This window comes from Labrus bergylta, chromosome 4 (assembly GCF_963930695.1).
Source record: "Labrus bergylta chromosome 4, fLabBer1.1, whole genome shotgun sequence".
In the NCBI taxonomy this organism is placed as follows: Eukaryota; Metazoa; Chordata; class Actinopteri; order Labriformes; family Labridae; genus Labrus; species Labrus bergylta.
In genome coordinates, this window is record NC_089198.1 from 12,035,112 (window position 1) to 12,179,290 (window position 144,179).

Sequence of the window (144,179 nt, forward strand, 5' to 3'; positions counted from 1 at the left end):
AGAGGATGGCAGTGGTAAAAAAAAAAAAAAAATCCCCAAAGCATGACGAACACTGATATGAAACATTTCAGTCATTTATAACTTGAAGTATTTTAAATAATGCAGCTGCATCAGGACTCAAATAAAAAGTGTGCCCAAGACCCCAAGGTGCAGGGAAAGCATCGTGTCTGCCTTTTATAATTTCACTGACATGTGTAATTTTGTATTAAATGGTGATGCATGAGCAAAATGCAGCCCCTCTGTTTCACATGTGTGCCTGTTTCACAGAGGGGCTGCGTATCAAAATTAAGTTCTACAGGTTTGATTATTTAGATGCTTGTTGTACTCACTTTGTACTCCTAAATGAAATTGTGTTGAAAGGATGAGGCTTGGCAGTATTCTTTTTACCACTGTCAAGAAAATTTGGTTTAAAAAAAATTGAAGTCAAAAGAAAGCAAGGGAAATCAAGAGTAAGAATACTATAATTAAAGGATACAGTATACTAAATAAAAACAATAGATAAACTACACAAAAAGTGCTTTCATGCTTACAGAAAACTTGTGTATATGTCCCCAAATTTTCAGGATGAGCTTCATGCAAGATTGCAAAGTCTGTGTCTCAGCAGACTTGAAAACCCGGACTATGTGTGAACGACTACGTTTATTTCCCATCCACTTTACCCATGTTCCTGCCTGGTATATATATATCCAGGAGCCTTGTCATGTTTAGCTCTATGAGCACAAACATTGAAGATATATTCTGAAATAAACATGAAGCCAAAGTAACCAAAGATGTGACTTCAACTGGAATATGTTAAACCTGTCATCTCGGGCTATGCTTCTTAGGTTATGTTTTCATGTTTCCTTGTATTATTGATTTCCTCTTTCCGTTTATAGAGCGTAGCAGTGATCGTCCACTCTTTCGACGGCTCTGGTAACGAAGGTAAATGTCCCCATTCAAATCCTCCCTGACATTTGAAAAAATCTTTATAGTAATATTTTTCAATCCTGGAACAAAGTAAACCAGCAAACTGAATACGTGTGACTATAAAACATATGATTCAGCGCAAAAAATAAAAAGTACAAGACTGTAATATAATACATTAAAAAAAAAATCCAGGATGGAAAGAACTACGCATCCCACAATCCATTGCGATTCTAAAAAGACTCAACAAATGATAGTTTAGATCTTCTTTCAAACGAACACATGCTTTCTTTATCGCAGTGTTTATATTGTTAATAATAATGTTGTGATATTTATAGTGTTTATATTGTTAATAATAATGTTGTGATATTTATAGTGTTTATATTGTTTATAATAATGTTTAAAATGTAAAGTGTTTGTAAAGTATAGTGTGTCAATCTTCCAGGACCTTCAGTGGTAGCAGCCGACAGCCAAAGTATATGGGGTTGGTAATTTCCATGGTAATAGCCGGCTCCTCCAATCAGAGACATCGTTGTGACACTCTATGACCTTGAAGTTCTTTTCCCAACTCGCTAATAAACCATGTTTTTCTTACAACAAGGTTGATATCATACAAACTTCTTCAGGAGCATAAAATGTCGTTCCACACTCAGGTAGCTCGTCGTGAGTCCACCATGGCTGGTTATGACATTGTGGCTGATAATCAAATCCACAAGGGAGAAAATGAATGGGATTGTTACCTTCATAATAACAATACTGTTGAGCTCTGTTTGTTGGGGGGAAAAAATGGTTGCCATGGAGATAAAAAAAAAAAAGGGAGAAAAAAAAAACAGTACAACGCTCATACAAAAAAATTGGGACTCTCTGAATAGTTCTGAAAAAGTTAAATATAAAAAAAGGACTGTGTAGTTTTGAACATCAACAGAAGAAGTTAATGAATGTTTTTATGTGGGATGAACAAAGAAGAAAGGCGACATAGACTTGACTTCATGTGCACTGCATGAACAGCAGGATTTTGGTCACTGTAAATGATTGGTGAAAGAAGTACCAGCAGACAAGTGAAGGCAACCTGATAGTACATTTGTGTCAGAAAACTGAATAAAATCAGTTAAGACAAGCACCTCTTAAAAAAAATCCTTAAAGAAAACCTCAGTCCACAGCCACACTGTTAACAAAATTACAGAATAATGCTGCTTGTACACAGTGCTGGCTGAAAATTGTCCATTAAGGTGACTACATGACTGCAGCACCTCAGGGTTTCAATTCTGACAAAGTGTGAATAGGTAAAAGCTTTTGATGCTGCACTTAACTTCAATCTGGCACAATACAGCCATTTTCACCGAGCACTGATTGTGTTTCTAAACCATGAAAAGTCAGCTCGGCCTTGAAGCTCTTTATAGAAACATAAAACATCATATTGGCCAACATCCTATAAAAGACACCCACTATCTATTTTTACTGTCTCTAACACAGACACACACACACACACACACACACACACACACACACACAGGAGGTCAGTGTGCTGAAGTGCACAAATGCAGTTTAAAAAAGCCACTTCTCATCACATTTAACGTTACTCCTCGCTGCAGCCTCTCTATATGTGTTTCATCATCTGACGGTTCTACAACGTGGCACGTCATCGGCTGACCTTTGACCCTCATGCATATGACCTCTGAGAATATGCATATACGATACATGTTTAGTTTAAGTGTGAATGAAAGCTACTGTATGATCTGTCGTGCACATTTCTCCATGTTTCCACAGGAATGTTGTGTGTCCTGAAGGGGCCGCAGTGAGTCCTCCTCCATATTTGACTGAACTTCTATAAAGAATAACTTGAGCGTGCACAGCATCTTGAATTTGATGAAAAGCTGTGAGAAACCGTCTTACAAACAGACAAGATAGTTAGATAAAAAGGGACTTTCTTTACATAATCACACAATAATATTTATTTATTACATAAATTATTATTATTACACTGAGGCTATTTTTTGCTCTGGCATTTCATTTATCTAGAGATGGGACGGAGGATAGAGTTGGAAATCAGGGACATAAAGAGAGAGAGAGAGAGAGTGTTGAATGTCATGCAGGAAAGGGGGCCCATCCAGTCGCCATTAGGCTACTGATGACCGATGATTTGCACCGATTTTTTTAACACAAAACAAATACAGTTCAGCATTTTCAGTATCCAGCATCCAGAGTGCAAAAACTCTCACGCTCGCTCTCCGACCAATCAAAATCAAGAAGGGGCGCAACTTCTGGTATCAGATTTGTCAACAGCAGTGGCAGAGGACACTCGTCTTTTCAAGGGAACCATTTCCAGATGTAGAGCTGCTGCTAATGCCAGGACAGGATTTTTTTATTTTTTTTTACATGTATTGATGTTTTCTTGGTGATACTTCCTTTAATAAAGGAAAAATATTAAGACACACAGAGCACCTTAAAAACAGACGGTCACTACTGAGGAAAGCAAATATTAACTTTCTAACACCATAGAGAAGCGTTCTGAAACTGAGGTTGTTAGGGGAAAAAAGCCTTGAATGAAAACAGGCCCTAATGCTAACTTTATTTTGATCTGATACGTGTAAGAAAATAAATGTATGCAGGACTTCTTCTTGTATTGTAATCTGCACTGTGCAGACTGTGGCATTGCTCCTTTCTTTACCTTATGTGTACAATATCCTCCAGAGAAAGAAGCAGTGCGATGAATACCTAAAGTATCCACTCAGTTTTACTTTGAAAGATTTGAATGTACACTTTACCATGTTGCCTTGTGTTTGTGTCATTAGATCATCTTCAGATTTTATAACAAAGGATCCTTTAGATTTTGCACATTAGCGTCACTTAATGCCTTTGAGTTTTCTTTTTTTTCTTTAATTGAATAAAGTTCATAGCTTTGCAGATGTAGTTTATTACAGAGCTTGTTGAAATCTGTTTGAGCGCTCTGGTTTCACTTTGACATATTACATTCTCAGATCTCCAAGTTGTCTCTAGCATGCATGTGAAAATCGATCCACTGAAATGCTGCTAATAAACCTTAAACAAAGATATAAACATTTCTAATGTACATATAAACATGCATATCATACTTATTAAAATGAATGAAAGAAGAATGCTTTGGCTTTTTGCACGTTACCTTTCCTTTCCATTTTTATTTAGAACAAATATCAAATCCTATATAATAAATTAAATGTTGTGGAGTTCTTGTTCGGTGCTGTCGAAAAATTCACGTTTCCAGATCTGCAGCCGTCTTTAGCCAACACTGAAACACTAGAGATTAACCTTAATGATATCATGCACGTAAAACAATCTATACCAAAGGTGCTGGCATTAAGCTTTTCTGAGAGTGAAAGCGATTTGAACTTTGCAGGAGCCGCTGTCCTTACACTGAGATGTTCTATTACGGTGGCTGGGAAGTGAAGAACAAAATTACTGAGTGTGAAACACTTTTGTAAAGCTTGAGACAAATTCACATTTTAGTCCAGATTTTTACATTTTATATAACAGCCATTTATGTGATGCACGTGTTTAGTGTAAGACACAAGACTGGCGCTGTGCTCGGTCCAGGTGGAGACATTCTGTACATCTGTTAGCATTATGTCCACATATCATGTACATATCAGGCGGTAATTCTGAATGTCTTGGACCTCAGTCACTCAGTCAGTTTATTTAATTGTCTCAAGGTCAGAGTGAGTGGAACCATTCACATAGTGAGCAAAGTACAGCTGTAGAGGTTTTATTGTTTCTGTTGTAACCTTGAGACTAACTTTAATAGCGGGCTGTAATTTCAACTTTTGCTGAAACATTCACTTTTTTTTCCCTCCCTTCCTCGTGTGTGGATCAGCCGAGACAATAAGTAACCAGGATTATCGGCCATTACCTAACGTCCAATCTCATCCCTCGTCTCGCTTCTGGTTTCATGATCTGGCATCTTTCAATGTATATTAAAACAGAGAGAAATAAAGACGACTGAGCCGAGTGGTTGATGATGAAAAACAAGAAAAGAAAAGCACACAAATATGAACAAGCAGTTAACGAAGAACAAGCGATGGGAAGAGGGGGAAAGGAAGAAAAGATTCTAATGAAAGATACATATAGATAGATTCCTTTTATCTACAGCTCTAAAGAGGGGATTTGCGATGGAGGAATTAAAGGAGGGGAGGCCTTGATATGCAAATGAAGCTGCCGCTAATCAAAGCAATAAGATTAGCCTTCCAAATTGAGATGAAGAAAGGCTCCATTATCTGGGCCGAGTGTCATGTTTAATAACGCGGAACGGCATGGTAATTCACCAGTGATGCAACTAGAGCCTCTGTGGGTGTGTGTGTGTATTTGAGTGTGAAAGAGAAGGGAGAAAGTGAAAGAAAAATCATACAGAGAGAATAAAACATGCGAAAGACAAAATGTGACCTTCTATGTGTGAGTGTGTGTGTGTGTGGTGTCACCCAGCAGGAGTGCGTGTGTGCGTGTGTGTGTGTGTGTGTGTGTGTGTGTGTGCGCGCGCGTGTGTGTGTGTTTATTTTAGAGAGAGGGATAGTAACAGAGGGAAGGGGAGGGAGCGAAAAAGTTGGTTCCCATGAGAAATAAAAGTGTGTGTGTGTGTGCGTGTTTGTGCAAATTCATTGATAAAGTTCTGTGCTGTGTTGTGTGTATTGAGAGTTTGGTCGTGATGTAGAGGTGTTGAATATGCTCACCATACAACAGTGCCTCTCGTGGTTTTATTGGACATTACGATTACTTATTAAAAGAGCGATGAAGAAGTGGACAGGTGTTACTAAAAGAGAGAATGGAAGAGAATCTCAGAAAACTGCAACACATAATGCGATGAAGGTTCCATATATGAGATTGTGAAGGGGTTTTATTTAGATTTTTATAGCCATAAGAACACATATATGTACTTTCAAGTACCAACAACATCTCTACATTGACTCATGATCCTGACCAACGACAGGATGTTTTGATTTGATTAGTATAGTTTCCGTACAAAAGCTGCAGTTCATTGTGATTGATAGAGAAAGCAGCCAGCTCTTATAGATGAGCTGATCAAATTAGACTAAAAAAAGCCTCTGTTAATCATGGACTTTAACTGTTCTCAAGTACTGTACTATCATAGGAAGGCCATGTAATGATGACATGGACCTCCACACATAATGAGTCTCAGTGGGTGTGCTGAGTTACTGCAGAGTTACAAATGTATTGATGTCTCCATCCCTGTTAAAATGGTTAAGGTTTTTATGAGTATTTTAAGACTTTCACAGTTTAGAAAGGAAACAAAATGATGTATTTTTGAAGGCCAACCAAAATTTTGGCATCGCCATGGGGTCTTTCAAAAAAAGCCTTTGGGATTTTTGCATCGGATTTGGGATCATTGCACGTTTATTATGCTTTAGTGTTTGATTCAAAACGATAATCTTCACATGAACACCGTGTCTATGATGTTTGAAGCGTTAATGCAATCCACAGAAGTAAGAAGCTAACGTTATGCTACTAAACGAACTACATCATGGGTGCATGGCTTCAACGCCACCACCACTGTGCCTCAGGATGTCTCCGACAAGCCAACTAACAGTTTTGACTGGCTAGCGAAACCGTAGCCTAATAAATAGTTTCTTAACCTAATCTTTGCCTTAACCCAAAAATTAAAACTACAGGAGACCTTGTGTCTAATTGTAACTTCAACCTAAGATGATGACATTTAATATCCCCGACAACCGCACTGTAGTTTCATTTAGCCACTCGTTAGCTACCGTCTTTTAAAGGACAAGTGAAAACTTCATAATTCACAAGTGGGGGTATTCACGAACGTGTTGTCGTAAAACAAAACGTGGACATCTCTTCTGCTTGTGTTAAACACAGACCTTATTTCAGGCATCTGACCACCAACCCATTCAAACAACCCATTGAGGTGAGGTAAACAACCCCATGGCGCTAAAATGCTGGTGTGTCCATGCATTAAAATGGTTAACATTTTTAATGGTATGAGTATTTTTAGAGTTTTAGAGTTTTTAATGCAGCACCTTGGCTTTTGTTTCAGTAAAAAGACATGAAATAGTGTACAAAATGATAGATTGTTGGTTGATATATTAATGAATATGGATTAAGGAGGCTGTAGAGCAACATAAAACCTGAGCCATACAATCTTCGCTCTACAAGGACAGACATCAGATTTTACAGAGTCACAGAGGAAGAGAGAGAAGTTTAGATGCCGGATCATTTAGAGGCTCATGATCCTGATCCAAATTCAAAATGTAATCCAAACAGCAGCTGGTCTTGGTTGGAATGCTTCAAAGTGTTTTGCCTCCCAAATCTTCATGCACAGCACCAACGCCTTAAATTCTACACGTTCTAGCCCAATTGGATCACCAACTAGCTCAATTCAGAGCTTACTGACTCCTCTATCACAACACAGCACAGCTTTCAGAACTGAAGAAAACCTTTGAGAGGGGAGACGCAACATCATCAAGGACATTAATAAAGTAGATCAAAAATCTTAAGTCCAATTTTAAACTTTAGATCACCACAATCTGCATGACCGAGAACCTTCACAGAATCAAGCATATCCAAACTTTTTGAATGAAGCAGCGACAGCTATGAAAGAGAGAGAGAGAGAGAGGGCCTTTTGCGTGGCTCAAGAGTAAATTTGTGTTTGATTGTGTTTTTTCGCAATTGTAAATAAATGGTGAATGGATGTCCAATTTCAAATATTTGGAGTGGTGTTAATATAAATGGACTTGGACTTGTATGAAATGGACTTCTGTCTTCACAAAGCGCTTTTACACTTTATTTACGTTCCCCCTTTCACACCAAATTCACACACTGTCAGTAGATGCTATGTAAATTGCCCAACCGCCCAACAGTCCTAATCCATTCACAGGCATTCACACACCTAAGCAATTTGGGGTTTGCTGTCTTGCCCAAGGACGCTTCCACATGTGACCGCGGGAGCTGGGGATGGAGATGCAGTTGGCTAACATGTTCAGTTCAACAATTTTGAAGGTAAATAATGTCAGTGGGTTTACAGTTCACTAACTAGCATCAAAATATCAACATATACTCCTTAAACAACTGGCCACTTTTAAAGTAATACACTGTCGTGATTTTGACTTTGAGAAATTGAAAATGAGAAGAGTATTATAATGGATCTTCAATCAAGCTAAATTACTATTATGCAAATGTTTCTTTGTAAACTTGCCAATGTAAAATCATCATCTTAACACGATAAAAAAAAAAAAATTAATTGAGTAAAGATCAATACTCAAAGTACCAAACAGTGATCCAACAATATAAGCTCTAGAATTATTTGCTCTTCTTATAACAGAAACATCAAACATGTCTTATTTTTAGGGAAATTGATTTAAATAATCCCACCACAAAGGCAGAACAGCTTTCTGAAAAGCGCATAGAGAACTTAGTTAGTCAAACATTGAAACATCCTGTCTTCTCCTCAGGAATGTAAAACAGAAAACAGACGGAGAATAGGGTCGTGAAGGAGGAAGGAGCAGAAACATCTTTTGCAGCAGGGTGGTTTATTATAAATATGAAACCAGTGGTGTGCAAGAGAGCCTTCCAATTGTTTATGCTAATTATACCAGTCTATCACTACTAATTTGAGCATGACTGTTGATGGCTGAAAAATGCTTCACATAGCACCTTAAACTCTGAAAGGCCTGACAAGACGAGCTGCCTCAGTAACTCGGGCAATGAGCCAATCTAACCATTAAACACCGAGACAGAAATAGGCCACGCGAGCCCCCAACAGTAAGCATTCTGTTGTTGTTATCTTTACTGTTTCTCAATCCATCCTGACAGCCTTACCGTCCTTTGGGGAAGGAAACGGCAGTCAATGATGATTACAAAGCCCCCACCGGCAGCCACCTCCGCCCCTCAGCCAGGGAGCCAAATTATGCCGACATAAATATTTCATATTACACAGGACTGGCAGAGAAACCACATGTGTACTCAGGCCTTTGTCTTCATGTCAAATGAAATGTGCTCGGCAATCAGCAGCAGGGGAGGAGGAGGAGGAGGAGGAGGAGGAGAGGAAGGGGGTGGAGATGAGAGGTAAGGATGGAGTAGAGGAGACTAGGGAGGAGAGGAAGGAAAGCTGGGGAAAGAGTGGAGAGTTCAGGGGAGAGAAAGAAGAAGAGGTAGGACGAGATGAGGAGAGAATCCACAGTTGAAAAGACAGATAAGGAGAGGAGTGGTGGAGATATGTAAGCGGAGGTGAGTTAGACAAAGAAATCAGCCGAGTAGATGAAAGGCTAGAAGAACAAAGAAAGAGTCAAAAGCGAGAGGCGATGGGAGAGTGTAGAAATACCTCAGTGCTTTAAATAATGTAAAGAGGTGAAGCTGTTGCTGGGCTTAGAAGAGGACAAAGAGGCCTGAAATACATGTGAGAGACAGACCATGAACAGAAAGTGTAATATTTTTTAGTTAGCTTAATTATCAGCTGACATTCATTTGATACTTTCAGGATATTTTGTTGTATAACTGCAAGATAAATAGGTGCATGATGTCGTCTCTCAGCCGGGAGGATGGGGGATCGATCGCCAGCTCCTGAAGCCACATGGCCGATGTGTCCTTGGACACTTAACCCCAAGTTACTCCCGCTGCTTTGGCGTCGTATGAATGGGATTAGTAACTTCTGAGGGTCACTTTACATAGCAGCGTCTGTCATCAGTGTGTGAATGTGTAGGTGTGACCTGCAGTGTAAAAGCGCTTTGAGTAGTCAGAAGACTAGAGAAGTGTTATACAAGCTCAAGTCCATTTACCATGAAACACTTGCTTGATATAAGCCTTCATCGATGACAGCTTGAGGAATGTGTGTATAAATGTCTAGTGTGCCAGCCAATCTAATTGCAGCAAGTGTAACAACAAAGCAGCTGATGCTGGTGTTGTTCCATAAGGACCAGAGCGAGCGTGCAAGACCTTAAAAAACTCCAAATGACGAAGACAAAAATATACATACTATGTGGAATTGAGCACCACAGCATGCAAAAACAACTTTATATTTACAGAATTTGTGCTCAACTGGTTTACCAGCCACCATAACCTGCTGGACTGGACAATTCCTGGAGATAGCCACATGCTGTATAATGGGATCATGATGGCATTAAGATAGCAAGAAACTTTTACTCCACATTGGTAAAACATTACACTTAAAGATACAACATGTAGCATTTTTACATTAAAATATCTAAATAAGAAAACAAATCAAAAATTATTACCATATTTTTGATTGCTGAAAATTAAAATTTTGCCCTCCCTGTTTGTCCTTCACTGGTCTTCAGTTATTTCAGTCTCTTTATAGAATATGTTGGCATTTTGGACTTTGCCATCTCATTGAATATAGAGAAGTTAACACCTCTGAATGGGGAACAAGAGAAAAGGGTTTTTAAACTGACCTTAGGAGGGATTCACTGGGGATGCTTACAGTGTGAAAGATGATACTGAACTGAAAATAAACTGGCTCTAGATGAAAACATATGCATTGTGTCCCGGGGTGTGTCCAGATGTTTTTGACTGGGGTGGCCATACTCGGTCAATGACTCATGCAGGGGTGGACTAAAGTATGATGTGTGCACAAACAAACACAAATAAATATCTACTCTTTCTAACTTCACCAATCACATCTACTTTATAATACATGGCAATGGCAACATTAGCTTAATGTTTTAATGACACAAAAAGAACATTTATGTCAGAATTTATAGTTGTTAAAAATTTGCATGTGAACTCCTGCACGGTCTAACTTGCAAAAATACATTAATTGGCAACATTTTGGTCTCAGCATATTGCCGGTTAGTATATTGTAAGTAAGACAGTGTACATTACTTTCCTGTGCACCTGTCTTATGAAGTAGACTTTGATATGTAAAGAACAGTACGAGCAGCTGTTCCAGACAAAATAATGAATAGTTGGTTTGAACTATATAATATTGAGAGATATATTGAGAGATTTCTTTTTGGTCAAAACATCTAAAGTGAAAAAATCTTAATTTTTGTGTATCTCAAAGTCGAATCTGTATAGTTTGACACAACAACAAACTTCCAATACTTATGGAAGTTGTTTGAATGGATAGATCTGATCCAAGTGTAGAGGTTTGATTTATATGCTGTGTAGATTATGTGGCATTCACCTCCTGCTGCCTGACATATCTACTTTAAAGGTAGAGAGTGAAATAAAATAAAATCATGTGCTTTTAAGAAGAGAATGTGAATAGAAGTGATAAGAGGAAAATTATCACAGCTGTTGGAAAGTGATTGGTTTGGTGATTGGCTTTAAATTGTCTTAAAATGTTGGGTTTTTGGTGCCAGTTATAGTAATTTTCATTGTGAAGTCTGTTCAATCTGCTGTTCTTTTCTATCATGCACAAAACATCTGAGAGGTTTTATTTTCTGGCTGCTGATGTCCTTTCAAACGTTTCATTACCACACAATGAAGTCCTTTTTTTTTACCAAAAAAAAGTTGCCTGTGGGAGATGTGTGCATGTTCAGGTTACAGAAAACTTCTCACAACTCTGGTCAGTATCTTCTCTTTGTGGTTTTAGGGAGAGACTAATGGGACTGAACACCATAAATCTGTTTTTTCCCTCCATTAAAATATTCATATGGTTAGTTATGATTACCAAGTGACATGAGGCTTTTGTTTTAAATAGGTGCTGTATAAATAAAAATGAATACATTTGTCTTCCTAGTGTCCCTTACTTACTCATGATTAAACAAAGGAAAAAGTATAGCAGTTTTCACATACGCACTCCTAAAAAAGGGTCTTCAGGAGAAACTCTCCGGACCGGGCTGTTCACAGCGGGAGACTATCCTAGCCCAACTGGAGGGGGTAGTGGGGTGGCCCTATGTACTGATGTACTGAGGCAATAGTCCTCAAAGTGGCCGTCCTGAGTTCAAGTCCAACCTGTGGCTCCTTTCCCGCATGTGATTCCCCATTCTCCCTCCCATGTGTCCTACTCTATCCACTGTCCTATGAAATAAAGACAAAAAGCCCCAAAAAACATCTTAAAAGGGGGACAGTCCACTATTTAAAATGCTAACGGCTCAGGAGGTCCTTTGTTCCTGCAGCAGTCCGATATTTTCATGAACATTTTTAGTTGTGTTTCTGACTCATGGCTGTACATGATTATTCAAATGGTTTCAGTAGTGTTTGTTATTTATTTACTTGTTGAGTACTGTGATGTACTGTCGATATTGTTTGTTGTGTGTATGAACTGACCAGGTGACAAATGAGTTTCCCCACTGCGGATCAATAAAGTTTTCTAATCTAATCTAATCTAAAATATGAATATTTGCCTTTAAATAAATGCCATGTGTAGTTTGACAGAATCACAATATGAACATAAGAGTGGAGAAGAACATACTGACAACAGAAAACATAATGCAGCAGTTTAATGACGTGTAGGGAGATCATAGCGGTCACATTAAATGGTTGTGCTCTGGTCAGGGAATAAACGTCACTGTTATGGCTCTGGGCTGTACAGTAAGTCCATTTCGTTACCCTTATGTTACATGTCTTGTGTTTCCAGTTTTATTTTCGAGTATCTCGTTGCAGATCCTCCACTTGCTGCCTCTGGTGTTTCCCGTCAGTGTGATTACCTGCCCGGCCCTGATGTGTTCCACCTGCGTCAAATTCTCTCCACTCACCCACGCTCTATAGTCTCTGCGTTCCCCTCTTTGCATTTGCCAGTTAGTCTTCTTCCCTGGTGACAGTCGTCCAGCATTCCCTCGTGCTTTTTTCAGCTTTTTGATCAGAGCTTTCTATTTTTTTTTTGTGATCTTAGATTTTGTTTAGTTCAGTGTAGTCACTGTCCATCCCTGGAGCCGGGAACACTAGGATATCTAAAAAAAAAATGGCAGCTGCACAGGAAATCAATTTAAGCTAATGGGGAACATTAACACAATCACGATCGCAACATGAATAAAATCAAGAAATACCCAGCGGGACTGAGTCCATCTGAAACAAATCTCCTCTCAAACAATGAAAGTCATAAATCAAACTATCCACATGTCAAGTGAAACGTCACATCCCCCCCAATACTTTTGATAGCACGGATACAGGTGGCATCGGGTTCATCCTATTGTCCATAAATGGGGACAATGTCTCCAACAGATGGGGCTTCTCTGGTTGAAGACAAAGAATCACGTGAACACGCGCATACGCACAAACATAAGAGATGGCTCAATGACTGAAAGATGCTTTTTCTTAAGAAATAAAATATGTACCTAAAATAAGAACTATCGAAAGAGGGAGAAAACACTGTCTCAATCCAAGAGTGTATTTTGGTGGCTATTGCAAGCGCCCTGCTTAATTACACTCTCACACTCACACACACACACAAATATGCACACTTGACAAGGTGCTACTAGCTAGTTGGTTGGCTGATTAACACGAGCCTGCCTGTTGTCGAGTGTCGGCCATCACGCTGAGATTGCTGCAGCCTCTTGTTAACCCTCATTGTACGAAACAACCCAGTGGCTGACCTTCAAGTACACTTAACAGCCTCTTATTGCCAAACCCCTCTTGCTATCAACAATTATGAGTGTGCGTGTGTGTGTGTGTGTGCGTGTGTGTGTGTTTCTCTGTCCCTCTCACTAGCTAGGAAGTTAGAGGCAGCAGCTTCGAGGGCTTTCCAACATCCTCTCCCTCTAACCTGATTATTAATTACAGTCTGCCTCAGCCTGACCGCAGCACAAACATTGTCTGACACCGTTACCAAAGAGACGAACACTGAGTCATTCATAAAGAAGATCCAGGACACACAGATTTAAGCACGTTCACCACAGTCTTTACACTTTTTTTAAAAAGCTTTTTCATGTATGTGCTAACTGTGAAATTCAAAGTGTTTTAATTAACATGCATGTCCATCTGAAGTAATTCAGTGGTGTCCTATGTAAGTGGAAGGCGTTATTGCTTAGGTGATACCTTCCACTAGCTCAGCATCATCTCAGCCCCACCATAACTCTCTCAACGCTCAAGATGAAACCCATCATCAGGATGCAAAATCGTAAGTTGATCAAAGCGACTGTGAGCCAGAAAGTCAGTCATGCCTGAGCTGCACAGCACTCAGCAGTAATCAACCTGGAGCGCTGCCTGCAGCGAGGCCGGGGGACATCACTCTTTAAATGGGCTGCTGGCAATCAGCTTTGTGTGTGTGTGTGTGTGTGTGTTTGAGTGTGTGTGTGTCTATCACTCTTGTGTTGAGATGGAGAGCAGATTAAGTACTTGCCAGCAGTAAAATATGGCTTATAATGCTACACAAGTGTGTTCTGTGTTATAGAGTACAGGCCATATGGTTGCATTCATACACACACACACACACACACACACACACACACACACACACACACACACACACACACACACACACACACACACACACACACACACACACACACACACACACACACACACACACACACACACACACACACTCACAGACACTCACACACTCACATGCACACACACAGAGTCTGCAAAATGCTAACTGTCTGATGTCAGCCAAGTGTCAGACATCACACAGCCTTCAAAAGAGCTTCTCATCTACCAATAGAGAAAGTATGCAAACTGTGTGGTGATAAATTCAGACCCTGTGGAGCTGTTTTATTACAGCGTTAGCTTTTGATTGTGCTTTTTTCCTCGACAAAGTGCTGTGTGTGTTTCCTTTAGGGCTAACAAAATTGTTGAAGTCCCTTCCTTCTTCTCTTGTCAAACACATGAAAAGATTTTTTTCCAAGTGCTTAAAAAACCTGCACAGCTCAAATCAATGTTCTGTAACATTCTTTCTTCTTTTTCCTGCCCTCTCTTAGGGGCGATCGGTCGATCTAAGATTGCAGGAATATTTGCCAAATATGCACTTCTTAAATTTTGCCCTTGAAATCTTCCTTGAAATCTACCTGTTCACACATGCACCTCACAGCAGTAGATTTTCCTTGATAGATAGGATGAGAGGTCTCATGAGAGGCAGGAAATGAGGTAAAAAGGACAACTCAGAAATAGCAGACAAGCAGCAGAGTCCAACGCTATGATGACCTTTGTGTTTTTTATATGACAGCTGTGTATTATAAATCGTTTTCACAGTATCGGCATATGACTGTTTAAGAACATACTTGCAAGCAGCTTCATTACGTGCACAACAATTGCGTCGGTCCCTTGATATCAACGTCAATAACCCCTCCCCAATGCTCGCAGTGAATAGACTTCAGATGGACTATTTGCTTGAAGGCTGTCAGGAAAACTTCCAGGGGAGAAAAAAAAGTTGGCAGTTTGCATTCTCACATGGAGACCACGCAAAATATGTCTGAATGAAAAGCATTCTTGTCTTTGCAAAGACAAAAGTGTAACCCTGGTCCTTTTCCCCATGGCTCCATGAGTAATGAGCAAAACCCTGTAAGTTTTGAGTTGGACCTTAGACTGTGGTGGACGTTGTCTCATGCTTTCAAAGTGAAGCCAATGCTGACGTGCCTGTAAACTGCCTTGTTTCCAATGGCCAGCAGGGGGAGACTTCACCTGTTGCCTAAAAAGAAGCCAGGTTCTAAATCAACCAGCAGACGACCCTCTAAGTTGATTTACTACCTTTGTAAACATGTTTTTAATGAGTTATTGTTATAAAATTGCTAGTTCACCGTGTTCTTTGACAATAAAGTCATGCGTGCTTTAGGGCGTGGCTACCTGTGATTGACAAATCACTAACAAAGCGGTTTTCCAGGCAATCCCCAACTGGGAGGAGACCCCCGGGGCAGACCCAGAATACGCTGGAGGGATTGTGTATCCCATCTAGCCTGGGAACGCCTCAGAATCCCCCAGGAGGAGCTGGAAAGTGTTGCGACCTGACCTCTGATAAGCAGCAGAAAATGGATGGATGGATAACAAAGCAGCCTGTGAACCAGGAGAGACATGCATATCCACCCTCTCCTTCAAATATGGTTACTTTGGTCACTAGGCTTTCAAACTCTAGTCTAAAAACCCATGAGTGACGTCATAATGGGTCATCCACTTTTTATACACCGTCTAGGGCCCTCTTCAGATCAGAGCCAGCATTGCACTGTGGTCATTTCGACAGTATCACAAAATGAGTATCAATGTTTGGGCATGCCATGCAAGTCAGAGTGCCTTCCTCAAACCACTCCCTACCAAGTCTGTTTTCCACTATACTGAGAGAGTTTGACCCGTCTGTGAAGGAGAGTTATCTTGTTGATAAGGAGCTGCAGAATTATCCCAATGGCTTCCAGGTGTATTTCAGGATGTCAGTAGTCCAGTTTGATACACCGGTCTCTACACCAGAACCGAACATTAAAAAGAACACCACCAATTTCCACAGAGCAGTCGATCCTGAACAGCGGCTGTATGAGGTAGAAACACTATAGACACATGCGCAAACACACAGGGATGGATGCGAAAAAACACAGAAAATGTAACATGTGAAGATGTTAATTACAAAAAAAAAACACAATTGCTTGATGTTATTTATGTGGACAACTTATAATTTGAGTGACATAAACTCATGGCTGTATAAAGTTCCTGTTTCTGTGGGAGTGAGGGAAGTTTGTCCCAAAGCTAACTGCTGTATTCATCACCTACATGTTAACGAGGGGAACTTCACTCAGCTTCAAAATCCAAGTTAAACTGTAGAACCAGACGATCCTGATCCTTTTTGTTGCAGACAGTAACCCTCTCTCCATTTGCAGTCTGCACCACAGCGGCCTCACTCAAAGGACTGAAGGGCTGCGGTGTTTTTCACACTGTGCTGGGTCGGTCAGAACACAGCCAATGACTGCACGTTGTCTTGAGTCCTCTGGTCTTGCTGTCTTTAAATGTTTTAGTGTGTTTGGGTGTGTGTGTGTTTCCTCAAGAGGGGATGTTCTTTTGGAGATCAGTGGGTGGAGCCTCTGTTGTATTTTTCAATAAGGCTTTGGCGATGTTTCTATCTGCTGATTGGAGAATAACAGAGTTTTACTTCATGCTGCTGCTCTGATATTGAACTACCTCAACAGGGGGGCGGGCAGCTTTGATACATATCTCATATTCTCCTTTGAAATCAAACACAAAGATCCAAAGACATCAGCTGGTCTAAAGATACGACCAAAATGGCTTCCAAACTGGCTCACATGCTTTTTAAATGCCATGAGTTCTGACAGTTTAGGATTTATAATACGGCTTGTTCTTAGACCTTCAACTCTGTGTCACACTTTCCTTGTGAGTCTCATCCAAAATAAAAAAAAAAGATTCTACCTGTTTAGTGTCAAGGTATCCTTTTTTAATACAATGTTAGGTCTCTTTGACAAAACTATTTGGTTTAGTTCAGGACACAAGCCTCTATGTGAGTTAAGATGATTATGTTGACTTGTTGCTGCTGTCGCCTGGTAAACGGCCTTGGATGTTACACCAGTCTGACCCTAGTTACCCACTCATGCATACTCCCTCAATGTCTTAATTCAGGGGTAGCATCCTCCGAAGGACCCAGCCTTTGTAGCCTGCGTAGACCACCCGGATCACATTGAAATGAAACTGTCTGGTGTAACGTCTTTGCGTCACCAGCTACCCTTTTTGTCTCTGAGCACCAAGCAGCCTCCACAGCTGCACTGGAACTAGTTAACATCACTAACGTCACATAACTCAACCTTTTACTTAAGACGTTTCCAGGTCTTCTTTGTTAAAATCAGTTTTAGTTATTTGATGAAAAAGAAACCGATAACTTGCATTGAAAAGTGAATTGGTATGTTGAGAGTCTGTTAGCTCTTCTGAATTGGTGCACAGTGAATCTTTGGATATGTTGGTCCATCAACTGGACAAGATGGATCCTTTGTTAGCCATGAAGTAGGACGCCATTGGCGATGCTGTGATGCAATAGTTCTTCATCGCTTATATCAGTGCTTTACAAACTCCCCCTCAGGTAAATCCTTAAGATGGCTTAGGTTAATGAACTTAAATGCTAGTATTATGATCTCACAAGAGCAGCGCACTAACAGTGAATGGGAACAGGCTGTGAATCTGTCTCTCTGGCTTTGATTAAGTATGTTCTTTTTGCATTGTACTAGTAGTGGTTTTTAATTGTAGTCCTGTTACAAATGATCTAAAATTAGTTTTGATAATCAGGAAGCTGTAAAATAACCCTAAACTGAGAGTGACATCAGCAAATTTAGATTCATGCTGTTTTAATAAAACTTACTTTACTGCTAAGACTAGTTTGACTTCTGTTTTTTTTTTTTTTTTGGTGGGGGAGTTGTTTCTTGTGAAATGTAAAAGAGATGATTGTATTTTTTGGAGTTGCTACAACAATGAGCATTGAAATAACTCCCTTTATATAGGTTCACTTGTCTTAAAGCAATATCACTCCTCCAAACGTAACCATTAGCAACCTTAAAGGCAAAGTGCATCATATCAAACGTAAATAGAATTAGCCTTAAATCAATAATGTCTATCATCTCACCTGAGAAAAATAAAGATCTTGAATGTAAAACTTAACAAAAATAAATGTCCTCTCCATCTTACATCTCTGAAACTATGATTTACTCACTTCAAAGTGCTTTTTCACAAGGTGTGAACGAAGTGTTATTTTGTCCCCCTCCCCTCCTGTTGAGTGAGGAACAGAGGACGGTCCAAAGCAATGTGCAGCCAGAGATAATAGCTGAGAAACAGATAGTGGACAGAATGGGAATAAGTGCAGGCTGGGGAAATAAAATGCAAACGAAGCAGATACGAGTAATTTATTCACCTCATAATAGTTCTTTCATTTCTGTCCACAAGGGGGCGTGTCTGTCAGGCAATTACACTTAGACATCATGACAGATGGAGCTGGGGGGTTTGTGCGGTGGGCCGGGGTTTCCCAGTTGGTCAGATGGATTAAATGTTAGAAAATGGAGAAGGGGTACCCTCATCTGAAGAAAGGGAGGAATAGATGGAGCATGCAGGGATACAGAGCTAATGGCAGCCGACAGATGATTGGCTGCAGGCTGTAACCACCAGCCAATCGGTGAGAGGGAGGAATAAAGCGATTAGAAGGTCTTGTCTATTAGCAGCTGGGGGGAGGGGCTGATGAAACAAGGGTTAATGTGTGTTGAGTGTTTTTTTGGGGGGGGCTTTGTGCTGGATGAATGGCCAGACGGGATGAATGAATATAATATAGATCTGTACTAAAGCGGATAAAATATCATTCAGACGACATACAAGAGGTGAAAAATGTTGAATTTTATTACAAACATAAATACTGTTCAGGTGTCACTGTATAGATTTTCACATGTTAATGTATTTTGTACATAAAGCTGTAATTACCATAACATAATGAACATGAAGGAATTAACATAACAAACAAACAGACGTTTCTTTTTATATCCCCTCTGTTGTTCTCCTTTGTCCTCTCAGTGCTACCTTCCTGTCTTTTAAAAATCCTTTCATGTCAGCTCTTTTCTCTCTCTGCGTTCACCGTGCACCTGATTTGTCTCGCTGCGTGTCTCTCACTGCGTCTTCTTGGCCTTCTTTTTAGCGAGGTAGCTGTGGTAGTAGAAGTTACTGAAGAGAGCGATGAGGCTGAGCGAGTAGGCCAACACCACCATGTTCATGGAGTCAGGGAAGTTACAGTCGGCAAACAGGTTGTAGGTGGTGTGGATAGTTATGATGAAGAACTGGAGCTGAGAGAAAAACAGACGGAGAGACGCTCAGGAAAGATGTTACAGGCAGAGTGAGACGAACCGATCTGCAGATTATCTGAGCAATTTAGTGAGTGAAGAAATAAGAAAATCATCATCAAGCATTTTTTAAGTTTTTACAACAGAGGCAACAACTTCCTTACATCCTTAAAAATAAACATGAATAAAAAGATATTCACCTAAAAAATCTCGAAAGAATTTGACACTCATACTAGTGACATAAAAACGGCTAAATTCTAGAGATGCACCGAAAATCAGGGACGAAACAATACCAGTGTTTGAAATGTGGCCAATATCCGACTCTGTTACCGGTGTTCGCTTCTGCAGAGAGCTTCTTGTGATGAAGACTCCCACAATGCCGACATTTTCTCTCATGTTTGACAACGAAAACAAGTCAGAGTTTGTTCAACAGGAGACCAAATTAAAAAAACATCTTCTCTTGATCTGTTAGGTTTTCTAGATGTCGGTGATTAGTGACCCTGATTTGAAACAACAAATAAACATCAGTTCCTGCCATATTATTTGCCAATGTGCCGAAGTCTTTCCACTGGGCTGATGTTGGCAGATACTGATGATGATCGGTGAATCAATTCTCACCATAATGATCTATTAAGAAACTACGGTGTATATCATCTTATCATGTTTAAATTGTAATATATTTTTTAATATTCTATTTATTTGTCACACCATTGTGTGTATGCATTAAGTACATAATGCAGAACATGCCAACCCTTTTATAGAAATAATAAAATACTTAATTTAGAGAGCACCCTTAAAGTCTTCATTTAAAGACTGTTTTTCAAACTCCATGTGACAACGTGCTTAAAAAGGCAGTGAAGTAAAACAGGGAGGTGATAACACCGTAGTTTTTAAAACAGAGATTAAGAAATAACAAATACTGGGTCTGGGTTTGTAGAGCAGGTCGTCCACAGACGTTGTTCTCCACACACTGGTCAAAGTGTTCGACTCCCGGTCCTGTCCCTGTTATGTGCACTCTGTCTCTCTCCACACATTTCCTCTCTCTCTAAAGCTGTCCTATCACATCAAGGCAAATAGAGCTCAAACTAATCTAAAAAAATAATAATAATAATAGATATTATGAAATATTTAAAACATCTCTAAAGGCCACACAAAATATTGAATACAATTTATGTTAAAATCTAAATTCAAGTGAAATCAGGATCAAAGTTTGTTTTCAGAGGAGATTTTTTTTTGTGTGGATAAAAATGCTCAAATGATAACTCCACTAAAGTCATTTTTTCGTCGGAGACAGGGAGAAAGATGAAATATATGATTATAGGCTCCAACCTGTCCGTCAAAGACAACATGAGAAACTCAGAGCTGTTCAAATAGCGTGCATCAGTAAGCAGGTAAGTTAAGAAAACACCATTAAGGAGCCTTTTGGTAGCCAGCCCAACTGTCTTATCATTCCTTGTACTATGTCCTATTGTTGCATTGTTTTGTGTCACAGATGTTTTGACTAAATCTTTCATTTGTGGGGGGCCCCTGACCAATCTGTATTTAGACATCTTAGTGTCAAATCCATGAGCAATGAACGTGAAAAAGACTGAGCACTAAAGGTTCTGTTGCTTGAATGGGGGGAGATCGTCCACTCTGAACTTACTTCTACATCAGGGCTTAATTAAGTTCATTATAAAAAGTGTTACTACTTATAATACAACAGTTTCTACACTTTAATATGTTATTGTAAAAGCAAATGTGCTACTGTAGCCAGAGAACAGGCAAGGATTATGTGTGTGAATGATAATGCTACACATCCATTTATTATTATTTACATCCCCAGGCGCGTCTCACCCGTGGGTGTTGTGACACCCACACTTTCACTGAAACGTAATTTCATCCCCCACACTTTTTTTTGGTCAAGTGAGATTTATTAAGTGACAATTAAGCCAATCGTAGCTGTTTGGTTACAGTATTTTCTCCTCTTGGTTGTTCTTTTAGCTGTATTTATTTACTCCCGTAACATTACGATGTAGCGGAAGTCCCCTTTGCAGTTTTTCAAAATAAAAGCACATTTTATATGAAGACCGGAAATAAAGAGACTGAGCTATGTGGCAATAATAAAAGCAAAATAAAAGTATCACAAAGAGAAGTTTTAAATCTGTTTTTTAGAGCTAACTGGGTTACTTACAATGGATGTTCATAAAGTTAGTGTCTAATTATCATCTTTTGTAACTTTGTCGTGTTGTATGTTGTGTCAGCTAACATTAGTTATTGGACAATAAATGAAACAGAATGTATTGATTTGCTACAGGGTGATAAAAAACACAACAAATTGCTGCTGAACCCCTGTATACCCCTCCCTCCCAATGTGATTTAATAATCACCTCTCCAAAACACAAAAGAGAACCCAGTTAACACACAAAGAAATGCAATCTCCAAACTCTTCAATTAACTCCACTGTTTCAGCCTCAGTTCACCAAACCGTGACGCCAACTGTTAAAGGCTTGGGGGTCTCCTCTGAGGTCAGCACAATTATTGTTACATAATGGCAGCCGGTCACCTTGCTGACCTATATATGTTGCAGACTTAGAGAAAGAATAAGAAACACAACAGGATGTATTGTCTTTTCATCAGCGATTTATGTAGAAAACAGATGGTCTAGTGGTTAGTTGAGGAGCATCAGCACCTCTAAGCCGACTAGTTATTACAACCAGGACAATGACAAACAAAGCAAGTGGCGTTGTGTCGGCGCGGAAAAGATACAAACTGAAGCTTGTGTAAAAATTTAGATATTTTTCGACTTATCCCACAACTGTTTAAGTTGGAATAGTTTCAAATAAAGAAAGTTGGACAGCCCCATACAAGATGAAAACAGTTCTGGGTTTAGAAGATAACCAGAGAGCGTCTTTGTGTTACTTAGTAGAACACCAGATCTCACCAAGCAGCAACCTCAGGAGCTGCAGTTGAAATACTGCAGTTGATAATTTGTCCACTAAAGGATGGCTCCAAGAGTGCGTTCAGCTAACCTGACCTCAGCTAATGTGATAACTAAAGTATACTTTTTGGCTGAGTCTGGGTTGATGGTGGTTTATTCATGCACTAACAGGCTGTCAGAAAACTTTGTGCTACATTTTTGCTGAGTGAAGTTTTAGTTTTATGACTTTGCAGTGTATGGCGTCTGTGCCAACTGTCTTTGGCATTTCCCCACAGACAACACAGTAGGCAGTAGTGATGACCGGTTGTGTTATGTTGCCAGGTTCCTGCTGTTCACCGGCTCGTCCCTTCTACAGGGATGTCATGTTTCCACATTAATGTAGTGAAATAATGTTGAACTCTTATTTATAATTTATTGTTGTATTTGTTGCTGTGGTTATTTATGTCTTCATGTACAAGCTGCTCCAATCCAATTGCCCTTAAAGGAATTTATTAAATTGTTTGAATTCAATTAAATAGAATTGAAAATGAAAATTACTACATGAATTATGACTGCAGAAATGAATGTTACAAACTCACATGCACACACATGCAGACACACATACAGAATTACTGACCAGCTGCAAAGAGGTGAGGTGGCGTTTCCACCACAGGTATTTCAACATTCCCGGTCCGAAAGCTGCCAGGCCATAGTACAGATACATCACCACATGGACCAGGGAGTTGATCTGACCGATGAGGAACGCTGTGGACACATACGCATGCAGGAGGAAGTTATCTCTCTTTTAGATGGACATAAAGTGAAGAGTTTATTTTTGAGGCAGTTTTGTGACACTGGACAGTTGTGTTGGCGTGCACTCACACTGGCCACCAGCCACATATTTCACCCCGGCCCACCAGTTGAAGATCATGGTGGCGTGATGGTAGACATGGAGAAAGGTCAACTGACTGTTCTTCTTCCTCAGGATGAAAAATATCTAAATCGTTCAAATAAAAAAATACAAGCACACAGTAAGATGTCACAGCATGTTTAGTATAATGAAACACTGCAGGTACAAAAACATGCAGGGTGCAGCATGTTAGAAGATCACTAAGGGTCACTAAGGCTGAAGGCTGAATAACAAATAGATTGATCAAAAACAAAAGAACTCATCTTTTCCCGCCTTTCATACTCACAGTGTCACTGAGCTCTATAACTTTGGAGAAGTAGAACCACCAGCACACTCTGGCCATCTGCCCAACAAAGTGACAAATGTGTGATTAGTCTGCTAGCTAAATTCTTAAACTAATGTAGTTTTTCTACTGGTTGTGGGAAATTTCTAATTCAGATAATTTCTTAAACACAGTTTCAAGAAGAACTGGCTTCATTGAATTGTAAGATACACATTGACATCTGTTCTTCAAGAGTATGTTTGTCATGAGTTGATGTGTTTCGTTTTGTTTTTCAGGTTAGATGTATTTATCTTTTAGGTCTCATTCTTCTCTGTGTGTTTCCTAGTTTAGTCTTCAGTGTTTCCTGTGTTATTTTGTCATTTCATATTGTGTGTCCCTCTATGTTCTAGTGTGTCTTGATGTTTAACAGTGTCTTCAGTGTTTCATGTATTTATGTCATAGTTGTCCTCAGTGTTTCTTGTATTCCTGCCTCTGTGTGTTTCCCTCCAGTGTGATTGCCCTCATTGTCTTCATCTGTGTCGTTAGTCTCACCTGTGTCTGATTACCCCTGTGTCTATTTAGTCTCTGTGTTTCTTGTCCTCTGTGTCAGTTCATTGTTGTTTGCTGGGGTTGTATGGCGTTTCCTATGTCCTATGCCAGACTGCTGCTTACCTGTGTTTCAAGCATTTTTCCTGTGCTTTTTGACTTCTAGTTTTTAGCTTTCGAAGCAAGTTTTTGTTGGCCTTTGGCCTTTCTGTTTATTAAATATATTTAGTTAATTCTGCACGTGGGTCCAGTTCCTTGTTTTTCCCCTGAACGTGACAATGTTGTCATCAAGGTTCAATCCTGTATAACATTGGTTTAGTATAAAACGTATATGCAGTGAAGCTGCATCTAGAAAATGTACAACACAGTGAAAAGATTTACCCTCATGGCCAGTGGGCTGTCACTGTAGTCCACAGGCTGACACAGCAGACTGTATCTAGCCAACCAAGAAGAGGCTGTGAACTGAAAGACAAAAACTCACTCAATGAAGGACCTGTTATCCCATTTTTTGTGGAGAAGGATTTCTGGTCCTATTACAACTTAAATAAGGTTTTTTGTTTGGCAGTAGAAACAAGCTGCTAACACAAGAGTGACACGGTATCACCTTCAAGTTGAAATTGTAATCTAAAGTAATTACCATAGTCTGTATGAAACATGGACGTATTCTCAGTGACTTTACCAATTGGTTTCTGAAGACGCATTATGAAGCACATTGCTAGCATACACCATTTTGGAAATGCTAACTCAGGTTTAATTTCGATCAATCTACAAACAGGCAAAGAGGGGGATCTGAGGTGGTGACCTTTAGCCTCCTGTCAATCAGCTTTACAGTATGTCCACCTGTCATCAACTCAGCCACGCCTCTAATTATATAAATTATGGATGACTCTCAGGCTGAATAAATTCAAAATGTATGAATGAAAGAATAGAATCACTGCCCAAAAAGTTAACACATTCCTTTTTTGAAGCAGGCTGTAAACATGTTGGTTTATGCTGTAAAAATTGAGATTCCTTGGCTTCTACAGCCAGCTTCAAATGGACACTTGAGGAACTACAGCTTGTTGCACATCAACACCAGATGTCTGCTTGGTATTTACACGTCAAGCACTAATGGAGCAACTCTAATATAAATATGTAGTAGAAGGTACTATAGGGTTAATATTCACTCTCTTGCTCTCTCTTTACCTTCAGAAGATTTGACTGTGTTCTGCAGCTAAACGCTAATACATTCAACCCTTTGTGAGTGCTACAGTTTTGCAAGTTTTCCACTGGGGCCTTCACATTACACACATTTGATCCATTGATGTAACAAAAACAATTAGAGAAACTTTAAAGACAGGTTTTAAGATTTGAATGTTCCATATTTCTCACATATCAATGTTTTGACAATTTAGCTTTTCAAGACTTTAAGACACACCCCTCACAAACGTTTTACATTCACACTTTAGTAATACCTCATAGAACATGTATGCAGACAGGCAGACCATGGCAAAGTTGTAAACTATCAGCACAGGTTTAAGGTTGACCGGCTGCCTGTTGGCCATCAGCTTTGGTCCCAGCCAGATAATAAACAGGTAACACAGAAAGATACAACCGACTGGCACAGGAGAGTAAACCAGTGGCCAACTGTCCGTCCTCCTGTCTGCACAGAAAAGGAACAAAGAAAAGGCAAAGTAGAGTGTGACATAAAAATCCATCAGTATAATGGAAATGTGTGAGTAAATTAAAAGACTTACCTCCATTTCTCAGAATCCCCAGGTAGTATATTTGTAATTTCTGCCACATGGTCGGAGCCTTGAAGCCCTGAGAAACACATGATCAGTGAAATCTCATGTTAGTTAACAAGATTAAAACTTAAAAACCAAATACCATGTTGAAAATAATATTTGGGGGGGATGACTTATTCCGTAGATGACAGGCTAAACATGGAATTTACTGAGTGAATTAACTGAGAAATGTTGTTTTTTGATAGCTCTTATAAAGTCCCTCCATTTAAGGAGAACAATAATAAAGTAGATGTTGCCCTAATCATTATTTGGGTTGTTCCAATGAAGAAATACAATTTTAGTTTCATGGCAAGTTTACAGAGCTATTGGAATATTGTTCTTACTTTTTGTAACAAAAAAACATTATCATTATGTTGTGTGCTGCAAAAATGTAGTCGTATACAAATTTTAAAGGTCACATATTATTCAAAATTCACTTTATCATGTTTTTCTAACACTAATATGTGTCCCTAGTCTGTCTACAAACCCCAAATTATGATAAAAGTCCATCCTCTCTGTATTTTGCCTGCTCCACTTTTCAGAAAACGTGTGCTCAAAGAGATTGTTTAGAGATATTCCCTTCATGACATCACAAAGGGCAGTAACCCCTCCCCCATGTGGGTGACTCTCCCACAGCTAGGTGTTTGTTCTGCCCTCTGAGTCTGCCTTCTCACCGTTAACAATAGGGCATGAAGCGAAAAAAGGCAAAGCAACCCAAACCCAGTAGGACGTATCGAACACAGCTCATTTACATTTAAAGGTACAGACACAGAAACAGCCTGTTCTGAGCAGGGCTGAAATAGAGGAGTTTATAGACATGATCAAATACAGGATCAGAGTGGATTTAGAACAAGGAACTTCACAGACATGTTTTGGGGAGCTCTTAGACTTATTTAAACTGGTTGAAAAGGAGGAGAATATGCGACCTTTAACCTAACCTGCTAAAAAGTTGTTATAAATGGTATTGTATTAAAACATGGAGTTTATCTTCTTTACTTCATAAGGAAATTGTCCTAAAAAGCATAAAACAACACTTTTAAACAGTGGTTTATAGTTTTTTTTGTAATGTTCAAATCATCAGACTTAATGCGGCTCTCTATAATTCATGTGTTCATTAATGACACACTCTTTTAAGGAGGTCTGACATAAAGAAGAACACAGCAAATTTCATTAAACCACCCAGAGATAATCTGGATTATAATCCAGGGATTATGTTCTCTAATCCAAACGTATCTCTTGATAATGGATAATAACTAATCACCCTCTTGATGAATGGTGGCATAATGTGCCTGACAGAGGAATGAGTTTGTATTTATCAGGAACATGTGACAGTGCCGCCATCTAGTGTTCACTTACTAAAACTCCATCTTCCTTTAAATTGAGTTTCAGATAAGGTCAGTTTGAAAGTATATAAGTGGATTCTTCTCAGTATTCTCTAAATTAGCATCCACTATAAACACTATGATATACTGTTTTCAGTTTGTCTATGTATATCGTATCTGTCACTATGAAACATAAATGATAAAAAATAACTCCACCGAATTGAAATCTGAGCCATGTGAAAGAGGCTCAGAAACGCATATTATATGGAAGATATAAACCAACGATATAATAAATTCATTTTAAACATTAGATTTAACAAGCCTTTTATTGTTAATGGCGGCACAGGGGAGAAATAACTGCAGCCAGTGGATCATTTTTAGCCTTAGTAGGTCTCTCTTCATCTTCCTAAACATCTGAGCAATGTACTGCGGTTTTCAGGAATGGACACGTTTATTGGAGGGTTTCTTAGAACATAATGTCCCAATTACAATTATTTCTTCTTCTTCTCTTCTTCTCCTTCATGACAGATCTTTTCTTATCATTTCATCTGCTCTATTTTTTTTCATCCACCAATTTGTGGCATAAATCTTGAACCTTTTAATTGTAAGCATTGATATGTATTAATCTTACACAGTATTCAGCTATCCAAGCAGACCACAGGACGTAAGTGAAAGCATTGTCTATTTACTGTGTCAGTCGGAGAAGCAGGCCTAAGCAGTTTATAGCCTCTCCTGTAGCGTCCTCACTGGGATTTACAGGACAATCCCTGAGAGTAAGACTATGACAACTTGCTGAGGTTTATCGAGAAGCTTTAAGAAGCACAGAGTTGTACATAGAAATCAAAGAAAGACATTTTCAGTACAAATTACTGGGAAAATGTGACATAAGCATCACGGCTACAGCAACCCTCAAGAATAAGGACATAAACCAACTCCACAATCGACACAGTAAATAAAGATGATGCTCTATTGTTCATTCAATCTGGTATACACAGAGGGCCTATACATGCAAGGAATCATGGGAAACCATAACAATAAGTGAACTTTCAGTAGTCATACATGTCATGCATGCTTAAATATTTGAGGACAGAACGTGGCCTTACCTTCATTCTGACAGCGGATGTTTGTATTTTTCCTCGTCAGCTCTCGTCAGTCAAAGCGAGTGGCATCTCAGCCATGTGTTAAGCGGCGCTGAGGTAATCCACCTACTCTCTCGCTCTGTGTGTGTACTGTATGTGTGTGAGTGACTCAGGGGTGACATATGGCAGCGTGTTCCTTTATTCCAGTGTAACGGGTCAAGTAGCGGCTGGCTAAATCCCTGCTGTCAGAGATACACTGTCATTAAGGATACAAATGATCAATAACAACAACTAACGGAGGTGTTTCTGTCGGGAAAAAAAGAGCATAATTTGGAAAAAAAAAAAAAAAATTGTATTATTTGTTATAATCTGAATTCCTTATCCAAAACAAAGGTTCTAATCTTTAATCCCAGATCCAGGTGGGTCGGTTATTTTGGTTTGTTATTATCAACTAAGTCATCAAGATTTACAACACTAGTTTGACATTTTAAAAAAAATTGATGTGACGTCTACTCCACATGGGTTTATATCTCTACCTAGTTTATTGTCTATAAATTATTAAATTTCCATTGTGGATATCTGACTTATCATCACATACATTACTTTAATAACTCTGGGGGGACTGTTTGAAAAGGGGGATAATATGTCATCTTTAAGTGCACAGTGATTGGTCCATAAGAATATTTTTTATATAATTTAATCATTTATTTTATATATTTTCTATTATTATTATACTTAGTAAGGGGCTGCATGTTGGGGTGCAGTGGTAAGCTCTGTGAGAACGTTCTCCACATGCATGTATGGCTCTTCTCCCGGTACTCTGACTTCCTCCCAGAATCCAAACACTTGCCTGTTAGGTTAATTGGTGACTGTAAAATTTCCTGTTGGTGTGGATGTGAGTGTGGCTGGTTGTCTGTCTCTATAGGTCAGCCCTGTGATTGACGAGCGACCAGTCCAGGGTGTACCACGCCTCTCACCCAATGACAGCTGAGCTCCACAAACGGGAAAAGCAGTTTACATAATGGATGGATGATTATTATGATTATTATTATCAATATATTATTATAATTATTATTATTGTATTGTGAAAACTGTAATAAAGAAAAATAAATACTTTAATAAATAATAATATAAAGAATTATATACAATTTACTTATTATTATTATTATTATTATTATTATTATTATTATTATTAATATTATTATACTATATTTCTGAAGGTTCATGTATCAGCCATCACCATGATGGTGCAAATGCAGACAATAACAGTCCCCATGGGGTGAAGTTCTCAGGAAACTCTCTAGTGGATAGTTCCTTCTCAAAAAGTTCCCAGAACTGTTGGAAAACACCTTACAATGGCTTTTATTTTGCCCAGAGGGGGCATAAAGAGAAAAGAGGATAGGACCTAGAATAACTCCTTGAGGACCACCATATCCAGGATGATATTCAATGTTGAATGTTGCTAAAACAGAATTATCGGGACTAACACAGAAATACAAGGCCCCAAAAGTCAAGTAACTTAGTACTAAATCAGCAAACATTGTCTTTGTAAATATGTATTAAATGGAGCAATGTACAGTATGATAGTCCAGTAATGCGGCATACGACAAAAGTGAGAGATTCAGGTTTTGCTGATGTAAATTTATTTTCTAAATTGATTAATTTGGATTTCTATATTAATTTTATTGAGTACATCACTCTTAAAACACCTGCACATATTCAAATGAATAATGGAAGCATGTTAACGCTCAAAGCCCTTGTTATATGTACAGATAGCAGCACGGTTTATCACTTCTAGATCATAGGCAGAACTGAGAGAAGCAGAAATTGAGCAGTCAAGAAAGTGTTGTGACAGTTTTCTGACTGGGGTTTTCTAATCAGCTGTGATCAACACCCTCTGACTCTGTGTGACAATAACTATCAGTCCATTCAGTCTCTCCACACACATCCGTCTGCAGCCTCCTGCTGGCAGGTTTAATGCCGTAGACTTCATTAGTGGGCAAGGACAGGGTAGGACAGGTGACATTATCGACACAGAGGAGTATGGTGTTGACATGCTGACAGAAAACCACAATCTGACAACTGCTTAAACAGGGTATCAACTGCTCAATGAATTGCCTTTAAGGTACAAATATTTCACCAGTGGTAAAATACATTGGCCTAAGTAAAACAAACCTTCCTACCAAAGAACAAAAACGAGTAAAACACAAACACTACGTATTACGCGTATACACGCTGCTTCCAAAGCTTACACTCACGGTGGCATAAAGGCTAACTGTGTCCAGGGTTGACTAAATGAAGGAAATCTAACAAGTTCATAAAAATGTTACTGTTTCCTGAACAACTGAAGAAACAACAAGCACTGAAAATCTGGAGGGACATTAGGCCATTTTAAAATGTAAAACGACATATTTGATCACCCATCAGTTATTATCAGACAACAGCTAATGTTAGCATTCGACCAGTTTCTTGCTTAAGTGAAGTAAGCTGGTGCTGTTGTATTTAACGTAAGCTAGGAATTGAATCCTTACCTATCGATCTTTTTAGCACTATCAAACTGTGATCCTTGTATTCAGCCAATTCCTAGCTAACACTAGAAATAAGATAGGAAGTTTATGCTAACATTAGCAGTTCTTTGATGTAAACAAATGGGTTTGTTTTGCTTTGTCTTCTCTTCCCATAGTCTACCCTTTGTGAGTGTGCCAGGCTATGGGATGTCCTCTTTCTCACATCCATCTACAGACTCCTTACTCAGTTTTTCCTCTTTTCTCTTTTTCTTTTCTTGCATTTTGTTTGGATTTTTAAAATAGTTTTTAAGTTGATTTATAAATAAAGTCATTGTTATTATGGTGCTTTCCATTTCCCTCGAAAGCCGAATGTCGGAGCTGCGAATGACGTCACACCCCATTTAACCACGTTCCAGTTACGAGTGGTAACAAGGTGGAAAAGCCATGTTGGATTTAACTCGGGCTACTGAAGTTCGAGGTTTCTGAGTCGGGTTACTGACTTCAGGGGGCGTTCCTGATGACATATCAGACTGGCTACTTAAAAATGTTCGACTTTCGAGATCAAATGAAATGCACAATAAGAGTGTGATAACACAAAAAAAGTTCTGTGAGTGGGTTTGATAGCGGTAAGAACTAGCATGGAGGGGGTCGAATCTGTGAGGCCACAGCTTATTGTTGAGCCTTACAGAGTTGACGTGGGCCTTATTCAACAAATGGTTTAACTCTAAACCATTAAATTAAGCAGTTTTCGCTTCATTTGTGCACAAGTACCTTCTATTTAATTTAAATGATCTACAACATGAGCCCATGTCCCTCTGTTTTTTCACTAACCACTGTCCTTTGCAGTTGCTGATCAATCAGAAAGCTCTCAAGATTTTGATTTATATCAGTTTTGCTACATTTGTGACTAACAACATGGATAAGGGAGTTGCTTGTTACATTATAACAGCATTTTAGCTTCCCACCATTAGTTTGATGTCGGACAAAAATGGCTCCCATGTGAAAGGGGGGGAATAACTGGCATCGTAATTATCTGTCCATCTCATCTTGATAACTGTGGTTGCCAGGCGGGTGGTGATGCTGATGATGATGGTGATGATGATGGGGTTGATGATGGTGATGATGAGTTTTATTGTGACTTGTATGGTGCTCATGGTGAGGCTGATTCTGGGGACTATGATGGAGGGGCTGGTGGTGATGATGGTCATGATGATAATGATGGTGTTTAGGAGACATCATAGGAGTGGTGTCCACATCTTGATCATCAGTTTCCAATTGAGGTGTGGGTGTTGTGCTTGAAGAGTTGATATTTAACTGTGTTGTCATGTTTTTTATGGTGCTGTTGTGGCCACTTGATGATGCATTATTAGCCTGCAAAGACAATGACGTTAGAATTAAATTCTACTTTGCTAGTTTAAATATTGGTATGCATTAATTTACAAAATTGACATCAGTCTTTATAGACAAAAACTTGAAACAAGCCATTGAGAACATGAACTCATTAAGTGAAAATTGACTAAGTTATGAATCAAGTAAGACATAGGTGCATTCTCTCATTTTGTTGCATTCAATCAGATTTCGCAACCTGTGCAGTCGCCCCTTACTGGCCATAAGCTTATCTTTGGCTTTGTATACCGTTCAGAGCTTGATGAGTCATCAGCTGTGTTTATGTTTTACAGGAAAACACAAATTGCGATCATTAGAAAAAATCTAAGAAATTACTTTTGTCCAATTGTTCGACCACAAACTACTGAAAATTACTTCAGAATGAATGGTTGTGTCTTTTTACAACCAAACATGTCCTCATGTATGTGTTTTGTGATTACTTACAGAGCAGTTGCAAATGTTTGTTTGATAAGTGGCCCTGATGGCAGCCTCTATGTAGGGGTAATGCAAGAAACTGTAAGGCAGCACGATATGGAAGGTGAGCAGTCCACACCTGGAGAAAAAAGGGTGACAGAGAATAAAAATGCAGATGAGAATTACTGCTATTTTATTAGCTGTTTTCACAATGTGATATACTAAATGATGAGTCATGTTTATACCTGCAAGATGCATTTTAATACCCCTTCATTGTTGTGATTTTAACACCTTTCAAAAGTGTAACTTCCAGTTAAAAACACACACGTTGGTGGTTTCTTCCTTTTTTTAAATGAGCATGGAGTAAAGCCAAAATGATGACACAAGACAATACTTGCAAGACGAGAGAGCGAGGACAAATTCAATTAATCTGTGCATGTTTTGTTGGCACTAATCTCGTGAAAACGTACTTTGGTTGTGACATTACAATCTCTAAGTGTTGAGGAGTTGGCTCCTTACCGATCGTAAACCAGGAAGTCGTCTTTGTCTCCATCCAGAGCCTCCCACACATCGTTCTGAAGTGGAGCCTGCTGGTACACAGGAACACCAGGGGACGCTCTTCTCTTCAGCTCCCAGTACATGGCCCTGGACTGAGCCTCCCGCTCATTTACTATCATAAACGACACCTCAGTCATGTTGTTGCGTTTAAGCTTGTCACGCAGGCCTCCAATCCTACAGACAGACATATAGAAAATGAGGTGAAAGCTGTGAAGAGCATCACCTGCTTTTCCAGACAACATTTGAACTCTTTCATTTGAACTCAATATCGGAATCAGTCCTTTTCTTGAAAGGCATTTCCACACTCAATCGTACGGAGTCCCAAAAAGTATGAAGTCCCATAAGTTAATTATTGAGTCTATCTACCTTTAAAGAATAATCTTATGAAAAAGAAAATGTGTATTTCCATGCATTTCCTTACTTGGAGGCCTGAGTGAGACAGAACTGTCAGCTTGCCTTCAGCAGCGCCACCACAACCACACTTCCCAGCAGCTCTTGCATGGGCGCCTTTCCTTTTATCTCCCAGTAGGGGGCAGGTTTGCAGATCCTGGAGGCATCATTGTCCCCCTCCACAATCAGACTGACATGTGAGGCCCACAGCAGACCTGGCAGGGCTGTGCACAGCCACAGCGGCGAGAGAGAGCGCATTGTGCCTCCCTGGCTGGACTGATACTACCTGACGAGAAAGATGAGCGAGAAAACAATGTTACTTTAACATTTTAAAAAGCAGTTGATACAATGACAAGGTGGTGCGGCATGTGGCCTTTTTGCAATGTGTAATCATATTATGAGACAAATATCCCCAAAAAAAAAAACAATCAAAGAAAAAAATGTGAAGTTCATTCATTTTAATCATGCAATACCTGTGCCAAATCTCTACTCTGTATATAAAGCATTCAGTAATGAATGCATTCCGTGAACAACAAGAAAGCACATTCAGTCTTTGGCAGATTTCCCCCACGGTGAACAAAATCTCCAGTCAGTCTGATGCCCAAATAATTAAAAGAGTAAACCCTCATTGTCTTTGTCATCACATGTGGAGATAATCTGCAAAAAGAGTTTATTATGCAGAAAACAGAGGGAGGAATGTCGGGGGGCAAAGGGACAGCAGGCTGGCAGACAGCCACACAAAGACAGGCCGGGGCAGAGATGTTTACAGCATAAAGAACTGTACTGTCTAAACAAATCAATAAAGATAAAAATGTGGATACATGAGACGTAAAATTCATTTTACTCAAATAACAGACATTAAAATCTACATTTGATCTCAGTAAGTATGTCAGTGCATGGGGAACCAACTTCAAAAATACAGTTTTAAAACATGCATGAATTGAATATGTCCCATTTACAGTGTCAAATTAAATTGTATTTTGTTTAAATGGACATAAATAAACCTGAAATGCAATGATCTACCTTCAGAATGAGAATAGAAATAATTTTGATGAATAAAAGTAACATTCTGGAAAGACAACAAAATCCCATTCTAGATGAAAGTCTTATCGTTACTTATATAAACCAAACACAAGCCTAAAAAGAAGCTCTTACCTCTTCCTTCCCTCTGTCCTGTGACCCACAAAAACAAACAGCAAAGCTCTGTTGTTTTTAAAGACTGTGGGGGTTGATGAAAGCACGTCCCCCAAATCAAACAGAGAGAGAGAAAGAGAGAGAGAGAGAGAGAGAGAGAGAGAGAGAGAGAGAGAGAGAGAGAGAGAGAGAGAGAGAGAGATTATATCTGTACTTTAACATACTCAGTGTGTAGTAATACCCCCCTCCCCTTTAACGTTTTCATGTTGACATATCAACAGAAAGGGCAAAAGAGATACTGGCAACATTAACGATAGTGTTTTTTTTGGGTTATGCTGATTCCCGGTGGCGGTTTTGTGCATGCTGATTCACTCGATGTTATGGCTTACTGGGAATGTAACAGAGCCATTGTTGATGTCATTTGTTACTGCGTGATGTCATGACACTTATTTACTTATTGCACACAATAAATATCAAGCGGTCAACTCCAGGGTTAAAAAATTACGCCAAGTGCAAAAAACTGCAGTCCCTTGAGTGTCCACTTGCGGCTTGCTCCAGAAGGGAGTAGTAAAATAGTCACATTAAAAAAGAAAAAAAAAAAAGAATTATGATAAGGTTTAGTTTTTACTTACCGCTGAATGAGACATGAGACGACACGTTTATACGGGAGCGTGCCTATGTTCCCACATTTCTATGTTCCCACAGCCCTATATTCCCACATTTAAGATTTTTTTTTTTAAATTAGGCCCTATGTTGCCACATTTCCTTTTTCATAACTTTGTATGCTGCTGCATAAAATTACTCATTCATTTACTATAAAGTGCTTCTAAAAAAATCTTGTGGGAGGATAGGGCTTAAATTGAAGGGAAATGTAGGAACACAAGACCTAATTTTGAAAATGTCCTAGAAATGTGGGAACATAGGGCCTCATTTTCAGTGAGTTTTGTGTAAGATCAAATAAACTTCTCGTTTTTCACATACATAAAATTATTGAGTAATATTTACTTTTTAATGTGTGTGCCAGGCTTCAAACGGCTTTAGGCTACACTAGAGGTGAATGCCACCATGAGACAAACAAGACCGTGGTTCCAATTTTGTAAAAGAGGCCAAAATCAATGACAGCCTGCATGAGAAGGTCACAGCGTCCAAAGTACTGCAGAGTGTTTCGTCATCAGAAATGTGATCTGTTCTGTATACATGTGAAGTATTGATCAGTCTTTACAAATCTGTGCAACATTTGTAACTTGTCGTGTAAATATTTTCACTTTAATTGCTTCTTCATGTAGTAGTTCAGCTCGGGTAACAAGCAAAACAACATCTCTTATCTCTGGTGTGAGTGATTTGTTCAAAGTGCACTGTGAGCCCAAGTATTTTGTGTCACTCAGTGTCACTCTTATGTAGGGTTAAGATAACTTAGACAGAAGCTGATCACAACACCTGATGGGTCAGTGAGCCGTTTTCTTTTAACTACAGAAGTATTAGACAACACAAGAGTGTTTTTTTTTTTTTTTACTGATGTGGGTGCTGATACTGTTACTGCCTTCACCTGTCAGTGCAGACCTTTGTACAATATACCTTTAAATGTAATGTAATGTAATATATGCCTCTCTCATTATTAAACACACAACAAAATATTCTTTGTTATAACTGTTTAATGTATTTTACTGAACTGGCAGGGCCCTTTTAGAAGTTCATTGTATGGTTACTCCGTTCATACTGTTTCAGAAGTTAGTTCTGTTCTCATAATTTAAAGTTATATATATTGTATACTTTATTTACTAAATTAAACCTTCTTCGATTAAAAAAATAGTTTGGGGTGCAGACAGTTCACTGTTTTGGCGCCCCCTGTGGACAAAGTGGAGTGTGTTTTATCTTTTCATGACTGTCTCCAACGAGTGAGAAGCACGTGTCCTGCCCGCTGTGTTGTTGTGGCAGCCGTGTTTACATCAACATTTTACACATAAATATAGCAGAAATCATGTATTTCTGAAATCATGTATATCCTGTGAAAATATCTCTCTGAGCTATGACTGTATTATCTAAAATGAGTGAGAATAACATGTCCCTGGATGTGTTGTCACAAGGGGAGGGGGGGTCGGAGGTGTGCCGCTGGAGGAGAGCGGAGGTGTCGCCCAAACAGGAGCTGGTTTTGGTTGCATGCTGGTGCTCAAGGGCGACCTCTAGTGGATCAAGAAGTCACACATTCTTCTTTTAAAGAAATGAATCCAAATTGTGTTGACAACTTTTTTTTTTTGACACAAAGCCAGACTGTTGAACTGAATGTTAAAATACTTAAATCTTTCTAGACATTCACTTTTATTCAAGTTGTGTGCTGCTGCATCATCAATGATACATATATGGGGGATTCTTCCCCCACAACATAAAGCTTGTATATTGTATATAAAGCAGTTTATAGTGTAACATATTTAAATGCCTCCATACTTCTTCTGAAATCTTTACACTCTGGCTACCTTACCCACAACATGAGCTAATCTGCTCTCAGAAGGAGTCCTCTACCGACAGATCTGTTGGCCAACGTTAACAGGACGACATGGACCCATCACAGATACGTGTTTGGTGAATATTTTTTCCATGAGAACTTTTTTTCTTGATATGAGCAAAACTGATGACAACTTTTCTTTCAGAAAATGTCAGGTGGAAAACAAAGCTTGAGGTGATTTTGAAATGGTGCCGTCATACAGTTTGTTCAGCAAAGTGTGCTCTGTTGGGATAGTTTACAATACTTTCAGCACTACCTGCAGCAGATGTAGCAGAGCATCACAGCTGAGCAATCACTCCACACTGTCGACAATGTCCAGTACTTTTTTTGATTTGCTTAAGAAAGCAGCCTCATGAGTGAATGAACACAGTCATAGCGGTGCAAAATCATCACGTGATGTAAAAAAGTGCATTTTCATTCCCCTCTTACACCTGTATCATATGAAGTCCCAAGAAAGTCATCTGTGTTGACTCTGCTCAGTACACTTGAGTATCTTGACTTCACTGCCTGTGAAACATTGGACATTAAGCACGACCAGAAGATTGAACAGACCTTTTGCAAATCATGGGTCCACTGTCAAACACATCAACAATCCATTAATGGTAGTCTACTTCGACTACATCGCTCATCTCCACGCACAAGGCAGCACATATTGGAGCTCCACATCGTCATGGTGAGAAACACCACAGACCACAAGCCCCAGCAGCTGGAGATCTCCAGCACAAATGTGTGACAGTTCAAACAAGTGAACTCACAATGTCTGTCAATAAAAGGACACATGTTCAGTCTTTAAAGGATGTGGTAAAGAGGAACCATTTGGCCATCGTCTGTCACACCCTAACAGAGCATATTCTGAGGTGTTCCCTTTGTTAAAATTAACAAAAATCAGGACAAAACGCCGATCAGTTCCTCCTCATCATTGTCTCCGACCCCTTCTGTGGGGCTGTCACAGGACGCCATGAGCCCCAGGCCCAGCTCGGCCAGCTCCTCGCAGCTCATGTCGGTCGTCACCATGATCTTGGTCTCCAGGCGGTTACACAGAGTCCTGTAGGAGGGCAAAGGGTAGCCCAGCTCTCTCAAGTACTCGTAGCCTTTGGTGCCGACTGCGCAGCGGATCTTTCGGGCCTTCAGGATGGTCTCCGGAGACCAGACGGCACGGCGGGAGCGTTTGCTGAGGGACAGGGCACGAATCTGGTCCTCGTACAGAAAGTTCTGGAGGCCTTTCTCGATGCGGTCGAGTCGGTAAAGACGCTTTTTCATCTCCTCTGCCTGAAAGAGACATTTCAGAGGACAATTTTAAGGGGGTATTAAATGAACATGAACCATACTGATGTCCTCTCCTAATTAATGCTATAAGGCAGCTGCTCATGTCTAGCCAACAGTTAAATATCTCTGGGATTTAAGCTCAAATCTGATTTTATTTACATGGTTTGAACTATAACATGGTCAGGAAGATGTATTGGTTATAAATAAATGAGAGAAAAAAAAACAAGAAAGACGTTTTTTTATTCAAAGAGACACAAACGGCTATCCTACCTCCCTCTGTAGCCTCGCAGTGTGCTGCATCTCCTGCTCCAGCTGTTTCTTGAGGAGTTGACAGCGCGTGCAGGGCTGATGGTCTTCGGCGTCCTCATCCTCCATGCCGGGCAGAGGTGTGCGTCGGGCATAGCCGTGGTCCCCAAAATTCAGCTCCTTCTCTACTACAGACACAGAGCAAGGTCTCACTTATGTTGTTTTTTTTTTTCTGGCATACATTCGGTACATTTTACACATATAGTACCTGGACTAACAAATATGCCACCTGAGCTGAAATGTGAGAAATCACAGTCTGCTACACCTGTTAAACTAAGGAAGGACACAGGTACAACTATCGTAGGTAACAGCTCTTTTTATGCTCCATAGACGAAGGAAAGAAGTCCTTGTAAATATATATATTATACCCTTATGTTGCATTTCTACCTCTAAATTCCCCATGATCTTACACCCTATTGTTTTCAGTTTACATTTTGTGCATTTCAGTCATATATTGTAAATATTAATAGATGAAGCCTGAGTGGCATCACCCATCTGTTACTGCAGTGGGGCTGCAGTGTCTCATCATCATGCTGGAAATACAGTCTCCGGTTGTTTCAGTCAACCTAACGACAGGCTTGAGAGCTGGAGCAGGTTTGAAGCCTACCTGATGAACCATTACATCGCGCCCACCTGTCAGTCATGTCAGATAAGCGCCTAACTATGAATACCGCTTATTTTTTTCAAAATAAAAACTGAGCTGTTTAAAAAAAAAAAAAAGCAAGTGATGACAATAAATAGTCAGACCTATTTTTTTGGTTATTTTGTACCAGGCTGTAAACATGTTTATTTCTGCAGTAAAAACGAACATTTATGATCGGGGTGTGTATGTGACTTTGGGGCTCTTGGAGCAGACCCTTGACGAACTGCAGGATTTTGCACTTGGCTTCATTTTTCAACACCGGAGGTTTGCCGCTTGATTTCAGTCCAACACCCAACTCATAATCTTTTGATCACATTTAGCCGAACAGGGAGGTCAGCTGCAGAAGTGTTTTTTTTTTGTTTCATCTTTGATTAAAAAAAAAAAAAGGAAACCCTGTTCAGAGAGAGTTGCTTTGCTCTGTCTGAATGCCGTACACAAGTTGTTGCACATCTAAGGCTTGAGTTTTGACGATATCCCGCCACAGAAACACACAGTTCAAAGCTGGGTAGAAAGAGCTACCTTTTAGTTCAGGAACTTTTCAGGTACCAGGAACCTGTGGCCAAGGAACCCATCAGACCTCTCACTAAGATCTAACATCGCACAGCACATGTAAAGATGATTTGATTGCACGCTCAGATACCTGGTTCTGGTTTCATGGGCATTAGGATGTATTGAGTATTGGCTGCAGGGTAAGGAGGGTCTGCACTGCTGAACAGAGTGGGGATGGCATTGGGCTTCAGCTTCCTCCCTCCGGCTGGAGACCTCGCAACCTCTTCAAACTGGTTCTGCTCAAAATGATCCTGTTACAAAAAAAAAAAAAAACACACACACAAGAGAGGATATTTACATAATTTATCCAACTTATAAAGACACCAAAACACAAGAAACATTACAAGCACATGCACAAATCCAGGTATGACAGGTGGATAAATATACACCTGTGTGGGTCAGATTACCTGACAGAGTCTGGAGTGAGGAGTTGGTTCAAAGTCTCGTTTACAGTTCACCAACCATTTCTTCTTCCTGACGGGGTCTTTGGGGAACCTGAACAGCTGTTTACCTATGCTGGTTGAGTTGGAGCAGTTTGGAGCTGAGCAGCCACCCATTGCTGCAGCAGAGATAAATATAACCCCCGTCAAGAGGAGCCTGGCTCAGCTGTAGATTTGTAATAATCACTTTTTATCAAACTATGTACGAGGTGTTTAAAACAGGAAAAGTAACCTCTGCGATATACAACAACTAGTGGAAACACAGGTGATCTCCTGACGACTTTTCACTTCCTGTTTATGGATAAAATGTCAAATATGTCCCAGGGATAAAATGTTTCTGACTTTGTTTGAGCCAAAATGGCGGACTTCGTGTCGACGGTTAAGAATGATGACGCATTGTTTGTGCGTGTCCATGAAACAGCCTGCTTGATTGATTTAGCTTTAAAAGCGCCAAAAGGCAAACGGGGGTAACACAGCAAATCAAAAAGTGGCCAATTCTGTATAAATGTTTGGATTTTAGTACGATTATTAATTTTATACAAACATTTAGCGGCTTGGGATGTTTCCTTTACACTCAGGCACAGGTCAGACTACTCGTAGCTTTCTCCGCAGGACCCCCTGAAGCACGTTGAAGTGTTTACGGTGGAGGAGCGGCAGGCTGCGGATTCAAATAAGTGCGAATAAACTCTTATTAAAATAATCACTGCATGTATGACGATGCCAAAGAAACAACGTAGGCACATAATGACCGATAGTTAAAGTATTAGCAGCCTTTTTTTAAAAAAATTTTTTACGTTTGCTAAGTTTCATTAGCATTACAGGAAGCTGTCGGTGGCTGCAAACACGTTTATAGGTTTTGCTGTTTTTATAGGTTAAAGTTGAGACAAACATGGCATCTTCATTGGTAGTTCCAGTGATTGATGTCCAGAATGATAACCTCAAAGAGCTTTGGCCTGCTATGGTTATAGCTATCAAATCATCTTGTTTTGTTGCAGTGGACACGGTAAGTGCAGCTCTGTGTGTCTTCATGTCTGTGTCAGTATCTTTACCTGCGTGGCTCATTTACACCTGTCATCACTGTTTACACCATTAACACCTCTTACCTCCAGCAAAGTTTGTTTACATTCAGTTAGTTAGTTTCTACGCTATTTTTAATTTATTTTTAATTTATTTTTAATTTTAATTTAATTTAATTTAATTTAATTTAATTAATTTTATTTTATTTTATTTAATTTAATTTAATTTAATTTTATTTAATTTTATTTTATTTTATTTTATTTTATTTTATTTTATTTTATTTTATTTTATTTTTGCATTGTTATGGAGAGCTTGGAACACAAAAATGTCATTGCCAGCTATGACTGCTTTGCCTGGTCTGTTGTGCGTTTGACTAATAAAGATAACTTGAACTTGTTAGACATGCTTGACAAATTTATGTATTTCATTTTTCACATTTTAGACTTTAGAAGTGCATATATTTCTTGTTATTTTTACTTAAAAAAACAATATTTTTAGTGCTTATTTACTTATTATTATATAGTTTTATTTGCTATAACCTGCTGCTGTAACACCACAATTTACCAGTTTGGGATCAATAAAGTAAATCAATCAATCAATCCGTCCGTCCAGATAGATAGTTCACCGATTCTTCTATGTCGCTCTTTGTTCTGTCAATTGATTCTGCAGGTATATGAATACATTTTAAAAAAGAAGTATTTGTTCCCTGTGTTGTTTTAGGAGCTGAGCGGTCTTGGAAACAGAAAATCCCTGCTGGCTCAGTGAGTAAATAGATCGCCTGAAACACTGATGGACAGGTTGTCAAGCTGAAGGTCATGCATGCAAGCGATCTAATCTTGTGTCCTGTCATGTTTCAGATGTATAGAAGAGAGGTATAAAGCCATCTGTCACGCTGCTCGCTCTCGCTCCATCCTCTCTCTGGGAATCAGCTGCTACAAGAAAGTGGAAAACAAGGTAAAACAGGACAACGTTTTCTTCAACTGTGTACAACTTCCACTCAGAGCTTTGGTCATATGTATGAATATTCTGAGCATGTGATACTGGTGTTAATGACAGTTACATGGTTCTCAGAATTTTCACAAGTATCTCTTTTGTGATGTCGATGTCGTCTTAACCACTCCCCCCTTGACCAGGCTGCAGACACGTACCTGGTCCAGGTGTATAACATCACCCTGCTGTGCTCAGAGGAGTACATCATAGAGCCTCAGTCAGTGCAGTTCCTGGTCCAGCACGGATTCGACTTCAACAAGCAGTACGCACATGGAATCCCTTACTGGAAAGGCAACAATAAGGTGCTGATGATACTTCCATTCTGCTCTGTGTTTTGTGTTATTCTTGTGAATCTGTGCCGCACTGTTAGGCCCCTTAGTTCATCACTACAGCTTTATTTAACCCATCATATCCTGGTTCACCTGTGACAGCTGAATGCTAGTGTGATCATGGCTTACACTGTGATTTGTAGCTTGTTGAAGGTGATCTGATAGGTCTAAATTAGAAAAGTTAGATGAGAATCTTACCCACGCTGCAGCCCACCCGTCTCACCAGGACACCTTCACCAGTTTGATTCGACACAAAGTTACTGGAAGGTGATCGGGGAGTTTTTCAGAAGACTAAGAGATGAAATTCCGAACAGCAAAGTGGGATTTTTCTGTGTAACTGTACAGAATCAACTAAAACAACTTTCCACAAAGTTCTGACACAAAACACTTCAAACAATTTGAAGTAGGGCCCGACCGATAAATGGGACGGCTGATAATATCAGCCAATATTAGCATGTCATGTCACTATTATTTTCTCTCCTATATGAGCCGATATAACTAGGTTTATTGAATTTAAGTAATTTTTTTAATATTATTTATACCTTTTTTTTATAATTGTTAATTTCCTAGTAAAAATAGTGTTTCAGTGCACTGATGCTATTCTGGCCAATAAAGGTTTTTGTTCAACTGTTGAAAAAATCTTCATTCTAAATCTTTTTCACAAGTGTTTGATATCAACATTTGATGGACCAACTCAATAAATGTGTGTGTATATCTATATCTGCTTCTAAAAATCTGAGATATTTCTGAGAAAAATATCGGCCGATATATCAGTATCTGAACTTTTTTCACCCTAATGTGGGTCTCGGTATCAGCCCCAAACATCCTGTATCAACCAGGCCCTAGTTTCAGTACTCCTAGAATAGATATTTATAAATACACTTTAATGTAAAGAAAAATATTCCAGTTCCCCTTTGAAATGATTACCAGTATGCTACAAACGTTGCAGACTACACAGCATACCATCATTGTATTTATTTATTTAAGTTTGTGCGTCCCATTGTTTGTTTTTGTTTATTAAAATGGGGAGTCCTGTGAATGGTCATTTGTCTGCTTCTTGTGTGTCTGGATTTGTGCATCACAAAGGATTGTATCCATGGATGTGCAGAGGTTTTATCTTTCTGATGTGACGTATAAAGAAGTAAATATTAAAGCATCGTTATTGTACAGGCAGATATAACAAAGACTGAGAAACAACAAAATCAACTGCCCCTCTCTGGTAAAAGTATTCGAGCTATTAGTCGTCTTCTCACGCTCTACCTTCTCGTTCAGGGAGGATCAGACGACCGGGGCGTGCACATCAGGGCCTTATTCACTGAACTGCTGCGGGCCAGGAAACCTCTGGTGCTTCACAACGGCCTCATCGACATGGCCTTTCTTTACCAGGTACGATCAAGTTACAAAGTGTGCACTGCAGATTCACATGTTCTTGCACATCACACCATCTTACCAACTTGTTGTTGGTGTACGAGCAGAAACTTTTTGGACCTTTTTAAGTAATGTTCATTTATATTTGAAATAAGGTGACTGTAAGTTTTGGCGATTCAGCTTATCAGAATTTCAGATTAGCTCCTTAATTTCACTTTTAATTGACTCACTGTATCGTGGCCTCTTTTTTGTGTTTTCCTCTGATTTCCACCCCGAGCAATATTGTAAAAAAAAAAAAAAAAAAACATTCAATTTTGTGTCTTTCTTCCAGAGTTTTTACGCTCATCTACCGGATCGCTTGGCCACCTTCACGGCCGACCTATCAGACATGTTTCCTGCTGGAATCTACGACACAAAATATGTCACAGAGTTTGAGCTCCGCCTCACCGCCTCCTATCTGGAGTATGCCTATAAGAAATGGTGAGCCTGTAGTTTGAAGTGTGTGTGTTTATTACTCTTTATGTTAGGACATATTACTGTGTGCTTTAAAAACATTATCTCCCGTCTCTTGCAGTAAGCTTGACAACAGTCGCAGTGTGACCTCCGGAGGCGTCGAGCCTCACGTCAACATAGAGTTCTGTCAGTACGGGGGTCAGATGTCCAGATATGTGGACTACAGGCCGTGTCCAGCTGTGGCTCCTCTTGAGGGGCAGACTAACATCTGTCAACGCTTCTCTGTGAGTTTTTCTATTTACCGTTTTAACCCAGAGGAATCTTTCAGTTTTATGACTTTTTGTTTCATGAGTTGATGTAATGTTTGTATTAAGCAGGGCTGTGTAACGTCAGGGTTAATGTACAGTATAGTGGGCAGGTTGTGATCTCAGAATGAAACTCTACAGAGTGAGCAGGACCCCCATGTGAAAGGGAGAGCGAGGTCTTGGCTCCCCCTGTAGGTATTTCTCTGCTACGACAACCCGCTCACTCTCATTATTCCACTTCTTAATACAGCTTCTTACAAAATAAATCATGTGACATACATTTTGATTTGGAAATTAGTTTATGACATGATTTACTTTAACCCCTAACAAATAGTCACTTGGACTATGCAGTTAGAGCTGTGTCCATAGCAACGGTTAATTCTGTAGCCGTCTTAACTTTAGGTAACTTAGCGGTTATTACTCATATGAACTGAACATTTCCTCTCATGGTGAAGTGAGATTAAGTGAACAAGCCCGTGTAAATCAACGCATGCAGCATCCGTTTGATTATTTTCATCTTGTCAACGTTGGAGTCTTATTCAAAACAGTTTTACCTCTCACCATCTTAGAATCACACCCATATCTAACACATTCTGTCACCTGTTTACTGCATGTGGCTTCTTCAGTTTAGTAGATTTCTCTGAAGTTTTTGCATCTTTCTCAAATAAACCGGAGTGATGTGACTACAGTTGAGGGCCTCTCGGATAAGATGCTGAGGGTGCCGTGTGCCATAAAAAAACAGCACAATGACATAAATACATACATTAAAAACATAACTACCATGGATATCACCATGATGGATGTGAGTGAGATAAGGGACAAAAGACCAACAGTCCATAGTAAAAGTCTACAAGTGTAGTGTTTTTTTATTTTATTTTTATTGTGTGAGTGTGTGTATGCACATTTTGGTGAATAAAAGTTGAAAAATAAATAAAATTTTTAAAAAAGAGTTGCGTATCTGCGCGAGCTGAGCAAGGTCCCGCTTCCTGTCCGTGCGGGATGGAGGAAATGATCAACTTGGGACGCATTATACCGTGATGTCACCTCTGCACGTCTAATAGGAAGGAAGATCAGATCGCAGAAAACAGTGTCCCACTTTCCTGAGCTTCACTTTAACCACCAGTTTAAACACCTACAGAGACATCGGCAAGAAAGCATTTCCAACAGTTCCCTCTCAACAGGACCAGATGTGTTTAAAAAAGAGGCAGAAATCTGTGTCGTGCTTGTGAAGTTATCGTTATAGAGCTGCAGCTACTGGACGAGCCTAAACTCTCCCCAAATCCTGTCGTACTCATTAACACACGATTTCATGAACACACACACACCCTCCTTTTCTCTGCTGCTCGTCTCCTCCTCCTCCGCAGAGGAAAGTCCAGATTTAAACAGAAAAGTGGACCGATACATTATGCATCCGTAAAGTGACTACTTTCCCGATTTCTTTAATGCGCAGATGATTGACGCGTGTGCTCGCTCCTCCCCTGCCGTGCCCAGCGCACGCCTCGTTCTATCTGAACGCCTCTTGAGTCCTCCAGATTCGTTGATTAGAACCGCATCCTTAGCAACAGCCAGCTCTTCATAGCAATCTATCGAGGGATAGCAGCAGCCGTTGCTATGCGTGTTTAGCAAATCAGAATCAAGTATTAAGCAAAGCCGTGTAAAAGCATCTTTTGAATGTAACATTGTGAGGACAGTCTAAGTTGAACTAATATCGTGTCGTTGTCCAGAGAATCCATGAATCATATTGTGATGAAACTTGTGGTTTACACCCAAAAACAGAGAAGAGAAGAGACGGGCAGAATATAACCAGTTAGTAACTCTGTGTGAAACCTTTTATTAACTCCAGTTTGTTGTCACACAGGCGTTCGGATGGTGTCCAAATGGCACAGAGTGTCCGTCGTCCCATGACACCGACCTGATCATCCTCCAGGACGAGAAGAGCTCCGGGGACAAGAGGAAAAAGAGGAAGAGACAGAGAGAGAAGAAGAAAGGTGGAGGCAAGGCCCCGGACGCCTCATCCATCTTTGACGCTGCCCCCGAAAACAAAATTCCCCGCATGGAGGTGGATCTTGCAGAGACACCAGGTGAACAGCAGGGGGCCGAGCCTTTAAACGACAGAGACGGAAACTCTGAACAGAATGCGGAAGAAACCACGAGACAAGATGGAGATGGGAACGGAGCGTGTGACTCTGCAACAACCGCCACAACTTCTGACGTCATGGACACGACTGCAAACACAAAGGAAGGCGAGGAAAGCGAAACAAAAGAGGAAGAGAGAGAGAAGCCGAGTGGTCTTCCATCTCAGTCTAACAACCACAACAAGAACACAGACACAGGAACTCACCGGGCGGGCTTCGATGCCTTCATGACCGGCTACATCTTTGCCTTCTCTTGTTCACAGTTCAAGAAGGGCAGAGTGGGAGCTGTGGAGGGGAAGGTGCAGCAGAAGGAGGAGGAGGAGGAGGAGGCGGCGTTGCTTCCCTCTTGTCTTAATAAGGTTTACCTGAGCGGCAAGGCAGCACCTCTCAACGTGGTCAAAAGCACCTTCTCCAAGTCTTCAAAGGCTCATGTGCAGAAGATGGAGACTGTGTGGGGGGACAGGGTGTAGGGTTCTCTCTTGGGACACAGAACATCGTGACTGTCAACATGTGAAGTCGATTTTTTTATAACAGGAGCTCCGTGGGTAGCGATGTTGTTTTCAAGCAAATGGATTTTTTAAATATTGTACACCGACATTCAAGTTTCTCAAGATGGAGTACAAAAAATGTCCAGATGTTTTTTTTTACTTTATCTCATTATGACGTTGACATTTTTGGTAAAACATCCAGGTAGATTGACCCCCCCCCCCCCCCCCTTCTTCCCCCCCATGACTTTCTTTTCGTCATTTTTTGTTAATGACACATCACCTGCAGAATTTATACTGCTAGCTCAGCCTTAAAAGTCATTTATGTTAACTGCTGATTATTCACGATTAGCATGTTAGCATTGAGTCACTTTGAGCCTGTTAGCATGCTCAAATGAGCTGTTCACACAAAGCACTGCAGAGCATTTTTACAGTCTCACAGAGCTGCTAGCTTTCATTTAGACTCTTGGTTGTTCATGTCTGTGTTTAAGAGCAATCGGCGAGTGATGGGATTTATTGTTTGACATTTTAAGAATAAGGAACAACATGGTGGAAATGGCTTTTTTTATTTTCTAGGGGGGGGGGTGCTCAGACTGATTTAAGAAAACTCACATTCACTTCATTGATTTGGATCAGTTTTAATCTCCCTTAATGTTTTTATGTTGTTTATAACAGTTTTCTGTAGGTTCTGGACGTACAAATAAATCAGCCATGAAAGATACCGTGGTGAATTCTGTGAAACCAACAATTCATTTTAATGTAGAGGCACTTAAACTTAGTCAGCAATTTGTTTTACCACATATCTTAATGTGCCTGATTTAGTGTAACATCCTGTTACTTAAGTTACCTCTTCAAAATAAACTCATGCTCTTTAACAATCACTCTCACCTCTCTATGTCCTGTTCCAGCTCCTTCTGCTCTCTGAAATAACTGTGTTATCCTATAAAGTCACTTCAAGTCAATAGACAAACCTGGTTAGTATATAAGTCAAGAATAGACAAGTTAAAGTTGGATCAGAAGAAAGAATGATTATTTTTTAATCATTGAAATATTGTAGTTTTTGTTACTTTGTTAGTTCGCTCCATGGCTGTTTAGAAACCACTGCAAATGAAATGATTGCTCTTATTGTTTATTATTTAAAAGAGAAATGGTAGAAATTAACAAATATTATTTGAAGAAAATAAACAGACCCACACTTTTCCCCAAGTTTTGGGGGGGGGGGGGGCTTTTTTATGCTTTTATTCAGAGACAGGACAGTGGATAGAGTCTGACATCGGGGCGGAGAGAGGGGGGGGGAATGACATGCAGGAAAGCCACATGTTGGATTAGAACCTGGGCCGCTTGGAGGACAACAGCCTCTGTACACACGTGCACTAACCACAAGGCTACCCGCGCCCCAAAGAGGTCTAACTTAAAGTCACAGCCAGTGTGTTAACGTTTGGTAAGTCTTTAAGCTCAGCACAGACACACTCAGTATAAAAACACCTCAGGTATCTGCAGTCTTTATAAATACATTACATTTTCCCTGTAGATACCTTTTTTTTTGGGGGAAACACACATATTGGTTACCTGTCCCATTTAACATCAGAATTGAAAATATAGATTCAATTTAATTCATAAAGCTTCATTAGCATGAATGTGACAATATTGCCAAAGCATATAATAACAAAGAATACAAAAATGATAGTATTTAATAGTAATAATCGACAATTCAACAGTAACAATAACAAGAGTAAAAATCCAATAAATATCTGTATTTTTTTTATATGATAAGACAAAACAAATTAGCAAAGAAAAAAAATAATTCACTGCACAGTATTTTCTGTTTATGTGCTACTGCTGCAGGACAGAGGGGGCAGTGTTGTAGCATTAGCTGGAATGTATCTACTGGTTAAAAAAACGTAGAAGAAGATGTCCAGAAGAAGCAGCTAAGTGACAGTCCGCCGACCTGTCTGCTTGTGTGCTTCAGGTGGTAATTCATCGCTTTGAGGCTCTTCTTTCATCATTTTCACTACAGCCAAATGAAAAAAACTAACAACGTTACGTAACAAACAGCTGATACCCGAGCAAACAGAAATGGCAGACGAAGAAATAGACTACAACATCGTGTTTCCAGACGCAGGGACGTCGGGTGAGCATCATTTCATTGTACTGTATGCCTCAGCTAGCCTAGCATAGATGCTAACATTAAGACCATGGTTAAAACATGCCTCTGTTGGCCCTTAGCTTAGCTTAGCTTATCCCTGTCTGGTAACACGCTGCTCTGTCGTCTGGTTTGTTTTCAGAGAGACACTGGCAGGGGACAAAGGAGCCTGTTGTGGTCCTGCTGGGTTGGGCTGGATGCAAAGACAAACACCTTTCCAAATACAGCTCCATCTACAACGAACAGGTGGAATAAAAGCGCAAAATGCACAACTTTACATTGAGCTTCTTCCTGTGATAGTTCTGTGGCACTAATATGGGTTTTAATCATTTCCACAACTTCTCTTCTTTGTAATTTACTTTACAATTCACTGAGCAGATGCTTTTATCCAAAGCGACGCACATCAGAGAGTAAGCACAACACAAAAAGGGAACAATGTCAGTGAGAGCAAACGATCAGCTTTGAGTCTGATTGGACACACAGGTGCTGACAGGAAGTGACCAGAGGCCAAGCACAACATTGAGGGCAGTTCTTGAGAGCTCTAATCAGTATAGAAACCATCTTATAAGTCGCCGTTATCAAACAAAAACCATCGTCACAACCATCATCATCATCAATAATATCGAGACCATCATCATTAAGTTAGTAGGTATTCATGAAAGAGCTGGGTCTTTAGCTTTTTCATAAAGGTGCAGAGGGACTCTGCACAGATCCGATGGAGTTTGGAAGTTCATTCCACCACCGGGGGGCGACAGAGGAGAAGAGTCTAGTCAGCGTCTTAGGACCCCGGGCCCTTTTTCCGAATTGTCACAGTTCAGTAAGCAGTACATACTTTTCAGTATGGAGTTTCAGTAGGCTGAACTTTTGTGGTCATTCAGTATGCTTCTTTTGGGTCCACCTCAGTATACTGAACATTTCAGTATGGATACTAACTTCCAGGTTTCATGCAGTATGGATCGGATGCGTGCTTTCAGGAAATGAGTTGTGTTTTACCACCCACAATGCTGTGCGAAATTAAACGTAAATCGTCACGTCATGTCCGCCTCCAAATCAAAACAAACAAGCGTGGATTTATTGAATCAATTTTTAATCTAGAGTTAAAGTCCCGACTGAAATCACTATTCAAATCACTACTTTAAATGCGTCTTTATTGGTTTATTTTACTTTATATTCTGTATATTACTGTCTTTCATTTGTACTTAACTTTATTTAGGCTACTGTATGTTATTTAGTTATTTAATCTGTCTTTTACTTGATTTACATTGTGATATTGTTTTTTTTTTTACCTGACTGTAATTGAGCATTACTCTTCTTGAAGAAAGCTAAAAAAAATTAAACGGGTGAATGCGGCCGGTTCGGGAAACGTAAATGACGTCACTTCCTTACTGAATGAATCAGACGAAGTAGGAACAAATATCTGCCTACTGTGCGCACCTACTGAACAGCAGGTACTTGGCAGTTCGGATACAGCCCTGTTTTGAAGGTTGGATCAGACGCCTTTACTTACGTCCTTTTCTTTTCTTGCAGGGATGTGTGACCATTCGTTACACAGCTCCCCTAAAGACGGTCTTCATTTCAGAGTCGTTTGGCTACAAGGAGCTGAGCAGCACGGCGCTGAAGCTGCTGGAGATCCTCTATGACTATGAGGTGGAGAACAGTCCTATTTTCTTTCACATATTCAGTAACGGGGGCTTCATGCTGTACCGTTACATTATAGAGTTGTTGCACAATGATAAACAGTTCAGCTCCTTGTGTGTGGTCGGGGCCGTGGTGGACAGCGCCCCTGGTAGTGGGAATGTCCGTGGGGCCCTGCGTGCACTCAGAGCCACTCTAGGGCCCAAAATAAGTCCTGTTTTAAGGTACGTCCTCCTAGCTCTTTTCGCGGTGACTGTTTTCCTCTTGCGAATCATTCTGTACCCTTTGACCAAGTACATTCACAAGAACCACTACGACGCCGTGCAGGAGAGGCCGCCAGCCTGGCCTCATATCGTCCTGTACTCCAGAGCCGACCAGGTGATTAGACACGTGGACATTGAGGTATTTGTGCAGACCCTGAAGCAAAAAGGGGTTCCCATGGACAGTTTTGATTTTCTTTCAAGTCCCCATGTCGGTCATTTCCGGGAGTTCCCTGAGCAGTATTCTCTAAAGTGTCGTGATTTCCTGGTTGCCTGCATGAAGGACTCGGAAGGGACCGAGATAAAGAAGAGACAGAGGGTTCAGAATCAATGAAACATGTAGAGAAATGTATTCGATTTTGTTTTCCCCCTGAAGCCGTCGTTACCACAGGATTCTTAATGGAGGGGAAGGAAAACCAACCAACTAATTTTTCATCGTAGTCTTAAAAATCGGTTAAATAACCAGGCAGAAAGTCTCTGGAAGACAGATGGAGCTTGTGCTAGACTAGTTCAAGATCTTAGCAATGTTTTTCCCGTCTTGGATGCACAAAATTCATAGTATTTACACGGCAGCCATTTTCCTTGAAGTCAAGCTGAAGGTGGGATGTGCTGTTATGAAGATGTTCTGCTGTGTTCAAAGTTGAAATCTCACACATTTTTTTTATTTCAGGAATATCAGGCCGTATTTCAAAGTACAGTTACATATTTAGTAACCTATAAGATTAGACAACAGTCAACATAACCTTTTTGCTGAATGCTAAAGTTAGCTTTTGTGTAGTTACAGCCAGTCGATTATTACCTTTGAATATGGCCTGCTGATGTTTCTTCAAAGTGTTGATCAATCAGATGGTTTTGGTTTGATAGAGATTTGTCAGAGTCTCTGTATTTTATATGATTTGAGAGCTTTGAACACTCAGCTTGACGATATCCTTTTTGATAACAGCCTGTTGTTCCTTCCAGCACTAGGTGTGTTGTTAGAGGAATATGGCCGCCACACATGTATTTGGTAAATGGGAAGGCTTCACAGAAGTGGTGGATGTGAGTGGCGTTAAACCCAGGTCCAGCTTTATGAAACACCGTAACACACACACTTCTAAAGTGTGTGGCTCAAAGGCCTAACCCTGCCTATGTACAAATAACAATACAAACTGTTGCTATACACTGGAATGTAAATCCTTTAGGATGACTTAAATGGTATTTAATATTGCTGTGAAATGTGATGAATTGTAGATTAGTAGTAGTGATTCTAAATCTGGGGAAGGGTATTGGAATATAATTTTACTTGTATCTTCTATTTATTGAATTTGACAATGTATTAATGGTTTTAATCTTGCATTACGTCATTAAAATGAGATCATAAAGGGATTACAACAAAGGCAACAGTCTCAAATTAAATTGACATCACTTTATATAGTGAGTGTTTTCTAAACACTAGTTTTCTAAAAATAGTTGCCTTAAAAACAGAACATGCCTTTAATTGAAGTCCCGGTCCTGAAATTGTAGGAAGTTCAGCTGTAATATGTTCAACTCAACTGATTAAGTTCAAGGAAAAATGTTATTGACAATGAATGTAAATGTCCAACACAGAGATTGTGTTCTCTCAAACTGATGTGCCTTCAATAAACCAGAATGCTCATTGAACGATATGTCGCTCTATTTATTTCCTTTTTTCTTCTAAATGAAAACTAGAGACAACAGAAAAGTTAAACGTTTGAATCTCATGTGAAAAGAAGGCACGGTTGCCCCTGAGTTTCTGCTGAGCTCGAGGACGGACTGAAAGAGAGACTGCTCAGAGAACCTGAGTGATCGTCCTCAGTTCAGATAAACAAAAAGTGGCTTAACCATGCAATGACTTAAAAACAAGTTATCACATTTAAAAATGAATTGAAATATTAACAGAGCGCAGGGTAAAGGAGGTTTTAAAACGTTTGTTGCCATCCAGTGTTTGTAAGGAGTGTGTGTTATTGTTTATGAGCGGGAAATATACTCACGAGTCATCTGCAAAGCAGTGGTAAGATAAGCTGTGATTTCTTCGAGGGCACCCAGTGGCATGTACAAGGAAAACAGAAGAGGTGTTTAAACTGAGCCCTGAGGAACCCCACATGTGATATAGTTTCAATAAAGCAACTGATGTGCTGCACAGAGTTTATAGCTAGTGCTACTTTCCAACTCTTGTCCCAGTTGGGCTTTTGGATAAACAAACAGAGTCGATTAAATCAGAAAGTACATTTACACATACAAAGAATTTGATTTGGTGTATTGGTGCTAAACAATTAACAAGGAAACAACGCAGAACTAGCTACAACTTAAATAAAAACCACCTAACACTATCAAATGTTTTAAAAAAATGATGTCCAACATTGTGGATGGCTTTGCATCAATCAGTTTAAAAATGATTATTTTAGAGTTCTCTTGAAAAGCCTTTTCACAATTTCATATTCAGCCATATTGCTTAACTACTTAACTAAGTTTTCATGCCTTTTTATCACAGCAGGTGTTTAAACCCTTCTTTTCCACATAAAGTGTAGTGCTACTGATCCACAGTGTTGGTTGATAGTGCAGCTTGAAATGAAAATGAGAAGTTAAGGAATTCTTCTTTTATGTGCATTAACCACAGACTGTAAATATTAATAGTCAGAGCTTGAGTGACGTCAGACATCTGTTACTCCGGAGGCTCAACTGTGTCAGTCGTCACGCTCCAAACCCTGTCTCAACTTAACGACAGGCTGAGAGCTGGTTTTAAGCCTCTTGAGGTACCGTTACATCGCACCCACCTGTCAATCATGTCAGCTACGTGCCTAATTATGGATAACACTTAAAATAAAATCAAAACGGATGCGTTATAAACAAATTCTCCCCCGTACAGTGTGTGCCCATGAGGACAATTACTAATTAGACCAGTTTTTTTTGTACCAGGCTGTAAACATTTTTATTTCTGCTGTAAAAACATATTTTTTGCCTGTGGTGTGTATGTGACTTCAGGGCTTCAGGAGCGAGCGTCAAGCAGACATTCGACGAAATGCAGGATCTTGCACTTCCGCATTGGCTTCATTTTTAACCCCGGAGGTTTCTGATTGGCATTAACACTGTGGACAGTGCTGACAAAAAGAAGACCTGTTTTTATTTGTATAATTGGGGAAAGTTTATGGCATATGTCTCTTGTATTGTACTGGAGCTGGTCTTATTGTGTCCTCAGCTGATCTTTTGTCTTTGTCCCTTTGCTTGTGACTAGGAAAACTACCTAAATAACAAAAAAGGTTTCCTGAAAGTAAGCCATCAAGACAAGGTGTCTGTGATACCCAGAGGCAGATAAAGTCCGCTCTCGTCATGAGGCATCAGGGACTGTTTGAAGAGCGTGGCTCTGAATGGCTCCAGCAGGACACTTATTGAATGTCTGCGACATGTCAGATTTGACATTTGGGAGAGCGAGTGTTTGGCATTTGTCTCTGCCCATGCAGGCCGGGCCCGGGCACTTCATGTATCATGTTGAGCTGCTCGGAGGAAAGAGAGAAAGAGAAAAGTTTACATATCTGCACAGACAGATGAACATCGCTCACTGGAGTGCACATGAGACCGGCTGCTTTGATCTGCTATTGTTCCAAAGAAGAAGTCTTCACCAGGTCACCCTGTTTACTCTGAATCAGACTACACAAAGTGTGACATATAAGTATGAAAACAAATCTTTTATTGTGATTTGAAAAGCAGGAATGCATCTCCAGTAGTACGATGAGTATTTACATCCTTAACCTGAGTGAAACTAAAGGAAACTAAATGAAAGGTGAATATTGCATTACAAATTCTTCTGATACAACAGTACAGACGTGTAAAGCCAAACTGAAAATGTTTCCTTTCTTAATATATTTTAAAGTTGTAATTGGGTGTAAATGTAAGCTACAGTTTAGCTCTGTAGTTGGCTTGAGTGCAGCGTCTTTGAACTTTAATCATCCGTTTTAGGCATGACTATAAGTAAGAAGAATATTTAATACTGTCAAATACTGAGAAAGGGTCACAACGTTGGCATAATATCACGATACAGACAAATACATCATGTATGCATGATGCAACCAGAAAAAAAACCCACTGGAAGTGCTTCATGAATTGTTGTACTCTTATATGTATTAATAGATTATTAGAAATATGCTGAGGATGTTTAGGTCGAGTAGAATCAGTTCTATCTGAACCGGTTATTTTGTCCGCTTCCATCGCTGCAACACTTGTTGGGTGACTGTTTGCCTGTCAAACTGATGGGCATCCAAAACGGCGTTCTGAAAATATAATTACCCCTCAATCCTAAATCAACCCCATTTGACTAAACTGTATTATTTTATCACTCTAGTATGAACAGCACAGGTCAAACGAATAACATAAAAGGCCCAAATGAACTAAATGCAACTTTTGTTGGCAGAGGGATGATGATTTGAACACATCACCAACACATTATTAACATTTTTAAATATGTCAACAGCAGTATCTTATTTACATACTGAGCATATAGACCAACATTATACTTTAGGAGCTCCTGATGAATGCAAGTTAAAAATTGACTCTGTTTTAGCTTTTATTTTTTGTCTGAGATGTGGCTCCTGAGCCATTAAATATGTCACTACATCGAGCAGATGCACCTTCTCTACTAGCGAACTCTTTCATATTGATTTAATGATCTTTACGTTGTCATTTGATGCTTCGTTAAAGTTGCTTTAACCCTCAGGCATCAGTTTAATTTACTACCCTCTGAAGTCACTAAGGACAAAAATGTCCGCTTCCAAAAAACTGCTAAAAAAAGTAGAACAGATTCATATTTTTTTTCTCCTTTTCTTTGCATAAATTTCTTGAATAATTATCAGGAATTTAACCCTTTAAATGCCAGTTTGATTACATGATTCTGGCATTTAAAGGGTTAAATTCCGGATAATTATTCAATATTTGATAGTTTTGAGCAGGGCTGGAGTTTTTTAAGAGATTTATGCAAAAAAAGTGGAAAAAAAATATCAATCTGTTCTATTTTTATAGCAGTTTTTGTAAATTGGACATTTTCGCCCCCTACCAATGTCCAAACGGGGAACTACATTTTAAATCTGATGCTACACAAAAACTAACAATGCATCAAAGTCAATATTTTGGATAATCTTTGACATATCCAAGACTGATTTAAAAAAAAAAAAACCCCGCCACCAAATATTTGTTATATGGAAAATAACAATAATGTGTTTTGTTTTTCATAAATAACAACAGTGACATCATGTAATCAAACTGGCATTTAAAGGGTTAAATTCCTAAAAATGATTGAATGTTTGGTAGTTTTGAGCAGGGCTGAAAAAAATATCAATCTGTTATATTTTTATAGCAGTTTTTTGGAAGTGGACATTTTTGTCCTTAGTGACTTCAGAGGGTAGTAAACATGTTTCACAGTGTTCTATTGATCTATTAGAAAAAATAAAATGTGCATTCCAAAATGTGTCAAGAGAGAGACTTTCTTACAAAAATGTGTGCCCTATGCACTAACACAGACAACATGATGGCCAGATAAGAAGAGGAAACATTTGCCCAAACGGACAAAAATGTCCATAATGATGCATGAGGGTGAAGATGCAAAGATAAGTGAGGGGAAGTCGGGTGGCGGGAGATTTGTCTGATCACTCGAGGAATGTAGGCAAAAAAATCTTAAAATGTTTCGCACTACATGATTAACATTTATTGACTGAATAAGCTAAGAAATGAACATGTTTGTGGATTAGAATGAGAAGGGGTTTGAGAATGACCCGACAAAGATCCCACAGGTAGAAAATATTACAAAAACCCTGCTTCATATTCATATGTGAATGACAATGAACCCAGAACATCAGTGACCAAAAAAAACAAACTGAAAGAAATAAGCTGAGGAAAATGTTGAAATGAGTCACTACAGTAATTGTCCTGTAGAGGGCAGCATTGGCTCACAGTTCCCATCATGCAACATTTCACTGAGGCCTCCACTGAGCATCAAGCTGACAACGATCGGGTTCAGGAGTGGGTGTTTCATTCAGAGCTCCTGAGGGATAAAGGCTGGGAAACAGAACCTTCAGAAGGTATTTCTGTGCATGTTTGCACAACTTTGAGTACGGACGAGTGAAATGTTGTGGCTGTTAATTGATGTAACAATGAATAAGTTATTTAGATTAAAAATGTTGTGGTTATTCTGGAGAAGAGCTTGATTAAATTACCAAAAACCCTTTGGTATATTTGCTGTTATGTTTCTGACACCGGGGAGAATAAAAGCTTTATTCCAAAGAAGAGAACGATCGAGGCTCTGAATGAGAACAGACGATGAAGGAGAGAATGGATGGGTGGGAATAAAACGTCATAACACCCCCCTCCTCTCTGAAATGCACTGAATGAAGAAATTACCCGATGGAAGTTAATGAAGTCTCACAAGTTGATGAGGGGAAAATTGCGGCGAAGAGGGGTCAGCGCTTTCTCTTTAGCCTTTCCCTCTTCTGCGGAAAATGGCTGCGGTCAAGATCCATACTTTTAGAGGACGCTCGCTGAGCACTCCCAACGCCGAGATGGAGAGAGAGAGAGATGGAGGTGGTGGGTGCACCAAGATTAATGGTATTAAGTGGTAGCACTTGGCAATGCGGTAACATATCGTCTATGTTCTCTATTCCACGCTGATAGTTTCATAGACCTTGGCTTTACACATTGACTTTTAGCTGTGATTTACTGGATTCAAATAATCCCCGTGGCTTTTCATCATCTCAAGACCCGCGAACATCTTCAGCGCGGAGTCACATCAGTGCCAGTTTTATCGGGGAAAAAAATACGATCCAAACCTCAAAACGTGCCGATGCCTCCCTCTGCACTCTGGTTATCATGCAAAGCCAAAAAAAAGAAGAACTTTCTTCTCTTCGCTCTGCAACAATTTCCCCCCTCACTTTGATGTCAGCAAAACCAAAAGATAAGCTAATGTTTATGTACATGTTGACATTTTGGATGCTAATCTGTGAACCTGCTTTCTAGATCACTGGATGGAGAAGTGCAGTATGTTATCTGACAGGCACACACACACACACACACACACACACACACACACACACGTACAGTCAGAGAATGGCAGATCTCTGTGCCTCGTCCTCTGGTGATTTGTGGTTATTTTGTATAATGTCTGACATTTTGATTTTTAGGCTGACATCCTTTGATTTTCTGGCCAATGATCCAAATGATTTCTTTATTTAGACGGAGCCCTTCACATGCACCCTTGTGACAATACCAGCTGCTAACAATCACAAGTTGTGTTTTTTTTTTAATGCTAGGATGTGTGTTTGATTGTTACATTCTTAAAGATATTTCACTTTCAATTACTACAATTGTCTTCTTAATCCCAACACTCGTCCTATTCTTATCCCTTTTTTTTTTTTTTTTTTTACACACACACACCCAGGTGTGTCACGCTGTTTTTTCCAGACGACACACACGGCGTCAAACCCTCGTCTCTCCCTCTCGCTCGGCGGGACGGGCCTTGTGATCAAGTTGAGCGGGGAGCCGTCGAGGAGTCACTCAAGTCACCCTCTCTTCCCTCTAATGAGCAAAGTGTCTCGTGGAAGCCGAGTCTGAGGCAGCATGGGAGCTCCTCTGCACAAAGACACACACACACACACACACACACACACACACAAAGGAATAAATGTGTCCTCACAAACACACATCTTCAAAGGGATGAAATCCAGAGGATCAGGACCAAAGTCCCGTCTGCCTTTGAGTAACTTTAAAAGGTCTCCTGGTGTTTTGGGCTGAAGAATGGAGAGAAAAATGGCTGTGTGTGTGTGTGTGTGTCTGTATGTGTGTGTGTGTGTGTGTGTGTGTTTTAGAAGGGAATCGCTGGACCAGACAGGGAGCCGTCATCAAAATCTCCCCTGGTCTATCTCAGCCGCTCAGCCCTCTACTTAAGACCAAAAGAGGGGAAAAAGCGATGGAATGTGAGATAAAGGGGCGAAAAGGACAGAGAGCCGTAGAGGGAGAGGAAGATGGAGAGTGAGAGGAACAGCGGTGTAGAAACCCCTCAGCGTGTGTGCAGCCTCACTCCCATCGTGTGCTGCAGCAGGCTGCCTTTCTCAGCCTATACAAAGCCTGCGCATGTGTGTGTGTGTGTGTGTGTGTGTGTTAGTGGAGGAGTGTGTTTTTCTTCACAGATGTCCTTGAACAGAACCCCCTCGGCTCTGCGGATCCCTGCTGCCACTGGAGAACATTTGACAAGCAGCAGGCTCTTGTTAGAGCGCTGTCAAATTAAAGGTGCGTGTGTGTAGGTCGCAGAAAGTGTGTGTGTGTGTGTGTGAGAATGTGAACGTGTGTTTCAGAGGCTCTATCCAGAGCCCTGTCAAATTAAAACTACCAAACAAACTGTGCGTGTCACACAGACAGGCCAAGTGGCGTGTGTGATGGCAGTGGTAGGCCCTGGGCGGCTTTGTCTGTGTTTGTTTGTGGGCGAATATCTGTGTGTGTGTTCGTGTGTGTTTGTTTGTGTGTGTGTGTGTGTGTGTGTGTGTGTGTGTGTGTGTGAGTGAAAGAGAGACTTGGATTTTGTGGCATGGATCCATTTTTTATACATGCATCTTTCTCTTGTTTGCAATAAACAAATACGCAAAGGTGTAAACATAATGAGGTGTGTCTTAAAGTAAACATATGGTGACACACACACGCATGCACACACACACACACACTGAGATTTATATCTCTATTCCTATGATTTGTAATGGTTATACAGGAAGTTGAAGGTCTAAAATCCTGCATTCTGGGCAAACAAGAACACCTATACATTATTATTTTTGCTTAATTGAACAGAGGGTCTTTCCAATCAGAGATTATATTCTATTTACTGAAGATTTAAATGACACATAATGCCACCATACTCAAGACATTATCACCTTATTTGTCAAATGCATCAGAGAAACTTAATGAGAAGTAAGTCAAAGAGTTGGATAAAATCTGAGAAAACACAGAGGTGTGTAAAACAATGTGATGAACATCAGATGATAAACGATCATTAAAACAAAAAGGATGGATGTAGGTCTCCTGCAGGTGTTGTTGACGGACACTTATGTGAATAAAGGCGCCCTGTTGTCAGGACTGGAGATCAGTGATAGGATAGCCCACTGTCTACGACAAGCAAGTGGAGGACTCAAATACATTTCTACGGCATAAACTTTGACAATAGGATCTGAAAAATTGGCACATCGGGTAGCTTAGTGGTTACTGCGCACATCCCATGTATGGAGGCCATAATCCCTAGGTTCGAATCCGACCTGTGGCTTCATTCGCTGCTCTCTTTTACCCTGATTTGCAAATTTGTCCACTGTCCCATCTCTACAATAACACAAAAAGCCAAAAATAGATGTAAATAAATGACATGTATCAATTACAGGTTAATTCTAAAGGTTTGGTTTTAGTGTTTAAACTGGAGCTGAAGTTTAGGCAGGCGGAGGAGAGCAGCTAAATATCTGAGGGACTTGAAGGTTCCAGTCTTGGATCTTATGTATCTGGTGTGTGATTAATTGGACTTCTTCTCAGGCTTCTTTAAGTCATTTGAATACAGTAGAATAACTAACTCTGTGTCTGGACTGATAGAAGACGGATAGATGAAGCGGTACAAAGTGTATGAGTGTTGTAACAAATGGACACCACCGCTCAGATCTTTACAAACTCGATTAGCTTATGGCTTAGAAAAGGAGGTGAAAAACGTTAACTCAACAAGGCGAGGAAGCTATCATAAAAAAAGTTGCTAAACCAGAAATGTACACTTTGACACCTTGTATAGGTTAAAAACTGAAGCACATCTTTAGAGCCTTTAACATACCTTCTTCTAGCCTGAGATAAAGCGAGGATGTTTTCCATTGTGGCTGTGAGTTCAGCACTTTTCCAAAAATGTAAAAAAAATGGGCCACGTTTGAGGGTTCACACAAAAAGGTGGGGAGCTGCATTAGAGTGAAGTGAATGTGCTGAGTCAGGGTTTTCAATTATCCATGTAAGTGAGTAAAATTGACAGAGAGGACATTTATTTTGAAAACTACGACTTCTTTGTGTTTGCTTAGATATGTCCGTATTGCACGCTCGCTTCACCACAGAGGCTGTGTTGGTGATTTAGCTTTGCCTCCATTAGCAGAATGTTATGATTTATGCAGTTGCTGGTAGACTAATATCTTTAGAAGTTTTTTTTTTTCCTTTATCTTGTAGCCGAGAAGCCGATTCATCTTAAAGAGTGATGAGGGGAGGTTGCTCTCTATGCAAAACGCATTAAAGCTAAATGAGGAGTCTATTACTCAAATCCGGCTGATAATCCGTTAGCTAAAGACCCCTGGCCGCTAACTAAGCAGATTAAGATGTGTCAGAGCCACCGCGACCACGATGACAATAATACACCACTTATGATCTCACACACACACACACACACACACACACACACACACACACACACACACACACACACACACACACACACACACACACACACACACACACACACAGACTTACACTTTGCCCTGTATATTGTATATGCATCTACACCTCTGTTTAACATGCTAGACACACACACACACACACACACACACACACACACACACACACACACACACACACACACACACACACACACAACCAATGGTCATGCATCTGCACATAGTGGTGGTCAGTTAACCCCATACATTTTAATACACTTAAACATGCAGACGCACACTCACACCACACACACCCCTGCCACTTATTTACATACAGTGTCTCTTTGCCTGCTCACTTCATAGAATTAATTCTCTCCTCTCCGCCCACTCTGGTGTGTGTTAGTGTGTGTGTGTGTGTGTGTGTGTGTGTGTGTGTGTGTGTGTGTGTGTGTGTGTGTGTGTGTGTGTGAAATGCACAGGGGACCCATGAAGAGGCCGTGTTTGTATGAACATAGACAATTCATCATGGCTTGATTAACATACAAGATTTTATCTCCCTCTCTCCACCCTCCTCTCTCTCTCTCTCTCTCTCTCTCGCCCTGTGCTTTGGTCCTGTGGTGATAATTACAAGAAATGTATTCCTACTGCTTAATTAACTGATACCCTGAAAACACAGGACACATTCTGCTGCAATAAAGTGAGTTTATCGTTCACTCAAACAAAAGTTAATCCTGGCATGGGTAAAGTTGATATTGACGTCTTTCGCACACTGAAATTATAAAGCTCACCTTCATTTGAGCGGTCAAAAAGTCAACCAAACAACCTTAGGCGTCTTTAAAAGTTGTAGCCTCTTGTAGAAGGTTTCAGTCCACGTTTCTCACCCTTTGGTTACTGACGGGACATAATGTGTTTTAATTCTACTGCAAACTATCTTCAACTTGTACATTTTTCAAGAATATAAAAGCGACGAGTAGTAACAGGCAGGCAAGAAAACTGTCATTATTAAAGCTGATTTCAAATAAAGGTGTAATATGTACACTAAAATATTTAAATTAATGAAAAATGCGTATCTATTTTTTTTTTGTTGAGTACTTACATTACCTCAAAGCCACAGAAATCCTTATGGATGACAGAGCCGCCATGTTTATCATTGCCATGGAAACACCAGATGTTACGTCAAAGACCGCTACATAAGGAAGCAGGAACTACTACTGAATTTTCGCCACAAGGGGGCTCTCAGTCAAAACAATAACTAAAGATGACGTCGAGGCTGGCGGGGAATCATGGGAATGAGAATGAACTCCGAGTTGACCGTAGTCAAGACGACCGTGAAACTGACCTGAGGATGAGAATATGTTTACCGACGATGTTTCCAAGTATAATTGACATGATGTTTTTATCACCGCGGCACATACAGCAACAGTACGGCAGCTTTCAGTAGCAGTTCCCCGCTTCCTTACGCAGCGGTCTTTGACGTAACATCCAGTTTTTCCACGGCAACGATAAACATGTCTCGTGTGTCACTGCGGCTGCCAAGAAAAGACAAGTCCCGTTATAACTATGACATTAAGGATCACTCTGGGTTGGATAACTGTTTGGAAACATAACAAGGTTAGTCAATTTGAATTAATTTAGATATTTAAGTGTAAATTTTCTACATATTACACCTTTAAGAAAACACGGAAATCGAAACATCAGCAGCAGTGAAAGATGCCACATTAAAGCAGAAAACCCTGATATATGCTTATGCTGGTCTCTGACACGATGGGCTAATATAAGGGGGTCTGGTTGAAGTCCAGCAAGGGACCCTTTTCAGACTAGCCTTCTTCCTACCTAGCTTCCATATTTTCATATTCACTACATTTGCCATGTTGTTTTTTGACGCATACATTCACAATCATCTACATGTTTTGTCGTCATCAGGGTAGAATTTACCCGTAGTGACGTATAAACCGTTCTTTAGTTAGGGGGTGTTGTGAGGCCCGGCTACAGACTGGGGACGGCCTGGGGGCAGACATCAGCGTCCACATCACTCCAGACCCTGGAGCTGGTTGACCTGTGCTGGGACTGTCTTGTTCCCAATGACCGTTTGTTACTAATTAATGGACTGGAGCCCATTCTGCAGCGCCGGGTGCAACACAAACCACATGCATTAAACATGACCGTGCCTCCCTCTGCAGGCCGAGCTGGGAAGACAGAAAGATGGAGAGAGAGAGGGAGAAGACAGAGAGGGGTGAAGACAGAGAGCTACATCCACGATAACACTTCAGGTGACTCTGAGACACACAAAGAACAAAGTCTGAAATATCCCTGATCTTTTAAGATGGATCATGTTAGGTGATCGGTTCCAAAACAGGGAGGGATATAAAACTGCACAGGTTTCATGAACAGTAAGAAGGCATCCAACAGCTTTAGAAGATATCTGTATCCATTTGCAACAACATTGCTTCAAACTGACTACAGATTGAGGCGCTTGTAATTGCAGAAGTCTGTATTTTAAACTTTTCATAATTTAAAGACTAATTAGACTTCAAGAATGTTTAAGAGCAGAGGTTTTGAGTAGTTTTAACTTTAAGCCTGGGACCATGTTTGAGAACGTGTTACAGCAGTCTGTGTCTCACACAGACGCACGAGGTATCTTAAAGTCCTACATTGGTTTGTTCAAACATTCATCCAAGAAACCTGTTCAGTTCCCATGTGTTCTCCACATAATTTCAGATTTACTAGGTGCGAGATCTGTTTTTCATATTGTATCTGCTTTATAGTGTTTGCAGTCTGAGCAGTAATTGTCCAAAAGCACATCAGCGGCTTCTGGCTGCACTCAGCCCATATGGAGAGCAAAGGCCACAATTTAGCTTTCAATTAATATCTGTAGCAAGTGTAGCAAACACTCCACTTATAGATGTTATCTCTCAACCCCAATTCCAACCCCAATGCTTGCAAACAAGAAAACTCATGAAAAAGAAAATATTGTCTAGGAAGACCTTCATCACTAACTGCTGGCTGTACTGGAAGCCCCAAAAAGTTGTCCATTTCTCCCAGAGGCTGAAATCACCGTCAGACGATCGGCCACAGGCCCTGAGATTGAGTCTCATGTTAAACTAAGTCAATGTAGGGATATTTTCATTAACATTATGTTGAATGTTTTTATGTTGGCCACATGTAAAGAAGCATGAAAATAGACACTGACTTGTTCCCATGAGAAAGCCTTGTTATTTCAAAACCTGGCTTGACACCCTGGATTAATTTATATTACAATTTAAACAGCACCTGAAGAACAATGGAAGGAATCATCATTTATTGAGGACTTTATAGGTGAGATTAAATAATCCATGATCGCAGTGCACTCATTTCTGATCCCAGAAATATTACATCACATTGCGGGATTACTTCCAGAAGCAGCAACGCTTCCCACTTCACAACTTTTTGCGAGGACATTTTTCATTTAGGTTTAAGGAAGATGTACGTTGTTCTGTGAAAGTAAAGTTGCTGTTTTATTAAGGGAAAAAAACAGGATGATTCATTTTAATAAAGGAATTTGAGGAGCGTTGTAATTTATGGACATTTCTGGAAGATGTCCTCTCAGTTTAACAGCTCTGGTATTTAGATTAGCTGGAAAACATTTGGGGGTGAGTGAGAAAAAGGCCTCTCTAAAGATTGGACTTGCCCTTTTAGAGTGAAAGCGTCCTTGGTGGCCATCATCTCACACGCGCACACACACACACACACACACACACACCCACTCTAAAACACACACACCGTAACACACGTTAATGCATAAATTGCCATTATCCGAGCTGCCGCCGGTGGCAGAAGCGCCCCCACCAAGATCACCTCAGCTGACAAAAGTTAATTTGCACTAATGATGTTTTACTCCTCTCATTACCTTAAATCATCTCCTTCTCCTCCCCTCCCTGCCTTCACTGCGGAGGGAGAGAAGGAGGAGAGGAGGTGCAGAAAAAAAGAGCCAGAGAAGAAGCGAGGTACACGGTGGCTGAGGGAGCAGTCAGCACTTTGTAATGGTTATTGTTCTGGATGAAGCTCTAAACAGCTCTCTCTGCACTCGCTGTTAAATATTTTACGCCATCGTATAATTATCAAAGCTACTCAAGTTAATTTTTGATGGAAGGCATGTACGCTCCCGAGTGTTTTTACTGTACAGCCAGCCGCAGCGTTGTATTTATGTTGTAGGCTTAAGTGGTGGACTTAGTAATGATAACAGAGTCTGTGCTTAACAAGTGTAGAGTGTTTAATGTGTAAATGAGGTTTTTATAATGCGAGTTGGACTACTAGAGTTTCATGGGTGGAATAAACTAATGAGTGTTTTGTTGTGTTTTGCCAAACTTCTCTTCCATTTTCTGCTCTGGCTCATTGTTGAAATGTCTTTTATGCTGTAATTCTCTGATATTTGTCCAGTTAAAAGCCGTATGATTGTCCTTCTCACATCAGTGTTTTCACTGTTATTGCCTGTTTAGACCTCTTATCAGGATTGTTTTGTTCAAGATTCGGTGAATTAGACATTTTTCCACTTCTGTTACCCAAAAAAAAAAAAACACATTAACATGACTGATTTAACGTCAAAGATCCCTCAGGCTTGTACGCAGTCGAACAGATTCTTGATTGGTTAGAAGCAGAAACTCTTGGATCTGGAAAGTTTAATGAGTCTTTTTTTTTACCTCTCACTGTTCCTCCTCTGTGCTTATACAGTACAAACTCTAGGTGTTAAAATGATTTCTATAGAATCAAATAACTGATGAAAATGACTAAAAATCATCTGTTAACATGGTGGAGGCTGAGTCTATGACCTGTTCTTGCTGCCATTCAGCAGGGGGAGCTCTAAACAGCCCGGGTCACACTGCCGTTAGCTAGGCTGTCAACAGGAAAAAACTCTTTAACTTTATTCACAGGTGACAGGTGAAACTTTCCCCTGCTCTTTTCTTTTCTTTGGACCTCGTTGATGTTTTTCCAAGGAGTGAAAGAACCACAAAATCAACTTCACCGCTTTTTTTAGATTACGGATCTAAAAAAGGCCTTTACTCTGGTCAACTTGATCAAATTCTTCTTTCTTACAAACTAGCAATGCTCTACTCACCTGAATCATCTTTAGTCATGGTGTTTGGTGACTTCCCATTATTCCCAGCATTCCTCTGTCCAACTGATGCTGAAAAAGAGGTGGAATCATTATGGATTATGGAAAACAAGTTTGTGCAAGGTCTATTACCTTAACCCCTTTTCAACAACATTTAAAAACACATGTATTACGCTTAGTTTTGACTTTTTAACATTTAACATTTCTTGATTATGTCCTTTCATAATGACAGTAAGACTCTCATATATAACTACTCTGGGCTAGCATCAAGCGCCATGAACTCGTCTGTCCTCTAAAGTTAAACAAAGAGTTGCAAAACCAGTCTCAAAGTTCACAAAGTCCACTCTGATAATCAGTAAAGCTTAACATCGTAATAAAAACTTGGCTCTCTGTCCACAGCTCAGATAGAAATCCCATCAATGACTTAAGAGCCCTGGCTCACAGGAAGCACATGTGTAAAGTGTGTGGATTTCACCTTTACTGTAAAGCATCACTCCCCTGAGTTTGCAGACAATGTTCTCCAGACAAAGTGATGAGCCGCCGACCCTTCCCTCACATCAACTCGCAAAAAACCTGGCGGTCATTAGCCGCCGATTGATGGGGGAGATGGTATTAGTCTGAAAACATTTGCAGCTCATCCAGGGAAGGGGCCATTTTTACAATTAGTTTAGGGCGTTATGAATGTGCGCATGTTCTGTTTGGAATAGGCACTGTTCATTTTTTATCTGTAATTGTTTCTGGAGGAGGCTTTTAGTGAGAGACATTCTATTAAAATCCATTTCTTTCTTTCATATTTCTTCTTTCTGTCTGTCTTTCTTTCTTTCTTTCTTTCCTAGCCTTTGTTTTTTTTTTTAATCTGCTGAGGTCACAAAGGTTAAACCTGATTTAGTTTGGAGGGGACTTTTAAATATTTTTATTATAAAAGTGTACATTTTCGCCATCTTGTACACAAAAAGAGCAAATCCGTGTGCGCATTGTAGAAAATGTTGCAAAATGTTGAGTACTGATTCTTCAGGATAAACGTCGCCTTTTGTTACATTCATGGCCATGTGTTGTCTTTAATGATTTTCACAGAGAGCGTAAAAAAAACAAGTTTTTGTCTTGGCTGTCTGCACGTATCAGTTTCACCTCGATCATCATTCTTGTAGTAGCCAGGAGCACGACTGATGTCAGCCTGAATACAGCCGCTGTCCGTGACTGACATGAACACACGCACACACACACATATATGCCCGGTGTGTGCAGGGAGTGTGTCATGTGAGTGATGATCAGTAGGTATGAAGGGGTGAGGGATCAGGAAGTGGCTCGCATGATGGATCAAAGGGCTCCATGACAACCAGGCGAGGACTTCCTGGTTGACAGACACATTCCTCACATGGACAGGATGACGTTTCAGAGATGATGTGTGTGTGTGTGTGTGTGTGTGTGTGTGTGTGTGTTTTGAGGTGTGTGTATGTCAGTGAGGGTGTTTGTTATAGAAAGAGATCAGTCCCTCAGATAGACAGTGTCCAGTATTCAGGATGAAGTGTTTTCTTCATCTCAGGTCATTCTGTCTGTCTGTGTCTTTATCTTCATCACTCCTCTCTGCCTGTGTTTCTCCATAGAGTTATACGCGCATGTATCAGCGTAAACTTGGGATCGTCTCCTATGCCGAATTTTATATTTGGAATGAATGAATTAAACCTTTATGGCCTTCCACCAAGAGCATACAAACATCCACAAACAAAAACAAAAAAGTCATCAACAAAGATACAAGACAGCACATAGCAACATGAAGCAAAATCATTAAAATATGTAATAAAAGCATCACATGAGGACCTGTAGGGAATGTCAATTGGCAAGTGCCACATCCAGACTGTTTCATCAGAGCTTGTTAAGCAGCTGAATGCTGTCATGTCACTCATAGTCCTCATCCTGGGCTTTATGTACCTGCACTGTGAGGCCAAAACATTCAGGGGGTGAGGTTAGTGTTGTTGTACTCGAAATCAGTTGGAAAGAGCGGTCTCGAGACCACTTTTTGAAGGTCTCAGTCTGGTCTCACACTGGGCGGACTCCGGATTTTAAATCAAGACCATCACTGATAGACTATTTTTAAGTCATTACTGTCAATAGAAGGAAAATGCCCCTTTCTAAAAGAACAAATAACTTCAATTAATTCATAATTTGATTTTTATGCCCTGGTCATGGCTGCAACTAGGTGCAGTGTGTCTGCTATCGTCTCGTGAGCTAAATACGATGTGTACTCCTCTGCCAAGAGTGAAGTACTGCACATTTGTGTCCAAGTTGAATTACAACCTATAGCTTCTGAGGCCCCGTTTTCCCGGTCCGTATTCATACTGAAAATCAAGATCAAGCAAGATTTGGTGCTTCTGCTCCACAGGACGTTGGTGTCCTCCCTGAGGTCGCCTTAGCACCCAGTTTGTTCTTGTTTTGTACAGATTAAACATCTAAGTTTCCTGGGGGGAAAAAAAGAGAGAGAGAGACTGTTGAGCCTTTTCAAATCTTATCTCGGTGTTATCATCCCATGTCTGTTTATTATCAATAACCATGGCCAGAAGCGTTGACTCCTGGACAATCTTGATGGTTGTGTCATTCATAATAACGGTGAAGAGAAACGATTAATAATGTAGCTCAAAGCACTTTTACACTTCATGTCACACTCACTGATTCAAACACTGATGGAAGAGGCTGCTACATGTATGTAAAGTACCCAGCATGCAGCAGGAGCAACTCTGCAGGAGCTGGGGATCAGCTTCACGTTGAGAGACGATCAACTCTACCACTGAGCCACATTTCATTTAGTTTCTTTGTGTTTAAAGTCACCGAGTTATCTAAACCCATGAATGTGTTTTAACTCAGCTCTGTCTCATCGTCGTTTAAAAGACCCATCACAGCAGACTCGTATAGAATCAGCTAGAGTATTACACCATAGGTCCAATACATTGTGTTGCTCGCCCTGCGTTCAAAAACAATCTGCAGGAGATAGAGTCTAAAAAACCTCCTCTGAGTAAAAAGTAACATCACAGAAACAGTGCTTTGGACTAAATGAAGAAACTCTACACTGCTTTACAGAAACTTAGAACAACTTGTTTGGCTGTAACATTTTGTATGACTCAACTCTCACATCGTGAATTCTCTCCCTGCATACTGTAGTTTAGCTTCAACCAAATTGTCCAGGAACGTTAGAAAAATACTTTTTTTTATCTTTTGTATTTTAAAACAAGGGAAATGAGATGTTGACCAGACATGCACAAACTAAGAGGTGAGAGAAGGTTCACCTGGCCGCCATGTGCACTAACATTGTGTATCAGCTTTCACCATCACGGCTCTTATTCACATTCTTCTTGAAGACTTTCTGTGCTTTTGAGGAAAAACTGCGGTCTTGCAGCCCATCTCCATGTATCACCATGTCCGGAGCCCCGCGGCCTTTTGGAGCGTATAGAATCACACGGCCCAAACATAATAAAGGTAATTTACTGCCAAGGCAAATTCCATAGCTCTGGGCCTCCGCCCCATGTTAAACAGCCCGCTGACCTTTAGCGTCTGATTTCATAAAGACGGACACAATCCGATTAGGCCCGGACAGGAAAGGTCAAACGCACTGGCAGTTGTGGCGGGAATGTCGCCGCTAGCTGGATGGAGATGTACAGAATGGCCGCAGCTGTGTGGACCCCAGCGCTGTGTGTGTGTGTGTGTGTGTGTGTGTGTAAGTGTGCATGTGAGAAAGGGATGGAGGCTGTGTGGGTGTGGGTGGCAAAGGAGGGGGGCAGCAACGGCAGTTAGCCTCTTTGGCCTCTGGAGCCGTGAGCAGAAAGGGCAGCAAATCTGACATGGGTGGCGTGCTCCCTTTTTATGTCCCAGTGAACACAGACAGACACACACACACACACACACACACACACACACACTTGGTGGCACTGCACCAGCTTTACCTGATAACATCTTCAACTCCACTGAGCTTTGAAGTGCGTCACTGTTCGGAGGGTTTGTGCGTGTCCATTTTCTGTCCTTCTCGTCCTGTTCTCTTGTGGATGTGAATGTCAGAGCACGATGTGAAGGTGCAGTCTTAGTTTGAATCTCTGTTATTGTTGCTCCTCTTTGAAGCTAATCAGGCCTTTGATGCCTCCGTCTTTTTCTCAAGTTTCTTTTGTCTTAATTTTGGTGTCTGTTATTTTCTTTGGCATTTTGGATCTTAGCTTCTGTGATGTCTGACCTGCGTCTCATTTCACAGTCTTTGGTACTTAACACTTGGTATTTGTAATTGCATTCAAACTTAAACTTTTTGGCAAAATGAAGAGCCCTATGAGCATCACCCTGTGTGTTAGGAAGACTTAAATTGCCCTTTGCAAAACACTTGAGACTTTTCACCTTCTGCAAGGGCAACTTCCTGTGAAACACACTGGAGTCTAAAACAGTAGACGGATTTTGTACATTTAAACATAATAAAATTGCATTTAGTAAGATAACGAGTCATCAGATATTTTCACAAGTGTCGGCTGTGGTCAGATGTTTGCGAAACTGCATAATATGAAGAATAAAGGAGAATTGGTCAAATGTATTAGTAGTTATTCATAAGAGCCGTTGTTGATCAGACTGACGAGCGAGCGCGTTGCAGCTGTTTGTCAGGAGTCTTAAGACCCTCAGTCTACCTCTGTCTGTAATAGGTTGAGACAGCTTTTCCAATAAGGAAATCACCACTGATAGGCTTCAAAAGTCCACTTCAGAAAGGAACGGGTGACATCACTGAGACTACATGTCCATGTTCATATACAGTCTATGTGCAGCACTTATGGCTAATGTAAAGCTAGCTTTAACATTACATAACATTTTTTATTTATTCATCTATTAGTTACAGGAAACTTGAGTGCAACATCATTTTCTTTTGAACTTCAACTGTGTTGGTCCAACTCAATCACAAGATAGCTTATTTAATCCCCCCAAAACGCCTCAGATGTTTCTTTATTTCAACTCAGGTATGAAGAATACAGCAAGCAGACTAAATTGTGTGCAAGCACTGCTTTAATAGATGAGACCATGCATACGTTCCTGTATATCTCCAGTGTGTGTGTGTGTGTGTGTGTGTGTGTGTGTGTGTGAGAGAGCACAGGTACTTTGTCTCCCCTGTGGATGTTCTCGGTTACAGAGCTGTCTTCTGTTTTACGAGGTGCCCATTAAGGAGCTCACATGGATAATGCTGATTGCATGGTGCGCTGCCAGGACATGCTGTAGTGTGTGTGTATGTGCTGCGTACATGTGTATGTGTGTGTGCTGCAGACAGAGGTTAAATGTGTGTGTCTGTGCGCGCCCAAAAGTATCTATATGTGTGTATGAATCTGGGTGTGTGTTTGAATATTTTTTTTCTGTGAATTTTTCGCTGGATATGTGAACAGATTTGTGTGTGTGTTCAGTATGTGTAAAGTTTTGGAGAAATGTGAATACTCTGTGTGTGTGTGTGTGTGTGTGTGTGTGTGTGTGTGTGTGTGTCATGGTTAATGTTGATTGTGCCGGGGCACAGCGAGGAGCTGACAGTGCCGCGTCTGCTGAATGACGGAGATGATGTTAACAAGCACAGGGAGGCGGTCACCACCCCCCTGTTTACAATATGGGGGTGCTAAAGCTGTCGAGACCATAACTACCGCACGCTGCTGTGTGCTGTGTGTGTGTGTGTGTGTGTGTGTGTGTGTGTGTGTGAGAGAGAGTGTGTGTGTGCACTAATACCTCCTTGTCCTCCACCTCTTTGTTGTCACACTCCTCATCTCCAGATCGCTGCAGAGCGGCTCCTGGCACTCCAGCTGAGAGAGATGGAGAAAGAGAGACAAAGAGAGAGAGAGAGAGAGAGAGAGAGAGAGAGAGAGAGGCAGAGAGAGAGAGAGAGACCTTTTCAGTTAAGAAGCTGTGAGCCTACATGCAGGAGGAAGAGACATATAACAAGACACATTGGAAACCACAGACTGTCTCATCTATGGCTGCACATAATGATTATTCTTTGGGGGTGAATGATCTCCAGAGTGCTTTTTGTAATTAATAATATTTTTAGTGGATAGAGAAGTAAAGAGAACCAATGCACATTTTCAAGAAGTCTTCAAATTACCTGTTTTTTAAGAGATTGATTTATTGTTTTTGTTACAATGCAATCCAAATCAAAGAAATGTTCTCTAACTAAACACACAATGTGTTTGAACGTGTTATAAAACAAAGAAATGCTGCACATCTGGCATAAGAAACCAAATATTCAGCATTTAAGCTTCATGAATTATTTCAAGGGTTAATTAAATTATCAGAAAATGTGGTTAATTGACTCCATTCATTTAGAAACCTTTTCAGCACTACCTGGATGCAAATGAAAAAGCAACCCTGTAGAGTTCAGATATTGCCTTCAGACACATTTAAAGACTGAAGTTGTCTTCTCTCAAAACAGGGGTTCCCAAACATTTCAGCTCAGGAACCCCAAAATAACTATGCTAAAGACTGGGGACCCCCTCTGTCCCAGTATATCTATATTATACTTAGTAAACTATTGTAAGAAAGGCTAGAAGCACAAATAATCTCCATGACTATAAGTGATGTCTCATAAGATTTTGTCCCATTAAAACATTGAATTCTCCTGTGAAATAAACAACTCTTAATGAATTACCTCACAGGTGCAGACTCTACTAGTGTGCATCTTTTCTCATTCTTCTGCTCGACACACTATTGATGTATTCACAATACTATAGTGAGTTCACAAACAGACAAACATTTTTGCCCAAACTTTACCCTGAATTTTCCTCACAATCCCCACAGTGACATTTCTACATGAAGTCGTGGGGGGTCGATGTGCGAACGCAGCAGGTAAAATTTAGGAAATTAACAGGGATTGGACAGAGGGGGCGATGATGTTTATATCACGTGATCAGTGAGTGAGCGGAGTAACCGTCATGCAGATAGCAAAGCAGCTTCGTTGTCCTTTTTTGCCCGTCGGTTTGTTTAATTCCTCTCGTTGGTTGATACTGTGGATACATCACACGGATATCAAATAAAAAACGGTCATCATAGCGCTTGATTTGGCTTCACCCTGCAACCTTGAATACCTTGTAGATGTTTTGATACAGCTTCTCTTTTTATATAATGTCTTAACTCTTGAGACCCCCCACCCTCCAGTCTAACAGGGAAAACTCACTGTGAGGGAAACGTGTGTACAACAACTTTGGGCAACTTCAGTGGAAGGCTGTCGTGAAATTTCAGAAATTCTCATGAGTACATGTGTGAAAACGGCTCATGCGTCCTCATGAGGCTGTGCAGGAGTTGTTTAAAGTTGCATTTTGACCTATGATTAGCTCCAAACTTTTGAAAATTGAATGGAAATCACTTATTAAATCCAGAGTGAAGGTGAGGAGTGAAGGCACAAAAGGACTTTATCAAATGGTGTGAGCGACTCATTCATGCTGAAAAGCTCTGATCAACGTATCAAGGGCACTCATTAACAAAGTATTTATTCATATAGATGTACATCATGGCCATCAACAGAATCAAACATGCTGTCAGTTTTACTTAGCATTACTGGAAAAAAGCGAAAAAGTTTGAGAACGAGGCACATCTTCTCTCTGTTTATTCTCTGTGCAGACTGAAACAGGAGCCATAAATCTGCAGCGACGTGCAGTGAAAACATCAGACAGCTCTGAATTATTGCATCCTAAATGTATTCAGCTGTATATTTCATAATCCTTCCAAAAAAAAAAAACATATTTCTCATCGCCTATTACGGCCTAAAATATATGTCATGTTTACTTCGGTGTTCAGAAAATTATGCCTGGACACAAATCTTAGACAGCGTGTGTAGAAAACTTATACCATCTGTCACTGTGCTGCTTGATTGTTAGCCGCTCTTAACATACAATAATGCAAGCTGTTCTGCAGGCAGTAAAATAGTCTCAAAGCTTTAATATATGAAATGTACATGAGCATGAATTTCCCTTTTTTTGTGTTTGTCAGCAAAAGCTTTAAACTATTGTATTCGGATTTGAAGTTTATTTCATGCCTGCAACATGAAAGCCTTCAGAAAGGAAGCTGAAGGATAGGGCGAGAAAGTCGCCTGTGTTGGTGGACGTGGAGGTTTGGTGGGGCAAGCGCACACAGAACAAACAGCTGAGCAGAGACTGAGTCAAGTGTAAATTACTTTTACTGGCTGGTTCCGTTTTGTTAAATAGTCAAAATCCCATCTTGCTCAAGGGCACCTCTGCAGCACTCAGGAAGTGAATTGGCACCGCTCCAGCTTCCTGACCAATTTTAAGATTTGAGCTACTGCCGCCCCATCTATAAACTATCTGATGATGTGCTGAATCTTTGGATCTATCTGTTGCAGCTGTTACAGAACAACACTTTTTCATCATCAGTCCAGCTTCTCTAAAACTCCCACACCTCCGTTTATCAAAATATTAGCATATTTGGCCAGCATGTGGAGTCTCTTGCTATTCTGGCTTTTCTTTTGACTTTTTGGAATTCAATAGTTGTTACTTGGAGTGAAACAGCAAGATACAAGGCCCTTAATGGGTCCAAGTTAAAAGCTTGGCTCTTGTAGAGCCGCAGAAGTTGAAAAGCTTACACAGAGTTATCATAATAGGCCAACCTCGGCGTTCGCCAAGTCGCCGTTCTGAAGCGGGCCTAATTTCCCATGATGATGATGATGATGATCAGCCGGACAACATGCTCAGAAACAATTAGCGCTGGTCGCTGAAGTGGACACTTTCCCCCAGTCAGGCATCGAGGGCCAGGGCATAAATAAGTCCCCTTGTCAGCCATTGCCAAGAGACAGCTAATGACTCTCATTAATATGCAAAATAGCAGCCATTTTTCTCCCCCTCTGTGTGTGTGTGTGTGTGTGTGGGTCCTCATTTGGTCCATCCAGTGCAAAGTGACCAGCTCAAGAAAATTTCTAATTGCAAGTCAATTATGTCATAGAGCCCGTTTAGATGTTCATTTGTATGCAAATGTGGAGGCTGCAGGGAGAGGAGAGGGGAGCTGGCATCAGACAACATGGAGGGCAGAAACACTCGCTGAACGGTGACCCAAACACAGAGCCTGTGTTACATGAGTCATCAGTATTTAGGGTGTGTCAGTACTCAACACTCGAAGGCCTTTGTCATTACTTATAGGAGTCTAAGCTGCTGAGAAGTCCCCAGTGTTATGTTGACTGACCACATGCAGTTTCTTGTTGACAGGTCAGGTGCAGAGGCAAGAGAAGGATCACCTGCACACTGTTCTTCTGCTTGTAACAAACTTTATGGGAACACGTTGCTTTAGCAATTCTTTTATATAAACTGTGCCTGAGAATTGCAATACAAGTGTACATTAATTGTCTTGTGTTGAAGTGAACAAAATGGTTACGCACACACCACAATGAGTAGACTGAAATGTGCAACAATGGTTAGCCAAGCTAAGCTGACATGCTCTTGTTTTCTTTATTGTTTAAGAGTTTACTATTAAGCCTTAAGTCTTTATATTTCAAAGGTATATTGACCTTTAGCCTGAAAGAAGAGACAGTCACTTCTTTTATGAAGGGTTGCTGTTGGCTATTTGGTTTTTCTTAAGTCTCCTGTGCATTTGACAACACTAATATGTTGTGCCTATTAATATCTTCCATGTCATTTGTGTACAGGGTATCAAATGAATTGGAGTGTTGATAATGTTGTGTATCATATTAATCAGTCCAACCCTCGGCTACTTATTTGATCCAAACAATGGTTGTAATCTAAACTGTGTATCTGAGCTTTTAAGATGAGAAATGGGAATAGCAGCTGACTTAATCAAGAGCCATTTTCATTCAAATCAAAATCACATGACATTAGATAATATTATAAATGTATGATTTTTTGACCAATTTTAAACAAATAGTAAACATGTGTCTGCTATTGGGGTTTAAGGAGTCTAACAAGTTTCCTCAGCTTTCATTAAGTACAAGCAGAGGACTCACCCAGGGGTGGATCAAGGGGCTGGCCATGGCCATCTTAGAAATCTGATATGCCACCCCCAATTGCCAAAATCCTCTTGAGAGAGACATATGTTAAAATCAACTTTTTGGGTTGTGTTGCAACAGACAGATAGTTTTGTTGTTGTCAGTTTTGTTCGCTTTTAAATCATGAATTTGGACAAACATTTTTCTTTCTGAGTCTTCAATGAATCAAATGTGATACATATTCAGGTCTGCCAAACAATTACATTTTGAATTGCGATAAATCGTTAATATATCAATAGTTCATTGTGATTAGTCACATTTTAAATAGCATGTTTGAAATTCAATTATTTTGAATTTCAAAACAATTATTGTTATGATTTTATTTTGTAGTTTACACTGTCTTCATCTAAGGGTACTTAACTTCCTGTTTGGATAAAAAGTTGGCTTTATTTTGAAAGATGATCTGGTAAATGAAAAGTTATATATTAAAGGTAAATGAAAGTGCAGCACTTCACTAAAGCATCGCTAGTTAAAAGTTAATATGATTGATTGAGATAGGGTAAATCAATTATTTTCATTCTTGTGTGTGTTTGTTTACGCACAAACTTCAGGCCACCCCAGCATAAGTCGTTTCCCCAATTGGGCCAGCCCACGAAGTCAAAAAAATGTAGATGTGCCACTGGTACTCACTGAGTGTAACGGAGAGAGCTCATCATTTCATCAAGCTCTCATCCTGCTGATACGTACCTGTGGTTTAGCAGAGCGGGCCAGTCCCAGTAAATGATTCCCAGATCCATCATCCTGCTGTGATCTGATCTGATCCCCTCTGCTGTTGATTAGACGCTTATTGGAGCGAGGAGCTCAGACATCAATATACAGAGGGGGAGGGGGTAGAGGGTGAGAGGAAGAAGGAGAGATGAAGGGAAGGAAATGTTGGGATATTAAGGATGAGGAGGAGGCGAGGAAAGGATAACACCCTCTTGTGGTTGCAGAAGATATGTATCCATTTCTACCTGTTTCACCTGTAATCGTATCTCGTTTTATTAAGATATGCATCCTTGTGCGTGTAGTTGTGTTTATGTGCCTGTGTGTGTGTGTCCATCGTCTCCGCTTCATCAACAGTGGTAGAATATAGCGGTGACATTGAGCAGTCATTACAGCAGCCATCAGCAGTTAATGAACGGATGGAGTCCACAGCATAACCACTAAATTCATTATCTCTGTATTGGACTTGACGGTGCAGATTAATAATTGGTTTGTCACACAGATATTTTGGATGATTAATATGGGTATTGATTAAGAAGAGGAGGTGGTGGTGGGTATGTGTGTGTGTGTTGATGGAGTTGTATGAGGAAAAGTGCGCACACCAGCAGTGGACTGCAGGAAGTCAATGGGTGGTTTCAGATGAGACTGATCAGAGCAGTGGTGAGAAAACCACTGCAGCTCAACTTAATCAAAGCTGTGGTTTATGTCCTGGCATGAGTCCCTTCCACCTCAGCCATCTTCTTTTTCTGTTTCTATTTATTTTGGTTTGTGGAGCTTGGCTTAGATATCAGCTGTATATCCTTTTGAAGCAAAGGGCCAGAGTTGGACTCATTGAGGACTATAGTCTCTGTACTGGAATCATCTCCCAAGCAGTGTTTCTAATACTGAAAGGTGAACTTTTAATTTTCAGATCATCTTACTTCCCCACTTCAAGTTATCAAAGTATTGTCGTAATGACCTGCATTTGAGTGCTCCCTCAGTGACATCATTCATTGGTTTCTGAAGAGGTGTTTTGAATGACCACGCTCACTGTATTTGAAACTCTCTATCTGAACCAACCTTTTGATCAACCTCGTAACAGACAAAGAGCCAGAGCACAGGTGGGCTAAAGGCCTCCCGGCAACATAGCTACATTGCGCCAAACCGTCAGTCAAGTCAGGCACACCCCAAAATTCTAAATTAAAATGGATGAGTTAAAAAAAAATGATCCCCCGTACAGGGTGAACCACTTTCATGTTGGCTTAATTTTTCATCACCAGAGGTTGGCGCCTGGTCCTGACTTAGAGAAAAAGCAGAGTCATCTGCAAAGAAGTTGATACTAGTTCAGTCTTGAGGGCAGAAAAGTTTAATTTAAAGGTATACGTACACATTGAGGAGGCCGTCCGGGGTCGAGGCTTCTTGTCAGGGATGTTAGTGGGAGCCGTGGCTTTGGTTGGTGGTGCATGAACAGCAGCGGCGGAACTGCTTGGGACTTTTTTCTTTATAACACTCTTAAATAATAAATATTGTGCATGTTTCTCATTTTGAGAAAAATATTTACCACAGTTACACAACTTCAAAGACATCCAACAGATGGACTAAGATCTTGATTCATAGATTCATTTTTAACCCCAAGGTAAAAAAAAAAAAAAAAAAAGAAAAAGATTTTCGAGGGGAAGAAACAGCCTTGTACATGATGTCATGAAGATCCTCAGCAATATTTTCATCTAGTGCTGACTGTTTTTTGACTTCTGAGCCCTCGTTGCCAGAAGAGCAGGGGCTTGATGTAAGGGGCCAGATCAGACATAATGGTAGATATCGGTATTTCTGTATGTTTTAGTTTATATTTCTTAACATGTTGTTGATCTGAATGCTTCAGGTTTGTCTTCATCAGGAAAAAAAAAACATAATTCTAGTAAAAAGTTCAAAATTAAATGTATTGTAAAACAATAAAATCCCAGTTAAGTACACATTAGATCAACCTGTATTTCTGTTCCTGTCTACACTACTGTGTGTGTGTGTGTGTGTGTGTGTGTGTGTGTGTGTGTGTGTGTGTGTGTGTGTGTGTGTGTGTGTGTGTGTCCATTATGTTTTGGGTCCATACAGCTGACTCTCAGAGGAGACATCTTGTTGTCGATCTACTGAGTTCAGATTCATTGTTATCGATGAGCATGTACTGGATATATAGATCCAGTAAGTGTATAGATAAGCCATTTATTATGTGAGATCTTGGTCCGCGTGTATAGATTCACCATGTGAGCGTATAGATCCACCACAGACAGGTTTACGGCACATTATCTGCACCTGCACTAACCGAATTCAACCTTTTACGACAAATACACTGCAAAAAAATACATTTAAATCCCGTTTCTGTCACTGGACAAAGAAAGGAAAGCTCGGAAAAACCTTAAGGAAGGCTTGACTATTTATTTATTTTTAAGCACAAAACATGGGTAAAGTTGTGGATTGCAGCTTTAAAGTTTGATCTGAGAGAAGCTTTTAAAGACTAGGCTTTTCCTTCTTATTTCCTCTAAATCTGTTTCCTCAAATGGATCACGTATGCCACAAATAAAAGGTATAATGCATACAGACAATCCCAGACGTTTGAATAGATGGATTTACAAGTGTAAAACCAAAATACCTTTATCAGAGAGGATCTCTATCTCGGAATTGCGACTTCAGGAGTAAAAATATTCAGCATTGAAGGATTCTTAGTCACAAATGGTTTGGAGTTATCTCTCTTTTCAGAGAGAGAGGAGGATTAAAATAACATCCAGTATAGAGTTATTATTACGCCCCCCACCACACACACACACACACACGCGTGCACAAAAAAAGCATTATCAACAATGCTCCCACCTCTTCTGCTTTTTAATTTACAAGCACAAAACATGTAACTGTGATACATCCATCCAGACGTCAGCGGCCCACCCGTCGTCATCATCAGCATCAGGGGAGATGATAAAGTGACGCTGGGCTTGGTTTCAACACAGGGAGGGAGAGGAGGCCTCCCTCTCAGATTAAAGAAAGCCTCCGTTTCCGCAGGGACAATGGGGAGGAATTACCATATGAATATGACCACGGCACCCCGGCCTCTTAAAACCATCAATCTCCCCACGCCGAGCACCACAACGCCAGATAACCCCCTGGATATCCCCTCTTAACCTCAATTTCTCAGGATGTATTAAGAGACGGTCGCCGCAGAGAGGAGGGGAGAGGAGAGAGGGAGTCAGAGAGGAGGAAGGGGATTGGGATTGGACCGCCAGGCGTTGCCGTTTTTTTTTCTCCTCGCACCCTCCACCCTAACCTGAAACAAGTTATAACGCAATTAATCTTGTTCCAGAGGGAAAAAATATGGCAGCTAAGTGAATTTTACATGAAGATCCTCCCTCCACTTACCCTCTTTTCTCTGTATCACAGCATCTATCAGTCCTGAGAGCGGCGTGATGAAAGAGGTGGGAGTGAAAAATGTATACGTGTACTCTTGTGGAGGAGAGTATGGCAATGTGTCGTCTTTATCCATAAGAGCTCCTGTGCTACTGTGAAAGAAAACATTATGTCGCCCATACAGTTTAGACCATGAAAACTGCTTTTTTAAATAAATGTATGAAAGCAACAAAATAAGTTTCAAACAAAACACTGACACATCGTCAACTTATGATGTTTTTATGGTTAATGCTGGGGCAAATAGCTGCCTGTTTCCACACATCACACACTAAATACACACACAAACACACACACACACACACACACAAAAACAATATAAGGTAATATGGGTCATGTGTTTTGAATATTTGACAGTATAAGTCCAATAATGTTGCTCTGAAGTGTTTGCTTGACCTTATTTCTGTCCATCTAACCACTGACTAAGTGTGAGTGTGTATGTGATAACGTCTAACAACTCTTTAAATGTTTAATTGATATACTGTATGTGTTAGTCAATCAATCAATCAATCTTTATTTGTATAACACCAATTCAAAACAAATGTTGTCTCAAGGGACTTAACAAAAAGCCGGTAAAAGACTTTACTCTTTGTCATATTATCGACAAAGACCCAACATTAATCCACCATGAGCTCAGCACCAAGCAACATCTGGCAAAGTTACAGTGGCATGAAGAAACCTCGAGCAGAACCAGACTCATGTTGCACAGTCACCTGCTGAGACGGTGTTGGGCTTGGAAAGTTGGATAGTGGGAGATGAAGAAAGAAGGAGAAGGATAGGAACAAACAGAGCAGCAACAACGACGACGACTACAACAATGAAATTAGATTTATTATTAGATATATAGCTTCAATGTCAGTCATGATGGTAAAATGTATGTGTAGTATTAGCAGTAACAACCAAGTATGTTTATTATAGAGGAAGAAGGGTTTCTTCAATTGGAGATGATTTTGAACCATATTAATGCCCTGAAATGAAAATGACAAAGCAGCTAAAAGGCACATGTCAACAGACTGCACAGTGGCATAGTGGCTAAGACTGCTGTCTCCCATCTCAGAGGTTTAGCGCTTAAGTCTTGGTTTGAGGTCTTCCAGTGTTGAGGTGGGTTTCTCCCATTGGAGACGATTTTAAATTACCCTCATGTTCCAAAATGAAAAGGACAAACCCTCTAAAAGAGCATTCAATTACAGGCTTCAAGAGGTGAGTGATCGAAGATGTTTGAGCCCAACCACTTGTAAACTGGAGTGATCTCGGATTCTTCCATCAGAGATGATTTTGAACTATCTTATTGTCCCGAAATTAGCGGTAATAGATGTAATGCGGGTTTTAATAGCTGTAGCTTTTAGAGTTTCCTTTGTACACAATATATTAGCCACCAGCTTGCAAATCACAAAGCTTTAACCTGTGTAAATTAGCAAGCGGTGAATGAGAGCTGTGAATGAGTTTTCCAGGATGTGCAGTCACTCCACACATCCTGCTGTCCTGCTGACCTCTCTTTGACTTGTATTTGTTTGTACCACACTGACAAGTGATCATCCATTAACAGGTCAGACTGTAACAACATCTCTCTGACACTGGATGTGTCATATCAGCACTTTTTTAACCCTTTTAACTCTGTTTAACCTCTCTTACTTCCTTATTTAGTCAGGTGTGTGTTCAAAGGGTCCAGTTGGTTAGAAATAAAACAGTATATCCCTTCTGCAGTTCTGATGAGGTGATTTCTATCTGTCCATCTGCACTAACTGGGACGTCCATATTGTATCTTGTAACAGTATTTGTTGGGTGTACAGTTCAGGAGGGTTATGGGTCTGGAAAGATTGAACTCTGATACACAACTTTACTACTTGATGAAACATCTCAAGAGTCCTTCATAAACTAATATATATTCAAAACTCTACTGATAGTCTAATCACACGCTTCACCATATGACTCCTGTTGTTAATCTGGTCCAGCTTTTGTTTCTCCAACGCAAACTATTCATTGACCAGGCGTCAGGCGTCCTTCATTGTGGGACCCTCTGGAGCGCTTTACGCAGACACATAAAGTGACTGATCCGACCCTGCTTTGTTCAGGATAAACTGTGGCTCAGTTGGTAGAGTCCGTCGCCTCTCAAGAATCCCCAGCTCCTGCAGCCACATGTCCGCTGTGTCCTTGAGCAAGACATTTAACCCCCAAGTTGCTCCTGCTGCTTTGTCAGGGGTGTATTAATGTGTATGAATGGGATTAGTTACTCACTTTACATAGCAACCTCTAACATCAGTGTGAATGTGTAGGTGTGACCTGCGGTGTAAAAGCACTTTGAGTAGTAAGAAAACTAGAAAAGTGCTTTACAAGCTCAAGTCCATTTACTCAAAATCTACTTTTCAGTTTTTAGATTGATACGTCTAGTGAAGTTAGTTGTACGTCATTTAAAACTGCCTCATGTCCTGGTGTGGTGTTTTTCTGTCTTTATTTCACAGTATCAGAGTAAAAGATGCAGACAGGAAACAGAGAGAGGATAGTAAAGCTTGATATGAGACACAACACTGGTCCTGACAGGATTACACTGTTCACAATACAGTGGTTTGTTGGTGTTCATTTTAACAGGCAGATCATGACGATTTAACCATAGTTTCAACAAGCAGGGAAGTACGTTTCTGAACATTTTTGACATTGGTAAAAAAATATATTACAACCTGAATTGAGAATAAAATGTTCAATAACGTTATATTTTTAAACCCATTTATCATTAATGAGTAGGATAAAGATCTGATGAAAAAAACAACCACAAAATAAATGTGATGTACCGGTACATCACATTTATGTTATGTTTGTCAACTACTGTTACTCAATATTATCTCACACATAGGTAGACTGGTTTTGTAAAATATAAAAGCATGAGGATAAAGTCATAAGGCTGCAGTCCTTGAAGCAGGCGGCCAAGGTTTGAATCCGACCGGCTCCTTTCCAACACGTCATTCCCCGCTCTGCCTTATCTCTCTTACAAAGAAAGAGGCAGATTTATGAACCAGTTAACAGAAACTAAAAACATCCAAACCCACATAGTAAGAAATATGTCTTGGTCTTTTATTCATGTTTGTTTTAGATATAAGCTATATGAATTCATTTTCATAGAAAAGGCAAACTGCTAGTTTATCAATCATCATAAATAAGAATGATAAAAAAGTAAAGCGTAATAATGCATTTTTTGAATTGCTCCCAATTTCCCCAAACCAGTGCATCTTATAGATTTCTCTTTACTGATCATATCAAAGCCATGAGGCTACAATTTCAAAGATTGCAAAGATACACTTTTATCTTCAAGCAGAAAATGATCCCTTACTGTAACCAGTCTCACAAATTACACCAACTCTAAGATCTTCAATGATAAACCTGTTAAAAATTTCAGCGCACTGAAGGAAGCAACAGAAATACAGCACTAGGGAAAGGTCAGATAATTATTGAATATGATCGACTTCTCCATTTGTCATGCGGATGTAGCGGTGGATAACATAATGTACATGTCAGAGAGAGACAGAGGGAGATCCATAGCCTCAGCGGGGGGAGACACAGGCGGACAGAGACACACAGAGGAGAGACACACGGTGATGTAGGTGTATCAACCTCTGCGAGAGCGAGCGACACTGATCTGCAGACGAGAGCGGGGAGAGAGAGAAAGACCGAACACAGGTGTAATAGATTTCTGGTGTCTATATTTCATGTTGAAAATTGGCCGGTACATCCAAGCGGTTTGATCTATGAGGGCCGTCGTCTTAAGAAAAAACCTTAGTAAATGTGTAATTTCTCCCTTGATGGAACACAGGCGAAAGGCTATTCTTCTTATTCTCCCTCTCTACCTCCCTCTCTTTCTTTTCTCCCTCTCTTTCTGGTTGTTTCCTCTATCCCTCCCTCCCTCCCTCCTCTTCATGCTCCTTGATGTCTCCATTTCATTACCAGCCCTCCATCTATCAACCTTTCTGCTTTTTTTCTAAGGAGTGACTTTCCTCATACACAGTTTTGGACAGGGTCGCTGTGATTGGTGAATCACCAACCGCTGTGATTGCTGTGTGTGTGTGCGTGTCTACGTGTGTGTGTGTCTGTGTGTCTTTACCTGCACACATACCTGACATTTTCTGGTGAGTGGATGTGTGTATCAGAGAACTTGTAAGTTTGTGTTACTCGTTCCTTTTAGCAGTTTCTGCAGCTTTTTTTTTTGTACAGGAATCCCCACATATTGTTGCATAAAGTGCACACATATGTATTGTGTGTATATTTGTGTGTTTGCCTGCATGTGTTCATTGTGTGTGATGCTCTCTGACCTCCGCTCTCCCCCCGCTCTGGTCTCAGTCAGATGAACAGATTCATCCCGCGCAGACTTGATGTGAACAGTGAATAAAGACAGAGCAGTAGCATTATCACAGGGCTAGATGTTAAAAAAAAAAAAAAAAGTGTGGAGAATAAATGGAGCATTGGGCTGAACAGAGCTGCATCACTGATGTGTAAAAGATAAAGAAGCTCTCGGCATTGATCTACGAGGGTGGGGGAAGAGGAAGAAAATAGAGTAAAATAAGCAGATGTAAAGGAGAGTGCATCTTATTCAGCAGGAGGGAGGGTAATAAAAAAGTTCAGACTCATCTGCGTATATGTAACATCCAAAGGTTATGACAATAAGCATGAAAAAATCCACAGACTGCACAAAACATGGACGTGTACGTAGTCTCAATAACGCCACCAACTGGTTTCTGAAGCGGACTTTTGAAATGCGATGGCGGGCACCATATTGGAAACGCTGTCTCAAACTAACCTTGGTAAATAGATAACCTTAGCCACGCCCCTTATTACACATTGGCAACATTTCTTTTTTAAATCGGAGGTTGTCGCTCCAATTATGATTTTAGAACTGCTTTTTACAAACATTAACCAAATTAAAATGACTATTATCGGATAAAAATAAAAGTGTCTGCCAACTGTATATAGATAAATACAGAATACCCTTAAAATCCATCAAAACCATAGACTGTATATAACATGGACGTAGGCTCCCGTAACTTCAGCCATTGGTTTTTGAAGAGGTGTTGTGTAGCCCAATGTTAGCTTATGATAGTTTAAGTATCTAATCTAAATGCCACTCAAGTTCTGATAGCCTACATAATAAATTATAAGCATGAAACAAGGTTTGAAATAAATAAAAAACATACAATGGTTTTCTTTCCCTCACAAATTGTATCCTTTCCTGTCAGGAAGTGACTTTTTAAAAATTACGAGTTATAATAGTTTAAGGAATCCCTTTGAAAGACAGAGTAGACTGCTTTGAGCCACATGTGCAGAAAATGTAAATGAAAGAGTTAATAATGGATCAAAGTAATAGAAAACACACAAATCTGCCAATTAAGAGCTAAATAATTTCCGTAGTTAAAGATAAATGTATAAAAGGTAGTCACAGCTCACATTAGGATGAAGCTGCTGCTGCTGCTCGTTGGTTGGTGGTGATGGTACGACTAATAATGTGAGATCAGTTGTCTCTATCAGCGGTGGGCTGGGCAGGCCTTTTAATCATGGTCTAAGGGCTGCCCAGCCTCTCTATCATCATTGAACTGTGTCCAGGGCTAATTGTGGCTATATTTCACTGTCCCTGTGGCCCGCACACCGCAACGATCTGCTGGTGTGCTGCAGACACACACACACACACACACACACACACACACACACACACACACACACACACACACACACACACACACACAGAGTACTGATAGGGTTGGGAACAAGAACACAGATATACACATGTTCAGTTCACCGTACACACAAAGGTATACCGTCATGGCTATAAGAGGGAAGAGCAGAACAGAAATATGTAACATGTGACAAATACTGTAGTGAAAACATGTATGGCCCCGTGTCCACCTAGCATTTTTTTCCGGGCAGAAAAGCGCTTGCTGTACGTTCGAGGGTGTCCGCATGAAGCGTTTGTGCGCTGAGGAGAAAAGCGCTGCGTGTCCGTCCTGTCTCTATGACAGCAGTCTGTTGACGACAGCCGCTGTATGAGTGACACTGCTCCGTTACTTTTTACTGCATGTTTTATATTTGAGGTGTTTTTTTTTTTTTACCCCAGCAGACACGAAGCAAAGAGGATGTCAGTACAACATGCGATCTGTAGGAGTTTAAAATACAGGGAATATCATACATTTTGAAAAAAAATCACCCATGACGTCAACAACGCCTTTCTGAAAATTTGACCGATTTTCAATTTGAGTGCTTGGACTGGCCGCACAGAAACGGCAGAGCACTCGTAAAGAAGAGGCTGGGGACTTTTCATCCAGGCGCTGCTTTCTGCTGCAAACGCTCTCTACCCATTGAAAACAACTTTAAAAAAAAAGGCGCTGAAAAAAACCCACTAGGTAGACCTATAAAATAATAATAATGTCTAAGTGTGGCTTCAGTTTTATATAACAACTTTGATTATGTTAAGTTTCTCTGATAGCCAAAAGCATTTTACTTTGACCATAAAGTCTCAGTTAAAGAGCTTCCTTTGAAAGGCAGAGATTCAAATGAAGCTGTAAATTACATTGTGACAGACGTGTGACTCACTCTATTCTCATGGTAATGCACATTTTCACAGCACTTACTTCATCAGAAGTTACATTACACTCACTGGTTTGTGTGTCTGATTTTCCTTTTTGAACAGTTTTATTGCTGAACTTCTAGATGTATACACACTGTAAATGTTTTTTTACTCAAAGTTGGTCAAAGAAACTTTAATGCAGTTTCTCCTCCAAAGAACAATGGAGGGTCGATGTCCTTTGTAACGACACAAAGTCTTATAATGAGAAAAACACTGTGCAGCAAGTACAAACAAGCACACAGCACACTTTACAAACAAAACAAAAAAAACACCAAATGATAAAGTAGAATCAATGTTCAGATGAATGTGATGCTGTGTCAATGTCAAACGTATCCAGACACAAGTAAGTAAAAGAGCAATTTGTTCATTTTGAAAACTCCTCAGCAGCACCTTTAACGTCAAACAGAGGAGACAGCAGGGAGATGAGATCTTAACAAAATAAGATAGAATTTAGTAATTGAATTATAAAACAAAGAACAAAAAAACACATCTTAATATAAATGTAGCTTAATCACAAGTATTTTCTCTCAGGATTTAAAAATAATAATGTAGTTTTCAGTGTTCAATCTGCTGTCAATAAATTCATCCTGCAGATGTTTCACAATAAAAGCCCTCCAGGGAAGTAAAAGGGTTATATCCAATAAAAAAACCTGCAGGTGAAACATACTGAGGAACAGCAGGATCAGTAAACACACAGACTATTATCTATAATATGATCTAATAAAGAGGTGATACCTTCCTCTCATAACTGTCTTAGATGATTTAAGAAGTCATGGCACCTGGAAAAGCCTTTTTCACATATGAACTTCTGAAAAATTCTAGAAAATGTCAGGTCCTGTCTGCCTCTGAAAGCTTCCTGGGGCTTGTTCAACCGTTTCCCTTTCAACTGAGGGGGGGGTGGGAGGGTCTCAGAAGGCATGACATCATGTAGAAGAATGACAGGAAATGACATTAAGATGACAGGTTTTACTTTTATATCAGTGGTACGTGTAATCAAACATATTCGCAGTATTGACAAAAGAGTGGGAAAGTAGATAGCAAAGTCGGAAGGGGTTAAAAATTACCTAATGTGTTCACACACAGGCACACCCTGAGGTGGGCTGGAAAACTTCAGGTGAGAGTCAGGTTGAAGAAATTGGCCATTTGCGTTGACTCACATAGCTTCCGCCTGAGTTTTCAGGAGTTGTGTGAGTCCTGAGTGAAAACACTGTGATTTAGAGATGATTTTTAACATCTGGATGACCACACATATTCTCACACACACACTCACACAAAAAGAGACGGTATTTTAGCATGCCCTGTCTTCTCCCTTTTCCTTAATCACTCTCTGTCTCTCCTCCCTGCCTCACTCTCACCTCGACACCGATGGGTCACCTCTGCTGCAGAAACTTTTAATTAAAGTTAGAGCCTCGACAACTGCACAACTGAGATGAGGAGTGTGTGTGTGTGTGTGTGTGTGTGTGTGTGTGTGTGTGGGGGGGGGGGGTGGGGGTGGATGAGTGGATGGATGCTTCTACCTTTGAGCCAATCTTTCCCTTTCTCTTTATCATCTCTCAACTTATTTCATTCTCTGTGTCTCCCCCTCCTCCCCCCCCCTCCTGGTATCTGTGGTGGGAGGAAGAAAAGCAATTTCCATGAATTTGACTTAATGGACAGGGTTGTGTCCCTAATATGCAACAATGGATTGACACCCAGAGTGAAAGTGCTCTCCTTTGCCCCACATCTGCTCTCTGGGTAAATGTGTCCCATATTCATTTACACTGACTCAACATGGCATGTGATACGTGGAGTGTTTTAACTTGTTTGTGGAAAATGAACCATATTTGTGGGGAGTTAATGTACAAACCTCTCTGGATGAGTTTTACTCTCAGTCAGGAGTGATTTCCGGGAGTCATTAAAGAACAATTTACCTCAGCTGAAAGCTTTTACAAAAAGCATTCAGGGGCTGGATTTGATGTTTTTTCTCTGGTGCTCCAAAACCAAATTAAAGTGTTTGGTTTTCTACTTGTTTAATCAATATTACGCATGAGACTTGCTAAAATCCTCAGAGAAACAGTTTAATGTATCACTGGGGGGAAAATTTGTTTGCCTATGTCAAAACCAAACGGCAACCTTCGGTCTTGAAGAAACAAGTCAATGCAGAAGTCCACAATCCTGCAGTTTGTCGAGTGTCTGCTTGAGGCTGGTTCCAGAAACACCGGAAGTCATAAACACACCACAGGCAATAACGACGCTTTTACAGCAGAAATATTTGTTTTATTTTTACAGCCTGGTACAAAAGACAAAATAGGTTATTGTCATCATGGGCACACATTCACAAGGACGTGAATTAAAAAACATTATTTGATTTTATGAACAATACATGTAATGTACATCCATAGTTAGGCGCGTAGCTGACATGATTGACAGGTGGGCACAATGTAAAGGTTCGTCAAAAGGCTTAAAACCCACCTCAGCTCCAGCTCTCAGCCTGTTGTTAGGTTGACAGTTAAGCTGAGACAGGATTTCCAACATGGCGGCTGCTGCCGATGAGCCTACAGAGCCCCCTGCAGGAACAGATGGGTGACGTCACACAGGCTTCGTCCACTAATATTTACAGTCTATGGTCAAAATAAACTCATTTTTAATTCCATCTCCTCAAATTTGTCAGCAATTGCCCGACACTTCAACTACTGACAATCCAGGTACAAATGTAACATAGGTTTGTGCTCCAATGTCAAGTCAGCAATAATAACAAATGTAAAATGTTTGATCAGACTTTTACAATAAAGTGGGAAAGACTGTAGTCAACAATGCACAACTTGTTGAAAGACTTCTTAAATAAAGCATGTTGGGAAACATTTCCAGTTTTAGGGTTTTAGGGTTTTTGGAATATTTAACACGTGGTAAACCTTTAAAAATAGTTAATCCATGTCTGAACTGTTTAAACTGTTAAACAGATTCCCCTGGTGTCAGTACTTGATGGCTCCTCATGGTGGCCCTTATGAAATATACAGTATGAGTGTGAACAGCAGGATAATGTAGGACAGCGGTAAAGAGAACTTAAGAGAAGAATTCATGATAAGAAGTGAAACTGACACCAAGTGGCAGAAAATAAAGAATCCTGCACTTGACCTATTAAGGGGCGTTTTATATTCTTCTATTCATCTACTGAACCTTTTCTTATCAATCATATCACATCGTACCTCACTGTATTGTACAGTAACTTACAGCATCTCATCATATTGTATCATATCATACCTCACCTTATCCTATCAAATCATACTGTACCTAACAGTATTGTATCATATTGTATCGTACCTTACCTTTATCTTATCTTATCGTAGCTCATCTCATCATATCTCACCTTATCGTATGGTACTGTATCTATTGTATCATATCGTATTGTGTCGTGTCATGTTGGGATTTTACCCTGTGATTCCCACTAGTGATGTGTCGGTTGTGAATGAGGCGGTTCAAAGAACTGGAAGAAAAAAGGCAGGCTAGCGGGCCTGCTTCTGCCTGTCATTGGGTGGTATCAGAGTGGATCTGTAAATGCAATGAAAACAATTGGCTACAGCAATTTATTGACATTAGAAATTGTAATTTTTACTTTTGAAAACTTCAGTACAAAGGATGTATTTCAATAACTTAAGTGAAATATGTGTACACATACAAGTCACAAGTCAAAACGGCGCTAAATTTGGCTGAATTATACAAGTTGTAAGTGCTAAAATGAAGAGCTGTTTGGGAGCCGAAAGAGCCGGCTCTTCTTGGTGAGCTGAGCCAAATGATCTGGCTCACTAAAAAGAACCGAAATTCCCACCACTAATACGTACATACAGTATTTATCTGCCAACGTTATGTATTGTACATGTCAAGCAAAAGTTAAATTGAAGAGAACACTGATTAAACGTTTCACTCAGAATCAAGTCCAATTCTCTGAGATGCTGTGTTTGTTTGAGCTATCCATTGACTCTCTACACCATCATAAAAGCACATTTATAACATCATCTGACTTCAGTATCAAAACAAAAAGCCAGAAGCTGAACTAAAGTGATGGGCTACCTAAAGCGTGATATTCTGAAGCATGCGACCGCTGTTAAACTGCTGAATGGAGTTGTGAGGGAGTTCTTTGAGGCCATTGAAAACAGAGCCAGGTCATAAATGTATCCACATCAGTGTGTGTATGTTTGTGTGTGTGTATCTGATAGCACTTACAGGCCTCTCTATCATCACTGATGGCGGTCTGTGGTTTCCAAACAAGTTGTGGTTACATCGCCAATGTGCATTTGTGTCGGCTGTTGCGCGTTCGTGCATTGAACATACTTCATGTGTGCATTTGTGAGTGCAGTGAAACCCCTGAGCTTCCCCGCTGTGGGTCTAATTTCAGAAAACAGCCTCTAACACGTTTACACAACAGAGAAGCACACACTTAATGGAGGCACCTGATGCCAAAAACACGGAGCCAACATTAGCAGTAAAATATAGGATCTAAAAAGCCACATAACAGCGTTAGTAAAGGAACTGTACTCAACAGCTCTGAGCGTAGAGTGACATTAGGTTGATAGGAGGAGAGAGAACGGGAAGGGGGAGGGGAATTAAAGGATCAGTTCAGACTAATACAACACTTTCATGTTTGCCTCAAAAGTCGCACTGGAACAGTAACGCATCTACCGACCCTGTTTCAATAAGAAATCAGTTTCACCTCCAAACTGTCTCTTTGGAGCAAAATCAGTATTTTATTAAGTCAGACTTCATCAATTAACCCTTTAGATATACTGTATGTATACTATGCTACTTGTTCGAGCTAAAGGCTAATATCAGCATGCTTACATATACAAAATGACGAGGCTTACATGTTGAACTTCATCACAAACATTGTTTACCATGTTTAGCATTTTCTATTTGACTTTTTAGCATGCTAATTTTTAAAAGTAAAGTCGTAAGTATTTCAGGACATTAAGAAGTGCTACTTCTGGACACTTAAGATGACATTTGATGGAAGTAATGTGTTGATTGCTGTTAAACCTTTGAGCAAACCTCTGTACTCTGTACACTTTTTCTTTAATATTAACACACTGCTCAGCTATTCTTTGAGCTAAATGCTAACATCAGTTTGCCAACAGACTTATAGGATAGGATAGGACATATGACAAGACATATTTATTATGTATCTTTATCTGGTCACAGTGACCTTTGAAATTCATTCATTGAAATGCACTCAATGCTTCTCGAGAATAGTGGAGCCTCAGGGAAAGTTAGGGCATAACAGAAATGAATCTATAGTCCTCAAAATGTGATGTTAACCTCAAATCCCCAATTAGTAGACCAACTGATCACATTTCAATGCCAACCTGTGGGCCACGCAGCTAGCATGGCTTACAGTTTGAATGTGTATCCAAGTTTTATGGCCTCTTCTTAGTGATAACTTCATTCAATTCCCTTTTTTTAATCCCTGAGAAGAGTTGATTTATTTTGTCCTGGACTTTAGTGAAAAAAATCATCTATAATGGACCATTTCTGAATTTTTTTTTAGGTTTTAAGTCATTTAAACTGTTTCTTTTGAGTTCTTAGACCCTTTTTTTTTTAAATCAAAGACTGATGCCACTGAGCTGTGTCATCATTATCAAAATCGGCCTAAATGTTCAAAGTAAAATGTATAGATTAAAGCTGAGATCTGTGTGGCGGGTTACAGTCGGCAGTCGGCATGCGTCGGCCCCTCAGGCCCACTCGCAGGAAGTATTCAGTGGAGAGATGGATGGAGGCAATCCTTCCTTCCCATCAACCACCTCATTAGTCCCCCTCAGCCATAAAGCCGTCCCATCAGGCCGCGCTGTCATAACTCACTTTACAGCATTGATTTTAATCACGGCAAATGTAAACATACGTATTATCAATATCAATGCACAAAATAACGCTGTAATATGCAATTACCAAGTGGCATTGATTTTTCTTCCATCTCCCCCTTTCGCCTCTTTTTGTCCCCGTACCCCCCCTGCCCCCCCACCCCACCCCTCCGTCTCCCCCACTTCAATGTAATCATGGGATCGTCCCACTTTGAACTGATTTAATAAGGTTGTTATATATATAACAGGCAGGCAGGCATGGCTGAATATTACAGAGGTGATTTTCATAAATTTCAATGCAGGGATGAGAATGTTGAGTGTTTAGCCTGGAGGGAGGTGAAACCAGGACAAAGCAGGAGGATTTTTATAGTGGTGAACAGGAGGGCACTGCAATCACTGCATATCATTGTCCTTCTTTTTTTTTTTTCAATCTAGCTCCACATTTAAGGATTGTGTATTCGGGGTTAGCACACTGAAAATGTAAAATAAGGTAGATCCCCCATTTGAAGACACTATAAAACGTGACTGCCCATTGACCTCATTGCTTCCTGTCATCCTCCCACTGTTGCTTTAATTGAGAAATCAAAAATCTGCATTGAATAATTTCTTGTCACTTTTACATAAATGTTTTGAGATCTTATAAACTACAATACAATAGGTGGGGAAACAACATTTGCACACATCAAAAAAGTTCTCACATACTGATGGAAAGCAAGTTCTTTACTTGCAATTTGACATGACAGTTTATTTACTGCACGGGACAAATCAACCCGTCTCATATCCCATATCACAGAAGACCACAAAAAATCTTGGAACATGTTTCAGAATTAGAATCATGATCGCGTTTGACAAAAACTTAATTTGACTTTCTTAAATTAAGAGATGACACTTTCTTACCATTTCTACAGTCTGTAGCGCCTGATTTATAATTCTGCGTCAAATCTGCACGTAGCTACACCGTTGTGGCCTTAGTCGTCCTGAGCTCTTCTTGTGCGTAGGTGTTTCTCTACTCTACTCTGCCTTGAAACGCTAAATGGCAGTATGATTTCTATGCTAGTTATCTTTTTTCCCTGTTCCTCCATATTCTCTGCCTTTTGTGTACGGGAAACCATGGCAACTGAAACCAAGAGCATAATGTTTCATTTTTTGGCTGAAAAAGCCTTCTAGCTTTTGCCTTCTGTAGAATCTTGAATATGCCGGAAAATATGATGCCACCAAGCAGATCCATCACAGGGCTTGTGATCTGCATCGTTTTGACTTGTAGTTCAGTTTTGAGGAGGAGCACGTCAGGCTTCTGCGTAGAGACCGGGCTACGTGAACCTACGGCTCATGCTATGGAGTAAGACGAAAAAGTTTACATCAGGCTTAACGATACAGTAAAGACATTGGTCACTCATTTCGCCAAAGCGCTGGACCGATGGTTGCACAATTGTAACGGAGATGTATTAATAAATATCACCATCAAGTGAAAGTGAAACATCAGAGGAAAAAACATGAAAAAAAATAATCCAGATTCGCTGCAAATTAAAGTAGTCTCTGTGCTCTGTGGTAAATTTGAGACTAATCAAAATTAGACAGTGCTCTCTCTCTCTCTCTTTGCAGTTAAAAATATGACTGAATGTCTGTAGCTTTTGCAAAGCTTCTGTACTTTTTCAATACTGTCTCTCTGCTCTTTTATCTGAAGGTTTTCTGGGCATGTCCAAAATGTAGAAGACCCTTTTATAGACCCAAATAGTCATGATTGATCATAAATCATCTGACCTGGAGATCTCAAAGAAGGAGCTGTAAAACAAAGCTTTGGAAATGAATGTCGACTTCTTTACTTGCCACCCTGATGTTGGAGAAGCAAAGAAAAAAGGATGGATGTCGATACGTCTTCGAAGGTAACATGTAGAAAAACATTTTATCTCACAAAATCATTCATACTATTTTTCTTTTTTTGCCAGCAGGCTTTTGTTTTCATTTGGCGGCTTCACAGGGCAAAAACAAAGGAACTCACAAACTACTGAGCACGCACACTGATTCAAGTTACACATGTCTTCAGGAGACACAGACTGGACTCTCACTGGATCAATCTGTCACCATTTGTCACTGACCACTCGACTGTGCTCAGAGTGTACACCTGTGTTTCTCTCCCCAACACTGTAAAACAACCTGTGACAGGTGTATTGAGGATGCCGTCCCCCATTCTACACGAGTGCTCGCAATAAAAGCCCGATTGTTACCTGTCTGTACATGAAGCAGCGCGGAAAAGACGGCGAGACAAAGGAGTGTGGCGGCAAAGGAGAGGAGAAATCTCTGCAGTGAAGACGAGGCGGAGTAAAATCAAACCGAATAACAAGGAGATGCTGCACACAGGAGAAGAAAAGAGAAAGTGGCTTTGCGAGGAAAAATATGGTCCTGCATAGGTGCTCAGTGTTAAAGGATGAAGAAGAAGCGAGCCGAATAAATGATTAACTACATCACAGATTCAGTTTTTATATGGCCGATACATCTCTGCCTCGCTCACAGCACAAGCCCCGCACTTATGAAATGTGCCTAATCCATAACCATAACGCCGGCGTGGCAGCATGCACGTATATCTCAAGACATTTGCTCCGTATGATAATGCTCATTGAGGCTCACATATCACCAGCTCTACTGATCCAACACTTAGAACAGATGCTCGTGTAGCATCTTTAGTGCTTTACAAAGAAGGAGCCCGGGAGAAACCAGTCAAATGATTTCTTTATTGGCATCCTTATCCTCTCATCATAAATCACAACCTTGTTAATTTTTAATTTGTGCATATGGCATGTGTATTAAAAAACGCAAACACTAATTATCAGTGATTAATGACGAGATAAATGTCCTCTTTTCTCGTCTCCTTTTTGTCTACTTCACTTTTTCTCCTGTTGTCTTTTCTCTTCTCTTTGTGTCTTGTGTTTTCTGATCCTTGTTCCGTCTCTCCTCTTATCTTATATTCTTTTTTTCACTTGTCTTCACTTTGCTTCTGTTCTTTGATTATTTTCTCTTCTTTTGTTTTTGCTCCTCTTTTCTTCTTTTTCAACGTCGATTCCTTCCTCATTTGTCCTTATTGTCTTCTTTTCTTTTTGCTTCTCTTCTGCTTCTCTCTGTTTTTAACACAACTTCTCTTCTCATCTTTTTATGTCTTTTCTTTTCTTATTCTTTTACCTCTTGTCTTATCTAATTGTTTTTTTTATCTTATCTTATCTTTTGTCTTTACTTCTCTTTTTTCTCAAGGTTGTAGGCTACATAACTTCTTATACCTTTATTTTTTCCTCTTTGTGTTCTTTACTTTTTCTATTCTTTTCCTCCTCTCCTCTCCTCTCCTCTCCTCTCCTCTCCTCTCCTCTCCTCTCCTCTCCTCACCTCAGCTGGTATATCTTGAAATTTATACCCAGCATGCTTTGTTCTCGGGTTTCATTCAGAACAGTTCTAATGAGGACAAACTGCTCCCTGGTTGAGCCACAATGGCTCCGCCGCCTCTGAAAAGAACTAAAATGGCTGAATGGAAATGAGAGGGGCAGAGGAGGTCAGCCCTCAGCATCAATTCTCATATTACCACACACACACACACACACACACACACACACACACACACACACACACACACACACACACACACACACAAATGACTATTGCATATTGAGGTGTCATAGAGGCATAACAGTGACAGCAGCCATCTCTCTAACCATCTCTCCTCTAATATCATCATTTGAATCTCTCTCTCTCTCTCTCGCTCTCTCTCTCTCTCTCCCTCTCTCTCTCTCTCTATAATATCACCTGAATAGCCAGCAGGTGATTGGATGCTGGACTGAGGATCAAGCTGACAGAATGTATTAGGAAAAGTGGAATAACTGACCGCTAACCTTATTAGCATATCCATGCTAAAGACGGGCAAAATGTAATTTATCTATTCATTATTTTATTTTCCTTTAAATTGACAAGACAGATTTCACATCATGATTTGCATAAAACAATGATGTGATTTAAAATAATGCCATTTACAAGATGCTAATTACCTAAAGGGACCAACTGAGACAAAAGCATTGAGCCGATTGTGAAACATTTTCAGTAGCCTCCGTTTTAAAGTGCAATGACTTAATATAATAATGCTTAAAAAAACAGAAACTGTTAAGACATTGGCTGTGTCAACATCAGTCATCAGTAACATGTAACAGGTTATAGAGTAAAGAAATAGGTTTTCTATAATTTCATGTTATGGGACACGACAGAAGGCGGTTGTACAGAGTTAGGTGTTTGTGTGCTTTTGAAATACAGAGTCATATCTATTAATGTGTGATTTTATAACTTTAAATGAGGGACTTTGCCCGACCTTTGTGTTTCTTCGGTATGCAGGTTTTTGAAGACACACAGAAGGTTATGAAGTTAGCCGTTGTTTCTGAGTTTATACTCATTCAGTTGATCTTAACGACAGTATACTGACATTAATACACATATTTTGGATTTACCATCAATATCCACAAACTATCATTTATGCCCCTGTCTTATTTGTTTGTGTTGTTGCTTTATCTGCTTATTTCCTACAACTGAGATTATACCATTTGATGTTCTTTTCAGGCAATTTTAATATTTAAAGTGCTATAAAGGAATTTTAAGGCAACACATCACAAGTAGGCCTATATTTTGATACATGGATTAGACTTTTTTGTTGTGACCTTGTTAAAACATTTCTGGTTGTCAGTATTTAAGTGGTAGATAAAATGAAACAGTTAGATTGGACTATTGAAGCTGTCCTTTAGCTTATATAGAAAAAATATACCCAGTACCCATTCTTTTAAACAATATAAAATTAATGTTAATCACAACTCATGCAAAACATTAACTGAACAAATACATCCTTATTTTTATTTTATTTCTTTTTTGTTCATGCTACTGATTTCATTTTAATAAAAAAATATTTATTTAAAAAAAAAAAAAAAAAAACTTTTTATTTCTCATGTTAAAAAAAAAGTCGTTTTGATTAATTATGTGTAGTCTTCTGATTTTTTGTTTTTGCCTGTATCTGTTGGGCAGAGAAAAGTGGGTGTTTGGATTAGGAAGTGACGTACTACTGAAGGACCGCCAGGTGTTGTGGTTGGTCTCTACATTAATTGGTAGTTTTTGCGTGGCAGCTCAAGTGTCAGTGTTATTTTTACAGTCTATGGTGTCAACACGCATGTGAGAGAAAGTCTGGAGGGAACCGCAGCGTCACACAAATAAAACAAAAACAAGCACTTCTTTTTTCTAAGGAACAGCTCAGAGTTAGCCTACTCATGTATGACAGCTAGAGTCTTTTTGAAAGACCATAAGCCGAATCTAACCCAGGTATGAAACATGACGCAGTTAGGACAACAGTGGGGGGGAAAAAAAAGAAATGGACACTCAGACTACAAGGACTTATGTGGGGAACCTCGAGTCCACTTCTGGTGGAAATAATGGACGAGGTCTCTGAAAACACCTACACAATGAAGATGAGAGGAGTCCAAACACAGAGCAGGTGAGTGACACACACGCACACACACACACACACACACACACACGCACGCACAGCTCATCCCTACTCAGTTTGTAAAGCTGTAGAGTGAAGCCTATGCTAAAGTTTGTGTTGGCTACTATCTATCTCTACTATCTATCTATGCAGACACAAATCCCAAATGTCATAGGTTAGCTACTCTTACAATATGCCTACATGTCGATGTGGTAGTATTTGTTTTGTGTAGGTGTTTTGTGTGTCTTGTTTAGGCCTACTATATTCCTATAGCCCTGCTGTGTTGTAATATAAAATTAGAATAAGTAGGCCTTATAGATCAGAGATGCTTGTGAGACAGACCCGACACATAAGTATCTGGATATGTGCACTCTATTTTTCATTTGAAAATGGACTTTTTTGTTTGAATGCTCACCTGTGGTTATAGCCTTTGTCTCAGTGTGAGTATAGCCTACTGTCTAACGTTAACAAGACATGGACTCTGACTCCTAAACAATGAAAGGAACAACTATCTTCCCTGCTCTTCACATCTTGTGTACCGCAGACCATTTGTAACTTTAAGGCCTTCACTTTTGAAACCATCTTGAATCGTTCCTCCTGCGTCAGTTTTGTGAATGTATTGAACATAAACTTAATTTGTTGTGGGGTCTATCATCTTTTCTTAGATACGTGTAGGGGGGGGGGGGGGGCGTCTCTGAGTAAACAAGGTTCGGACCCACTGATAATATCGTTTGGCAGTTTTTTGCAATCAGACCGACGTTTTAAGAAAATGATTTTCCGTTGAAAAACGAAAGTAAGATTTGCTCAGAGTTCTCATCCTCTCTTTGTGATGTAAATCTGTTTTCAGTATCACCACACTGATTATGTTTGTACACTTCTCCACCGGTCCAGTAGAGACAGATTGTCTTCTGTCCCGTTGTTTATAGCTCCTATAGGTTACGTCTTAGAAACATATCAGAGAGTGCAGATAGCACTTAATACCTCCGGATGCTCTCACAGATCTACCTTACAGGTGGTTTAAAACGGGCTTCCTTGAGCCCACCGTGTCCGTGTTTCTCTCTGTTTGTGCGGTCACTCTCTCATCTCTCTTTTCCTCTGAGCAGTTCTGGTGAGCGGCAGAAGAATCATAGAGCCATCAAAGGTTGCCAGCTGTCAGAAATGTCTTCATTTGCAGCGTGTTGGCCTGACACCTGAGCTCCAAGCTTCTGTGTGTCACCTTGTTGCAAGTGTGTACAGCGTGTGTGTGCGTGTGTGCGTGTGCGTGCGTGTGTGTGCGTGTGTGTGTGTGTGTGTGTGACTGATAGGCAGCCTTCCCAGCGCCCCAGCAGGTCCATCTTTATATTGTCTGTGTGTTTTATAGCTTTGTGTGTGCGTCAGTGTGGGTGTGTGTCTGTGGGCCGGTGCTCCATCCATCAGCGTTAAGATGGCACATTACTGTTAATGAATGATATTTGTGTTCAGCGTGTATGTCAGGAGGGAGGACCAGGGAGGCTAAACAAGCTCTCCCCAATCACCTCTCCTCCTGCCGCCTCATTTTCTTTGTCAGCCTCTCGCCTGTTTTGCATTTTAAGAATTTATTCAGCTGAGTCTCGGGCTAACTTAGTTGAGCTCTCGCTCATAACCTGCAATTTCCATCCAGAGTCACATTTTGGTGTGCTGAGTGGGTGTCCATGACCAGTGGAGCCTCGATACTTCTCGAGGACCACACAGCTGCTTTAGAAATAGTGGAAATCAAGTTAAGTTGATACAGAAAACTACCAAATTCAGAATATAGGTTACAAAGTGTTGTCAACCATCTTGCAGAAAGTCTGTCCATTTTTAGCATTTAATTTCTTAACTCTGCCCATATTGTCGTAAAGAATGACACCATGTGTCTCCTGAAAGTACGTAATGGTGGGATAAACTGGTGAAACTTTGGACTATTACACAGTAAATTATCCAAATTGGTGTCTTCCATCAAGGGGAGTGAAAGGAGAGGAAAGTGAAGTTATCAGGTGTCAGGACAGCAGAGAGTGTTACTGTGTGGAAGAAGCTCATAATCCACTGCTCACAAAGTGTTATGAGGTCGAGTGCTGATGCAAGCAGAAGCACGGCGACTTTATGAGCGAGGCGGCTTACAGAGACGTCTCAAAGCAGGGGAAGGAATATGCAAAACAAGCTAAATGAAACTCTCCGGGTTAAACTGATAATGAAAATAATGAGATGTGGTATTAGCGGTTATTATAGTTCCTGTGTTTATTTTCAGTCCTCAGTATTTCCATATTTTTGATAACTTACCAACTTTTAACACTTTGGAACATGCTGCTGCGGCAGCTGTAGACGGATGGATGAAGAGACGTGTTGTCAGTGTCAGACAGGGTGACGGTGCTCTGTCACTCGGCCCCCCAGCAGATGTCACTCACTCATTAGTGAATGATGTGTGAGACCCAGCAGCAACGGGCTGCAGACAGAAGAGTGAGAACATGTAGTGAACACATTTAACTCCACCTCACTTATGGCAGTTAAAGAACCTGACCTTACATACATTAGAAAATACATTTTCATCATATAATGTGAAGTATCACCTTATGGAACTGAGCTCCGATGCAAATACAGGAATTTAGTCAAGCATGAAGAAGACAGACTTAGAAACTGTGAGTTAAAGCAGATGTGTACTGTTTAATATTTATTTCTTGCACTTATTGTTCATTTTGAACAATGTTAATCAACATTGCATATTTTTCTCGTTATGTGGAGGCCGAGTGATGATCAAAATCTTACAAATGAGGCCACTGCAACTCCTTCACTCTTTTGTTTCCTTCTGTCAGACCTGCTATTATCATATTTCTACGACGTGGCTGATGCAAAAAGACAGGAAAACAAATCCACAGAGTGAGGAAATGACAGGCGTCCGATGCCGTCAATTGAATTTCTAACGCGCGTCACTGTCTGGATGTTCTTTTGAGCCTCTGTGATGCACAACACAACCCCTAGTTAACCCCCGATGATCAGGCTCTGCCCCGTCGGCCAGTGTTTACGGGTTTCACCTTGACCAGAGCCAAAACATTGTATGAATGTGTCAAACAGGAACCTGACATTAGCTCACCGTCATGCCATTTCCTATGACTGGAGTGAGCTGTTAACAAGCTGAATGAGCGGGACAAAACAGGGCTGGGAAAAAGAGCGAGCGGTTGAGAGAGCAGAACAGAAGAAAAGATAAAGTAATGAAAAACCCAAAGTAAACTGCAGTTAACTTCTGTAGGAAATAGAATTAAACTAGGTTTCAAAATGTATAGAAATGTGCATGAGCGTTAGGCCACTTGTAGCTTATTAAGTTTTAATGACATTCATTTATATTTAGTCTCATTAATAATATACAACCAGAAAATACAAGGAATATGTACACAAATATAAAAACAATTCAGAACAAAAGTCAATATTTAGTGTGACTTCTAAGACATCTTTAGTTAATTATACCAGGTTTCTTTCAGCACTTTCCACAGTTCTTCTTAAGGCTCTTTTAGATCTCTCTCTGTCCATGTAATCCCATTCTGCCTCTTTGATATCCAGATCTGAAATCTGTGGAGGCAAGTCCAAGACAGTAAATCTCCAAATATGATTTCACTGCCTCTGCTGTCTGCTGGTGGTTAATGTCATGCAAATACATGATAAGAATATGTTTCCAATCAGGGGCTTCTCAGAAGGAATGACAGGATGAATTACAATAAGATCGCCTAAACAACAAATCTTTTGACTTTTGCACATAACTGTACATAATCTATATTTACCTACACTTCATTTGAGGCATGTCATCTTCACATTTACTGAGACGCCAGCCTGGTGGTTTAAATGAGAGAGTAGCTGTTGCAGGAGTAATATTGTTTAAAATATGCTTCTGATATACTTAGTCCTCTTAAGTTGTGTTTTTTTTGGCCTGGATCCAGTTTGCTTAGTGGGCAGGAAGAAGCGGAGTCAGAAAGGAAACAGGAAGTTATTAGCCAGGATGATCTGAGCTCACTGGGCTGTGGAGTACATCAAGAGAACAACAACAGACGCACACATCGCACCTGGATCTTTATGTGTGTGCGTGTGTCTGTGTGTGTAGGCATGCTGAACTCTTTCTGTTCCGACACCTGCAGTATCACAATCACTCATCCCAACACAACACTTCCTGAAAACATCGCGACACTCAGGTGAACTTCCAAAATAAAAGGAAATGCAGGAAGCACCTGGGTCAATGACAGAATCGGAGTGTGTAGACAGTGTGTTGTTTATTTTCCTGCCATCACTGCGGTAGACTAAACTGCCTCGTGAGAACAACGTCAAACCAATAAATATGAAACACAAAAATGTTCTGTATTCAGTACAGCAGGACACAGGATTTCGTAAGATGATCTAAAAACCTTCACTCAGATGATGAAGTTTTATTATTCATTCTTCAGATAAAAACAACAATTATCATACAAGAAGCATTTTACAGTTTAATTTCAAAGCAAAGTCTGTTCTTTAAAATTGGAACTATTAAAAGTGATGCAGGGGCTTTTTTTCACCCAAAAATACCTTTTCCCCAAAGGGCATTGGACATGGACTTCACCAAACTCACTTCTAGGATATTCCAAAATATTGATCCAATTAGGCCCACAATGTTGCATAAACAGCAGAGGACATTGTTTAAGTGTCTTTAATATCTTTGAAATGCAGTAGAGACTTACTACTTGTGAGTGCAGCTCAGGGCGCGGTCACACTGGCAACCCGTACCGTGCTGTGCTGAAGTGTCCTGAGAGTGATCAAGATTATGTCATTGCCCTGATGTGTTATTCCCTCATAAACAATGTCTGTTTTCCTAATATCCTTTTTTTACAGCACGAGTGGCTCCATCAGAAAGACACAGGTTCAGAAATAAAGGAGTGACCTCATAGGCAGGGAGTTGGTGTCTGGCTGATCAGGATGTAAAGTAACCTGAAATAACATCATATTCAAGGAAGTGTTTAAAAACAATCAGAGGTTGTGTTTCGTTTGTTGATCCACCGATCAGCAGGTAGACTCTCTGAATGCCTAACGTTGTTTATTCGTCTCAGTGTCAGATTGAACTGTGGACAACTATTCCGTTGTTCCATGTGTGTAATGATCTAATACAGACACTGATAAACACAGACTCACACTTCACACAAACTCATACTTGTTCAAAGGGCTCCTGGATGCTCCTACTTTCCTCATTCAGCTCTATCGGACAGGTGTTTCCCTTGATGGAGAGACAGGAAATCAGGGTCAGAATGAACTGTGTGTGTTTTGGCGGGGCTAGCTGGCAGTAGGCACCTGTGTCCTCTGGCTTGGTGTGTTGTTTATCTGCTTGTTATCTGTCTCTGACTTTCTGTAGACACGTGTCTGTTGGACTGGACAGTCTTACAGGAAGAAACTGGGCATTCACTGGTTTCACAGCTTGAAAAAAATTGGTGAAAGCTGCATAATGTTGGAAAATCAACAGAAGTTTCCACAAACTCTCGATGTCATGTTTTGTCAGTTATCCCTTTCTCCTCATTTTCTTCTTATTTTTGTCTTAAGAGCTTCCTTATTCTCTTACTCCATAATGACAGGGCATTAGGGGGGCATGCAAACCCTAAATGACCTCTGTTTTAGTTTTGTTACAATTTTATATCTGAAGGACAGAGATGACCGTTGTTGGCCATGGTTTGGTGCAAATTCCCTCCAAATACTCCTGCTGTCGGGTCTGACTCACTGTTGTTCGCAGGAATAGCTGGAATCCTGGTCAGTCGGGTGTTTTCCCCCGAAAAATGTAAGATTTCTTTGACCAGCTTTACCACTGCGCCCCAGCAGAGTTCGCTCCTGAATTTAACGGCCACCTGATGAGAGGACACCAAAACGATCGAAACCCAAACCTTGAGAGTAGGTGTCATAGATAGCCTTTCTCTCTCCTGTATCTCCTCTCTCTCTCTCTCTTTATCTCTCACCCCTTTTCTTTTGCTCTGCCCTCCCTCCATCCATCCCCTCTAATCCTGATGGCGTTAATTGAAAGTCAGGAGAGGGCACTCTTGCGGTTTCATTATTAATTTAACACTCAGGGTAACTTAAAGTGCAATTTTCACCCACATGTGGAACAGAAAAATCAATGGCCACAACAGCAGCGAGCATCAAGGTTGATTACTGATGCACGAGGAGAGACGGGCAAGACGGCAGCTACTTGAAGAGAGAGTGACGTGTGTGTGTGTGGTGTCTGGGTGGTTTTTGCTAAGTGTTTCAGATGTGTCGACCCTGTTTTGACACCTCTCTCTGTAACACAAAGCAGTGGGTAAACACAAAGACGTTATCAGCTGATTAAAAATGACACCTGATGTCGATGTGTGTGTTTTCCCATGTGTATGCAACTATGTGCAATCCTTCATTCTCTAACCCTCATGTGGGCATGCATTTAAATCACGTCTGCATGCCTCTCTGTGTGGTTTTTTTTTCTCTATATTTAATTGTGCCCATACATGACTCAGTGTCTTATTACCACTATCCGTGCAGTGGTCTGCACAGTGCTGAGGATTAAATGGGGGAATAGAGGTATATTGCTCAGTAATGCAATCTGTCCTACGAGTTGAGAGATGAGCCGCCTGCCCTTTGCGCTGAGCGGACTCGCTGATGATTTAGAACAAGCAGATGGAAAATTCTAATATGTTAGCCTAACCTCGGATGGCGAAGAGCTAATTCATTTCAAACCCTGCACAAGAATTACAGTTCCTTGCTCTTTTTCCCCCCCCTCTCTTATTCACCTCCTCCTCTTCCCTCTTAAACACAAGGGAGGAAAGTGAAACGAGGAGCCAAGATATGCTCAGAGACAGAAGTTAAGTGTTAAACTCAAGTGTATTTAACCCACAATAAAGCACCGGTTTGTAGAATTTATTCCTTCTTTAAAGTCCAAATTGAACTCCATTTAGGGGTGCAGCAGTTAATTGATAATATGCCACTCTGAGGCGAAGTAAAAACACAGTAGAAAAGGGATAAAAAACCACAATTTATAGTGAGCAGATTCTCTGCCAGGAACATTACTCTCCTCATCCTCTCATGATGTATGCCTGTACTTTATTTTAGGCAATTTCGAGTGCTTTGCACGTTAATTCGGTTATTCTAATTTATGACCGAGACATTATGCAGTTGATACTGAATTACTTCTTGATTGAGGAGCACTAATAGCCTCCTCTCTCTCTTCCTCTGTCTCTTACCTTCAAGTCCTGCTGAATGCTAACTTCATATAAACACTCGTCGTCTCACCTACGATGGTACAATACCAATATGCTGCATGCTTGGGGCCAAAATTACACGGGCACATGCAGGAACATGTACAAACACTAAATGATCCGGTTAATTAAGACAACACGCGGACTCCTGCAGAGATGCACAATTACCCAACTTTGTCCCCTCCCCCTCGTTTGCTCCTAACTGGATGAGGTATTTCAGCGTGATCAGCCCTAAGTGGACATGTCTGTCTTGATAAACACTTTATGCAGATCAGCTTCCTCTTGTTTTTTCCTTTCTTAAGAGAGGCAGCGAGGGAGAGAGAAAGAGAGAAATAATACCTCTCTAATTGACCCATTTGGCTGCTTCTCTGCCTACAGGAGGGGGGGGGGGCCTCGGCTTTTAATGTTTGATCGGCCTAATTTCCCCAACACATCATTAGTGGCCATCTTCAGCCTCGACTCTTAATAACCTCTTTATGAGGCGAGTGGATGCGGTTAAAAGTCTTTGTCTCATCCCTCTCCCTGGGTCCTGGACCTTCCGCGTCCTCCTGATTAAGTCAGATGTTTCAAAATATGGTAATGGGGCCAGAACCTGTTTGAATTGAATAAGCGAGCGTCTCCTGGACTCTTGCACCATTTACATAATTCCATTATCAGGTAAAACACACTAATTGTTGAGTGTGGGTGTTTGTGTGAGGCAGAGTGTGGACAGGGTGAGCCAGCGGTTCTTTGGCACAAATGCAGCACTAATTACGAAGCGAGTGGCAGCGCTCCAGAGCCGCGGCGTGTAAAAAGCAACAAGCCATTTACACAAAGGCTAATAGATTCCTGAGCGCCACTTCGGCCATTCCAACAGTTGTAGGGCAACATTTTCAGAGCAAAGCCGATGTTTTATTACACATTGAATCCTAATAATAGGTCAGTGCTAACGGTCTAATGCGCAAAGCAACAAGCCACTTATTCCCATTCATTTAGCATTAGCAGCTTCATATGATGTTTGTGAAGCAGTTACACTAGAAAACAACCGTTTAGCTGCACGCTTAGCTACTTCACTCTTCATCAGATCCAAAGAAATACAGAGAACAGTCACATCAAATCTAAATACTGTGCAGGAAATGTACAAAGATGCTAAGGTGTGTTCACACTAAAAGCAAAGCAAACTTCTTCTTTTTAACCACAAAACAATTACTCATAGAGTCATAGCAAAGACCAAATAGAGCTTTTATTTATTTTTATTTTTCCTTTGGTCTGTTTACGTAGTTCAATGTAGATGCAGCCTTTCTTTTCACTTAGGCCGGCACAAAGAACGACACGGTGAAGGAAGAAGAAAACTGTATAAACATGCCCTTTATAAAAGGAAATAAAAGTACATTAAAATAAGTATAAAATATATGCCAGGTTAAACAGATGACACCAAACAAATCATGTACGTTTGCATAACTTAAGTATTTCAGGGTTAAGATTACCGGATTTCTAGGATTACATCAGAGACGGTTTATCCAAACCTTCTTTTCGTGTCAGGTGTAAAAAGCATGAACAAGAGAAGCTGTAACAGGGTTTCTGCTCACGTTTTAAGATATGTTCTCAGACCTTTTTAAGAGCCTCACAAAGTAAAAATAGATTACATTTGTTGCACTGCGTGATGTAGGAGCTTGTCTGATTTCATGTGGGACTCAGTGGCTTTGATTCCCATTGTCCCAAGTTTAAAGACTTTTTTGCACATCGTGCATCTTGCCTTTTCATCATTCACTGTATATTTCAGCTTGAAGTCCAATTCATTGAACCTTTATTTCCCCATCTTCACTCACTCTCTTCTCTGTTCAAGGTTTGTGAATACATATAGACTCTGCTGTAAATGCTGCTGTGAATGGTCACGTGAACAAGGAAATCCACAAACTAAAATCATCAAGTGCCACTCTTAAAAATAAGACTTTTTAAGACATTTTATGACTTTAAATTTAAAAAAATGAATTCCTGACTTTTTGGGATGTTTTAAGGATCTCTGTAAGTAACAGAGGAATCAGGACATAGTCCATGGAGAAGGTCGTACAAATAACTGAGCTGTGGTGGTGATACCATTAATCCATTATTTCAGAAACAATCTGTAATTTATTTTTAAATTGTTTCTATGCAATGCGTGTAAACAGAACTTATTCTCCTCTTCATCATAGTTTACATAAACCATTCCTAAAGAGTATGCTTGCTCAAATGAACTGAATAACTTTTTAACCTTTTCCTTCGTCTGCACAGGAAACTGAAACAGCACATGTACTAGACGTCAGAGTTTCTAAAGCTGTCATTAAACCAGAACTGGATGTGTTGCTTCTTGAAGAGAGTCAGTATGTTTGTCTTAGTCATTTAGAGGCTTTATTGCTTACATTTTACCAAAGCAAGAACTTCCTACACCACACATTTAATTTAGTTTTGCATGCTGTCTGGTGAGTTGCCAACGAACGACAACATGTTGACATCCTGCTTGTTGTGTGTGCATATGTGTGTGTGTGTGTGTGTGTGTGTGTGTGTGTGAGTGAACAGTGTGTTTCCTTTGTCGTGCGTCCTGCAGTGTTTTTGTCCAGATCACAAACAGCTGGCACTGTCTCTTCTTGTATCACGCTATCAAACTTCCTTACACTTGAAAACAACATAATCCTCCTCGTTTTAGACTCTCAGCTGATGATTACTGACACAGACCTCAGCAGGACACAGCTGTGCAGAGGAAGGACGACTACACGAGAAGCTTTCTAGTCAGAACAATGACACTGACCGCTGCTGAGAACGGCCCCAAAAACATTCAGTAGCAGAATACTTCTGAATCACCAAAGCTTTGACGTCGGGCACATTGTGAAGAGTTTTATTATTTTTCCTTAAAAAGTAAATATAAAAAGGACTAAAAACAAGTTTTGCTTTTAGTTTGTCAATAAAATGAAACAAAAGAAAACTGAATTTGCCTCTGAGGACTAATTAAGTAACCTGAATCTCTCTTTTTGGGATAGAATTCAAGCTGTAAACATTTCCTACACATTAGAAGTGCACTATGTAGTTTCAGGGTAAATCTGAAGTACAGATGAAGTACATGTGGCTGGGTCAACCATCCACTGTGTAGGAAGTAAGTGTGTGTGTGAACTACGGGAGCCCAAAGGGACTGCCGGAGTGAGTTAAAAAGAAAATCTGTCTATCACATAAGTGCAGATCCTCTCCAGAGTACGTAGTGAACTGACCACTGTGTATGTGAAGGGCAGCTTTTGACTGATGTTATTGGCGGTATTAGTATCTTGTCCCAGTGCTGATCCACGTTGAGGGGGCGTATGCTTGCTGTGAAGGGGACAGATGGGCTTCTGATTGTCTAGTTGAGGTGGTTACATTTTTTTTACAGCTAAGTTTCAACTAATTCATGAAACTTTATTTTGATGACGCTGATGACGATGGTTTTGTTTGATAATGCCAGTGACGTTATTTAGTATGGTTTTGATGCGTCCAATCGGAAAGCTGTTTGTTTGCGCTTCCTGACGTTGTTTCCTCCGCTCTAGATCTTCGCTTGTGTTGTTCTTCCTCTCTGATGTGTTTTGGATAAGCGTCTGCTAAATGAATTGAAGATTTGCAGAATTGATCTCACTTTTAGTCAGAATATTTCAGCCTCAAAACAATACTCCTGTGAATCGTGTTTTGTGTCGATAGGCCCCCTTGTTGGACCGAGTGGTACCTCGTCTTAGTAAGTCCTGTTCATTTCAAAGTCAAGAGAGATGTCCTCCTGCTGTCTTTTTAACAGCGTCATAGTTGGTGTAACTCTAGCCATTACTGGTAACTTTTTCTTTTAATAGTTCTTGACCAACTACAGTTTACCAAGCCGTAGGGACAATGAGCTGCCCGTTGTTCTCTCCAGGAGTTTGAGTAATTCACTGTAAGTATATCGTGGTGATAAATGAAAAGAATATTGCTTTTTTTCGTTTTTATTGTGGAGGAGTAGCTCTGCCATGTGTTACGACTTAGCTTAAATACAACGAGCCTAATGCAGTCCCAGCTGCCATCAAGTAATGTTATTTAAAATGAACCAGAAATAAGACTGGCTTTATCCATCAGGATTTTATCTCTTGATTTGAAAGAGAAGTAGATTTGCATTTGAACAGAGTAAAATTACCGCAGCACCTTGGCAGCTTCCCTCCCTTAGTTACATGAAGTGAGATGGATACTTTTTCAAGAGTAAAGCCTGAACACACACAACTCTGCCTCTCCTCTGCTCCTGGTCCTGCTCCTCTCCTCTCACACAATAACCTGACACCACATAGCTCTTCATCAGGTGCCGGCCGTCAAGGCCTCTTGCATGTGCAGACGATTACCTTGTCCCCTGATTGCCACTATACAGGAAGGGGGAGGGATTTTTTCTTACAAATTAGTGGATAAATAGATACCCCACTACCGTCGCCGCTACCCCCCCCCCCCCCCCCCCACTACCCCCCTCTGCTCCTCCAACTCCACCCATCCACCCTGTGCCTAATGACGGGGGCTGGGGAGCGGTAATGAAAAACTATACATCACAATCAGCCGGACAGTCCTATTCATGGCTATGCATTATGCTCACTAGTCATAATCATCGCTGCAGTGACAGAGGCAGAGGGGTAGAGATGTGGAGGGAGTAGAGGAGAGAAAGAAACAAGGAGGGGAGAGTATGATGGAAACAGAGATGGTGTGAAATGGTCTGGGGAGGAGAAGAAATAATGAAATTGCGGGCAGGAGAAGGAGGAAATGGAAGGAGAGAGTGCAGAGGAGCAGTGAAGGAGAGGAAGAGGGAATGGAAGTTGATCAGGGGCAGAAAAGGTGCTGCTCCTTCTTTATCTGCTCTGTTTTTAGATATTAACTCTGGAATGGATGAACTGCACACCAGCACACTCTTGCTGCACAGTAGCAGTGTTACCTGGCTCACCGTATTTTTCCTCTGATTAGCGGTCTTATAGTGAAGAGATTTTCTGAACCACAGCAGGCAGTGTCAGAATCACAGGATAATGCTTTTATACTTCAGCTGTTGTATGATTGGTTAAGGGTGCCATTACCAGCTCTGATGTGTTTCATGGAGGATAATGGATACAGAGCTTAGTAAAACAATGTCTCTTTCTGGCATCCCTTCCACCCCACCCCCCGTTGCTTTTGGGAGCATTTAAATTTGCAAGGGCGAATTGTATGAGAACAAGAAGGCAATTTAAGGGGGGGGATTGAGAGTTGATGAGTATTGGTGATGACAAAAAGGCCCTTGTTCCCTTTGTGTACCTGACTGTGGTTTTGACTAAACAGTTTTTTTTCTTCTGATATCGCCTGTCAAACACTCTGATGCATTTTTGATTCTCATGGATAAATTGATGCAATCAAATGTAGCATTATGTTGTTTATATATTAGCATTATTCAGTAGGCATAGTGACCATACCTGGCAGGCAAGATGTGCTGCGGCAGTAGACATCCAAACATGCAAGGGCTGCTAGTGAAGCTACAAGACTTGTTTCTACAGCAGAGGAGAGTTTAAAAAGTACAGACAGAAGAATACATCAACACAGAGAAGTTAGATGAACCATTAAAAACAACCTTCATGACTTTCTCCATCTCTCCTTTCTTCTTTCTGTCAAACGTACACACAAAATAGAGACACTAGGTGAGAACAGTATTTCTGCAGCTCATTAACCACAACATCGGCTTATTTGGCAGCTGCTGCATGCTGAGCCTCCTCTTCAATCCACCATCCTCAGGACGTTAAATTGTAGCTAGTGTGTGTGTGTGTGTGTGTGCGTTGCAGTGTGTAGGTGTGCTTGCATCGGTTTGCATGTGTTTGTTGGTGGTAGAGCGGAAAGCAAGGAAGGGAAGAGAGAAAGAGAGATTTGTGGAGAAAAAAGAACTGCAGACACAAAGTATGGAGATGACAGAGAGGTAATGTAGGCGCACACGTTCTCCCAGAATCCTTTGGGGGAAGCTTTGTATTAGGACAAAGCTGCGTAATAAAAGTTGGCTCAGATAATCACTTTGACTAGAGCGCAAAAACTAGACTAGCTAAAATACCCAGGGGACAAATAATAAGGTTCTCCTATCAAACATGTTGGGCCCATCTGCTGCCAGGTGTGTGTGTGTGTGTGTGTGTGTGTGTGTGTGTGTGTGTGTGTGTGTGTGCGTGTGTGTGTGTGTGTGTGTGTGTGTGTGTGTGTGTGTGTGTGTGTGTGTGTGTGTGTGTGTGTGCAACACAGTGTGAGAGGAGAAAAGCTGTGAAAGCATTTATATGCCACAGACACACACATACAGCATATGCACACTTGTAAGCAGGGGAACACACACACACACACACACACACACACACACACACACACACACACACACACACACACACACACACACACACACATACACACACACACACACACCTTTTGACGTTCATCTGTTTTTATAGACTGGTCCTTACAAGCCCCCAAATGTCAGTGCTGTTGTTAATCCCATACAGTCTGCCTAATGAGACCGTAGCCCATACACTCTCCTTTGAGAGGCTGTGTGTGTGTGTGTGTGTGTGGTTTCACCTAGTATGTATATGTTAAATTGTCTGAGTGGCTCTGTATGCACGTTTCAATCTGTGTGTGTGTGTGTGTGTGTGTGTGTGTGTGTGTGTGTGTGTGTGTGTGTGTGTGTGTGTGTGTGTGTGTGTGTGTGTGTGTGTGTGTGTGTGTGTGTGTGTGTGTGTGTGTGTGTGTGTGTGTGTGTGTGTGTGTGTGTGTCACCCCTAACCTTGTCCTCAACCACATCTCATTCCATCTCATTAAATATGTATATCTTATCACACAACGTCCTCGCAACTGCTCTCTCTCACTCCCCCTCCAACACACACACACACACACACACACACACACACACAGACACACACACACACACACACACACACACACACACACACACACACACACACACTCGCTGCAGCCTACTTGCATGCAATAAATTTAAGCGAGTGATGAGACAGGATTTGAAAGAGAGAAATAAGACCAGCTATCTGGTGTGTGAGGTGTATCAGAAAGACAAAAATGAAAGCGGACACACAGAGTGGAGCAGACTATTTCAGGTGGATGATGAAGTCAGGTTGTCTTTTATTTTTTTACCTTCTCTCGCTCCTGTCCTCGATGTATCTCTCTCTGTGTCTGTGTGTACAGTGCGTCTCGATCGAATCAGGCCTAATGAGAATGATGTGCTGGCGTGATAAAACACGGCTGTGGCCTCCTGTAAAACACGGAGCATCCCTGGCATTAATTATTGAACGGGCCGAGGCGCCGCTGGAGGGGTTTACAAGGGGAGAAAACATTGCACTGACCACCAGCGTAGTTTATCACCTTTGGACACTGGATTGTGCTCAGACAAAGTGGAGCACATCAAACAAAAATACTTGGAGGTTTTTGGTCCACTAATCCATTAATGATGAGAACATTAATGTTAAGATAGTTCAGTCTGTATTGTCAGAAGTTAAGCTGTGCATCAAGAAAGTCTCAGTAAAGAGAGCCTCAGCCACAACATGTAAAAAGGGCGTAAAACTGGCAATACTAATACAGATGTAACCAAATACCCAATTCAGACTTCGACATGAGGCTTTGTTCAGTGTTAGTTTTTCAAGACATTTTTACCAAGGAAATGTTGAATATGTTTTCTTTTTAAAATGAAGTCAGTCTTTTTTAATTTGAGGTGAAACTGATAAAGTATTACAAATTACCTTTTTAAAATATCATAAAAACAATATTTGTTGCTGAATAAACAAAGCTGCAGCTTTCCTAGAATTTTTTTGTTTTTCCTTTTAAAAGGAAAACCAGCAGCATTAACTGATTCATTTCTTAGTTATGGTGGGTCCTATCCATTTCTCTAGTGAGCTGCATTTGGAGGCTGTCATTGATGTGGCATACTGAAACAGTCCAAAACTAATAGTTCCAGTACGGTTTACACACATCACACACACTACATTATAAATCCCCTGCAGTGAGTTCAACTTTTCTTACAAAATCTTGAACATGACTCAAGTTCAAGCTCATGGCTGTTGCACGGCTGCTCAGGTTTTGGGCCGATTAAAATTGTGCAAACGTCTTGTAGGTAAGCCTGAACTGATCTTAAACGTTTCAGTCTCTGAGAAATGCAGTCCTGTTTGACTCATGTGGAAAGTAAGTTTTGTATCTGGTTAATCAAGCTTGGAAAACACACACACACCTGCGCAAATACACATCCAAACACATACCAAGGTGACAAGAAGCAGGAGCAAAGTTAGGATCAATGAACAAACACAGAATGGTGTGTGTGTGTGTGTGTGTGTGTGTGTGTGTGTGTGTGTGTGTGTGTGTGTGTGTGTGTGTGTGTGTGTGTGTGTGTGTGTGTGTGTGTGTGTGTGTGTGTGTGTGTGTGTGTAAAGCCAAAACAATGGCCCATCAGATTGAAAGTGACTTCACCTTGTATCTTTTGGCCCTGGCTTGCGACAATAGATTGGACAGGAAATCCAATGGCAAGCTGAGAGAGGAGAAAGGGGGGTGGAGGACAGGCAAGAAAACAGATTGACAATATGCTGTTTTTGGAAGGTGTGTGTATTTAAAATATAACTTTTTGTGGTCTTTTATAATACATGTTTGTTTGAGGATGTGCTTGGCCTAAATGTGTGTTAAATAAATGTGTATATTTAGGTTACATTTTAGGGCTAAGGCAGGTGTGGGCCTGTGTTGTTATTGAGTATGAGAAGTGTGTGTGTGTGTGTGTGTGTTGTGTGTGTGCTTGCTGCTAGTGGGTGACCTGGCCCATTTTAATCTGTGGCAGAGGGAAGATGTGGTGAAAACCATTATCACCGTCTCCCTGTCGCTGATAACAGCCCGCTAATCTGTTTGCTGGAGGTATTGAACAAATGCATTTGTGCCACGGACGGACAGCGAGAGAGAAGAGGGAGGGGATGAACGTGGAGATGGGAGAAGGTGTATGTGTTTGTGTGTGTGAGGATGGGGGGTGAGGGGGAGGGGGGGGGGGGGTGTGTGTGGGAGAGCAGGTGATGAAAAATGAGAGGATGAGGAGGTTGGGAAAACTTCCCCGACAGCGGCGCTCTCCCTGTGACAACAAGGAGAGGAGGGAGAGATGAGGGGAGAGAATGAGCGAGAGGTAAAGACAATGCAGGCGGCTCGAGGAAACAAATTGAGGTAATGACAGAGACAGATGAAAAGAAATGAGTACGAGAGAGACTAGATGAAAAAATAAAGGAAAGGGGATAGAGAGGCAAGGGAGAAAAGGAGACAGTTGAGGTGGTATGAAAGTATAAGAGCATGGATGTGGATGGAGATGTTGACTGATCTCGTCATGTGGGTCATAGGGTTGTTTGACTCGACCTTTAAATAAAGTTTGATATTACTGTATTACTATAAATCTGCCATTGGCAAATATATTAAACTTTTTCCAGAATATAATCCATAAAATATGTATGCTTATAGAATCTCTAACCCTGTGGAGCTCCTTATTCATAACATTTGTATTGTTATGTTTCATCAGCTCTGGTCGGAAAGCTTTAAGGTACATTGGTCTCAGTATAATGAATTCCATGTATGATGAAGCCAAGGAAACCTTAATCCTGTCCCTTAATAAGCCTCCAGTAGTCCTCCTTTTCAAGGGTTCAGTTTGGTTTCTACCCCAATCCATACAGGATACCCTCTGTGACTACGAGTTCACCAAGTGAGACCTTGGGTGTGCTCGTACTTCTGTGCTCTTTTCTTATGAAGGTTCTAATTACACTGAAACGGGAGGTTGCAGTTTTGATAAATCTACAAAAAAAAAAAAAGAAGCCTTTTGAAAAGGATTTAAAATCAGATGTAACCGCTGATAAAATGAGTCATCGGCATAAAACATGGCTTTGATGGTCTGTGGGCTCAAAAAGTTACTCTGAGGAAGGCCAACTGTATCCAACTTTTATCCATTCACTGAATATCCAATGTTTATGTTCTTGAGCAGTTCCAGCAGTAAAAGAGTATGAGCTTAGGGATGCATTGGTTTGACATTGGGCGATATCAGCCCTGTTGACCGACCTTTCCCTATCAGCGAACAATGTGGCATAACCGATGACAGTAGTTGATGTGTAGCTGTTGTGTTGTATGCTGTTAAACGGCTGACTCAGAGAAGATTTCTTTTTACTTTACATCAGCTGTCATCTGGCAATGTTACGGACTCCTGAAGCAACAGCCAACCTTTAGGGGCTTCCGTTATAGTCGGGGGATAAGAGATAAAAGACTTCTGGCTAAAACTTGGGTTGGGTTCTGAGATTGCATTGCTGAGCTCCGACTCCTTTGGCTCACTAGGGAAACACAATTGGGGACAATTCTTCTGATACTACAGGAACCAGAAGATGTCAGTCAGCCAATGAACTCTGGACCGGAGAGCTCTGTCTGAATGCTCAACATGTGTTTGGATTCTGGGATATATCAGTCTTAATTTTCAAGTGAAGGCCGTAGATGTGTGACATACACATTTGAAAGGGTATTTATGCTTCTTATTTATGCTAAATATCATCATCTGACTAATTTCACTTCTTAATTAACTTGGCTGTGTGTCGGCAGGCTTTGTGCTGGTGCTTGTGATGGTCGGGTGAAAGGCAGTGGCTGTTTCTAAAAGCCCCGGGGCTGTCAGTTAACCTGAGCTCAATGAGCCTCTCCAATGAAACGCTGAAAGATTGCAGAGATTTTAAAGAAGAGAGGGTGGGGTGGAGTGGGGTTATAACACCCTCAGCATTATGTCAAACACAAGGAAGGACATATTTATACTCCTGTTTGTCTTTCTACTGTCTACCAGCTCTCTTCTGTCTGTCCTTAACATCTCATCCTCTTTTTCTGTTTTACATCATATCCCCACTTTCCATTATTCTACAGTTTGTATCCTGTCCTTCTGTCTGTCTCTGTATCCCTCACTCTCTAGTGTCATCTCCACTATCTCCCCCCACCCTCCACCCACTGCTCTGCTGAGGCCCTGGGGCACCATCCGACTGCAGCGGCTAACCCTTGTATAAGTTTTCCAATTCCAATTCCTGCAGGATTATGGCATGGTGGTGACGAGCGGACATTTCCTCTCTGATAATATATTTGATTCAATGGCATGATTATTGGCGCCGCGTGTGTGTGTGTGTGTGTGTGTGTGTGTGTGTGTGTGTGTGTGTGTGTGTGTGTGTGTGTGTGTGTGTGTGTGTGTGTGTGTGTGTGTGTGTGTGTGTGTGTGTGTGTGTGTGTGTGTGTGTGTGTGTGTGTGTGTGTGTGTGTGTGGAGGGTGATGATGTTGAGTGGGGACAGAGACCTTGACCTCACCCAGGGGACAATGGACATTCTTGTGCTCACTCTTAACACACCCACAAATGTGCATGCGCGCTCCATCCCCCAAAATCTATGCTTGCACATTGCTGTGCTTACACACACGCAGGCGCGCTCACACACACACACTAAGCGCAAACACAGCGCTCTGCACCCTCTCGCCCTGAGGTTAGGGGCTGTAGATGGCAGACATGGAGATTGGTTTTTAGTTAAATGTCAGTGGAGGTGAAAGTACTGCCCAAAGGCCCCCCCTATCCCCCCCCCTCTCGTTATCGTCCTCTCTCTCTCTCTCTCTCTCTCTCTCTCTCTCTCTCTCTCTCTCTGTTTCTTATGACAGCCTCTGTTTTTGTTTCACCTTGTCTCCTCTCTTCTCTTACATAGCCTCTAACAACATAATGCCCATGATCTGTTCAGTTCTGCTCTGTCATCTTTCAGGATGCTTTTGCGTCGTTTGGCTTTAAGAAATATCATTTAGATTTTTGTCAGAAGTGAGTTAAGACTCATTCATCAGTTTCCATTGACAGTAAAAAAGTTTTAAGATTTTTTTCTATTTATCCCTTTAGTCGATAAAATCAACTGAAGTCTGCTTAATTATTTATTTTTTTTGCACAAGTATGTAGGTTAAAAAAATCTTACTAGCTTTACAGCTCTTCCTGCACCAGGTACTATAGCTACTAACAAGTTACATTAACAGTTAAAAAAAATCCATGCAGTAGGTTTCAAGAGCATTTTTGAATACATGGCTCTGCAGACCCAGTCACTGCTCAGTATTTATATAACAAATTAAGTAATAAATGATACGATTAAACCTGGAAACGTGTTTAAGCGAGCCTGTATTAAAAGCGACGGGTCATCTGAATTTTATAGAATGAGGTTCACTTTCAAGACTGTAAAAGTTTTAAGTCCTCAACAAGAATATAGAATTGTGCTTAATTTGCTTTATCAGGTAAAGCAAATTCATGCTTGTTGTCTGAATATCAGTTTGACCTTGATGCTAATCAGGGGATATCAGCATGTTGAACAGGCTGTCAGCTGTGTGAGGTTAAAATCAAATTTTTCATATCTTGAGGCTTGAATTTCTGGAAAGTAACAGGTGAGCAGCACGATTGTGGGAGGGGTGCAAGTTGTTCAACCAGGGACAAAAGGTTCAAATCATCAAAGCAACCCAGACGTGTAGGGAGGGTATATGAGCAGGCTTAAATACACATTTAGTGTGTTTCATCCAGAGGAGTAATATCAACTTCTACTGTGCAGATCACCCTGATATATTGAGGCCTTTCACAATTCTAAAAATCAGAATCTTTGTTTCTTTGTGCTCGTGTATTACATATTTATCATCCAGTTCTGAGGTTTTCATTGAACTTAACAGCAGTGTGGTGGTTCCTGTGACAAAGCATCGATCATCTTTGTTTGTAAAAGCACCAGAAAGATCAAATCAGACACTAATTTGTGAACATATGGGGCATTTCATAGCTAAACAGAAAGTGAAGATCGGATCTGTGCGATGGCCAGAAACACAGCTCGTTATGTTTTCTTTTCTTCTTGAAGTAACGGCTGTGGCTCAGTTGGTAGAGTCGGTGGTCTCTCAACTGGAAGGTCGGGGGGTTCGATCCCCAGCTCCTGCAGCCGCATGTCCGATGTGTTCTTGGGCAAGACACTTAACCCCAAGTTGCTCCAGCTGCTGCGTCAGCGGCATATAAATGGTATTAGTTAATACTGATAGACACTTTAAATTGCAGCCTCTACCATCAGTGTGTGAATGTGTAGATGTGACCTGCAGTGCAAAAGTGCTTTGAGTACTCAGAAGACTAGAAACGAACTAAACCAGCTCAAGTCCATTTACTACAAATATGCAATAAGGTTAAACATCCAGTTGTTGGTTATGAGGTCACTTTATGTCTTCATTACTTTAAGACAATTATCAAGAATACTTACAGATTATTGAGCAGGTAGTACCTCTGCCATTTTAGTCAGCTGAGAGGACAGCTGGCTGCCGTGTGTGGCACAGATTGTAAGCTGCTGTGGGAGTCGGCACACCAGCTGCTGCTTCTCATGAACACCCAACCTGAGCAGAAAACCGCCGTGCATCTGTTTCAGCCCGTGGCTTTGAAAATGCTGATACCTTTTAAATGTAAAAAAAATAGTCTGTCACTGCTTTTGCCTTTTTTTTTAAATTTTTGTTAGGAAATAAAAACAACATACAGACGCTCAGATGTTTGACTCATGTCACCATCAGTTTGTTACCACCAGTGGAGATTTGACAGCTAGATCATGCCAAAGACTTGGCATGAAAAACTGCTGCAGAGAGCTGGCATCCTGTCCACTGTGAATATTTGAGTATGTTTGTGTTCGTGTTTGTGTGTGGGGCCTGTCCAGTTTGAACCCTCATGTGTCAATCAGCTCAGGGTGGCAGTTGTCAAGCTGGTATTCAAAGCAGCAGAGCCAGAGGGGCACCACACACACACACACACACACACACACACACACACAAACACACACATACACATCTGCACACAAACTGGTATTCAGAGATCATGTCCTGAAGGGTTGTTATTGTCCTAACATGGGCCGTACGTTGTCTGTCCACCAATCTGATCACACGGACCACTAAACCTCAACACTGCCCCCAACTCTGTGTGTGCGTGTGTGTGTGTGTGCGTGTGTGTGTGTGTGTGTATTTGTGCGCCTGTATGTATTTACTGCATGAGTGCTGACTGACAGCTGTCACAAAGCCTGAAAAGCAACAGACCGAATGCACTGTGTGTGTGTGTGTTTATGTTACTGTAGGATGGATATAGTGTGCGTGTGTGTGTGTGTGTGTGTGTGTGTGTGTGTGTGCCTCCAGTCACAGGAAAAGGTCAGTGTCTGCTAGCTACACTGGGCCAATGTAAGGCGCATACACACATATTTGCCCCCAGAAGATTGCTGATTGCAGCAGATGTTGGTTGTTAAAGATGGCTCACGCACACACATGCTCACACCTGCTGGTGAGAGAGGACACACACAGTGCTGCAGCAAAATCACTTTACACACCATCTGACATCAGATTCAAACAACGAGGAGAGGCTCCACAGGTCTGAAAGGTTCATGAAATGACCTAAAAGGTTTATCAAAAAATGGATAACTTTGTAATAATTGATTCTTTAGTTTTCAAATGTGTATAATAATTAGATTAAAGAAAGAAGATGAACTTTATTTCTGCTTTAAAAAGTACGCTGTGTCCTATATACCAGTGCAACCAATACACTAGTATAAAGTGCTGTCCCCACCATCACCCACTGAAGTTATTGAAATATCATCACCATTCATTTTGGTTTCAAATCAAGAGTGGGGATACTTCTTTTTCTTTTTATGTAGCTGATGTGAATTACTTTTTTTGTGAGACTAGTTTTTTTTTTCAGTTAAGTGAAGCCTCATGCAATAAAAACATCTTTGTTTCCTTTACATTTGAGGCAAGAGGAGACAGGATGTGATTTGTGATCTATTGAATCTGGATAGGGTTATTTTTTTTTTAAATATTAGAAAATATAAAATAAACAACTTGCCTCTCTTGCAAACAAATGAATTAAACAATGCCATGTTCAAAAATGTAAAAAGTCCTGTCACTCTACTCCATGCACTTGTGTTTTTTTCTCTTGGTTCTTACTGAGAAACACGAGCATGTTTACCTTTTCAGGTTTCAGGCATGATGTGAGGTATGTAACAATGTTTCCTCCTGAACTGAAAACCCGCTCAGATGGGGAGCAAGTTGCTTGTGTCATATGCAACGATACTTTTTTGCAACTATACTTACAGCGGGGAATGTGTACATGATGCTTTCTCCACCATTCCAGTGGATTGTCCTCACTATCCAGCACGGGGGACATCAAGTAGCTGCCCAGCTCTGCTTGTATGGTTTGCTGAAGTAACACAGTGGGGTGCCTCAGGTTCTTTAAAAAAAACGTCCAAGTGACTTTCTTGGCTTCTTCTGATGAAGACCTACAGGGCTCTCTGCTCTCTGCGGACTGTTGCTGCTGACTCCATCTGCCTTTTCACTTTCTCCTGAATGGTGCGGACATGATGCTCAGAAATGTATAATGTTTAAATCTGGGATCAACAAAACTGGCTGTGTCCACTAGCTCTTCTGTGAAGGGGTCTGAGAACTTCTCCTCAATGTACTCAAGGATGCTGGTTTAGATTTTTTTTTGGTCAGCTCCACATCATTTCTCTCCTCAGCCAGCACTCGCGAATGTCAGATGTGTAGGTCAGGCTTCATGAATGAAATGGTAACATATTCTGACAGAGCATCTGTGGACTTCATCAGTGCTTTGTCGATGGCCTCTAAGACATCGAGGTGAGCCCAAGATGGAACAAGGTGCCTTGACTTTTTTTTTATCATCAGCGAGAACCTGTGATGGCTTTCTTTTTGCTTAAGCACCCTTGCAGTCGTCATTCACATGGATGCCCATCTGGTAGCACATGCTGTGTTCAGCTCTTGTTGCACCTTCACCAATGCCTTCTTTTTTTTTTTTTCAGCTATAAGAGATAGCACTGACGATCTTCTTACACACCCTTATTGTCCGCTCCACACGTCGATCTTTCAATCTGTTTTCTGAAATAAACATACACACACAAAGTAATTACTATATTAGTGATGGTTTCAGTCCTTAACACTATCAGCGCAGAAAAAAAAGTTAGAATAAAAAAACACAAAGCACATACGACTCAACATAATAAACACATTTAGTCCTATATCAAAATTAAGTCGAGCCGAGTAGCGCGACTCGCAAGCTAGGGGTCTGTGCTTCACAACTTTCCCTGCAGGCTGAGAGCTCAACTACCGCACTGTAGCGAGGAGGAGTTCAAACTCCACAAAGTGAAAAGACATTAAGATTAAGATTTACTTTTATTGATCCTCACAAGGGGAAATTTCAGTTTTTACACTCTGTAAGTCATGAACACACACAGGCTGAAATATACACACATGCAGAAACAGGATCCTATGGACATGCACTAATGGAGAGATGTCAGAGTGACGGAGCTGCCCACAGCGGGCGCTCCTGAGCTGCTGGTGGGGAGGGGGTTTGGTGCCTTGCTCAAGGGCACCTTGGCAGTGCTCAGGAGGTGATCTGGCTCCTCTCCAGCTGCCAGACCAACTTCCATGTTTGGTCCGCACCGGGACTTGAACCGGTGACCCTCCGATTCCCAACCCAAGTCCCTACAGACTGAGCTACTGCCGCCCAAAATGGAACTGAAAGTGCGACACAGCTGCACAGAAACTGCACATTGTAGACTTCGCTGAACAGAATATAAATCATCACGCAGGAAGACCGATTAAAAAACGTTTTCTGTCTGAGAGACATTTCAAATACAGGGTGCATCTTTATTCCTGATTTTATTGTATATTTGAACAATTACTTTCATGACGAAGCCTACATTGTGTACATGGAGAAAGTACTTTTTTTTTCATCATAAACATGTGCCTGCTTCAGCCTCCTGACTCACACTCCCTTACTCTTTTATCTTGTTATTATTTCCAACTATTAACTTTGTTACAATTGCCCGGCTCGAGTGCAGTGTCCATTTGAACATCAGCACCGCAGGGGCTGAATAGCAAAGCAGAGTGGCCGAGGTAACAAACGAACCAATTTAGAGACACAAATGGCCTGGTTTAACTCCCTCCATAGTTAAACCCTGACACAAAGCACAGAGGCAGAGAGACAAAGTGACATTAGTGGGCTCAGTGTTTCCCTGTAGGCTAATATGCTGTCTATCTACATGTGTTTGTGTAGTCACAGTGAGTAAGTAAGTGTGAAAAAGGCACAGGGAGAAATGTCCACAGCATTTGGAAATCCTCACAAACTGTTTCACTGCACATAACAATGAGCATGAATTATAAATGAATTACTCATTAGCTGTCACTCATTGAAGAAGCAGAGTCGTTAGTGTTAGCACTGATTTATTACCTCACACAACTACGATTGTTTCTGCTTTTTTCTCACTCCCTCTTAGTGGAAATACTAATTGACCAGACTTCTTCTTACTGGTTAAGTGAGATTAGGTGAAACTGAGTATATGGCTGGTTCTTGTGTGGCCAATGTGCTGCCTTGTGGTCACACGGGATTGCAAAGGTTTTACAATGTGAATTCCTAAGAGAGAGAGAGAGACGTTTGTAGAAGTTTCACCTGCAACTCCTTTATCACAACAGGTGTGCTTTTTGTGAAATAGGCTTCAATCAAGTGCCATGAAAAGGTCAGTGGAGTTTTCTGGACGCTTCCGTGGATCATTGTGGATCTAATGTGTTTGGGGCCTTTTTTTGGTGTATCATTACGATCAGGAGAGTTCAGTCAATCCTCAAATGGTAAGTTAAAAGACGTCGTTTGTTTGTTGCAGGTTTGACCCTCACACACTGGGCAGTCAGTATGTATTGTTATAAGGTCACATTAATGCAGACATAATGAGTAAGAAAAAAGATGTCCTATCAAAGAAAAAAACGTAAAGCCAAGATTAGAAGACAAATAGTTTAACAATGTGATTTAACTCGAATGAGAATTTTCAACTGTCAGTCGACTAATCTGATGAATCAAGCTGGACTATGTCAATTCTTAGTCAGGCACAGGCCTAATGAACAGTAGGCGCAGTCTTGAGTTAGAGGGGATGTGACCGCTTCACCACAGCAGCAGGGACAACAGGCGGTAGAAAGTTTAGAAGATAAGCTGAGACCACATCTACAGTGATCCACATCTGCACAAAATGTAATTACCACTGCACAGTGACAAACATGCATGTCCAAATAGCTAGTAACAGAAAAGATCCATTTCAGAAGTCAATGTGGAAACCTAAGAGACAAATGAGGCACATGTCATGACTGCGTCCTAGCATAGAGACTGGATGTTAACGTCCAGCCTATCCAGATGTTTTAACAGCTTAAACTCTCTGGGGTGTCCTCTAGAGGTGTCCTACAGTAACACGTGTAGTGCATAGTCGAGAAGGATTCGCTTCATGATCCAGCTAAGTTGTGTACGCAAGTTTTAAAAGCAACTCCGGCCTTGTATCCCAACAAGTTAAAAACAAATAAAGTTCAGGAAAGGAATTAACTTTGGAGCAATTTACAGAAAGTTATTGATGAGCTAAAGGCAAGACAAAATACATAATATACAAAATCACAAGTTAGTCTGTCATGAGTTTATCTTCTCTGACTACTCTTATCGATATCGCCAATCAATACCATAGCAATTTCCTTTGTTAGTATAATGTTGTTGCTGAATAATTGCAATACAAATATTCCATTAAGACGCCTCATAGTCCAAACCCTGAAACCTTCACACCCTTACGCCTGCCAACAGGGCGGCTACCTGATAAATGGCCATCCCTTGTGCCTATAAACAAAAATATCCCTCTCACACACACTCTCATACGAACACACATAAACCGAGGAGGCTCTGCGCTCCATTCTAGCCCACTAATTCCTATTCATTTAAAACAGCCACCAGGGCACGGCGTAGCCTAGCCGGGCCCCAGACACCAGCCATTCATTATTCAGCTGCTTCTTTATGAATGGCTTACAGGTGGATGCTACAACAGCATCCCTGCAACACTGCTCGTAAATCACAACACACACACGGACACACTTTATTTTATTTTTTACCTTTTTTTTTAACCTTTTTTTTCAGAAACAGAGCCTGAAGATGCAGAGCGCTGTGTGTGTTTGCATCTGGTGTGTGCACAATGTCGTCAATTTCCCTCTGTGCTTTTTCTCTTGCTGCTGTTTAATTAGTTATGAGGACAAATATTTGTTTGTTTCAGTACTGAAGGAAGGGAAGGAGGAGGAGAGAGAGAGAGAGAGAGAGAGAGACAGACTAAATGAGTTTCCCTTCGTTTGCTGTCAAAAATTAGCTGTGCAACTGCTGCTGTCTCTCCATAGGCAGCCCTTGATAGAGATGGCCACTATACTGTGTGTGTGTGTGTGTGTGTGTGTGTGTGTGTGTGTGTGTGTGTGTGTGTGTGTGTGTGTGTGTGTGTGAACCAACACAGAAACACAGGGCAGCTGTTTAACATATTCTGTGGTATAAGTAATAGATCACACTGTGTTACATTTGTCAACGTGACACTTTCTCCTATATTGAGTTACACTTCAGGGCTTTTCTCTCTTTCTTCTCCTCCCTCTCCGTCTTCTTCTTCATACTCCTCCTCTCTCGCTCTCTCATTTTCTCTCGGGTCCGTGTCTATCCGTGCTAACCTCTGCTGGTCTTTTTCCGTTTCTCGCCTCAAACATGACTCAGGCTGCAGACAGTGAGGGGGAGATCATCCTAGCAGAACGGTGCACAGGTCCGGTCGAAAGTGTAGACAGTTCTCTCCTCCATCAGCTGTGATGGATGACGAGATGGACTGTGTGTTCTACGAGAGTTTTATCATGTTATATGTCAGTGTCCACTCGAGATGCAGCTTCGATGTTTACATTTTCTTCAGTTTTTCTCCTCCGTCTGCACTCATATTCAGCTTATCTTCCAGTCTGCTGCAGCAGGAATCTAATCTATCTCAAGGGATCAATAACATACTACAGTAACATTGGTGAATTATTCTTGAATTCTTAAATAGATTGATATCATTTCTTTAACAGTGAACTCCAGAGTTGGTGTGTAAGTATTGAGATGTAACAAGATGAAATGGCTAAATCTGTGTCGATACATTCTGTAATATTTCCTCCTGTATGCTCTGCAGACACGTGTGTGTTTGTATAGTACTTCTACAAAGTTGTGGTAGATTTTTTTAGGGGGATTGGAAATATAATGTCCAAAAAAAAAAACCAAAGCCTTGTATCAGGGCTGTCCATCAAACATCTGTTGTCTACTTTGACTTTTCAATTAGAGGTCACCATTTCTTTCTCTGTTTCTCACCACAGTCCTATAAAAGCCTTTGTTGGTTTCATGATGTTCCTAATAGAAGCTCGCTCATTAAATGTATTTATAAGCGCTTGTTGTTGGCTGGATATCGAAACATATACTGCAGATTACTTTCTTTGTGTTATAAGTAGAGCCCGACTGATTGAGCAGCCAGCCCATTATATCAGCCGATGTTAGCCTATCGGTATCGGCTAATTTCATCGCAGATATGCGCCGATATCATTTATACACCAGTTAAATAGCATTATATTTTGACCTGCATTGTAATAAACTAGCAGTTCTCTGTCACCAGCAGCGGGCGCTATATGGATTACAACAAGCATCATCCCTCTCCACTGTGTCAAGCGGCGATGCACGTACATGCGCAGTTACTTTAGAGTTGAGTGACCATTTTTTTTGTTTGTTATATATCTTTTCCATAAGTTTTTGATAACTGCTTTTGAGGGATGAACACAATAAATGTTATATATCCATCTATCTCTAAAGATTGATCATAGATCAAAGAAAAAAAATCGGGCAGTTTATAGGTATCTGATTTTTTTTCTTTTGCTAATATGGATTTCTGTATCGGCCCTAAAAATCCCATGTCGGTCGGGCCTTAGTTATAAGTTAGGTCAGTGTTTGAACTGCATCATTAAACAGATGGAAAAAAAACACAAGCATGAAAAGGTAATTTTTCGACAGAGTAAAAGGAGGAAAAGTACAGATGTAATTAACAACATTTGTGGTGCCTTTTTTCTCTTCTCAGTTACCATGACAGTGAGCCATGTTGAACAATACCAGGAACTTGAAACTGAAGCAGCTAAATGTAAGTCATACGTCATTTATTTTTTACTTTAAACCTAAACATGCCAAGATGTCTGAAGTGGCTAAGGCCTGTTAAGACATCCGCACAGGAAAGCCAATCACAACTATATTATGTGGACCGACAAAGAAGACCCCTTTAACTGTACAGTAGTGGTAGCTTCTCTGCTCTTTAACTTGTGTAGACTAACCAACCCCTCTTAAGAGCAGCCAGCTTTGAGGTTTAGATAACACACAGCACCAATTACCTGCACACACACACACACACATACACACACATACACACACACACACCTAACACATACACTTGCATGCTCTGTGATTCATAACCCAGTGTGCAGCCTTTTGACACAGGCAATAGGAGCAGCAGCCGGTACAAGCCTGGACTTTTATTCCTTTCAATTTGTCTTGCTTAAAAAACAAACCGGCCGTGAGCTGGTGAATAAATAAAATAAAGCGCTGAGGGAGGGAGGGAGGATGGATGAATGGCCTCGTCTCAGCAGTGAGGGGGGGTACCAGGGGGTAGACCTACCTTGGTGAAAAAAGTCTGGGATGTGTGTTTGTTTACGATGAGACTTCTTTGTCTACATATTGTTGCAGATTTGCCATTTTACTTTGCCATGTATGTACACATATACACATGGCAAAGTACATCCTTTGTATTTAAACATGTATGCATCCACCCGTCTGTCCGTCCCACACAAAGAGAAGCAGGTGGGACCCGTCCTTTTCTCATCCTCTCCGCTTCGGACTGAACGCTTTCACAGTGGAAACACGCAATATTTTATCGTCCTATATAGAATAGGTTGTCAATGACTTACTCATGTCCTGGTATGGACCAAGTATGGAATTTGGACCAGTTGTCAGAGTGCCAGTTTACTCACCAAGATGCCCTTGACCAAGGCACTGAACCACAACTATCAAGCCTATATGTGTGTGTGAAGCAGGACTCACTATAACAGAGTGAAAAATGTATCTTGGGATTAATAAATAATATAATATGGTGAGTAAACTCTTGCATGGATTAATACAGTACAATTACAGTAAACATACATACAGTGTACTTAGAATAACACTTTAACTAAACCATACCATTCTTGGTTGGTTTGTACTTAGCAGTAAACGTTTTCATTACACATGTATCCCTCTGCGTGTCAGGCGTGTCAATGTTTTTAATAACATTTGATGGTTAGTTTACTTTTGTGTCTTCGATAGTCAGACGCCTGGAAATATGAAAAATGACAGGAGGGCTTTTCCTTCAGCTTGTTTATGTGTCACTCAGAGCAGGGTTACCCCTAAGTGGACCAACCTTTCTTTTTTTTAGATACTTTACAGAACAATAGGTCATCATGTCAGGCCTAGCTTACATGGTGGTAACTAGGGCTGGGAATCTTTGGGAGCTAGCCTTAGCACTTAGCATGGAGAGACTGATTAGACCCCCCAAAAAGAAAATATTTTGGGACGTTATGAATCTATTTAAAATCTCAGAGGATATGAATCAACCAATTTTTTTTTTTACCCCACCTCTGGTGTTAACATGAGGAGACTGAATATCATGGAAATCATGTTTAGAGCGAATTGTTTTGAACACGATCTTGTTTGTCATAATTATGTTCCAAAAGGTAAATGAGTGAGTTTGAGTGTTGACGGTGAACAGTACCAGCATTCTGGAAATGTATTTCTCAATTGGCTAAACAGGACAGTTGAAACGGCGTAAAAGTCGTTTCAAAACGAGTGCACAAAACATTTTTGTAAATTCCACGATTACATTATTTTGTACCTTTCTGTTTGAGTGGCGGGATGTTGTGTTGGGAGGGCGGCATGTCTCCCTAAATGAATGGCAGGGGAAACACTGCAGAGGCTCAATCATGTTTCAATGCATGCTTTTTTTTTTTTTTCCTTTCCCTTTCCAGTCGTAGCCCTGCCACCACGTCAGGTAAAAGACACAGCCCCGCCCACTCAGGGACGCTGTTTGCAGAGGCATAATGGTGCAGTGTCATCACAAGAGTACTAATGAAGGACACCCAACAGACTTATCAAACCAAAAGACAGCATGTATGGACAGTGACTCAAAGCAGACATACCTAGTAGTTGTACATCTGGAACCGTGAAACAAAGCCCTAAAGCAAGTTAAATACCCGACATGAGGGCGATGGCTACGATAGATCTGCAGAACAGATCCTGTGTGTTTGCACGAGATGATTAGAAAACCCTCGTTTGTCTTTTATTTGTGTCCCTGAGGGAACAGTAGACATGAGGAAGACACCCAGTGACTCACGTTAGTTAATGAAAGTCATTCTATGTTGTTCTATCTGACTCTTCATTTCTCTCTCGTCTTGTAAACCACCCACCTCTCACTCCTCATCCTCATATATGGATGTGAAGAGTGTTCACAATGGGAGGTGCTGGTCTTCATGCTTTAGAGGCTTTAAGAAGCTTGCTAAGAAACCAGAAGTACCTTGCTTATATTAATGGTTGATACTGATGCATCGAGCATGTCTGCTTTGAACTGCTTTTTTTTTGTGTCAATCAAACCCTATGGAGCCCAATTGATTTTTAAATTCTAGTTTGTAGAAAATGTTTAAAGACCAAGTGTGGGGAAGTTTCATGCAAGAAACTGTGAGGCGATGAGTTCTATGAGAGATGATAATAGCACACTTTGTATTTCTTGAGACATGCTTGGAGCAGAAGAAGATGAAGCAAAATTAATTCAGCCGATGTTTTTGTGTCAGACACTCCAGTCTTGATTTATGAACAGGAACAACTTAACCCTGCAGGGCTTTGCAGATGTGTCGTTCATTACTTAACAGCAAGAAGAGTAAACACATTAAATACATCCTCCTCCTCTTCCTCCACCACCTCCTCCTCATACACCTCATCCCATCTCCTCTCAATCTTCATGCTCCCTGGACTGCCCTGTAGTTTAAATACACACCTTCCTGACAACAACACAGCATTGATCCTGGTCAGGCAACACACACTCTCACTCACTCACACACACACACATACACACACACACACACACACACACACACACACATCACACAACTGTACACGTCAAAACCCAGGAGATTGTTCTGTTAGAAGTGGATTAAAGGGAGACATGACACTAAGTGCTTGGTGTGTTTGTGTGTGTGTGTGTGTGTGTGTGTGTGTGAATGGCCAGGCCAATAAAGGGAGTGTGTTTTATGACAGGTGAAACGAGCCCAGTGAGAAGCTGCCCAGTTCAATACCTCATCACACACGCCAAATTGTGCTGTGTGGACGACACACACACACACACACACACACACACACACACACACACACACACACACACACACACACACACACACACACCAACTGATGTGTTGCACCCATTTAAGGGAAAATTGTCCATTCCTGATGTCAGTCACACAGTTAAACTACACACACACACACACACACACACACACACAGTGAAAAAACACAGTAATCACGAAGATGAACAGCAATAATATACAGAAACATAAAAGACTGTTTTCAATAAAACACACTGACAAGATGAAGTAGTTTCTGAGTCGATTTGAGATAAAAGGCTTTGAATATAGAAATGGAAAGTTATGAAGTGCATTTAGAGAGAGAGTGGGGAAAGACATGTGGGAAAGGAGCCGCCTGTTTGATCCCGGCCGCCTGTTTGAAAAACTAAAGCCTCTGTCCATAGTGCGCAACCTAACCTGAGGCCATCTGCGCACTCTTTGTTTTATTATCATGTTAGTTTAATTTGTTGCCTGAGACAGGAGGCTTCTACATTGATGAGAGCTCTGCCATTTCTTTTGTGTCTCAGGTGGAAGGACAGCGAGGGCTCTTAAGACTTTGCAATTAAAGGAATGCATTTTACACATGGAAAGGACACGCTGCAATAAAAGTAGTGTGTTCGCCGTTATTTGTTGAGAAAAATCAGTATCTCCACAGTAACATTTGGACCATTGACTTTTCTACAAAGAAACACACAAGGCAATCAAATGATGCATGCCAGATTAGCACAGATAGTCCCTCGCTGTGCACACACCAAACTGTAGAGTCACACACACATCTCGGCCTGGCCCAAACAACATGCTCCAATTAACAACTCCTTTATCGCCCTGTGACACCCTGTGCCGAACCCTCAGAAACCAAACAACCTTTGGAATCAAAAAAATCAAAAAGCCGACATCTCTCAAAGAGGAAGTAATTGGCCTGACCCTACAACCTCTGGTTTCTTACACGGGGAACGCAGCGAATCAAACCAGCTACTACAAGACACGCCCACGCTGCTAACTAGCACCCTGGTCGCCAAAAACACACACATTCAGAGTGTTTACTGCACACACACACACACACACAAAACAACATGTCATTAGTGGCTGTCCTGCGCTTATGGCTCATTAGACACAAACCCAGACAGAGTCCAGTTGATGAGGAGGTGAAGTGGCTTCCACTGCACACACTGCACACAGAACACACACTCACACAGGCGCACAAACATTCAAAGGTTGGGCCTTCTTCCTGTGAGGACAGAAACTGCAGGGCTAATCAGGCAGTCTCACAAATAAAGAAGAAAGAGGAGGAGAGGGAAGAAGGAAACGATGGAGAGACTTCCATTCCTCCCCGCTGCTTAGAGGAGTTCTGATTGATGCTGGGGCGGAAAGATCTGGATTTTTTTTTTAATTAACCTCCCAGGAAGAAGAAATGTCTCTATACTGTATGTATAGAGAACATGCCATCATTAAGTTATGTAAATATAATCATCCATATGACTGATTTTAACTTCCAGCTCTTTAAAGAGAGCTTCGTAGACTTTGAGGGATTTTAGTAATTTGCATCATGTTCCAGTAAGCTCATGAAGGCAACATTTGCACCAAACTCAAAGGAAGTATTGTACTATAGTGTGTGAAGATGTGATCAGCAGGGAAAGCTATCTGTTCAGCTAGTTTTGTTTAAAAAAGTACAGGAAGCCCATTAGTTTGTTTTGAACAAATCATTACTCCTCCTTTACCTCCTGGTTTGGCCTTAAATGAATCACAAAAATGACTAAAAAGAGAAAGAGACTAAATAAAAGTATGAAGGTATATTACTAATTGGCAACTGTTGCTGCAAACATGTTTAGTTTGCAGTTACTTTTTTACATATCCAGGAGACATTGATAAGAGTCTCATTAGTTTGGTGTCATATTTTTGCTCAGTTATGAATGCAAGTCTCCTTTTTTTATCTCCATCAATTCCTACAGTAAGTGAAATGTGATTGAAGCTGATAGTGAAGGTTAATTATCTACTGATACCGATGTTCAACTGATATGTTGGTGCATCCCGACTGCTAAACCCTCTCTTATATTAAGATGCAGTTTGGTGCTGGGCAGGTGGCTAACAGTCAGTTTATCAGAGCTTCTCGGGTCATGATGTGATAAAGCAGTGAGGCCCAACAAAGACAAAACTGCAACAAAGGTTTCTTAAAATTCTCCTTAAAAATGTAAGGAGTGAAAGAGCAGGACGATATTTATTTAGTGGCCCAATCACTGAATCTACTCTCGTATTACATTAAACTCTTTGATCAGAAAAACAGAAGTATAAAACGATAAATTAAGAAATTAACACTCAAGCATAAGCTGTCAAAAGAGCAAATAGAACCGGCTTGTATAAGAAAATAAAGTTTGTGGTCTTAAAGTACGTCACAAGCTTGATGTCGAAATTTTTGCTCCTTTTTTAACTAAACATTAGAATACTTAATGGATGAACATGTGGAATAATGACTTATAAACACACACACACCTCAATCACGGCCTATACGTGCATATAGAAAGGTCGGACACAAACACACACTATACAACACAATAATGAAGGGGTTTGGGGGCCGTGTGGGCTTCTGTAAATGATGGCAGCTGATGAACAAGTTCAGTGTTAATCATTCCACATACACTACATGCTGTATGCTAATGAGGCCTTTTTATTTACTGGACTTGGATAGAAACTCATAAGGTTGTCCTGCTGGTTTATATTGTTAACCAGGTGTAAACATGCTATTTGCATAGTTATTGAGGATAAAAATGTTTCGTCTTGGTGTTGAGGGGACAAGCAGACTTAATTCCAGATCAAGATGCATTTAAATGGCACAAGTAAGGCGGGGCTTATTTATGGAGTGGAGACTTGTCCCTGCCCTGCATATATGCATATATCTATGTATGTATTTACACATTACTGCACAACAGCAAACACATGTTTATTTGTATGGAAGCACACATGTTCAAACTGTTACATAAACTCCAACTCGGACACTTATGTTCACAAATACAGCGAGAAGGATGTAATGGCGGAAACCAACTCCACTCTGCATATCCCTGTGGGACCATATTCCCAGCTTTTTATAACACACTTATCAGAGTGTAAAAATCTTTTTCTTATTCTGATTGGATCAGTCAGATTCTAAGGTTAGAACTGCATAATAGTATTATTAAACACTGTAGGATTCTTACAGATTTACCTGTTAATCAAGTCAATCTAAACTTTTCTAGTGATGGTGAGGTCATTCAAAGTAAAAAAAAAAAAAAGACTGTCCAATCATATTGGGACATTACTGAGGGTTTCTGCCTCACATCTCTCAGTCTGACTTTTTAAATCTTCTTCTATAGTCAGGATCGCCCATAAGGGGGGGGGCAAGGGGAGCGCTTTCTGGGACCAAGCTGCTACGTGGAGTCATGCTTGCATGCATCAATGTCCTCAAGCGGACAATTGAGGAAGTGCAGGTTTTTGCACTTCTGCATTGGTTCAGCTCAGCTTATCAGCGCTGAATGATATAGTCTGTGGATATGATTCTTTTACACAAAAAGCAATGGGATAATCATAGAAACAAGCTTAAGAAAATGAAAACCTCAGGTGCAGTACATGTCGTGAAGTTAAACTCAAAAGACCTCCTCTGTGTAAATTCTCATTGCACATGCTCCCTTCGCACCCTTTCAGAGCATCAAGTATTAGAGGGGGGATACAGCAGAATGACCAGAGCAAAACAACTTTCTAAGAATGGGAGGAGCAAATGCTCAGTGCAAAAAAAAACAGGATTAACCCATATTTATCTGGATGAGTAGCCCAATGCCAGAAACACAAGCAGCCCATGTTTATTTAAAGAGAGTTTTCAGAGTTGTGCTACAAATGTCTTTAATTAATTTGGGATTTATTTTGACATTTCTTTATCTACAAATGTCAAGAAGGTCACTTTTTTTAGTAACCAACTATCTAAGTTGAAAATCAAATTGAATTCCCATGTTGTATTGTGAGTTGAGTGTGTCGTTACATCCCTAGCAGAATCAGCTAATTGATGACTCAAGTATTTCCACGAGTTGTTGTCATATTTGAATAAAACTCTCCTGTCCTGTCCCATCCTAACATATAGAACACAACAACATCTATATTCACATGACGTCATAACAGACACAGTCTCACAAACATGCTCCCCAACACACCTCCATATCACGCCTCTTAATTTAGGCACTCATGAATACACTCACACAAACAAGCATGTTTGCTTTTTTAAGATCACAGTTAAAAACCTTCTTACACTCCTCATCTCACTGCACACACACACCACAAGTTAAAGCCTTTAAACAAACACACACTGTAAGTTAATCACTGTGTTAGATAGAGAGCAGATGCAGCCTATGCTAATGTCCCTGTTAATGCCTCGGTGGCTCTCCTTGAGAAATATATTTATCGCTTTATTATGGTCTCGTTTCTATAATTCATAGGAAGCATGAGGTCCTAGATCACACCCAGATGAATAGAGCCGAGGAGAGAGGAGGTATGCAAGTGTAATTCACTGAGGCCTGCTGCGGTTATGTTCCTCTCCTCTTTTTTTTCTCTTTCTCCTTCCTGTTCTAGTTATGGATATTATCATAGCAGGTTGTGCATGCTCCATTAATGATGCTGCCTCATGGGTGAGAAAAACTGTTTCAGCAAGTACACACCCCTGTGGGAGCAATCGCAGAGAGATATTCTATCAGATATTTCAATATTATCTTGTAGTGTTAGCGAGGCAATCATTAAGCATGCCAAACCGATTAGTATGAGGTATAAAACAACACTGAGGGCTATGAACAATGGCAGCTAAAAGGCCCATGTCAATGTGGGACGGCATGATATGTGAATATTGGAAGCATACTGAATGATGGGCAACACAACAAATAAATACACATATGAAAACATGCTAATCTATTTCTGTTGATAGACTGAGGGTTTTGTTAGAGGTCAACACAACAAACCCCCCAAAAAATATTTTCTTTGGCCATTTTTTTGCTTTTATAAGATAAGACAGCTGGAGAGAGACAGGAAACGTTGGGAGTAGAGAGTCGGGGGTGACATGCAGCAAAGGGCCGAGGTAGGATTCAAACCCACAGAGGGACTGCAGCCTCTGTACATGGGGCGCGCATCATAACCTCTAGGCCATCAGGCGCTCACTTAAAAAGGTCTTTATCAGGATTTAACAGCATTTGAGCAAAAGACAGAGAGGAACCCAGGTGAAGAGTTAGGACACAGCACAACAATAATTAATTGTAGACTGCCTGAATCGTTTTTTACTTTTACAAGCAAACCCAGCAGCAAAGTTAAACTCTTCTCTCCTGTAGTCCTATCTTTGCTGTGAGACTTTTTCTGACAGTGTACGAGCTGGTTGAAGGTGGAATTATGAAATGAAACAGAGGGAAGTAAAACCCGAGAAGGATTCTTTTCTCTTCCTCCCAAAGGGAACGACCGTTTCGCTCTGACATTTGCTTTGCCTACCTGAGTGTTTTCACCAAGTCACCACGACTGCTCCTGGCCCAAAGGAAGAGGAAGAAAAAAAAAGAATGGAGAGTAAAGGAATTGAGTAATCAAAACGATGTTTGGTGAAAAGATTTAATGGGGAGGAAAAAGTGGTGGTTGAAGCTGGAAAAGGTATAGATATGGGGGGGGGATTAACTGTTTTACCTATAGGGCAAAACCTTAGTATGAGTAATGAGGACAAGTTAAAAAACCTGGGAATAGGTGTAAAAACAAAGGTGGAGAAATCAGACTCAAGCTGCCTTCTGACCTCTGTGTCACACACCTAAATGCACACACACAAAAAATCCATCCACTGCTCAAGGAACTTAAAGCATTTCTCGAGTTCCTGCGCTTGTCAAGTGGTCAAATGCCACACGCAGGTGGTGTGTGTGTATACATGTGTGGTTGTGTGTCTGTACATGTGTTGTTGTGTGTGTGTGTGTGTAATGGTATCAAAGTGTTCTGACCTGACAAAGGTTTAGGTCAAAGCACATTTACTCACTGACATGACTCTAATTACATCCCCACCAACCCCCTCCCTCTCTCTCTTAAACACAGACTCACACTAAGAAACACACCTCAGTGTAATAATGTCACGCTGCTGTGTCGCAGAGTGGAGCTGAAGGCCACAGAGTCCACTCATGTATAACACAGCACAGGGTCTTCTCTTGATACCTGACCCCTCTGTCCTTTGACTTCATGAGGGTTTCATCCTCCAGATTCACGCTAAAATGGTAAAAACAAAAGAAAAAAGAATGACAAACACGCATATTAAATCTATATTAATCTTCATTTCGTCAAAGTTATTTTTGATAATTGAAGTTGTACGGAGTAGAAGTACATCACCAGTTGGTAATGGCATTTGTTGAAGATAGTCTTGTTTGCAATTTATACAAATCATTTTGTTTACATTTAAAAAAATCTCAAAAGCTTTAAGTTTCAGACAAAATATGTACTAAGTTATGAAAAATCATTGTAAAATCTTTCTAAACGTTCTCTATTGTTCCTGTTTCACCCATACAAAAAAAAAATCCTCGTCACCAGCAGACACAAGCTAAATGTGTTGCAGCTCCGGTCTCCAAATGGGTTGTGATTGTTGAGGAATTCAAAGATGGTACAAAGGAAATAAAAACAGTCTCTTCTTCATTCCTTCTCCTGTGCTTTCATTGTTGCATTGTGAATAGTTTTGCTGTCTTGCTCAGTTTGACACATCATGACAACATGGATCACTTGGTGGGGGCATTTCAGCACTGTGTGGGGTTAACTTAGCTGACCCTTGTCCTTTGCTGAACACAAAGTGGCAATAACTCTGTCTCTTAACAACACACACTGACACATAAACACACAACAAATGTATGTGAGCCCATATCTGTTGATGTTAAAGATGGGCGGTGACCAGCTGGTTTGACAGCAGATAGAGGGGGGGAGGGTATGGGGTAAAGTCAGAGACTGTAAAGAGAGCTGCAAGAGACAAAATATTAACCTTATGTTAAGGCAGGACAACAGTTGGGAGATGAACATTTTTTTCGCTCAACATTGGTACATTAGGCTCGTTTATCATGCTATAGAGGTTGAATTCTCTATTTTTAACAGAGAACACAAAAAAGTAAATAATTCCTGAAGCAGTATTGATAATGAACAGCAGTTATAAGTTAGTGGATAAGATGAATACTTTATTGGCTTTACAAGTGGCAGCAGTTCACAATATTGACAAGGCTTTGATTGAAATGCTGAATTTTTTAGCATAAATCTTTACCTCATGCCCTTTAGTTATGCAGATGATGAATGGGAGAAATTAATTCCACAGTTTATCTTCATATATACTCCTAATCCATAGTGTGCTACTCTACCAACCAATTAAGTTTTAAATGATAGATAGAGACAGTGTCCACATAAAATATATCTTTAAATACACAATGTCAAGATTATAGATCTTAATTTGGATTTAATAAGTGCAAGCTGTACTGAAGCACAGAGCTCAGTACAGAAATAAAGCATAGGTTTGTATCACCAGTGTCATTGCATTAGGGCTATTCTTCTGTTCTGTCCAATATGAATGGTCCAACTGTTGACGTACTGTCCAACACGTTGATGCTGTAAAAACATTTACTGTATAAAACATGGAAATAGTATCAGTGACTTCAACGATTGGTTTCTGTGTTAAGAAGCCCAAAGACGGCGGTAGCAAAATTAGCTGAAATGCCGACTCCAACTTTTTATATTGGGAGACCAGTTTTGTGGGGGCTGTCCAATAGGAATCAACTGTTGTTGGCTTCTCCTGGCAGAAAAGACAACAGGCCGTAGTCATACGATTGGTTGATTTGAGTTAACTGGATTGTGCCATTGACTCACACCCCCCAGGTTTTTGGTTGTAGATGCTTCTTTGGTCTTTAATGTTTGACGAGGAACCACCACTTGAAGACTCCGAGTCTGTGGGAATCACTGTTTTTAACTAATTCATTGACCTTCTTGCCAATAGCTATCGAATTGACCTTGAACATAGTTATTAGGTTAAACATTTGGAATATGCTAACCCCAATGCTTTCCAGATCAAACCTTTCACCCCAAATAAAGTCACTGCTGGCAATAAACAAAACCCCAACATGGTGTTGCCCAAAATGCTGAACTTGAGGCTTCAAAACAAAACACGTACTCATGAATGACTTCAAATGGCTACATCCACTTTTAACCGACAATCTGTGGTTGTAATCTAGCACAGAAATCTGCCATAGTACAATGTTTATCAATGATACAATACTGAAAGAAAAACTTAGCCTGGCTCCCAGGGTTGTCACGATGCCAGGATTTTATACTTGAACACGATAGCAGAAATAATCAAACAATATCCATTCCTGTTTAAATACGAAAAAAAAAAAAACATTATTGGGTTAATTTCTACCAAAAAATGCAGGCACAATCCAACAAAGCGAATGTATTCATGCAATTTAGACAGTATCTTCTGCTGTACCCTTAAAAAGGTGCGGACCAATTTTTCCATTTTCCATCTTAATTATCACTCGTATTCCAGTTGAACCCACCTGTCAATCTGAATGGACCACCACTGCTCTCGCTGTAGTTTCTTTCCTAAATCTTTGGTAGTTTCAGAGTTTAAAAAAATATAGAAAATGCATTGTTGAAAAGGGACATAGTATAGAAAATTATGACAATCTTACTGGCTTGTGGGATTACATATTACCATCTCAGATCTGCCGCCAAGCATCCTCTACATAACGACAGCCGAGAACCCCTGAAGTTGTAAAGGGTCCTGAAGTTGATTAAGACTGAGGTGAGCACTCCACTGCCTGCCTGCCCTGAAAGAGCTCTTCATCCTGACTATGACGAGTCCCAAGGACCCCACTCTCCAACCATCCAGGGATAGACTAGACTAGACTAGCATGCTTTGCAGCCCGGCAGGCCAGCAGACAGAGAGAGACAAATGCAGAGCAGAGAAGTAAAGTGCCTCTTCACACTGCCAGTTAATAGTACCAAAGTGGAGGGTAGCAGGACAGAGGGAAACCTCTTGGCTGCCTGACCCAATGAAGAGCTCTCAATCCTGAGCTCGATGAGTCTCGGAGCCCCCTCTCTCTCCTAGACCTCCAGCCTTGCAACCCCACTGGGTCAGCGCTTACCCCACAGCCCTACTCTGGAGGCTCGGTAATAAGGCCTGGATGAACTCTTCAAGGGGATTAAAAGCCTCTTCTGTCCCCTGGGCTCCGGCTTTTTAAACTGGATGAATTTTCTCTGTGTCTACATCAAACTTTAGGGCTACAGTTTTAAATATGAACACCAATGGAAATGTCAGTCTCCACCTAGGTAAATATAGACATTAATAGATTATTCCGTCACAGGAAATTATGATTTAGGACTTACAATTTGATAATAGTGAACAAGGTTCAGAACAATTTTGTAGTTTGAAGCTCCAGTGGAAACAAAGGCACTGTGAGGTGGGTGTAAGAGCTGGAGTGTGGAGGACGAGTGGAGAGGCAGAGTGGCAGTTGAGTGGAGAGATGGAGTGTAAAACTGGAGTTGGGGTGGAGGAGAAGAGATGCAGAGATCAACACGGGTCAGAAGAGGGTAGATTGGGAGGTGGGAGGAGAAAAGGGAGATCACAATGCTGAAGTTCTAATCTACTGCACAACAAGTTGCTGCTGTTTGATCATGAAATAATAAAAAATGAGCAAAGTCTTCCTGGTCTTTCCTTTAGGACTGTAAAATATCATTTGTTTAAGTACACATTTCTTCTGTTTGCTCTGTTAGTGGACAAGATAAAGACAGACTTAGTGTTTCAAGTCTTTATGCTAAGCTAAGCAAATTTTCTGGATTGTAGTTTGGGAAGAGTTCTGGTTTCCATGAATACATTTGCAGTTCTTGTAGTATTAACCAATCGTGAATCAGCAGGTTTTGGTGTTTTCAGAAAGACTGTCCATATTGAGAGCATAAGCAGTCGCAACACATTTGCTATAATGATATCGCGGCTTTCATAGGAGGGAATCTGACATTAAATATTCATCTTGATAAAGATGTCTGCATACAAGTGCAGCTAACCATCCATTATTTTATTTTAAACTCTATCTACAAGAAGTTTGTTTAATTTTTACAGGTTCATAACACTGTAGTAAGCAAAAGTAAATCCTTTGTGAAACTTACTATTTACAGTTATACTGAGACTCACTAGAACAAGATGAACTGATGGGAATGTAATGAACAAAGAAATAATGATCATTGCTTTTGATGCTAACATTCATTTACTTGTCAAGTTGCTAATGGGACTGTGCAATGCAGCTCATGGAAAAGAAAGCCGTTAATGGCCAATGTGCTGGTATTACAGAAAGGTGTACCATCATTTTTTTTTGTCACATTAACAAATGGATTTCTGAATGTTAGGACCCTAACTGGACTTAACACCTTGCAAAACCTTTGGCTTGAAGACTGCAACACAGCAGCCTGATCTCACGTATGCTGTTATTTGGAAAGCCAAGTTTAGGTTTATTGTCCAGTATCATCATATTTTTAGACTGTTACTGTCTTTTAATTGTGGACCCCTTGCATCCAAGAAATAAAAGGGACAACTGAGGCTCAGTTGGTAGAGTGGGTCATCTCTCAACCGGAAGGTCAGTGGTTTCGATCCCAAGCTCCTGCAGCCACATGTCAGATGTGTCCTTGAGCAAGACTCTTAACCCCTGCTTTGTCGTATGAATGTGCATGAATGGTATTAGTTAATAATGATGAACACTTTACATAGCAGCCTCTACCATTAGGGTGTGAATGAGTAGACCTGCAGTGTAAAAGCACTTCGAGTAATCGGAGTTGGATAGGTGATATACAAGCTCAAGTCCATTCATCGTTTGCATATTAAAGCCATTTACATCAAGAATCACAATAAAGGAAACTCTCTGATATCAAATGCCCTTTTTTTGTTTAACGTTTCTGCCAATCAATTAGTGCTTAGAATTTAAGAAAGATGGGCATGTCCATATCGGTGATCTCTAATACAAACGAGATGGCATGAACCAATCATTGTTTTGCTCTACATTCATTGTGACACCATCCGCCCGCTCCGTCCTCATGTCTTGTTCCTCTGTGATGGCATGTCACAGTGGGGGTTGTGCTCACGTTCAGGGGCGACGCAGGTTAAACTCTAGCACTCTCACTCGGTGTGGCAATTAGACAAGCCGACATTCAGGAGCTACTTGGATTGCTTTTGTCACTCTGGGAGGTCATTTGGTTTGTTTTCATGTAAATGTGTTCAGGAGGAGAAACACACAGTTGATGTGTTCCTTCATTTAGCTTCCGTCTCCTGATTCACCTCTTTCTGTTTGTCTCTTTCCTCCCCATCACTTTCTCTGTCTCTTACTGTCGCCACAACATCGACAAGCTTCTGTCTCCACCCACCTCTCCTTCGTCTCTTTCTACCTCACTTCTCCTTCATGCCTCCTTAGCCTTCCATCTCACTCGTCCACATTTTCCAACCTCCCACAACACCTTAACTCCACCATACAAATCTCCCTCTTCTCTTTCTCCCACTCTCTCCGAGTAAGGTGACACCAGCAAGACCACTAATTAGAATTCTGTCACTAAGTAAATGCATTGTGACCGCTGGCTGACAGCTCTGTGTGTGTGTGTGTGTGTGTGCGCGTGTCCACGCGTGTGTGAGTGTGTGACAGTTTGGGCAGCTTGTTGGCGGTGACGATGGCAGCCGCCTGGCATTTTTAACGTGGCAAGGTGCTGCTCCCGCCACTGACCTGACAGTCATTTAAATTACACAGAGGAAGGCTGCTGTGTGTGTGTGTGTGTGTGTGTGTGTGTGTGAGAGAGAGAGTGAGGAGAATGAGAGGGAGATTGAGGAAGGACCATTAGTAGCTGTGGGGTAATTCACTGAGTCGCAGGTTGACTGATTGTGTAGCTGACTGACTCACTGACTCATTGTAGGAAAACAGACAGACAGATAGGCAAGGCTTGTTTACCATGTCAGCTCACCAATATAACACAAATCTCTCTCATTTACACACACACACACACACGCTCACACACATACAAGCTCAGAGGGAATACATATATTTAATGTGAGATAGGATGAAAAATGGTAGAAAAGAAGTGAGAGGAAGCTAAAAAACAAAAATGGCTCTTATAACCTGGCGATCAAGGTTTGATATAAAGATTGACAGGTAAAGGCTGTTTACAGATTTATCTGACTCATCCATTTTGTCCTTCCATCACTTTCAAAGGTTTTTCAATCACACAATCTTTTCTTTTTTTACTCTAAAAAGTTCCCCGTTCAGTCTACAACACAAAACAACAACAGCTTACAAATCTGCTTTTGGTTAACAGGCAAACGGCTTTCTTTGTTCTTCAGAGCGATGTTTGTCGAGAGCAAATGTAAAAATGTGAATTTGGTGATTTCAAGAACAAGTTTAGATGAACCATGTTAGCATTCTGCAACAACATGTCCATGGACTTTTGTTTTATGCATCATAGTCATTCACATTCTGGGCCTCTCTGCTCGCACTCAACAGCATTTTAAAAATATCTTTAAATCAGATGGAGGGGCGGGTAAAGGTAAAGGGAAGACGATGGCGTTGGAATTCATGAGATTCTGCAAATAAATGAAACAACAAAACATTTCTGCAGCAGCTTCTGTGGCCCTTCTCTCTAATTGTGCAACCTGCAAATCTTGAAGGATTGAACCACAAGGCACCAACAATCCTTACAACAAAAGAAAACTCCGCTTTCTGTGACTTATAAGTGCAACATGCACTTTTCCAGACAGTTGTACAAATAATTGTTACAAAGAGCTGGGTAAGCGTTCAAATGAGCACATATTTTTTCACACATTGTAATTCCCTTGGACAGTGACAATGTAGTTAAATCAAGCTCCAAAAGCTTTCTGTGTGAACACAGTGATTAATGTACACACATGTTTTCTCACAATGTTTGCTGTAGTGGAGAGATTTTGTGTTTTAAAGTAATAGCTTCACGTCTTCTTGTGTGAAGTTTTGCATGCATACGGGCGCATTTACACATTTTCATATTGTCTTGAGTTGAATGCTGCCAAACTAAATTCTGTTGTATTTGACACACAATGACAAAGTGCCAGTTGAGCGTTGTTACAAATGCTAACAATGGCATCATTTTGTTAGTTTTTCATACCTCTGGTCTCCATAGAGTTTTGAACCTTTCTAGAGAAGCAGATTACGCCAGAGGTCATTTGAGTTTGGGCCCCAGCGTGTGTACAGAAATGTCTTCCTGGCATCATTCACGCTGATTTTACCCAAATATTGGTTATTAGCTATAGCAGTGAAAGCACCCACAATGTTTGTAGGAGTGTGTCTTAGTTGCAGCTCAGCCTCTGACTCTCTTCCTGTCTCCTCTTTCTGTGTTTGAAGTAGAGTCAAAATCATAGTGACCTGCATTTTTGCATTTTGTGTTTTTTTTTTTTTTTTTGCTAAGAGAAGAAAAACACCTTTTATGTTTGTCACAGTGAATGTTCACATGTCCTTCACATGTCCTTTCCAAAGCTGCTCCTATAGGATGTCAGGATGTGTGTTCTTAGGCGCCGTGTCCACCTAGCGTTTTTTTCCGGGCAGAAAAGCACTATCTCTAACGCTCTGGAGTGT

The 144,179-nt window shown here is 40.6% G+C and overlaps 5 protein-coding genes across 6 annotated transcripts; 2 read left to right on the forward strand and 3 right to left on the reverse strand.

Annotated features, from left to right (window-relative positions):
• Positions 1–19,079: 19,079 nt before the first annotated feature.
• Positions 19,080–29,042, reverse strand: elovl8a (ELOVL fatty acid elongase 8a). Its single transcript, XM_020652143.3, has 8 exons — positions 28,347–29,042; positions 25,892–25,958; positions 25,610–25,797; positions 24,537–24,617; positions 23,634–23,690; positions 23,320–23,434; positions 23,075–23,202; positions 19,080–19,541 (listed from the first exon to the last, which is right to left on the reverse strand). Exons 1-8 carry the CDS (start codon positions 28,350–28,352, stop codon positions 19,368–19,370), a joined length of 816 nt encoding a protein of 271 aa, XP_020507799.2. The 5' UTR covers positions 28,353–29,042; the 3' UTR covers positions 19,080–19,367.
• A 906-nt stretch (positions 29,043–29,948) lies between these two features.
• selenop2 (selenoprotein P2) lies at positions 29,949–34,867 on the reverse strand. The gene is made up of 5 exons (XM_020652120.3): positions 34,733–34,867; positions 33,609–33,863; positions 33,149–33,361; positions 32,660–32,768; positions 29,949–32,200 (listed from the first exon to the last, which is right to left on the reverse strand). The coding sequence occupies exons 2-5, from the start codon at positions 33,833–33,835 to the stop codon at positions 31,859–31,861; spliced, it is 891 nt and encodes a 296-aa protein (XP_020507776.2). The 5' UTR covers positions 33,836–33,863; positions 34,733–34,867; the 3' UTR covers positions 29,949–31,858.
• A 2,127-nt stretch (positions 34,868–36,994) lies between these two features.
• On the reverse strand, positions 36,995–40,785 carry si:ch73-382f3.1 (uncharacterized protein LOC100151273 homolog). Of its 2 annotated transcripts, none has more exons than XM_020652141.3 (4): positions 40,383–40,785; positions 40,067–40,226; positions 38,748–38,908; positions 36,995–38,480 (listed from the first exon to the last, which is right to left on the reverse strand). In XM_020652141.3, the coding sequence occupies exons 1-4, from the start codon at positions 40,530–40,532 to the stop codon at positions 38,097–38,099; spliced, it is 855 nt and encodes a 284-aa protein (XP_020507797.2). In that variant the 5' UTR covers positions 40,533–40,785; the 3' UTR covers positions 36,995–38,096. The 2 variants fall into 2 exon arrangements, with proteins under 2 accessions (XP_020507797.2, XP_020507796.2); XM_020652140.3 differs by having other exon boundaries at positions 38,748–38,911; positions 40,383–40,784.
• A 233-nt stretch (positions 40,786–41,018) lies between these two features.
• Positions 41,019–48,378, forward strand: toe1 (target of EGR1, exonuclease). Its single transcript, XM_020652139.3, has 8 exons — positions 41,019–41,418; positions 42,153–42,193; positions 42,290–42,386; positions 42,566–42,724; positions 44,024–44,137; positions 44,451–44,599; positions 44,694–44,856; positions 46,736–48,378. The coding sequence occupies exons 1-8, from the start codon at positions 41,305–41,307 to the stop codon at positions 47,480–47,482; spliced, it is 1,584 nt and encodes a 527-aa protein (XP_020507795.1). The 5' UTR covers positions 41,019–41,304; the 3' UTR covers positions 47,483–48,378.
• A 1,016-nt stretch (positions 48,379–49,394) lies between these two features.
• Positions 49,395–53,181, forward strand: tmem53 (transmembrane protein 53). The gene is made up of 3 exons (XM_020652137.3): positions 49,395–49,628; positions 49,783–49,886; positions 51,168–53,181. The coding sequence occupies exons 1-3, from the start codon at positions 49,574–49,576 to the stop codon at positions 51,867–51,869; spliced, it is 861 nt and encodes a 286-aa protein (XP_020507793.1). The 5' UTR covers positions 49,395–49,573; the 3' UTR covers positions 51,870–53,181.
• The last annotated feature ends 90,998 nt before the right edge of the window (positions 53,182–144,179 follow it).

Coding starts and splice junctions, on each gene's coding strand:
- elovl8a (XM_020652143.3), bottom strand. Junction 23,691..24,536: donor ACAGCCCACTGGCCATGAGG/GTAAATCTTTTC, acceptor TTTGTTGGGCAG/ATGGCCAGAGTGTGCTGGTG. Junction 23,203..23,319: donor ATATGTGGCTGGTGGCCAGT/GTGAGTGCACGC, acceptor ATGTGTCCACAG/CGTTCCTCATCGGTCAGATC.
- si:ch73-382f3.1 (XM_020652140.3), bottom strand. CDS start 40,532: ATGGGTGGCTGCTCAGCTCCAAACTGCTCCAACTCAACCAGCATAGGT. Junction 38,912..40,066: donor GCCCATGAAACCAGAACCAG/GTATCTGAGCGT, acceptor CTGTGTCTGTAG/TAGAGAAGGAGCTGAATTTT. Junction 38,481..38,747: donor CTGCGAGGCTACAGAGGGAG/GTAGGATAGCCG, acceptor TGTCTCTTTCAG/GCAGAGGAGATGAAAAAGCG.
- toe1 (XM_020652139.3), top strand. CDS start 41,305: ATGGCATCTTCATTGGTAGTTCCAGTGATTGATGTCCAGAATGATAAC. Junction 41,419..42,152: donor GTTTTGTTGCAGTGGACACG/GTAAGTGCAGCT, acceptor GTGTTGTTTTAG/GAGCTGAGCGGTCTTGGAAA. Junction 44,600..44,693: donor GAGTATGCCTATAAGAAATG/GTGAGCCTGTAG, acceptor CGTCTCTTGCAG/TAAGCTTGACAACAGTCGCA.
- tmem53 (XM_020652137.3), top strand. CDS start 49,574: ATGGCAGACGAAGAAATAGACTACAACATCGTGTTTCCAGACGCAGGG. Junction 49,629..49,782: donor TCCAGACGCAGGGACGTCGG/GTGAGCATCATT, acceptor GTTTGTTTTCAG/AGAGACACTGGCAGGGGACA. Junction 49,887..51,167: donor GCTCCATCTACAACGAACAG/GTGGAATAAAAG, acceptor CTTTTCTTGCAG/GGATGTGTGACCATTCGTTA.